The 103472-nt window shown below is 35.5% G+C and overlaps 1 protein-coding gene across 1 annotated transcript; it reads right to left on the bottom strand.

Moving 5' to 3' along the window:
- Positions 1 to 357: 357 nt before the first annotated feature.
- On the bottom strand, positions 358 to 65281 carry Slc9c1 (solute carrier family 9 member C1). The gene is made up of 27 exons (XM_047565052.1): positions 65181 to 65281; positions 62201 to 62329; positions 61113 to 61278; positions 58234 to 58362; positions 52359 to 52520; positions 48752 to 48851; positions 45777 to 45920; positions 44533 to 44707; positions 40864 to 40945; positions 39476 to 39642; positions 37043 to 37168; positions 30984 to 31081; positions 28479 to 28598; positions 25437 to 25632; positions 20548 to 20736; positions 18407 to 18556; positions 16883 to 16934; positions 15559 to 15707; positions 13481 to 13606; positions 12247 to 12345; positions 11565 to 11738; positions 8735 to 8866; positions 8437 to 8622; positions 6212 to 6338; positions 3955 to 4010; positions 2578 to 2656; positions 358 to 674 (listed from the first exon to the last, which is right to left on the bottom strand). The coding sequence occupies exons 1-26, from the start codon at positions 65268 to 65270 to the stop codon at positions 2612 to 2614; spliced, it is 3369 nt and encodes a 1122-aa protein (XP_047421008.1). The 5' UTR covers positions 65271 to 65281; the 3' UTR covers positions 358 to 674; positions 2578 to 2611.
- Positions 65282 to 103472: the final 38191 nt, after the last annotated feature.

Here is a 103472-nt window from a genome sequence, read left to right as displayed (position 1 = left end):
AGTGGCTGTGACGATCACAGGAGTTCACACCTGTATAGTGTATTATACAGGATAGTATACCTAACAAAGCATGCGCTGTCCTGTGATGACTATTTTCTAAATTTGTGATTGTAATATTGTGGATAAAATGGGTGCCAGAGGTTTCATTTAGGGTCGGGTTATGTGGTTCAGTCTGAATCAGGTTCCATTACTTACTATTATGACTCTCTGAGAGCTCTGAGCTCCCAGGAAGGGTGAAGTATGAAGAAAGACAAAAATCAATACTTGGATCAAGAGCAACATTTAAACCACATTTTAATGGTATTTTATTATTCATAAAATGAATCAACTCATTATCACTCTAAAAACAATGTGCTAACTATCTGGGTGATTAAACTTTCTTTTCTGATTCTTAAGCCTAAAACTTACTCTAAGATTTTTGAGATATTTGAATATTTAAAATAATAGATATTTTACATCAAGAGCATTTTGTAAAACATTTTGCAAACGTTTTGAACTGGCAGGTCACCAAATCCAGACTTCTTTCCTGCATAGCTCCAAAGCATCCATGAAGGATCCAACCAGAAGTGGTCCCTCTGGATGAAGGAAGGGTGCTGCAGCCACAGCAGGCCTCATATCACAGTCACACCAATGCTTGCTTCCATCTTCAGAACCGGCTTGTCAGCTGCTTCTAACTGAAGTGAGAAGAAAAAAACAAAAATGCTGAGAGCTTCGGAATCTCGCAGCATTGACCAACAACTTGGAATAGGATGTACTGGAGAGTCATCTCCACCCCCATGGAACATCTCCTGGCCTTTATTGTCAAGAGTAAAAAGGAAGTTGCAGGAGTGAGTGAGCAAGATCATTATCTCATCATTGATAAAGTGGCAGCAGCAAGACAAACAGGGGCTCAGTTCAGCACCTGGGGCCTGCTGAACTGAATGCAGGTGGTTTATGGAGGAAGATGTTCCACTCTGGCAAACACTGACTTAAGTACCTTACCTCCAGCTGAGCTTCAGGTCAGGTTTTTCCCACTCTGTTAACATAGCATCGAAGAATGTAAAGAGTGACAGAAAGGAACAGATACCTCTCAATTTATATTTCAATAATGCTTAATAGTTATAATCATTTTCATTGTAGCACCAATAGAACCACACACAATAATAGAAGTAAACAAAACCACCTCTTCTCTCACCTAATTACAACATAACCATTTGATTTATTTTTTTTCTAGTCATTTTTTGGGTTAAAAGATGTCTGTTGTGTGTTTATGTTTTGCTTTCCTCTTCATAGTTTACACTGGACTACACAACCAGTCTTTTCAATGGTTGTATGATATTTTCTTGTACGAATGTTCTGTATTGAACACTTGGACTCTTTTAATTATTATGGTTATTGTCATTAGAAATAGTATAGTGTCCTGGGCATTTTATTTACCTTAGTACTTGGACTACTTCCAAGAACCACTGAGTCAAAATATGTGAGCATTTTTATGACTGTTGTTATAAATTGCTTTTACTCATCTATCAGCAAAATAAAAGAAAATCAGTTCATTCAATTTTCATCTATTTCAAAGAAAAAAGATTTTGACATTTAAAAAAACTGCATATTTTAAAAAGCAAATGTGGCTACTTCATTGTTGTTTAATTTTGCATTTTGTAATTTCCTATTTTACCACATTAGATATTGTCTTGTACCTAAACAGACTGTCATGAGCTTGCCTATTAGAATTACAGTTTTCCTTGTTTTGCTATATGTGCTCTTCCAAGATAAAGATATTACTTGTATTTCAGGCACATAATTCTTGCAAATAGTTTTCCCTAGTGTATTGTTCACGTTTAAATCTATTTTTAAGTTTTTAAAAAATCTAGTTTTAAATGCCCCCTGTGTCATAGGCATGCAGGGTTACATTTTACTTAGATGGAGATAAACCTATTTATCTGACGGTTTTTATTTTTTAACCCAATGATATGTCCTTTGACATAAAGTCATGTAAAGCAGACACACATACAGATATTTCCAACAGACACATTTTGCACAGCCAGCTGTCAGATCGCTAGACTCATGTTTCTCCAATGGTCTTGCTTTCTCATGTGCTCCATTCTGAACATTGTTTTTTTTTTCTCCAAAGACTCTGGAGACATTGCTACCTCTATTTCAAATTCCTTCAACATCAGCTGGCACTATCCATAGTGTATCTTACATTGCTATTTAATTTTCCTCCACTATGTTTTGTCTGTGTAACTAAAACATAAATACTTAGAACTGAAGTCATGACTTACTACCTTTTGATATCTTTCAGCAGTACATGGTTGCCTGAAAAACAGTTAGGTGAATTGGGAGCCACCAGTGTTGCATGTGGGGTTAAGTAGCAGAATAGAGAGGGGAAACCAGGAATCTAATGTTTTATGAAATCTAGAGAGAGGAAGTTATTTTAAAGATAACTTTTCAAATTGGAATTTGGAGACACTAGGAGAATCGACTAGCCAGTGGGAAGTGCACTAATCCACACCACCCTAACTAAGGGCAAGTGCACTTCTGGTTTCCATCTCCAATGGGCATGTTCCTGGTCATGTTGAGGAAATTGGGGAAGCTTACCAGGCTTTTGTTTAGGTTTTTTCTGAGAGACCCTTTATATTTCAATATCCTTCTCAAGTGGTAGTGCAGATTCTTCAATCTAGAAATTGAGATAGGAGACAGGAGTCAAATTCTGAAGCTGTTAATAAGGGTCTGATTTACACGATCTAGTCTACAATCTAATGTACAATCGAGCCTCAGAGCAGAGCAGTCAGAGCTGGGACTTCTGACAGTGGCAGCATGGTGTGCATTGTCCTGGGAACCAGGACACTTTGCAAGGATGTTGTGAAAGGAAAGCCACAATCCTAGGGTAGTCGTGGTGGGGAAAGGGTTTGGGTAGCAGAAAGAAAGCTGGCACAGAAACACAGCCAGGATCTAAATCAGGGAGCAAAAGTATCTATTAGGTAACGCAGTCTGATGATTTTCTCTACATGTTCCACAGGCTGATGTTTGTGTCCTTTAGTGAACTCCTACTTTCAATCATCATGCCATCATTTTTTAATTTTAACTGATGGACAAGCAGTACTTTTTGAGAATAGGCCCAGGAAGAACATTTGCCTCCCTTGCTCTTCCCACCACCTCCCCCTCACACCCCATATACTAAGCTCAACTCTGCAAGCTTGTTAGTCCCATAAATAGAGAGATGACCTAACCAGCAGGCTCTGGAAATCACTTAATACTTCATCTTAATCTCCTCCTCATCTTTTTATTTTTATTATAATTTCCCTTTGCTATTCCAGGCAGAGGTAGGCTGGTATAGACATGAGGCAGTTTTGCTGTATTTCTCTGCTCAATTTCAATTACAGGGTCAAATACTGTTTCATAACTTAGAATCCTATTGCAAAGTTGACTTAGAATTTAGAAGACCTTCAGATTCCCAAGTGATCTATCCAAATTCATAGTGAACCATGACATTGGATCAATATTTGTGGTACTTTCTGTGTAACTTAGGTTAGCCTGGGACAGAATAGGTTATAGGGCATTCATTTTTGAGTTCCTGCTTTTTTCAGGCACTGTGAGCACAAGAGCATTGTGTTTTCAGGTTGAGAACCTTCACCCCAATCCCATTTTAACATGAGGGGGAGGGGAAGGGGCTCAGATACACTGCAACCACAGCCATCTCTGGTGGTACCTGGATGCTAGTGTAAGTCAAGGAAGTTCTGATATCTTTTGAAATTTGATTTTCTTTGTCATTTCTTTAGTATTTACAAATAACAATTTATATTGTATACCCTGTGATAACGGAAATTTTTCATACCAAAATCTACGTAAGTGGTTGAACCACTAAGATTAGTGTTTGAACTCTTTCCGAATAAGAAAAATACATTGGTAGCTTCCATAAATTGCAGACTTTCTTTTACCCAAACAAAATTTAAAAAAGAAATGTTCCAAGTTTACCTTTTCCTCAACATTACTTTCTTCTTGCAGGTTTTCATCCAAGAATTCACTTGAAACTGGTTCAAAAAAGATGGTGTTAATTCAGCCACTGAAGTGGGTCACAGTTTCATACAGTTCAACTATTAAATTAGACCATATTCAACTCACTCACACTTGGGATCTGTGATCACATTGGTGTGAAGGATAACCTTTTAAAAAAAAGGCTTAAATAACTTTTATTATAAAGATTATATAACAATGTGTAGAAAGTTTGAAAGGTAAGGAAACAAAATCATCTATTATCTCAATATCCTCAAATATTTTTAATACATAGTAGAAGTGCCAGGGACCTTAGTAAGCAATGAGGACACCTAAGAAAGCACAATAATTTTAGGATTCCATGCTTTCTTGGAGTTTTTTGGTAATAGAACAGCAGACCAACACACATACAAACAAAATCAAAACCAACTTGATATTGGGCTATGGGACAGCACATATTGGGCTACAGGAGCACACAAGAAAACCATTCAGTGAAGTTTTATAGATTTGGAATTATTGTTGATGGCTTCCTGAAGAAAAAACTAAGATTAAAGGGATAAGAAGGAGCTAGCTGTATGGAATGGAGACCTGTGGGTAAGGGCATGTTTAGAGGGTTCTAGGCAGAAGGAGTGTTATTGTGAAGGCTTAGGAGTGGGATATCCCCAGACTCCCATTTCAGGTGAACCATTAAGTTTGCTATGGCTGCATTTTGGAGAAGGAGGAAAAGAGACATCTGATGAAGGAGCAGATGGTGAAGGACCCACTAACATTTCCTGTAGATGCTTAATCTTAAGGTCAGTGGGAACCTATATAAAGACAGTAATTTATGTCCACTTAGTTTCAAAATCATACAACTGTAATGTAACAAAGATATAATTCATTTAAAGTTAGCAACCCAGTATTTTTATCATTGGTATTTTTACTTGACAAGTATCCTAAGTCTTCTCTACATTGCAATATAGAAAATTTACTTTCTATTTTTATTTATTTATTTTGGGTAGCAGGGACTGAATCCAGGGATGCTTAATCACTGAGCCACATCCACAGCCCTTTTTTATTATTTTACTTAGAGACAGGGTCTTACTGAGTTACTTAGCTCCTCACTAAATTGCTAAGACTGGCTTTGAACTTGTGATCTTGCTGCCTCAGCCTCCCAAACAGCTGGGATTACAGTTGTGCACCACAACACCACTGGAAAATTAATTTTTAGTGTCTTCTTAGAGTCTTCTTGATTGCTTGTTGACTTACTTAACCATGTTTATCATTATACATTTTGATTTTTTCTAAGATTTTATTCTTATAAATCATGCTCAATGACCGTTTTCATTTCTTATTTGCTTTATATCTTTAGGATAAATGTTAGAAATTATATTGTTTAATCAAAGGACATAAATACTTTTATGCTTTCGGAATCTCTATAACTTTAATGACTTAATCTGGTATCAACAAAGTAAGAACATATAGTAAATTTCACTACATTTTTTAGTCTATAAGTATTATTATTTAAAAAACTAAGAAAGTAAACCAAATATTTGTTATTATATTATTATATCAGTAATATTGAACATTTTTCTGTATTTCATTTTCAATTTCTTCATTAAATTGTCCTTTGTTTATTTCTTCATTACTAATATGGACATTGGCACTCAAGATTTTGAAATTAATTTTTATATTTCTAAATTTAGACATTATTTCTCCTTTAGATAAATGACAACTATTAACTTCTATTATTTATTTCAAAGTTTAATTCTTCATAATTTTTAAATCTCTCAAAATTATTTTTCAAATTTTAGTCAATGAACTCATAGTAATTATTAAATAATCATTTATGTTTTGATATCATTTTTATGATGTGAAATTTTATGAAGAATAAAATTTATATCAAGATTAGCCATTTAGTTCCAGTGATTTATATGTCAGTTCTTCAGAAAGTACACATTATTTTTATTACTACCACTATATAAAAATATTTTAATTCAGGGGAAGAGCTAGTAGTTCTCTCATTAAGTTTTTTCATATTATTTAGATAACTATGCATGTAAATTGTTATAGATGAAATACAGTAATTTCTAAGCATAACTTGATACTCTGTCTGAGTTCATATATTGAGTATTGAATATGGCAGTTGAAAGGATTTCTCAATATTCTAGGCAGCATGCAAGTACCTATTCCAAATATATATATGGCTATCTTATAAAAGGATAGTAAGTTCTCAAATTTCCCAAAAGAAATAACTCACTTATTGTTCCTAGTTTCAGGGAAGTTGTATGTGTAGATATATACTTTCTTGTTTTCCATCTATGTTTTTTCACATCAACTGAAGTTTGAATAATCATTACTTTTGTGAAATCTTCTATGCCTTGTATCTGAAAGTTTATAAAATGCAAGTTAATTTCTGAATACATATAACACCATTAAACGTTTCTCTAGTTAGCTACTATTTCAGGCCCTTTCTAAACATTTAAAAGATGATTGAAATTATCAATAAATCAACAGAAATAAGACAGATATCTTAAGATTCTTAGATAGGTTGATTGGGGGAAGGTCAATATTCCATATACTCTCACTACTTTTAAAAATATTTTCTCTTTCAAATGAGAAAATTATGAAGTTTAATTATTATTTTAAAAAATCAACAAAAGAGTTTTTCTATATGGCAGAAAGAAAGTTTAAAAAAAACAACATTTCAAGAAATCATTCCACCTGCGGTTGTTTTCAGGACGCATTGAATCACCCTGGTACTCAAATCCACAATGAGCAAGGCTCTATGAGTAGGGAGGAGACAGAGTTGGACAAGTTTAAAGGGGCTTTGGGACTTTCTTGTTTGGCTGTCTAAATTCCCAACCAGCACCCATAATGTTATGGTTTAGATATGAGCTATTTCCTCAAAACACATGTGAGATATTGCAGGAAAGTTAAGGTGAAATGATTAGTCTATGAATGCCTTCCCTTAATCAATCCATTGGGTGGTAACTGCAGGCAGGTAGGGTGTGGCTGGAGGATGTGGGTTACAGGGCACATACCTTTGGGGTTTATATTTTGTCCGTGGTGAGCACAGTCTCTCTCTCTCTCTCCACATCCTGGTGCAATGGTGTCCTGAGCTGCTTTCCTCTGCCACACCCTTCCTCCATGATTTTCTGCCTTACTTCAAGCCCCAAGGAATGGAGTTGCTATTGGACTGGGCCCTCTGAAACCTTGAGCCCACAAATAAACTTTTTCCTCCTCTTTCTTGTCAGGTGTTTTAGTCAGTCAAGAAAAAGCTGACTAAAACACATCCTAAAACTCTGTTCTTTTGTGTTCAGGAAGTGAGGAAAGAGCATGGCAGAGAAGAATGCTTCACTTCCTCTCTTATTGCACATCACACTACTGCTGGTATGTCCACTTAGAAAATTTTAAGACTGTTCCTCACTTCAGGCTCCTCCCATCCCACCTCACAATTTTTCTTGGGTCCCGATTTAGCCTGTAAGTACTTCCATCATAGTTGTTAACATCTAATTAATGTATTTATGTGTCTGTTTCCACTTGGTTGAGAGATCTCTGGAGGGGAAGTCCCATTTGTCTTTATCATTTGAGTGTCTAGCACTATTTCTGCCATATATTAGCTCTTTAAAAACATATTTAAATATATTTGAGATTAATTTACCGGACTCTGCATTCCGCTTCCAATATACTTTCTGTAGCTGTATTTTTATGTGTCCCATAATTCTTTCTGACATGTTTCTCTTACTTTCCCTCAACACACAAAAGTGTTTTTTCTTAAAAGTGTTTTACATTTTTTCTTTTACACGTGCACCAATTCTCATTTTGACAGGCAGAGTAACTCAATTAATAGTTTAAATGAGAAGGCCTTCTCTTTTATACTCACTTGGTTTTCTTTTTGGTACTGGGGATCAAATCCAGGGGTGCTTTACCACTGAACTATGACCACAGCACTTTTTTTATTTTGAGTCAGAGTCTCACTAAGTTGCCTCGGACTTCCTTAAGTTGTTGAGGCTGGTCTTGAACTTTGATCCTCCTGCCTTAGTCTCCCAGCTGCTGGGATTACAGGTGTGTGCCACTGGGCTCAGTTACACTCACTTTAAATGTAGCTGGGGAAAAAACACTGGTATTCAATTCAGCAGGGTCTGGTTTCTAGAGTACTTTTGATAGGGTTCTTCTGCGATGCATAAGTAAAACTAATAGGCCTTGTTTTGTCATGTACGCCTGCACCAAAATCTACAGGCCAAAATGTACAGCTAGGCCTGTTTCATTGGTATTGGATGGAAATAGCTAGTTACTTAGGCCATTGAATGCCAAAGCATTCAGTGAAGACTGTCTGTGGCCGTGGTGGGTATTTATGAAGTGGGGGAAAAAGAGGATCATGGGAAGGTGGAAAGCTGAATTCTAGTAATAACTTTTCTGATACTAATACACTGTTGGACATAAAGAATATTGGCCTGAAGACAAGAATCAATATTTCTTTACCTGATGACATGTTAAAGGAATTAAGAAAGGTGCCTTATAAATTTTTCGTAACAGACAATCTTCTACCGCTCCATGTATGAGGATAACATAGGTTACGCTTTCATCATAGATACCAGTTTTGGTATTTTTTGGTATATCTCTTATGTGCATGTTATAGAGTTTTAATTGCATCTTGTAGTTCCAATCCTACAGGAAAAACACAGTCTCATAGTCTATTGATTATTTCTAAATTTTAATATAAATTTTTAGTCAATATTTGGCATTATCTTAATGCGAAGTTTGTATAAATACCTCTTACCTCATAAGATAAATGTTCCCTGATTTTTTGGGCAGTAATTCCACGTCCAATTTTTAGCCACATTTTATCTTCAATGACAGAATACTTATGTTGAAAGCCTTCACACAAGTGAGTTTTGGGAATAAAATATGTCTGGGAAAAGGAGGATATAAATTTAATATTGCATTCTGTGCAAATGTAGCTGAAGAAATAAGATTTTCCCTATAATAACATTAAAACTAAGATTTTAAATTTACTAAGTTTTTTGCTGTGACTTGGAAACATAATAAAATATATATATTGATCACAATTTTTGTGATCTTGTCCTGAATTACATTTTATTTTCATTTTTGTGATGTGGTGTTGGGGAATTTAGCTCAGGAGCTTGCACATGCTAAGCAAATGCTCTACCACGAGCCACATCCTCAGTTCCACTTTACTAATTTTATTTTATTTTATTTATTTATTTTGGTATGAGGGATTGAACCCAGGCACCCTTGACCACTGAACCACCTCCACAACCTGTTTTATTTTTTATTTTGACACAGGGTATCTCTAAGTTGCTCAGGACCTCACTAAGTTGCTGAGGCTGGCTTTGAACTTGCAATCCTCCTGACTCAGCCCCTCAAGCCACTGAGATTTACAGGTATGAACCACCATGCCGGGCACCACTGTACTGAATTTTAAGAGGCCACATGATCTAATAAGAGCTTAAGTATTCTTCTATTAAATTGTATGTATTTAAGTGACATTATATGAAGTTTTGATATATGTATATGTTGTAAAATGATAGCCATTATCTCACATACTTATTTTTATTAATTTATTTTAAAATGATAAATAATAATTATGTATGCTTACTGGGTAGGGACGCTTATATAGTTATTTTTTACTTTGGGTTATTATTTCATGTTTCTTTGCAAGTTTGGTAATTCATGATTCTTGATGATACATTATAGTTTCCAGATTCTTTCGTCTTCCTCTGAAAATTGTTGGTTCTTGCTAGAGGAGGCAATTCATATACAGTCTGATTACTGTGAGCTTGTGTGAGCTGGGTTTTACGATTTGTTTGGGTCAATCAGAAAACCATATTTTCTAAGACAGTGCAACTTGGAAACTTTTCCCTCAAGGATTCTATCAGGGCTTGTTCTTAAGCTGTTAGGGTGGATCTAGAACAATACCCAATCTAGATCATGATCTTTATTTCTGAAGTCTATTCTTTCTTGTCCCTTAGCTGTCTACTTTTGGTTTTAACAAGTATGTCCTTCTCGGGCAAGATGGAACCTTAAAAGTCCCTAATCCTTGGTGCTTCTAGACCTCAAGAGTCTCTATTCCATTTTTAATAATCTAATAAAGCCTGGCATGGTGGCACACACCTGTAATCCCAGAGGCTTCAGAGGCTGAGGAAGAGGATCACAAGTTCAAAGCCAGCCTCAGGCAACTTAGAGAGGCCCTAAGCAACTCAGTGAGACCCTGTCTCTAAACAAAATATTAAAAGGGCTAGGGATGTGGCTCAGTGATTAAGCCACCAGTACATAAGCAAACAAACAAACAAATTTAAAAAACCCAAAACTTAGTGAATCTAGCTTTGCCTCATTCTGTGCATGTGCAGTGCATCCTCAACAGAGGGCTTGTGGAGAACCATCCCACAGACTCCCTGGGTCTCCTTCTGTAACTCCTTCCCTTGCTCCCTGATTGACATTTTTCAGCCATCCTAACCTCTCCCACTTCTCTCTTTCCATGAGATTCTTACTTGCTGCCTCATGGGTGGGATCAGGGTGCATATAGGGCTTCCATTGCAAATTTCTCTTTTTTTAAGGTTTTCAGACACAAACTTCCTATTTCAATGACGGAAAACATATATTTTGGCATATATATTTTGGCAAATTTGTGGTCATGTATGGTGAGTAAGCTAGTAACTTCATCAAAGTCTGAAGTAGAAAGCTAATATTTAAATTCAAATCCCAGGTATCACGTAATTTCACTTAAAATTTTTTTAATATGTATCACCCAGTGACAGAAATGTTTCAGAGGCATAACAGGTGATTATCATACTTAACAAAATTAAAAATAATAGTATCATCTGATATTCTTCTGATATTAAAATTTCCCAAATTGTCTCAAATAAACTCGTAATAATTGGTTTGTTCAAGGACTTTGTATTTGGTCATTGTATTTCCTAAGTTGATTTTTAATAATTTTCTCTTGCCTTCTTTCCCTCTCCCTTCACACACTATGTCATTGATTTATTGGAGAAATCACGTCATTTGTCCTGCAGACTCTTCCATATTCTAGATTTAACTGAATATTCCTTCCTAGTGTTTCTTAACTTGTTTCTAGCTTTGTATTTTCCATAAACTGGGTTGATATAATGGTTTGTAGAGCTACATATTTTCTCCTTTTGTGACTTCATGGGTGGAAGCCATCATTCTTTTGAGTTCAGATTAGGCCAATGGGAACCCCACACATTGGAGATTTTGTCTTCAGTCATCTGTAAGGAAGATTTCTATTAAGTTCTATCACTGACTTTTTCCCTTTCCTTATATTCCAAATTATGTTATTGAGAGTTAACATTGCTGACTCGATTTCACCATGAAGTAGCTCAGAGGATTAGTTTTTGTGGTTAAATTCCTCTTTTGATATGACAGATTCACTTTCAGAAGCCATTTGTCTGGACATTATGCTAGGTGAGTACAACTTTGCAATAAAGTTTGTTCTACTTTTTGTATTTTTTTTTAAATAGTAAGTTGAAACTAGACAGTAGTCATATATTAAACATTGAAAAGATCTTAAATTTTATATTAGACATTGGTTGAGGTACTACAGTAAGACATATATGATGTTTTCTGACCTCCACTACAGTTTTGCAGGTGGCAGAATATTTCATTGGCTCATTAGTTAAGCAGTTTAACTCTCCTATTATTTCACCACTGAGCACATAGTCTGTGTAAATGACTGGGTAAGCTTTCTCCTCTGTCTCCAAGAGTATTGGCTTATTCTCCAAACCCAGATTTACTCTTTTAAGCTGTTTAAGAACAAAGAAACAGAAAAATGCATATGCCAGGTAACTTATATTGTCCAAACTGTCAATCTTAAGGTTTCTTCCCACTTTGGTTTTAACAATTATAATGTATACACGTTATTTTGAAAATAAAAATACTTATTTCTCCGTAAGTAAACTTATTATTAGCAACAGCCTAGACACAAAGCATTTGTAAATACTCTGATCTTTCTGATTTCTCCCACTTAGTCAATCTACTTTATATAAACATAAAATGGACAATAATTTATAATTTTGCCTTAAAAGATGATCCTTTTGGTGGATTCCTGTTATCTATGAGAAAATGTGACTTAAAAGGTTATGTACATTGTTATCCATTCTCTCTGATCATCAAAATTATAGTTTGAATGATATCTGCTGTCCTAAAACATGAACTATGTAATTCCTAACATGGAAAGCTATTATTCTCAGTTTTATAAAGTTTTTCTTAAACCAATGCTCACAAGTACATTAATAAATATCCCTGCTTTACCTTTACCATGCCTGAAATAATGATATAGATTCCTTTAGGCTCATCACCTTCTTCAAATATATCATTTCCACAATCAAATGTCACAATTTTAGCTTTTTCCTAAGGAAAAAAAAAATCACCAAATTCATAACTTATCAATGATATTTTGGCAGTGGTTGAGAATGTTGAAATTCACATTTTAATAAAAGTATTATATTTTTAAAGTAAACATTCAATAAAATATAATATACTGTATTGGTAATAAATTTGTAAGAGAAAATGGAAATTATGAATAGCAAAGAGAGGAAGGTAGATATTCATGGCCATTTTAAATTTCAGATGGAATATTTTTATATAGGTGAGGAAAGAAGTAATCTAAGAATAAGAATATAATGGAGGAATGAAAATGTTTTATGTGAGTAAAAAGTAATGGAAACAGATGAAGGTTTAAGGCACATATGATTCATATACTCATGCTCTAAATAGCTAACTAAATAAATTTTTAAAAATTCATTCACTCTAATTGTTTTAAGTAGGTGAAAAAATATAATTGGTCTTTAGGCACCAGATTTACATAGAAAAAATATTATTAAAGCCAGTTAGACCCATTTATTTGTTAATTCCTAAAAGCTTTATTGAGTAACCACTATGCAGTATGCAACGTGAGAGAAGTTGGATACTCAAAAGATGAGTGAGCTAAAAAAACATAGTAGGTGACAGAGCTGTAAACATAATTGTAATGTAAGGCACTTAACACCGTAATGAAAACACACTGGGTACGATAGTAGCACCTTTGGTCCTCTGACTTCAAGGTGGACTATAGGATGGAAAGGAATCTGGATCCAAGACCTACCTCTCTGAGAACCTCTGGTGGAATGTTTCTGGAGACACAATCAGAAAGTAAATTTTGAAAAAAGTGTCACTGAAGGGCATTGCAAGGAGAGTAAATAGCATCCACAGATAAATGGTATTAGAAAACAGTGTAAAGTGCGTGGGGCACCATGAGTGGATCGGTATGAGTAGAATATTAAGGACAGACAACAAATGGGAAACAGATGAGGACGCTGGGAAGCAGGCAGGAACCAGAAGGTGGAATGACTGTGCATGTCAATCAAAGCGACTTTGATTTTATCCTGTAGATGACCTGGAACAATTAGAGAGTCTTTAACAGGGGTATCATGGCTAACTATTTACTTTTGAAAAGATTAATTGTTGGTACATGAAAGATGGTATTATTAGGAAATAAAAATCTTACCTGAATAAAGTCTATACAGTCTTTATCTTTCTCAAGCCACGGAATGTGATATATGGTTTCTTCAACAGTAAGAGGCTTGATAACAGATGGAAAATCAAGCACCTCTTTTTTTCTGGCCATGATTAACTAAAACCATAAAATTTAAGAAAGAAGCTAAGCCAAATTGGAGTTCCCAGAATAAAAAAAAAAAAAAAAGCTATGTCATTTTCTATTATTTCCTAATCTTGATCTTCTGAGATTTTTGTTCTTTCATAGAAATGTCAACCTCTCCCCTCTTATCACATCTTTGAATCTCTTTATATGATAATTATTCTAAAGTAGTAACTTAAGCTTTTTAAAGCAAATCCTCTTACTGAAGTATAGCAGATGTCCAAAAAACGCACAAAGCATAAAAGTCCATGAAAAGCAATGCAGTGACTGACCATGGACTAAAACCTCTGAATTCATCACCTAAAATAAACCTTCCTCCTCTAAATTGCCTTTGTCAAATGTCAAATTTCTGATACTTGGGAGGACAAGGTCCTTTTTGTGTGTTCCGTCTTCTTCAAGTTTTGTATGAAATGCTTCTGAGACATGTGCACACTTAGCTGTCATGATGATGAAAGGTGAGAGATGGGTAACTGATACCTTGCTAAGAGCTAAACTTGACAGATATTAACCACAAATAAGTATCCAAACCTTCCCCTGGAATATGTGAACCCTTCAATTGGCTCCAAAGTTCCAACATGGTTACATCAGAGAGATTCTTCCATGCAATTCTTGTGTAAGTGGGGAAACAGATTTCTGGAGTTTTCCTTCTCACTTTTGTTTGTATGTTGGGAATCAAACCTAGGTAACCACTCTCCACCAAGCTGCACCCCTAGCCCAACACTCAATGTTTTTGAAAAAAAAAAATTTTTTTTTTTCTGAGCAATAAATTGTATTAGTAACCTATTTGTTAGGCTCCCTTGAAAAGTGTTCATTTTTATTATGGTTTATTAGATTAACTGATTATTTTATGGGTGATTCACATCTTAAAATTTTGATTCTTTACTGCATGGGTTGAAAACTATTACCTGGTAGGCCAACTTTGCTTGAGGCCTACTTTTGTAAATAGTTTTTTTGGGGGAAAGGATACTGTTAAGTCATTCATTTGCATGTTTTCTATAGTTGCTTTGGTGCTACAATTACATAATTGAATAGTTGTGGCAGGGAACCACAGTGCTTGCATAATATATTTGCTGTGTTGCCCTTTATAGAAAATGTTTGTCAAACCCTCCTCAACAGAAATATGTGTTCAGTGAGTTTTTTTTTTTTTTTTTTTTTAGCTCTTACCATGTGGGTGATACATAATTCACACTGGGTCTGTACTTAAGGATTCAGAGTTTTTAATTGCAATTGTTAATAGATGGGAAATAGTCTGGGAAGTAAGCAGAAGGCTGACTGTGGAAGGACTTTACATGTCCTTCAAAGGGATTTTGATTTTATCCTGTAGATAACCAGGAACATTGAGAAAGAATAATTTTCCCCATTGTCTTTGCTATATACTAGTTTGTTTCTGGGCACTCTATTGAATTCTCTTAATAATTTTACAGCTTTTAAATGAAATACTTAGGATTTTTAATTAAATGATGACCAAATAACGGCAGTTTATAGAATGAGTTGAGAACCTTTCTGTCCTTTAACATGTCATTGTACCACTTAAGTAACTTTGAGAAAGATATTGTAGTTAGTCCTAAACCTACAACTGAGCATTTTCATAGATTATGTTATATGGGAAGTGTTATTTCAGTATCATAGATAATTTTCAAGAACACATTGATATCCATTGGAGTGTAGGATGAAGAGTAGATTCACTAGACCATTGGTTTGGGAGAAAGATATGATCTTTCACTGTGGTTAAAATGGAAAGAGAAGTTGACCACCGGGCTATAGAAAGAAAACTTTCCATGGTGGGGGCCTGTCCTTAAATAATTATGTTACGTGAGATTTTTATATCTGAAGAATGATATTTATTGAAAGAGTCAAAAGTAGGCTTCAATACCATGAATGACTACATATGAAGTAAACTCATTTGCTCTGAAAATATTCTACCTTACCTTATAAATTTCAGCACCTTCGATTTTATGAACAATTCCTTTTGACCTGAACACCTTGACAATTTCTCTAGCCATATTGAGCATGACATAAATCTGCTCCTTTGTTTTCATGGTGACAGCAATTTCTGGGTGATCATACTCTAAGTAGCCTGAAAGAGGACAAATTATTTTCAGATGCAATGAGAGCATGGTTGTAAATGTTTCATGTGGATAATAGCTAATGTTTCTTCTCTAACTTCCTAGACTAGAGCCTTCAACACAGGGAAATGAAGCTCTCCCTGACTGGCCCACTGTAGTCAATCAGCACTCACGAGTAGTGCCAGAGATCTGCTGTTTTCTTGACAGCATTCACACCTGTGCCTGAGCCCACGGGAAAGGACAGATAGGCCTCGTCCTAAAGCTGAGTCATGCTGACCCACTGACACTGGGAGCTGCTTGGGGCTCTAAATCTGGTGTCCATGATCTACTTTTTTATTCTGTTTGGATCAGGAGTTTTCACTATGAACTGTGTGCTCAGATATAGCATCTGGTTTAAATCCTTCCATTCATCCAGATTATTGTCCTCTTGCCTTGCCTATGTACTTAGATGACTTATCTGTTTATGTTTTCTGCTAATATCTTCAGGGTTCTTGGATTCTGTCCACTCAGATTCTACATTTGGACTTTTCTTTGACCTCTTGTTTGTCCTGGTACCTGTTCGCCATACACAATCTCACAAATCTGACCCCATTACCAGGCTTCCTGTGTTCTTTGGCTGCCTACTACCTGGTACTGGACCTCTTTTCCCTCCTCACACACGAGCATGATACCCTAAGACTCGTCCTCCACTAGGAGCATGACCCGACACCAGAGAATAGTTCACTGAGCCCCCCAGAAGTTCTGACAGAGATTTCCAGCACTTTATTCTGATTTCAACTCAGTGTACTCCAGAACCCTTGAATGACAGCTCTGTGGCCAGTGGAGAGAAAAAGCAACTTCTTTCCCTATTTTGTTCAGGAAGGCACAAGTTTGGAAGAAAATGGAATTAATAAGGCTATAAAATGGCATGCATAATTGTGGCATGGCAATATGGACTATTTAAACAGAAATTAAAAGGTCTTCATTGTATCTGACAGCAAGAACAAGTGTAGAAATGGATCTATTACACTATACCCATATATACTAGAAAATACAATTATGATGATGTTGAAGTTATTCTCTTTATTATTATTATTGGAAATAAGTTTCCTTAAAGAGTAGGTTAGCTATTAAAAATAATCATTGTTTTTCAAATCATGATGATAAGAGATGATCATGCTAAATATGTAGGAAGAAAAGTACTTACCTAACTCTTTCATAGCTTGTTCCATATTCTTTGTTACCTGAATTAATAACATCTATGGAACAAAAGAAATATTATCTTCACTAGAAAAATGAAACTTTATGTCTTTACATTTGCAACTTTTGGATACTGAACCAAATCTAATAACTTTATAAAAAAGTATAATGGAGGGCTTTTTAGGGACTAGAATTGAATGTTGTGCAATGAAAGATTTCCATTTCCTTTTTTAAAAATTTTCTTTCTCTTTTCTTTTCTTTTTCTTTTTTTCCTTTTTGTCTGTGTAAGGAATTAAACCTCATACACTCTATCACTGAGCTACTGAGCTACACCTCCAGCTCTGAAGTCTTCTTTGCTTCAGCAAGAGCAGTGTAGAAAATAAGAAATGGCATTACCTAGGCTGATTTTGAGAAACCTAAAGGTATACGTATGTTTTCCCTCAAGGCAACTTGCTTTAGGATATTATTGATTTGCGAGGTCATGTGGGGTACTTTACCATTCATCTTTATGAGACCCTACGAATTCGGGACACAGAAATGGCTTTCAACCTCAAGGTGAATAAAAGGTTTGGCCCACATGTATGAGAGTCGAAACAAGGACAAAAATTGGACAGTAATTTAGCCATCTAAGTTCTTTTGCATTTTTTCTTTTGCAGCCTCCAATTCCAGTACTAAATATCAAAGGTTAAAAAAGACAATAAAACTCAGGAAAACAGATTTAAAGTTGCATGATGAAGAGAGGAATAACTACTTTGTGTGATCCATCATACATTGAGGGTCTAGGATTTTGTATTACAAAGTTTTGGGCACATAAAATATATCAGTCAAATGTTTTAAATTGCCTCTGGAGGCAAATACTGAATTCTACCTGGACAATAAAGTGTGGGCACATGACAGTATTAGTTTGCTTCAAATTAGAAAATAAAAAATAAAATATAGAATTTAGGTGCTAGCGCTGTCTCTGGCACTTACTAGCCTTGGGATTTTGAGTCAATCATTTAACCCCTCTCAGTCTCATATGTCTCATCTACATAATGAGAGACTTCTACAAGATTTCCTTGCAGATGCACCTTTGTTTTCTTTACTTCTATTTGTTAGATCACTCACTGTTATTTCCCTTACTGTTTACTAAAAGAAAAACAAAGAGATTGTAGGAGCTTTGGGACATTACGAGGAACCTTTGCCCAACACTGCCATTCCTTCTCACTTTCCAGTATTTCCTGCCTGATGCATCTGCAGTCTAATAAATCTTGGAGCTTGCATTGGGAGAAAGCCGACTACTGCATACGAGCTTCACAAGGACCAAAACGTGATTTACAAGGGCCTTGTAACTTGCTAATGTGAAACAGACGTTTCAGTAAGAAAATATTTGAGTAATTTAAATGTAGATTGGTTTAAGCTTTTGCAGAGATTAATTAACAAACCAGAAGTCAGAGATCACAGCTAAATGTACAGGTTGAGAACATGATGGATGAGGTCAACACAGGTGGAAGGAGTGAAGCCTTTTCCTAGTTTTTAAGGTTTTCCTCACCTGTTTCACTTGTTCAGAACTTGCAATTCGATCAATTATATTCATGACATCTGCTTCACCTTGGACGTATCCTTTTAGTATAGCATACTTAAAGGAGAGCTGATGACTCATCTTTTTATCTATTATTTGCAGCAACTTTGGAGTTATGAGCTGAGAAAAACAGGACTACTATTGTAATATAAATTGCACAAATTTTATTTGCTTATATGTTGATCAGTTTAACACAAATTAATAATAAAAAATTAAGTACCCTGTAAGGTAACTACATAACCTACAAGGATTCTTATTTTATTCATGTTGTCTTTATAACTTCATGACTAAAGCTATTTCTTATAATGAATGATGTTAGGTACCTATTTGTAGCTTACAACTTTATTCTTTATGTATGTACCTTATAGAGTATGGAATGCTATTTTTAAATGGTTTTAGTTCTTGTGAAACAATGTGATTTATCTTCTAAGTTTAGGTTGTAAAATGACTATAAAGTACTGAAACATTCACATGCTAAAACTATAAAACTTCCTACTAGATGGTCTCTTTGGGTGAGAACCCACCACAACCATATCCCCACTAAATTCCACAATTAACTTCTCCCTTTTGTCAAGGATTTAAGTCTCCAGATTTTATGTTGTTAACCGTGCATCTCCCTAACTTCAGCAGAGCTAGCTGTTCCCTGTGTTTTCTCCTCTATGCTCCATAATCTCCATACACTACACCCAACCACTTACCACTAATCCCCAAAGATTCAGCTTAAGTATCACCTAATAAAGGAAGCTGTTTCCTTTATTATTTCAGGGTTAACTTTCATACTACTGTTTTGCATTTATCCTACCATATAACTTTAGAATATCTAGAATACTTGTCATTTCCCTTCTGTAATAAACTCCATTGGTGCAGAGACTATCTTAATTGTCTTTCCAGAATACATAAGCAAACAACTTCTTAGTTGGGTTATGAGTTTCTTTATCTAAACTTTTCAGTAGGTTCTGTATATTCTGTATATTCTGTATATTATGAGAAACAACTAACTAGATGTTAAAATATACTAAACTTGCCTTCCTTGGGTTAAATTACACACTAGCATTATTTACTATTTTATAGAATACTAAAGAAGTATTGATTACATCCTTTCAACTTATTTGATTTATGCCTCTCAGTAGCAAAATAAAAATTATAAACAATCTATACTGTTAGCTTAAACTCTAGATAAAATGGGTCTCATTTAGCTTAGCATGTCACGCAGTGCTGTATTATTTGGGTCCATGCCCTGCATACGGATAGCAAGAGAACCAGAGAAATTATATCTGTAGTCATATATTCTTACATGCCTTGACATAGAGTTTCATGTTATTGAAATAATCATACAAGAAATGAAAACTACACATCATACTTGTTATAGAAACATGATTTAGAACCAGGTGCGGTTGTACACGCCTGGAATCCCAGCAACTTGGGAGACTGAGGCAGGATGATTGTGAGTTCAAAGCCAGCTTGGCAACTCAGCAAGGCCCTAAGCAACTTAGTAAGATCCTGTCTCAAAAATAAAAGATATATATTAAAAAAATATATAAATAAAAGGATTGGGGATGTGACTCAGTGGTTAAGTGCCCCTGGGTTCCATTCCCAATACCAAAAAAAAAAAAAAAAAAAAAAAAGAAAAGAAAAAGAAGCACGTTTGAGATATTAAAGGTCATTTTTTATACCATTGTTCAACAGTTTATGACTGTACATAATATGGAACATATATTTTTATTCTTAATTTGTGTGAATCTATGCTATTTGTTTTGTTCCTATGACAGGTTAGGGTAATTGTTGTTCTGTTTATCTCCACCTTTCATCTTCTTGTATCCACAAAAAGAAATATTACTTCAAGGTTAACTTGTGTTAATATGAAATTTTTCATGTGCTCTCTGTTAAAAGGAAAAGCTGACATGAGTATGTCTATACTTTCATGTGATAAACTAATTTCTAATATAATTTTAATTGTACCAAACAAAAATGTTATAAAACTTGATACATTGAAGGGAGTTAAAATTTAAAATATAACAGTCCAACAGAAAGTTGTCATAAGTAAACTGATTTTAGCCTATATTTCATTAAACAGGAGAAATCTGAAATTGCATGATTTACTTGCTCTTTACCTTCAAAATGCGTAATATGCGAAGAAATCGAATAATTTTCATAAAGACCACTTTGGATTCAATGAAATTCAAATAATAATTAATGGAATTTGTCTCAGTAAGTATTACATCTATGATGCCAATCAATGTAATTACTAACTCAAAAATGTTCCAGGTGTGTGAAAAATATTCCTTCCTCATTGCTGCCATCTGTTGATTTAAAAAGAAATGACATGGTCATGTTTTTGCTTTTACATCATTTTCCACAGTACCTTAAATATCACCGGCTAGGTTCTTCTCTATCTACCTTAAGAGTCTGCATGTCTGAAATGCCACCAGGAAAACAAAGACTAGCAAGTTCAACAGCAAAGCATTCTGTAAAGGAGCACTCAGGACCATTGCCTTAGACTGGGTCATAAAGTACAGGCACAGATGGAAAGAAGCAGATTTATAAGTGACACTGGAGACAAGTGGCAGCAGTGGAAAGGCAGACAAAGGCAAGCAAACGTGCCGTGTGTCATGGTCCTTAAATGTAAAATAAATAGCCCACAATGCCACAATAATTCTGAGCGTTATTATATCACATTATATGGAACTATATGTTTGATATCCAAAAATGTGATTCTGAGTAATAAAAAATCTAGCTGTTTTTGTGATACATATGGGCAAGATTTTATTAAAGTAGCTTAAGATGTAAAGATTTATTTATTAAAAGGGTATGTTTTACTCACTGAAATCATTTGTGTAATTTCATTCTGTCATGATGGAGAATAATTTTTAATCTCTAGAAAATCAAAATAAAAGTAAATTCTTTGCCAGAATTGCCTTAACAATCACACCAATCCTTTTATTTCAGTCAATATACTTAATTTTATAACTAACATAAGGTTTCATCATCATGTGCACATCCAAATAAGTACATTTCAGAAACTATTTATATATAACCATATATAATCATATATTCCTACATTAGGGAAAGAGTAGCTTATCAGGATGTTGAAAATTTCAACAGTTCAAGTTATAGGATATCCTTTTCAATAAGATTGTTGTAAGCTGAGAAATTGCCTTTTTAAAGGCTAATTCCATGTTTGTTTTCCTGTTGTCTTCTTTACACATCTGGAGAACCAATGAGGACAACCAGAGTATTTGTTGATTCATTTATTTAAAATCCTTGAAAAGGATGGTTTTTACAAGTAAAAAAAGAAATAGGAAATTAATACTCTTACTAATCTCAGTATTAGGCATAAGACCGGGTAAGATTACAAAGTTCCCTTTCTTTTTGTTTAACTATGTTAATTTGAAGGCATTATATTATAACAATATGAATTCTGGAATCAAGGATTTCATTGCCTTAAATTTACAACTGAGAAAACTTTTTGATAATTCTCTCCAGAGTCAACTGGACAGTTGAGGTAGGTTTCTAGGTGAATATGAAATTTCTAGTAGAACATGGATATTCTGGAAGGAGCTTATTTTACAAATTAAAGTGGAAGATACTTGAAAATTTTAATATTCTATATCTATAACCCCATTTTATGTCATTTAGCTATTATCATAGTAATTAATTGATTGATCCATGGCATTTATAACACAGGAACACAAAATTTTTAAATATTCCAGAATGGAGACATGCTGTGGTGATTTAATATCATAACATCTTTTTTCTTCAACATAATTATTTTAATTTAGACACGTTTAATTACAATATATACATATACTAGTAGTAAACATATTAATTTGAAAGGAAGTGGCTGAAATACTGGAGCATCTATTCCTAGGGAGAAACTATTCAAAATACATTCCATTTTATGATAGTTCATTTAGTTAACCCTTCTCTGTTTCAAATCATTGAAAGTCTGCTATAACAAAGGTTTCAATGAAGACTGTGGATTTCAGAGTGGAAGAATGGGTTTCCAGTGAAACTTAGAAGGAAGACTATGTTTACAGAAGTTACATTTCTTATGAATATGATTTTTGAGATATTATCATCGCGTTCTGTCAGGGAGATCCACTTGGTAGTTTTCTATATGAACTAGGGCTCTCGATAAAATTTGAGTCTGAAACATAAATTTGGAAGTCATTTAACTATGAATAATTATTGATGCTAAGGAAATAGATGAGTTAGCATAATCAATGAAGACCTTTATTATTTAATTTGTGTCCATGTCTCTTGCTTCATCTTTCATATCCTCCATAAAGATTTAACACCTCTCCAATTTTCTAAATCAGTCAACCCATTCCTGAGTTCCAGTCTTTAGGAATGATGTTGCTTGCCTGTGTCAAAATGTTCTCTGTTTTCCCTTGTTCTCATTCATTATGCCACTTGCTTGTGTACTCATTTTCTTCTTTGACTCCTACACATTATTCAAATTTTAACTCAAGTGTCTCTTTCTCTTGAAAGACCTTACCATTATTCTTGTTTGTTCCCATAGTATCCTATGTACACTCATGAAGATACTAATTTGTCATTTTTGATTACACTCATGAAGATACTAATTTGTCATTTTTGATTAATTCATCTTGTTTTACCAGTTTGTTCCCCTAACTCCACTCACTTGATTTTAAGGTTGCATAGGAGATGGACCTGTTCATGTTTTATGGAAAGTATATGATTCATTCAAAGAAATTGCCATGCTTGTTAATAAACAGAGTCTTGTGTGCTTGTGATCACTATTTTCCTTGAGCCCTGCTCACATTTATCCAGGCTGAGGAAATTCAGCATCTGAATCTGGAAAGGAAAGGACTGGCTCCTTTTTTTATTTTTCCCAAGTCATCAGGTAGCCTCTGTAGATGTCTCACTACCTTCTTACTGAAATAGAGCATTGATGAGATTATTCACTTAAGTACTTGAAAGGACTGGTATAAAATGTAGGACTTTATCCACATTCAAGTATTTGGATGTGTAAGGAATGATCTGGAATTTATGGAAATATGACCACAGCAGAGGAAAAGCCCTGTGTAAAAGGATTTCATGGGCTCCAAAAGGAGAAAGGGTTTATTGAACACAACGTTGTCAAGGAATGGCTGGAAGCTTGGGTAATGTGCTGGATCTCAGTTGCAGAAGTGTGATTGGTCTTCCCCTAAGAGTTTTAAGAGACCAGTTCTCTAACAGAATGAGAAATATTTTTTTGGAAAATTTTGAAAATACAAGGCACGGAAATTCAAGAATGCACTGTATAACAGAAAGAACATGAACTTTGAGGGACTGAATCCTAACTGCTTTTCATTAGTTATGTGATTTTAGACATGTTATACAACTTATCAAATACTGAGGTTCCTGATCTGTAAAACACAAGCATAATATATATCTTACAGAATTAAAATTCTAGGATTTTAAATCTTATAATTGAAATGAATAGTATCCTTATAGTTGGTAAACTATTGTTGTTATGAACATAATGGAAATTTTAAAGGTGGGGTGAAAAAGGGCAGAGCTGAAATCAATAGAAAAGAAGGTTAAAAAAAAATAAGCAGGTTCCAGGTTGCAAACTGAGCAGTGAGAATGATTCTTGAATTAAGAATCATTTGATTCAGGAGTTAATTTGTGAGTTAAGTTGAAGGTAGAGACAAAACCAGGATTGCACAATGGGAGTTTCTTCTCGGTATCTCCAGAAAGTGCAGTGATGTCTCTACAGTCCAGTTCAGATGTCTTAACTGAGCCTGACCATGTGAAGCCAACCAGAGCTATGGCAGCAGCTCAACCTTGGTACAGTACAGAGAGTAATAGAGGCATCTAACAAATAACATTTTAAAAAAGAGATAAATATATATTATTAGATCCAAAGGCATCTTCATCTGTCAGTTAGATCAACACTGCCCCCTTCTATAGTTGAGGAACTTATGGTTGGGAAAAGTTCAGTATCTTGATCAATAATTTATCAGAGAATACCAAAACCAGAGGTAAGGTAGACAGAATTCCAGCTTGATTTTTTTTCCCACTACAGTGTGTCTTAAATGATGTTAGGGTACTCTTTACTCTAACCTGCACACTATTAAACCTACCCCAAATTGTTTTATTCCCTTTTAATTCTGATACCTCCTACGTTCTTTCCAACTAACTTGGAATTTACCATGCACCATGTGATTGGATTTGAATCTGCTCTTTTCCACTACTGTGACTCTGCAACAGCATATACATTTTATAGCAAAGATTTGAGATTTATTTATTTTGTCCAAATATTAGATGTAATTATTCTATTTAAATTTTCTGGCTAAAATATCTTATGCTACAACTTGTTGATCCATATGGCAGAATACTGCTGTCATTGCATTTAAAAATCCAGTAATGACTTTTTCAAGTATAAAAAAAAAGTCAAGCTACCTATTCATTTGCTTATCTATCTAGTATAAAAATAATAAAATGAGCATCCATGTGCTTACCACATTGCTGAGTTTAAGAACATTCCTAATACTATTTAAACTGTGTCCTGGTTTTTTTTGTTGTTGTTGTTGTTGTTGCTGTTGTTTTTTGTTTTTTTTTTTTTGTTTTTTGGGTACTGGAGATTAAACTCAGGGGCACTCAAACACTGAGCCACATCCCCAGCCCTATTTCATATTTTATTTAGAGACAGGGTCTCACTGAGTTGCTTAGACCTCACTTTTGCAGAGGCTGGCTTTGAACTTGCAATCCTCCTTCCTCAGCCTCCTGAGCTGCTGGGATTATAGGTGTGCACCACCACACCCGGTGACTCATACGGTTTTAAAATTTATTTTTGCAATATGGAATCAATGCTATAAACATGCATATTTACTATTGAGTCACCCTAAAACCCTCTTTAAAAAATAAAGTCTGTACTGAGAAGGAGAACTTCATATATTCCTTTAGAAAATTGTCTGTAGCTAGTGTTAAAACATGAGGTTAGGAAGTCTCATTAAACATAACATCTTCTCACACATAAATTTTATATTACCTTAAGGAGATCCTCTAGAATATAAAATGCAAGAAAAGAGTAGTTAGTGTATCTTATTTCATGCTCATAGATGTCATTTAACTGGGATATCCAAGAGATAATAATAGGAAATATATTCATTAGTACCACAAGGTATCCAATATACTCAAATTCATCAGTAAATACGATTTTATGGCATAGACGAGGAATGCAATATCTGTAAAAAAAAAAAAAACAGAAAGTTTTATCTGACAAAGGGATTATGTTAAATTGTGTTCATTATTCACTCAGTTCTGCTCTAAGAATTAGTGGCCGTAGACCCTGTTGAAGTCTGGGAAGCAGCCACCACTGGCTAATATTGTCTCCCTGACTCAGACGTTGTCCTTTTACTTTCTTCTTTGGCTAAATCTCTTGAGTCTAGTTTCCCTTTTTCTTTCCTTCTTTTATCACCTTTCATTAACTTTTATTTTACTTTTAATAGAATGCTTTTGGTATAAAATATGGATAATTCAAACTGGAAATATTTTTGAAATTAAACAATGAGAATTCCTCTCACCTATATTATGAACAGAAAAGGAGTGATAGCATGTATATGTTTTTCTATTACCTGCTTTTTGAAGAACTGAATATGAATATGTTACCTTGTCCAGCATCAAATTGGTAAGAAAGCCTGTGATGTGTGGTATTAGAATGGTATGGACACAAAATCTTATCAAAAAATTTGGAAATGATGTCTGTGTGGTATGAAAAAATAGTTTTCATACCAAGGATAATACTAAAGAGTAGAACTGTAGATGAGAAGATTTACTTTTTATGTTTTTAATAATACTTAAAAATATTTTCAAGTAGTGTAATAAATGCATTATTGTTAAAAATCAAATGATGTAATTGATCAATAAATCAAGTCATGCTGGATTATTTTCTCACTCTCAGGGGTACATTTGTATTATGGGGCAGAAGCTCTTTATAATTTGACCACGTGATTACATTGCTAGAGTCTGCCCAAGCCTGAGCAATGCTTGCACGTGAGAGGAGCCGTGGAAAGTAGGCCTGTTAACTTCACAACAGGGCTACCTCTGCCCTCTCAGTCTGCTCTCTAGACTACTGTTCTTGATCTCCTCCAGCAGCAAAACTGTATCTGGTACAGTATTGCACTTGAGCTACTTTTGGCTTAAGTTTATTGTTGACTATAATCTGTCTTGTTGGTGTCACATGAGCAAATTTTGCAGGAGAAAGAATGGGGACTAGGGGACTACTTACATTTCCTTTAAATCTTTAGTGTTTGTGTTAACTCCTTCATTTCTCCTGAAAATGCTACATTGCCTCTTACTTACTATTTTGGTTATTGGTTCTACTTGGTCATCTGGCCACTACTGTTGTAATGGATCTTATTCTAGAGGATAGTAGATCCACGTGAACGTTTGACCTGATACTATGTATACTACCCTAAATAGGCCCTCAGAGACCTGCAGAAATAACCACAGAGTAGTTGGTCTCCTCCCTTTTGTAACCAGGTTCTCTTAAGAAAAGTGTCATTCTAGTCAACTGTTCATCTAAATGACCATTTGACACATATTATTTCTCATCCATCCCCAGATCAAGGCCTGAAAAGCTCTTTTGGCTAATAAATCATGGAGCTGGGATTCTAAACTGAGTCACCTGACTCCAGAATCTGTACCATAATTTACCTTGGAATGGTGATATTTAAAGGATACAGGGACTGCCAATACTAGCTTTTCAAATCTCTTTTTTTCAAATTTCATCAACAAAAATAATTACTCAGAAGAGTTGCAGCTTAAATCACTATTAAAGGCTTTTACAGAGTTGTAATATAAAATTAAACATTTGCTATTTGAGTGTGGTGGATTAAAGATAGCCACAAGTTCTTTGAAACTCCTATTGAGAAGAGGGGTCAATATTCCTTCCCCTCGGTTCTAAGAAAAGAAATAAAAGGCATTCAAATTGAAAAGAAAGAAGTAAAATTATCTTTATTTTTTATGGTACATACACTGGGAATGAACCATCTGAAAATGAAATTAAGAAAGCAATTCTATTTAAAATAGCATTAAAAAGAAGAAATACTTAAGATTAAATTTAACCAAAGATTTATTCTCTGAAAACTAAATACATTACTAAAAGATTCACTGCATATGCAGATTCAATGCAACCCCTATGAAAATATCAATGACTATTTTTTTTGCAGAAAGAAAAAATGAAGTTGAAGAACTTGTACTTTCTGATATCACAATTGTTCAGTGGCTGTGGAAAACAATTTGGTGGTAGCTCAAGAAATTAAATATAAAATTATCAGATAAACTAGCAATTTTATACAGAGAGGTACACCCAAAAGAATGGAAAGCAAGCATTCAAACAAATAACTTGTACACAAATATTCATAGCAGTGCTATTTATACTAGCCAAAAGGTGGAAACAATTCAAATGTCCATGATCTGATTAATGTAAAAAAAATGTAGCATATCCATGCAATGGATTATTATTCAGATGCAAAAAGGAGTAAAATACAGATATATACTACAAAGTAGATGAACCTTATACTAATGATAATGCTACATTTATGTGCATGAAGACATTGGTAAGTGAAAGAAACTAGAAATAAAAGGCTACACATTGATGATTCTGTTAAAATTCAGAATAGGTAAAAAAAAGTCATTTAGTGCTATCTGGGAGCTGGAGAGAGAGGGGAATGTGAAATGACTGCTAAATGAGGACTGGCTTACTTTTGGATTAGTGAAAATATAATAGAATTTGACAGAGTTGATGGCTGTCCAACATTGTGAATGTACAAAATAACATTGAATTGTACACTTGAAAATAATTAATGGCAATTTTATGTTATGTGAAATTTGTCTCAATTTAAAAAAAGGAGTACATTATTATTCCTCTTTCCTTTTTTAAGTAACTTTTTGTTACTTAAATATACAAGTAATTTAGTTTTAAACTACTTAAAAATATTTTGCAAAGTATTTAGGTTATAATTAAAAAGAGAATGAAAAGGGACTTTCAAAAGAACATAAATAACATTTAAGTTTCAAAAGCATTTACCTTGATGGAATCCCTTTATCTTTCTTAGTATTGTATACCCAATTGAGCAGTACTTTTCTAAGGAAGCCAAGAAGCTTTTTGCTTTCAGAATAATGCTTTATTGTCTCAGGAGTCATATAGCTAAAAAAGAGAGAGATCTTTAAATATGACCTTAAACATTTTGAGATAAGTTCAATGCAGTGTTGTCAAAAAGCAGTAAAAATATTTTGTGCAGTGATATCCATGAATGAGGCATTTTCATGAGTAGGGATCAAAGTCACGAAATTGTAGACTCAAGTAAATATATAAACAAAAAGTTAAGTTGTAAGATCCACTCATTAAACAGAGAGCCCAAGAAAATTGGGTATACATGCTTTAAAATAGCAGAGAGTTCAAGGCCTAGGAAGAGAATATCAATCAAATATTCAGGATTCACATTCACTTTGATTTTCATTTTGGATCCCCTACTGTCTGATATGGCAGTGAACACATAAACTCATAAACACGCCTATCTATCTACAAGCAGGGGGTAAAAATACCCATGTCAGACTAGGATAATTAAATGAGGCCGGGTATGTAAAGTATCTAGCCCATCTCACACATCATCCCATCTCTTTTGTTTCAGCTTCAGGGCAACCAGTTAAGTTATAATGTACACAAAGGGTTAAGATAATTACTTGGAAAGGTCAGTGTCATGAAAGACCCCAAAGACTTTCTATTAGCACTGTTTCAGGTTGTCTGCAGGTTTTGTGCTAAGATAAGTCAGATCCCTGTGCTGCGACTTGATCTTGCTCAGTTAACCCTTTTGGTTTTATAAGAAATTTGCCTGCTGTTGACAGAAACTCTCACTGCCTTCATCAGACAAGTGACAGAACTCTGGGTAAATGGGCCTGAGGCCCAAGCTTGTGCTGTGGTTTCATGGAAGGGCAATCGAATCTATTTAAAGGTGGACCTCATCCTCTCTATTGATTAAAATGCTCTCACTCTAAAGAGTGTGTGCAATTTCTCTGCTAGAGGGCTATTAATGTAATGGAAAAGAATGATGTCATTTGATTTTCCAAGATTCAATATAATAATGTGCTAATTACATGGAAAATCTTGAGTGTGTAGGTGATTTGATCCATTCACTATTTTAAAATTATCTATTGAACACCCCCCCACCTTTTGTGCGCTGTGGATTTACTGGTCTCTGCCTTTGACATAATGTGGTGGTACCTCAAGAAATTAAATAGAGAATTCCCATATGACCTAGCAATTTTATACATAAAATTGTACCCAAAAGACTAGAAGGATAAAACTTGCCTATAACATTTGTAGTGAAATGTAGTAAGTGTTGCCACAGATATAATAAATAAGAGGTACTCTCAAGCGGGGGCGGGGGTATTGAACAGATTCCTGGAGAATCAGGAAACCCTCCTAAATGAATTCATGTCTAAGTTAAGATCTGATGATTTCATAGGTTCCTATGAATCTTAAAGTTCTGTGGTATCAATAAGTATGTGATCATTTACAGCCCAAATTTATAAGTAATGCAGACTCTTGAATTCATATTTTACATTAGCATGTTCACTATTTAAACGTGATGTAGGAAACAGGATGATGTCTCTAACTGGATAATGAGGCACCTTGCCTTTGAATCCTGGTTATGAAATTTATTATACAAAAGACCATGGGTAAGTTATTTAAAATCTTTATACTTCATTTTCTTCCCTGCATCCAAGACAATAATAGCACTTCTCTCAGAATTTTTGTGAGATAAAAATAAGTAATGCATATAAAGTGTTCAAAAATGTACCTGGCACAACACACAATAAACTATACATGATTTCTTAGGCAATTTCTTAGGCTCTTGTGTAAATCCTCTACTCCTTCTATGCTTAGACTTTTTCTTGTCACAGGACACCCCACCCAAGGAGCTACTATATGAATGATCAATAAATGGCAAGGTCAACTCTCAGGACATCCCAGCAAAGAAGCAAAGCCAATCAACAGAAGTTCTCTATGGGCTGGAATATCAATTTACTAATTGTGACATTCCACAGTGCCTGGCATGTAACTTTGCACATATTAGCATTCAATGTATGTCTCTGACATTCATGAGTAAAAATATCATATATTCCAAAATTTGTATGTTGAATATTAACAGATGATGTATAAAGTGCCACCTGTGCTTTGGGAAGATGGGCATGCAGAGATTAAGGAACACTTTGTTCTTAGGCATTCCAATAGTCTTAAATAAAGTAGTTTACCACAGCTTAACTTTGGAGCAGGGGTCAGAAATAGGAAGCGGGGAGCACTTTGGTCAGAAGGAGCAGCTTGCACAAATGCACAGGAATGAAGGAGCACAGCAAGCTTGGGAAAGTGGAAGTAGGTGATTTGGCCTAACCCTGAGGGTAGAACAGGTGGTGGCTTGTCCTCACACTACTTGAGAAACCTAAGTCACCAGAAAAAAGCAGGAAAACTCACTTGCATAATTCCCTACATGCCGTGACTTAAGGTAGGAGGTTTCTCTTGACACATACTTACTCTCCCTTCCTTTCACCAAAGCTTCCTGCTGCACCAACCAACACCTGGGCTGCCTTCTGGGACAGAATCTCATTCTTGTATTGTCTTTGGTAGCTCGCCTAAAAGAAACATTGATTCAAATTATTAGATAGCATGGAAGACAATGACAAATTATTACTGCCTTTATGTAAGATAATCTTTGAGAAAGAAGTCAAAATCCCCAAACAATCCAATTTGTCCACAAAAAGCATCTTTCTATGAAGTCCAGACCATCAGATCATCACAAAAGGTAAGATCTGAGCTGCGGGTAGAACAACTATTGCTGAAGGACCTATTGACAATTGTTAACTAAGTTCCCCAAAAATCAGTGGAGTTCTATGACCAATAATTCTGGGAACTGCTGCAAGCTGTATCTCCATCTTAAAAGTTAAAAAAAAAAAAAAAAAGATATATGTTTGAATGCTAAAGACGCTGGGAAATCCTAAAGGATTAACGTGATTCCGGTTGACAGCTTTATTTAATTTCATTTCCCTAACTATTTCCAATCAGAACGCTGCTATCTGCAGTTTATTATAAAGATAAAAGAGACTGTTGCAAAGCACAGTCTTTTTAAAAATTAGTATATAATAATGATATAGAATAGTGGGGCTCACTGTGGCATAGTCAAACATGCATATAACATAATTTGTCCAATATATAGATGGTTGGGTAGCTTCATGTCTCCTACATGTATGAGCAGGGTGTTGCAGAAAGCTTGATCTGATATTGTCCTTGGTTTCTGTGTGCTGACACTGTTGAGAATCACTCTAGAAACCAACTTTCTAACGCAAATACATGATAGGACTAAAGATTCCTGGGTCCTGTAGCAGGAATTCTCTCACATAATTAAAACACTCTTTCGTTCTTGGGGAATTTACTAGAAAGGGATACCACCTAAATTTGAGGATGTGGGATTAAAAAATTTATCTCTTCATAATGACAGGAAATCTATGGCACTCTTCTCCTTAAAGAGCATTAAAGTATTTACAAAAAACACGTAAGATTAAAACATTTTCATTTTCCTCAAAGATAAAAACTAGTTTATGGAAAAAATGAGGATGTCAAAAATATCAATCTCATGAAAGCTTAGCAATACAAATGACAAGGCAGTTAAAACTAGAAAGATGTTTATCCTTACATGATCATTTCCACCAAAATAAAAGAATTTAGAAAATGGTTGATTCCTAAAAAGTAACTGCCATTGAATTAACTGATCTACATAATGTGTTTTATATTCTTGCAAAAACATTGAGAATATTCAAACCTATATTTTGTAAATGTGAAAGCTGAGGCTCAGAGAATTAAGTAACTTTCCAAAGATGACGTTAGAAGCTCAGATTTCTTGAATTCTCCCCAGCCCCATTAAGGTATGCTGCCTCTTTTTTTGTTTGTTTTCCCATATTTTTAATTGCTCATTATAATTATACATAATGATGGGATTCATCATCTCCTATTTGTACATGTACACAATGTAACTCCTTTCCCTCCTCTCCTCAGTCCCCCTGGTCCCTTTCCTCTACTCTACTGTTCTCTCTTTGATTTTCTTGAGATCCCCTCCCCCAGTCCACTTTTACTTTTTTCCTCTCTAGCTTCCACATATTTGAGAAAATACTCAATCCTTGACTTTCTAAGTTTGGCTTATTTTGCCTGACATAATGTTCTCAATTTCCATCCATTTTCCTGAAAAGGAAAAACTCTATTGTATGTATATGTTGCATTCATCCACTGATGGACACACCTGGTCTCATAGTTTGACTATTATGAATTAAACACACCATATGCCTGTATCACTATAGTATGCTGACTTTAATTCTCAACAATAAATCCTGAGAAGTGATATAACTGGGTCATATGGTGGTTCCATTCCTAGTTATTTGATTTCCATAGAGGTTGTACTAATGTACAATCTCATCTACGGTGTAAAATGTTCCTTTTTCTCCATAGCCTCTCCTCCTTATTATTGTTTGTATTCTTGATGACTGTCACTCTGACAAGTGTGAGATGAAATATCAGTGTAGTTTTGATTTGCATTTCTTTAAATGCTAAAAACATTGAACATTTTTTAATATATAGGTGGCTATTTGTATTTCTTCTTTTGAGAATTGTCTGTCTAGTTCATTTGCCCATTTATTAATTGGGATTTTTTTATATTAAGTTTTTTGAGTTTTGTACATGTTCTGGATATTAATCCTCTGTCAGAAGAGTAGTTAGCAAAGATTTCTCCCCCTTTCTGTAGGTTTCTTCTTCACATTCTTGTTTCCTCTGTTGTGCAGAAGCTTTTTAATTTGTTGCCATTTCATTTATTAATTTTTGTTATTATTTCCTGAACTTTCCTTTGGGGTCCTATTGAGAAAATCATTGCCTATGTCTCTGTATTGGAGTGTTGACCCTACATTTTCTTCTAAGAATTGGTATGCCACCTCTTCTGAACCATGTTTTTGCCATGCTGTGCTTTGTTTCCCTAACATACAATAATAGAGAAGATATCCTCCACTTAACGAGAAGTGACAGATTTTAATGAAAGTTCTCAAAGCTCTGAAACTGTTATAGATGAATTACTATTATTACAATTGAGATTGCAGAAACCAAATCAGCAAATAAAGATAAATGTAAAAATACATCTAGAAGGAAAATGGGTTAAAACCCTACAAAGTGAGCTGCGGATTTAGGAGGCAGAGGGGAGAGACTCAGCCTGCTTTGAAAACTAGGGATTCCTGGTTAAGACACAGCACACAGAGACACCGATCAGAGATGTAACAGTAGACATGAGACATTTGAGCCAAGGAATCAAAAAGACACAGGGAGTGATCACTGCAGAAAACACAGAGGAAAGAACCAGAGGTGAGTCAACATCTCTTTCATAAACGGGGAGAATAAAGACTAAAAGTAGTAGTCCTGAGTTACGCACCAAACTAATAACAAAAGCAAGACTTGAAATGCAGTCCTCCTGCATTTGTTATGATGATTGTTTAATATTATATTTTCCTGAAGTAAATAAGAAATCTGGAAGTGACTTAAAGACATGCTCTCATATTTTTTAAGTGATACAGAAACAAATAATTCTACATGCATCTAAGCAGGAAAAGAGGCTACATTTAATTTCATAAATATTTATTGATTTCATACTTATTACTTCATTGTCTTCATATGAACATATCATTAGTTAGATGCAATTTTCATATTTTCAGATGTAAATCATCTTTAGATATTTACTAATCAAATTGCTTTTTCTACAGTGTCAGGACAAAAGTACTGGCCAAACCATTAGAACATAAATTTTGAAGATATTCTCAACTGGAAGTGTTGTTAGAAATAATCAGTGACAATTATAAAATATCAAATTGAATGTTGAAGAATATAATGCTTAAGAAAGAACATCTATAAAAGACTTGTTTATAAAATAATGAATGAGCATGATTGTTAGAACAAAAAATTTAAAATAGTTACAGTTAAAACAGGAGTAACAAAGTTGTTTTGGAACACTATTCTTGGCCACTGGTACAGTGCCTAGGACATTATTTCTTTTTTCCTTTTAAAGAATGAAGTTACAGCAAGATTGAGAAAAAGGAAATGGAAAAATATATCTATTCAAAGAGCTGTAGTTAGCATTTTAATTAAAAAGTTATACATAGGTATTAATGTTTATAATATTTTATAAGATAAAAATTAAAGATATTTTTAAGTTAGTTTACCAGACCAAAGAAACAAAAGGTATGACTAATAAGGATGATTGTTAGACTAAAACAAAATATTTCCATACAAAAGAGAAAAAAGGAAGGAAAGAAAACAGAAGGATAGAAAATTAAAATGCCAAGAGAGATGGCAAAGCAGAGCAAAATTGAGATGGTAAAATAGACAAACTATTTGTTCTGGTAATAATCATTAATCAATTGAACAAACATTATTAATCAATTGAACAAACATTAACTTAGCACCAATTATGTGTTCCACATTATGCTACTCACTAAAGGTGTACAGTTTAATGACAGATCACACCTTTGAGATACTGCCTTGGTTTGTTAGATTTACTGGAAGTAAATGACCTCTACTAAAAGGTAAAATTAAATAACTGATGTACAAAGATACCAGCAAACTAACAGGCATAGTTTTTTTTTTTTTTTTTTCCTAAAGATTAGGAAAATACTGTGTATGTGTGTGTGTGTATATATATATGTGCAAAGTATGTGTGACAGTAAGGTGGGGGGAAAATGGGTTGTAGTGTTATCAGTGGGAGAGCCTTTGGTCATGAGTTCCACTAGAAGGGTTATTAGGAAAATTTGCTAGCAAGTATGTTATGTGGAGAAGTGGAGGTAAATATTTGGAAAAGTCAAGTGAGAAATGAGAGCGATCAAAATGTATGTCTCCACAAATCTGAGTGGTGGAGCAAAGGAATAAAAGGGAGAACACAATGAACTGGGTCAAGCCCAAGGTGAAGTGAGATAAAGGTTGCAGTGTGGGCTTTCAGGGACGGTCTGATAAGTGACAAGTGGATGATGGCTCTATATGCAACTGGAAGGGCCAACCCTGAACATTTTGAGAAGTGATCTGAAAGGAATCACTTTGCAGATTTTGAGGGTAACATGAATAGCACATTTGGACAGGTAAAGATTATGTCATTATGTTAGTGGTTGATTTTCTCCATGTTATGGTGTTCATGTTCTCCTTTGCTTTTATTTTTTCTCTCACTGAAAATGTTTTGATTTAGGGGTTTCATAGAAAAAAAAAACAGAGTAGCGATTTCTACTTCCTAAATTATATAGCAGATTTCATGTACTTTTCCATTATTCTATCACTTTTTTTACAGTTATGGAGGAAGTTTTTGCAAACTTCCCCTTTTTGCTTTCCTAAGAAAAGTGAGCAATTATTGCAGCGTAGGGAAGCTACACATGGCTGATCAGACTCACCCAGTGTTATGTCAGAATTAGTCCTACTCCATTGTTTCTAAATCCTTTCCTATTTTGGAGTTCTGCTCTGATTGCTTGTCTAGCCTGTTCCATTGTTGCCTTTCCACTGACAATTTTTCCCTCTCATTCTTTCTGTCTGTATTTAGACAGTCCTCCCCTTTGCCTTTGTTTTAGAAGCTGCTCTGAGATGGTTTCCAAGGGAAACTGGATGACTGGCTGTTGTCCACTTACCTCACAGACTCATGTCCCCTGGAGTATCAGATTTAGAAGAGAGGGAAGAACAAGAAAGATGACTTTTCCCCACATTAAACTATGTGGGAGGACATTACTGCTTAGCCAGCAGCAATACCTAATTTGGTACAAATGGAAAATTTGTTGAAGGAGTACAGCTATGTGGGCAGAAACTTCATTCTTTATGAAACTGCTTCAGTTGCTTAATTAAGTCATTTAGGTTACCCCCAAAACTGATTTTGAGAAAAGTTTCCCATCAGCACTATTTCTGAGGACAGAACAGTCGTGCCTAACAGATTCCATTTCCCAAGTTAGACTGAGTGAGCACAGTACTTAAGACCCCCATGTGGCTAGAATAGCTGATAAATACTTGAAAGTTTCATATGCAACAGGAAAGACCAACATGAATATTTGAGATGGGTGGCAGTAGATGAAAAACAATGTCCGAGTCCTGTAGACTACTGAACGGTAGAAGGTCTGTAATTTTTATGCTAGATTTGGATAAAGATATGATACCCTCTACCTGCATTTATTAGAGGATTTAGTGGAATCCTTCCAAGAAAAACTGGATTGGAGCCAGAGAAGGCAGTGTCAAGGAACTGATTGTCTCACACACCTGAAGTTTAGCCCATTAGTGTCTGTGAAATTCCCAAATCTTCATCATAAATCACCTTTTACTTAAACTAATTTAAGTAGATTTCCTTCTTCCCTCCTTTCTCCCTCCCTCCCTCGCTTCCTTTTCTTTGTCAAGCAAATTTCTAAGAAAATGCTAAGCTTTCCTTTGCTTTTGTAGACAATCCATTAAGTGATACAGGTGAGCACAGTCAAATGTATTTAGCAAGGAAGAAGGCTTTCAGTGTAACTGTAGGCCCCCAAATGATATTAAAGGAGAATAACAGTACTAACAATTTGTGCTGATAGGACACGCCTGTTGGCCAGCTTCATGGCTTCAATGTTAAGGGTCTCATTTATTTCCTTGTTACAGTCTGGACAAATCACCTTCTGATGTTCTGTTGTTTCTCCTTGCTTTAACTAAGTAAAACACAAATTAAAAAGCAACAAATAATACGTGAATATGAATGCATCATTTAGCTTAAAACCCAAGCAATACTCAGTCTGGTTTGGTTTAAAAAAAATGACAGAGAATCTGGTAGATATAGAAAAATGTTCTTATGCTTCTCATTTGCTCAAATGCCCTCACCATTTGCTCAATAACGCTTAAAGGTAAAATAGTTGCCAGATTTAGGAAAAGGAGTTATATCTTATACATTTACTTTTACATGGCATTATTAAAAGTTTATAAAAGTTGTCACATGAATGATCATACTTTAAGCCAGTACTTTCATGTGGTCCCCTAGTAACAGCAGCCGCACCTGGGAATTGTTAGAAATGCACATTCTCAGACCACTGAGACTCACCAAATCAGAACCGGGAAAGGCAGGCAGTGATATGCTACAAACTCGTTCAATGATTCTGCTTCAGTCATAGTTGGACAACCATGAGGCCAGGGGCAAAAGGACAGTCAGTGTAAGTAACAAATGAGGGGTGAGTTGGGAAGATGAGGGCTGGTTCAAAAGGAAAGGAAATAAAATGCTAATATCTTCAGGACACTTCCCCTCCTCCTCACCTGTTGCCACCTTCCTCCAGGGAACTGTTCCTCCCAATAAAGAGTTGTTAATAAATGCCCCTGGGGCAGCTCCCTTCCTGCCTGTACCCCTGGGCAGCTTTGCTCCTGCCCTTGAATCACTTCACCTTTTGGCTCACCTTTTGAATCATGTAGGCAGGATGCAGGGAGGAGAGAGCATGAGAACAGAGGAAATCTAAAATCTATAAAAGGAGCAGGACACCCCCACTTCCTTGGGCACCAACTTCCAACTTGGACCTCTCTCTCTCTCTCTCTCTGTTTTATCCTTTAAATAAAACTGTTTTGTTCTTGCCTCCACATTTCTCAGATGTTCAATCCTTAACACTGAGGGAACGGATCCCAATCCTGATCAATTCTCAAAACCAGTTATCAACCACAGTTTAAAGGAATCACTCAAGGCAGAATAAAAGGTGACTATGCATTAAGGAGATAGGAATGTGGATAATTTGCTGATAAGAAAAGCTGAAGTTTATAGAATGTAAATGATTTGCTCAAGATCACAGAGCAATTTATTAAGTAACAAAGCTAGCATATATATTTGGATTTTTTTAATCCAAGGCCAGTGTTGTATCTCTAACACTGTGAGATCCCCCTGTCTGCATGGTAAAGAGGACAATGCCACTGCCTTCTGAAACATCAAGTAGAGAGCTGTTAGAGTGAACTGCATAGTGGATTAAAAACACATATTCTTGGGACCCTGCACAGGCTATCTGCTTCAGAATCTCCAGGACAGGAATTTTGGGAACTCAATATTTTTAATAATCTTTCCAGATGATTCTGAGGTAGGAGGGTCATCAAAAGACTACAATCAGAGTTACTGGAGAAATGTTCAGATTTGACTTGGTAGTTGTCCCACCCAGATCCTGGCACGATTACTGCAAGTAAGCACAGGGCTTGGTTCTGAGTCTCCATCTGGAGCTTCAAGCACTGGTTCATGAATATGAAATAGATTTGGGGAATTCTATTTCATAGAGACTAATTTTCTTACCAATGTACTCCTGGAAGTTGACCCCTCAAATATGTTATGCAGAAAAATATTGCAATAAAAACCTGTTATGACAGGACATGGAAAAACAGCACCAACTTTGAAAAGACCTCAGACAATGTTTACTGTTTCCCCTTATAGAAACCGTGACTTCTTGGTGTGCTGAGTACTCTAAATGAGTATTACCATAGAGATTCTAAAGCATATCTCACAAATAGAGGGTTATATTTCACTAACAGTTAATTCATGCTACTGACTTTGAATTCTATTTTATATTTGAAAAATTAATTAATCGTGAACTAGGGTCTACCAAATGCTTAGTATATATAAATTGCCTAAATAAACACTAAATAAGCAAATGAACATAACACTGTCCACTCTCAATCTGGTCAAAAAGAAAACATTTTCTAAGGCTCACTCTCCTATTTTTTATGTTATCTTTTAAAGGTAGCTCCAATATGCTGTTTCTCTTTTTGAACTTACGATATAATTTTATGTGTATTCAAAGGGGTTGTGACTTCTATTTGTCCCACTGTGATCACTAAATTTCTCAAGATGCCCGCCTTACTTTTATGGTAAATAAGGAATAACCAATACAACTTCTCTGTCAATTACAAATATGTAAAGTCATGAATTAATATTTATAACAATCTATACTTAGTGGCTATTAGATCTAGTTTTTGGAAATAGAAAGATATAACATGCTTACTGCATATGGATTTTGAAGAATAATTGCCTTCTCAACCATGTTCCAATCAGCATTAGCAAGATCTTTGTCAAATTTGAGTGCAGATGCAGTAGATTTGGTTAACTCTTGAAAATGTTGAAAAGTATAATAAACTGTTTTATATTTTGTTGATGTGACATCACGAAGACCTTCAATGACAAGAGCACATTTCATAAACAACAGGAACACCACCATTTTGATAGATTATAAAGTTTACTTTTGTTCTTATTCTCAATAATGATTTTGAACATTCAAGAGTCAATATAAATTGTTTAATAATAGGAATGCCAACATTTTTTTTAATTTTCCTACTCCTTCTTACAAAAAGTTGAGATACAATAATGACAATGAGAGCTAAAGTTTATTGGGTGCTTACTCTATGCTGAAAAGCTTGCATCGGCTGTTTGTGTGTATTAAGATTTTTGGTTATCTTGAACACCTTTTTAGGTGAGTCCTTTTTTCCCCGGTTTGATAGATGAGTAAACAGAAGAACAGAGGTGTGATGAATTGTTTTATGTGTTAACTTGATTGGTGCCTAGATATTTATTTAAACCATATCCTAAGTATGTCTGTGAGGGTGCTTGTGGATGAGAATAACATTTAAATTGGTAGACTCTCCAATGTGACTGAGACTCATCCAGTCTCTTGGAGGCTTGGGAAGAACAAAAAGCTAACACAAAAGAGAATTCACTTTCTCTGTCTGCCTGATGGTCTTGAAGCTAGAACATTGGTCTTCTCTTGCCTTTGGGCTCAGGCTGAAACTTACACCATTTACTCAGGCATTCAGACTACAGATGTGGCACCTAGCTTCCATAGGTGCATAAGCCATTGCAGCACATGTGAGGAATTATTTGCATTATTCTTTAAGATCCAATACCTGAAACATTTTTCTGTCCTTAAACACCCCCAGTTTCTAGCTTCCTCAGGAATTTGGCATCTACCGTCTTGTCTGTTTTATTTCATATTTGTTTTGTTTATTTTGATGCACATATGATTCTGATATTGACTTGTTTACTGTTTTGTTTCTCTTTATTTCAATATTAGATCTTTCAGTTCAGAAATCTTTTCTGTCTTCAGGATGCAATACTACCAGTTAGAGTAGTGCCAACCATCTGGGAGGCTTGTAAAGTTGTTGAATAATTAAATAGATTTATACTATTAATTTAGCTACACTAAAGTAAATCACTAATCCTTTTAAATAAACAAGCTTATTGGCCTGAGCCATTAATATACCTTTATGTAGAGACTTAATTTCACCTTTAATTAGGAATTATTGAGTCATCTTTATATGGACTTTTTCTTAGTAGTACTTCATTAGCATATTTAGAAAAATTTTCTCTTCACTAAGAATAGTAAATAGTAAGGCTTACCTAGTTTAGTAACTGCCATTGGCAAAATAAATCTATTGATAATTAAGTGAATTAAACATACTGACACTCCATGAAATAGTACCTAGAATTCAAAAAAATATACAAAGTAAGTATTCAGGATAGTTTATTATAATATATTCTGTCTTTTCCTGTGTAAATTAGGCTAGACTTTATGATGTTAATAGATACTTAAAGCAGGTAAGGAATTTGTATGACAAGTATGATGAAAGCACTCCAGAGATTCTATCTTCCTGAGCATACTTCATTCATGTTTGAGAATGAAACCAAAATCAGAACTGTGGCTTCTATTTAGGGGAAGTATTCTTTCTAGCTTTCTTGTTTGCTCATTCCGAGAGAAGCCAGCTACCTAATTATGAACTGAGCTATGGAGAGACCCAAGTGACAAGGAACTATGGCAGGCTTCCGGCTAAAGTCCATCAAGAAACCAAGGCCCTTTGGTCCAGCTGCCTAAAAAGGATTGAATCTTACCAATCGCCAAGCATGTGGATTTGGAAGGAGATTTCCCAGCCTCAGTTGAGCCTTTTGATGACTGACCCCTTAATTTGTGCTTAAATAGAAGTTTATGTGAGAAACTAGATCAGAAGCATCCAGCTAATCCCTGACTCACAGAAATCAAAATAATGTTTCTTCTTTGAAGCAGCTAAAATATGAGGATCATGTGTCACATAGCCATAGGTAATTAATACATACATATTTTATTATTTTTATTCTTATGTCATGCTTCTGATGCTATTTTAGTTATTATTTCAAGTTTCTTTCTCTCTCGGGACCTTGGGTATGCTAAGTGATGCTCTACTACTGAGCTATACCCTCAGCCCCTATTTTTTATGTTTTTGATGGTTGTTTGCATGTAGAAAAAAATTTAGTTCTGAATACTGCACATGCATCTCATGATCTTACTAAATTTGCTTATTAGTTCTAGTGGTTATGTAATACAAACAAATCTCTGTGCCTTCCCCCCATTGCAGTGGACAGTACATTGAGGACAATGTTCTATAGAAGTAAAGAAAGCACATGTATTTGCTCTGTTCCCAAACTTAGGGGGAAGCATACAGTATGTTGCCATTAAGTGCCATATAAGTTTTAGACTAAAAAAAATATATATATTATATCAGATTAAGATGATTTTCTTCAAATTCTATTTCACAGAAAGTTTTTCTGTTCTTTAAAATTTATGACTATGTGTTAAATTTTGTCAAATGCTATGTCTTGCACTTGTGGAGATGATTACAGGGGTTTTCTCCTTTATTGTTGTATTATATGGGATGATTTTAATTGATTTTTGAATACTGACATTAAATATTTGGATAAAACCTACTTAACCCTAAGATATTATTCTTCGTATATACATTTAGATTTTATTGGGTAAATATTATGGGAATTTTTTAAAATCATATTTTGTGAGTAGATTAGTTTTTCTTGTAATATCTTTATGATGTAATATCTTTATGGCCAGAGTGATCTGGTCATATAAAACCAGTTAAGGAAGTGTTTCATCCTTTTCTATTTTATGAAACAACTTGGGTAGAATTATTCATTTCTTATTTGTTTGGTAGAATTTGCCAATCAAGTTATCTGGCTTTTAGTTTTCTCTGTGAGAACATTTTAATTTAAATATCCAATTTCTTTAACAAACATAGAGCTATTCAGATTTTTTTTTTTTTTCTGTGTGTCAGTTTGGGTAATTTCATCCTGTGTGTGTGTGTGTGTGTGTGTGCAGGGGTGGTTAGGAGTTCAACCATGTGAAAAGTTGAATTTCTTGACAAAAAGTTGTGCAAAATTTCCACTTATTCTTTTAATAATTGTGTCATTTATAGCCATGTTCCCTTTTTGATTACTAAGACAGGTAGTTTTCATTTTTCTCTCTCAATCTTTATCTTCCCATCTCTCTCTCTTTCTTTTTAAGGTTTAACATTTTTATTTTGAGATAATTGTAGATTCGTTTATAGTTTAAAGAAATCATGCAGAGAATGCTAAAGGTGGTGGCACATGCCTGTAGTCCCAGCCACTTGGAAACCTAGACTGGGAGGATCTACAGTTCGAGGTCCGCCTTAGAAATTTAGTGAAACCCTACCTCAAAATAAAAAATAAAAAGAGCTGGCAATGTAGATCAGTGGCAGAGGGACCCTGGTTTTCACCCCCAGTACTGGGGAGGGGGAGAAGAAAAAGAAAAAAAATCAACAAAATAACACAGAGAGTTCCTGTGTACCATTTACCTAGTTAAGCAAAGCTAAAGTACTAAGATAAGCAGCACAGTGATGTAAGTGCAGTCAGGACACAGAACAGCTCCATTACCTTAGGGATTTTCCTCCTGCTACCTTTTCATAGTCCCCTCCACTTTCCTCCTGCTCTTACCTCTCTTTAACCACCAGCAACTACTTATCTGTTCTTTATTCCTATAATTTTGAAATTAATGAATATTATACAATTGGAATCAGCTAATATTATTCTTTTGAGATCAACTTTTTTACTCAGCATAATTCTCTCCAGATTCAAAAGGTATCAATAGTTTGTATGAATAACTTGGTCCTTTTCATTGCTGAGCAGCACACAGCAGTATATTTGAACCAGGTGAAAGATCTCTGAATTGCTTTCAGTTTTTATTATTATAAATAAAACTTCTATAATCTGATAATGTCCTAAGCATTTTATGTATAATTTTCATTTCTCATAATAATCCTTTGAGATAATGGTGTGCTAGATTTGATTCTTACCAGCTCATGAGAGCTGATCATTAAATTTTCAGGAAGTTTATGGGCAGATTGATGCTCTGTTGATGAGAGTGAATACACAACAGAAATTAGCAAATACTACAAATTAGGACCCCCCCCATACACAAATGTCCTTGTTGAGCACTTACTAGCAAACCACTGGTATTATTATTACTTGTTTTGGAAGGAGGAAACTGACCTTTGGGGTGGGAATGAAGAACCTTTATGATAGCCACACAACAAATCCCAGCTAAACTAAACATTTTAGAACCCAGATGCATGTGCCGTGTTCACCATCACATTGGTCACATTGATTCTGATTATTCAAATAGATGAAAATAGATTGAAAAGAAGATGAAGATCATTTAAAGTTAGATAATTTGGTTTTTAAAGCAGTCAAAAGATTTAGTATCTTTAAATATTTGGGCTATCATTTAATTAGACTTATAAAGATTACCTTTATATGCTTCCCCTTACACATTAGATTTATATAAAACATATGCATGCACAATGGAAATGGCACATGTGTTAAAATTTCCTACAGAACTCTTTGCAATTATCCTGCCTTGAAATGCAGTAGAGGGAGAGCTGTTGGACAGAGTCTGGGGCCTTAGAGATACCATGCCTAACAATTACAATGCTTTTTTTTTTTTTTAATATAGTTTTTAGTTGTAGGTGGACACAGTACTTTTTTATTTTTATGTGGTGCTGAGGCTTGAACCCAGGGTCTCAGGCATGCTAGGGAGAGCTCTACCACTGAGCCATAACCCCAGCCCAATTACAATGCATTTGTATCCCCCAGCATTGCTGAAAGTGACCCAGTTTCTCTCTAATCTTGCCCAAGTGGTGTTGAGCTATTTTACTGCAAAACCATATTTTGAACACATGGCAACACTTTTTATAGAACATTCAGATAAGAAACTGAAGCTTTCTTTACTTGAGATTTTTCCCTTTCAGTTCCAACAGAAAAGTTCGAGTAGGCCACCAGAAGGGCCATGCTTATGTTTGGTGTCCCTTTCATTTCACTCCAGACCATTATGAATGCCCAGCGCCAGCTGAACCCATGACCAAGTCGAGACAGAAGGGGACTCATCATTATAAAAACCAGAAGTCTGGAAGATAAAACAATTTTTCAAACATTATTCTTTCTTGTCATAGAAATTTCTTACCATTTCCCTCTATTCTATTCCAATCTATTCCCTGTGGAGATGCTAACACTGAAACAAATGAGCCATCTTTCACACACGGTTGACATGCTATCAGAGGAAGGCAGAATGTATCCCACAGAGAGACATGCCCAGAGAATGACATTGTTCTCTTTGTTTCTTTCTACTAAACAAGCAGTAGGGTCATTTCACATCACTCTTGAGTGGTGCTTTCTCAGGTGGAAAAAAACTATAATCTACATCCCAACAAGAAATAAAATTCAGTAAATAAGCAATGAGAAGAAAATGTCCTGTCTTTATATTCCTAGATTTCAGCATTGCTGAACCTGTCCAACATTAGTCAATATTTTTCTATTTCTTCTTTCAGGCGCCTATCATTCCTATGTTTTACACTAATTTTATCCGATAATTTGGGACCAATTTTCACTTACTTGGCTGGAGCTGAGTTGATGTCAGCAACCCAACTAACATTCCTAGGTGAAAGTGGAACGTTAGCAATTTGAGTGAGGAGCTGTGAGTCTCCAGTTACAGTGGATTTTGCTATTCTGTGTCAACTGTGGGCAGACTCGTCTGCCCCTTAAAATTGCAAAGAAGGGCTACAAAGATTATTTGAGGAGACAAGTCATTTATAAGAGTGCTTCCTTACAATATCTTAAAAACTACTTCCAATTCTAATTTATAGAAATTGCTAGATATTTTAGCAAAAAGACAAGATTTTTATTTATGATATGTACTTAACTTTTTGAAACCTCACAGGAAAAGTTACACTGGATGCCAAATATTAACAGGGTTGCCCCTATAATCTTAACAGATTGTGAAAGATGTGTTTTCTTTCTTCCTAATTTTCAGAAATTTTGTGAAGTATTTAACTGAGAAAACTTCTGAGCATTATTTGCTGATAACTGAAATTTTTGAGTCAGTTGTTCAATCTAAGGTATGAAATATTATTATTTAAAAAATAATTTTAGACTTTTTCTGTTGCCTATAGATGGAAAAATTCAAATCACATTCTTACCTTAAAACAATCAGAGTGAAGTAGATATTTAGTGAATAATATATATCAGAAAATGATACATATAAATATGTTTGTGCAGGAATTAAAACTCCAAGAAAGGTAAACACCATAAGAAAAGCAACAAAAGATAGACAATTCCAGAATCTGCATTTTCAGAAAAAAAAAATTAAAAATACACTTAATTATAATTAATCTGACATTTTTTAACAGTTTACCAGTAAGACTTATTATGCCATTCATTATCAAATAAACATGAATATGACATGTATCAACACACAATAAAGCTTAAAGTTGAACTACAAAGAAAGGAACACTAAGGCAAGTAAACAAAGGATTCTGAAGCAATTCCAACCAATTTGTGTGTGTAAACTGGGGTGTTTCTTGTTTCTTTGTACCTGAAAGAAATGTTCAGGTGTAGTCATGCTGTGTGACGGAACTCAAGCATCTAGTTATCATCACTGATGCAACTTGAAAATGCTGATTGTAAAATCCTCATTTCTTTTAGGAAAGCGAAACTCATTTACATTTAAATAGAATACTAAAACACTAGTCTGATTTATGAAGTGATAGAACTAAGTCGTCACGTAAAATCTAGCTGGTGTTCGGAAGATGTGCATCTTTTTTCCCTGCCAACTTTATGGGGAATAATTGAAAAATAGGAATTGTGTATTTTTCAGGTAGATTATTTGATATTTACATGAAAATAAACCTCAAAATATCAAAGAAATCATCGCCACAGTCAAGCTAGTTAACATATCCATCACCTCACACATTTTGTGTGCCTGCCATGAGAACACTATCAATCCTCTTAGCAAATTCCAAATATGCAACACAGTAAACTATAGGGCAAGTGAAGAATACAAATCTATAAGAAAAAAATTTAAATAAGCCCTCATAAGATGTCATGATAAGATAATACAGTACTTAGTGATCATGTAATAAGAAGAGCAGTCACACCTGCTGAGCTGAGCAACCTTCCTTCAAGAAGGAAGCCACCCTTCGCCTGGGTCCTATGGACGGTCCCACTAGTTGAACACGTGCTTTTTTTGTTTGTTTGTTTGTTTTTCCCCTACCAGGGATTGAACCCAGGGGTGCTTAACCACTGAGCCACATCAACAGCCCCTTTTTAAAGTTTTTTTTATTTTGAGACAGGATCTCATTACATCTCTCAGGGCCTTTCAAAATTACCGAGGCTGGCTTTGAACTTGCAATCCTCCTGCCTCAGCCTCCTGAGTCACTGGGATTACAGGCCTGCACCACCAGGCTCAGATTATGGGGAAAGTTTTTAAAATTTATTTAAGTCCTATGATTGTACTCTCATGGATTTTGATTCTAGTACATCTAAACATCTGTATTATTTTATTGTCCAGTGTTGAATAGCCAATAGTCTAGAAGGAGGATAATGGACTGGGCATTCTGGAGAGGGCAATTTAAAAGGAATAAAAGGAATAATAATCTGGCAAGAAAGTGGTTTCAATTTTGGGAATTTCTTTCTAACAAGGTAATATATGAATAGAAGCATAAAAGAAGTGAGGCAGCCACTTCTGCCAGTATGTTTCCATTCCAAGAGTGGAAACATGAAGACAGAAGTCCAAATAGGGGAGCATGCGAGGAGGCATGTTTGAGGAATAGCAAGGGTCTTGAAATGAGATTGTATAGTGTTTATTTATATGTCCATGGAAGTGGGTGGCTGAAGTAGCGTGGTAGACATACTCATTGAAGGAGAGAAGGTTCAGGAACCAAAAGCCAAGAGTATAAGGATCAACTGAATGGATATTGACATCACCAGGAGATCAGTGATGGAGAAATGTTGGAGACGGTCAAAGAGAGGCAGGAGCCAAAATTGCCACAAAATGGAGAGTGTGGCTCAGGGTTCTAGAGATAACCAGGTGTGTAACTTGATTGCAGCAGGTGGTGTAAATTGAAGGCATGAACTTCAAAACTGAGCTCTTCTGGAGTAGGAGATAGAATGACCTAGAAATGACTTTGAGGTGCAGAAAGATCAACTACCTCAACTGCAGACTCAGTAATCCCAGTGTGCAGGTGAGAAACACACCACAGTTTATAAGTAACACAAGGGAAAGAATATCTTCAGGGGAGATCCAGCCTTCAGTCAAAACAAGAAGGTGAAGGGAGCTTTCTGAATCACTTTCTATAAACACTTGGGTAAACTTTTAAATTCTTCTCACAACCAGTTAATTCTGCCTCACTGCAGGTAAAATTGACTTTTATTGTGGTTGACAGGAACTCCTTGATGAAGAGCTGCAGAATTCCTTAAGCTTCTAGTTTCTGAATTTATTATACCACCTGTAATATACTCTCAGACTCAAAAAATCATTGTTTACTTTCAGGGGCTCTGTTTACACGTATGTATCCATTGTGTGTTTAGGTTGAATTACCAAACTTGTGCATTAAAGGATTGCACTCACCCCACAGCTGGGTGCCTCGGAACAAGATGTGAACATTTTTACCCACAGTCTGGCTTATGTTTAGTGTGACCACACTTTCTTTCCTAGTACTGTCAGTTCTCTTTAAATCCCCTGCTGTAATCTTTTAATTTACCTTATACGGTGTATCTTCCTTGTTTTTAAAACAATAGTCTTCTTAACATAAATTTCATTTAAAAAAATACTGCATCGAAATATTTATCTCAATTATTGAATTTTTCCCTTTGTAATTTCATTCCTGAGATGAGTCCCTCACTTGTTTAATCCTGGCCTGGTCTAGTGGTTTCAGGATTTAGATTGGCAATTATTGAGTAGATGGTCAGAGATTTCAGGACTCATTAGGGAAACAGAACCAGTACAAACTCAAGGTAAGGATACCACTTTTGTCTAAAATTAAAGAATTTGAAGGTACAGGTTTTTAGTGGAAGAATTTCCATGTCAGTGTCTTAGACTATGTAAATATAGTTACTATTTTAATTTTATAGCTTCCAGTGTATGAAACAAAATGAAAATATGGTAGACACTCACTCGAGAAGAAGTGCTTCAACTCCTGGTTTAAAACTTGTAGAATTTAAAAAAAGTCCCATAATGGCCAAGGTGAATATTCCAGACATTTCGACTAACTCACCTGTTGTTACAAGGGGGGAAAAATGTATTAACAGTAGTACAAATTTTTACCAGAGGTGAAATAATATATGTTAGTATATATATGGTAGGCAAGGGCCCTACCCCTGTGCTACATCCCTAGCCCTTTCTAATTTTATCTTATTTGGAGACAGGGTCTCACTAAATTTGCCCATGTTGACCTTGAACATTGATTCTCCCACCTCAGGCTTCTAAGTAGCTGGAATTATAGGTGTGTGCCACCAGGCCTAGCTTCTTGCTGAATTTCTATGCTGGCAACAAGTGGAAAGTAGGAAAGAAGAAAATAGTAGGAAAGATGAAAAAGTGAGGAACTAGAGGTAACTGTCAGAGTTCAGAGAATTGTGAACTAGGTGATATTACTTTCCCTGTGAGCTTCCTTTTCCCCATCCTCAGTAAACTTGTCTAAAACCAGAAACTATTGTATATTCAGAAGGAGAAAGAGGAGATCATGAAGAAGGAACACCCAGGAATTAACAGGTATCATAAGACCTTTGGATTTCCATAGAATTTCTATAGAATTGGAACTTTAAGATAATTAGATCAAAATCTTCAAGAGGACTAGAGTACCCAGTGAGCTCCCAAGGCATATACCCAACGTATATGTATACAAAGTCACACATCCAAAAAACAAATGGATTATACAGTAAAATTGGTTTAAGCTCTTATTTCCACTGAGTGTTTAACAGATATCATTCCAGTTAATAATAAAAAATTAAAATATTTTTTGTTAATCCTAAGGAGTATTGTGGATGTGTTATTTTTATCATATGTTAAATTGCCATTCACATGCATCTTTGCATCTGTCTGAGTCCTTTCTCTGTTTATTTGACTTACTTTGTATATGTGTTAATACAGTTCTATTTCATTTGCAGTAGGCATAGTTAGTGTTTTGATATCTACCTACTAGGGAAATTTCTCCACTTTAAAAATAAATTGTCTTGTGTATTCACACACAATAATTTTTCTAAATGAACTCTGGACTTGTTTTTATAAAATTTCAAAGCCAAAAAATTCTGTTATTGTTTGATTTGGATTGTGATAAATTTTAATTTAACAGTCTTCCCTGGTTCTGGCTAGAAATGCTACAGGGGCAGAAGCAAACACTTTACTTAGCTATTTTTTTTTTTTTTTTTTCTTTTTGGTACCTGGGATTGAAACCAGGGGTGCTTAACTGCTGAGCCACATCTCCAGCCTTTTAAATTTTTTCTTTTGAAGCAAGGTCTTGATAAGTTGTTTTGGGTCTCACTAAATTGCTGAGGCTGATCTTGAACTTGTGACTCTCTTACCTCAGCCTCCTGAGTCACTGGGATTACAGGTGTGCACCTCCACACGTGATTTATTTGGCTATTTTTGAGTCACAAAAAAATAAAGGGATGGTGAACACAAGGTATTTGAGGTCTGGATGAGTAATTGTGACTTGTTAGGTGAGAGTGAAGTCAAGAAAACATTTATAATGACCATCATCAAGATACCAATCATGTACCCATTAATGTATATCAAAGTGAAAGTCCCTTTAAGCTTATATTTTATTTTAATTATAGAATTATAAATTAAAATATAGATTAAAGGCTATTCATATTTTCTCCATGTTTTATTTTCATGAAATGCTGTCCTGGTACTTTTCTTTCTAAAATATCCATTGTGACATCTTGACTTTAAAGTTTAAAATTATTTTGGGGGAATAATTCTTAATCTTGAGGATGTATGTAATTATTAGATGATGCTAGAGGAAATTATGTTGGAATGTATTTTGATAGGAATTTACACATACGCTTTTATACTAGTATGTGAAGACCTAATAAACAAACTGATCTTTCTCTTAGTGTCTACTAATTCACTGAGTTGAGTCTGTGACCTCCCTGTATTATAATTGGTTTTAGTTCACTGATTGGTTAGCTTCAAGATCCCCTGCTCTGACTTTCTCTCCTTAGACAAGAAAATAATGAATCTTGTTACTCTAGCATTTCTGAAAAGAAGTGTTTTTCTCTGTCTCAGTTTATTCAAATTTTATGTATCTCAGTAAATTTTTGTAATGTCCTATGTTTAGAAACAAATTTCTTATGTTTCTTCCTTGATATTTTATAATCTTTGCTAATATAAGTGTAGTCAAATTTTCCTTATATTTCCAACTAGTTGCTTCTGGCTTATAAGAATACTGTATCTACGTATCCTTTTCTTTTGGTAAATTTATCTGATAGTGAGCTATTGAAGAGTTTTCCTGGCTTATTTCATCAATGAATTCTGTTGGATTTTTAATATAACATAAAATGTTGCAGCAAACATAAACACTTTCTCTTTTAAAAAATGTTTAAACTTCTTTCTTTTTCCCTACTGCATTAGCTGAGCTTCCAGTACTATTTTTATTATAAATGTGAGAATATACACCATTACCTTATTCATGAATGTAAAAGACATAGCATAGGTTTGGTACCTAGGTATTATCTTACAAGTCAAATTCACGTCTTTATAGGACTTTTACATTAGCTGAATATGATTCAGAGGCTATATCAGAAGATAGTGATAACCAGGCTCCTTTGAGGCAAATGACCTAATAACATGACACATTTTCTAATATTTAACCTTATGTCACCTGTAATCTTTATTTTGATTTAAAAATTATGAAGAAAAGTATACTTAATTTCTAGGCAGAATGATTTTTAAGAAAATCTTCCTTTTGTCATTCATGTTTAATTTAATTGTATCATAGTCAATGTTTGGGATTTTATTAAAATATTCCTCTGTTCTGGTTAATTTCTACAAATGGTCTATAGGTGCAGGGGATTGGTTTCAGTAACACCACCCCTATACTAACATCTGCTGATGCTCAAGTCACTGATATAAAATAGTACATCATTTGCATAAAACCTATGCCTATCCTTGAATATACTTTAAATTATCCTTAGATTACTTATGAAAATACCTCACACATGTGAGTTGTTATATAAATAGCTATATAGGGAATAATTGTTATAGTATATAGGGAATAATAACCAGAACAATTTCTGTACAGATATAGTACAGAGACACATTCAATCTGTAGTTGGTTGATGTGAAACCTGCAGATACGAGGAGCCTACTGTATGTATAAATGATAAGCACTGTGTTTTTGGAAGTAAAACTCTTTGTATATCTTATAACCCAAGCAAATAAGTTGTTATACAAAGCTTTTTATAACCAGAATTATTTTTTGTCCAAATGATCATGCAAATTTTTCTCTAGGAAAGGCATTCAATTAAGTACTTGCTGCAGCTATGATTTTGTCACATTTTTCTTTCTTTTATAATAGTATTTGCTTTACATTCTTGGTACATTATTTTCTGTGTATGAATAGTCACATATTATCTTTTTTAATAGATTATTTTAACAAAAATATCCCTTATAGATCAGTTGAATTATTTTACAAACTTTTTGCCCTGGTATGTATTTTCCTAGTATTTTTATTTTGAATCCTTCTATATCGCTCACTATTAGGCATTGACCCTTCACTTACAAACATAAAAGATGAGGTACAGAATTGCAAGAATGAGACTTATATGGTGGATATCATCACCAAAAACCGTTGACATCCACAATTGAATCAGTTTTGAATTTAGAATTCCAAACAAGAAACTTTCCAGAAAATATGACCAAATTCCACGCAGGACATAATATCCTAAAAGAAAAAGGAGACAACAAAAACTAGTTAATAAAACTGACTTGTCCTTAATTTTAAGTGCTACTCTGGGTCAACTCTTCTTTTTTTGGCATTATCTTAAAAATTAGCTCACTGTTGTGATGAACATTGCACTGCAGGTATCCCTTCAACACACTGCTTTCAGTTCCTTTAGATATATACCCAGAAGTGAGATTATTGGCTCATAAGACAATTCTGTCTTTAGCTTTTTTGAGGAAACTCCACACCGACTTGCCTAATGGCTCTTTTAATTTACATTTTCAACAAAAATGCACAAGAGTTCCCTCTTCTCCACATATTCACCAACACTTATTATCTTCTGTATTTTTGACAAAAGTCATTATAACAGATGTGTTATCTCATTTATGACTTTAGTTTGCATTCCCCTAGTGACTAGTGAAGATGAGTGATATTGAAATTTTTTTTCAAATACCTGTTATATACGGGTGTATCTTCTTTTGAGAAATGTCTGTTAAGGTCCTTTGCCCATTTTTTAATTGGGGTATTTGTTTCCAAGGTACGGAATCAATCTAAGTGTCTATCAACAAACAGATGGATAAAGAAATGTGGTACACACACACACACACACACACACACACACAGAGCCATTAAGAGGAAGAGGAAGGAAATTCTGTCATGTGCTACAACATGGATGAACAACAGGACATTATGCAAAGTGAAATAAGCCAGGCACAGAAAGAAAAATAACACGATCTCACTTATCTGTGGAATCTAACAAAATTGAACTCATAAAAGTAGAAAGGAGAATGATGGTTTCTAGAGTCTAGAGGGAAGGAGGAAAGGGGAGGAGGGAATTATTGATCAAAGAGTACAAAGTTTCACATGGACAGAAAGAATAAGTTCTGAGATCCACTGCAGAGCAGAGACTACAGTCAATAATCATGCATGTTGCAAAATAATTAAAAGTAAATTTAAAATGTCTCAACATAAAAAAATATTATAGGTAAGCGATATGGTGGACATGTTCATTAATTTCATTTCATTTTACTTTGTGTACATTTATGAAAATGAGATGGACAAGGGACAGGCAGTCGGCATAGATAGTATATGATCTGGTTGGAAAGATGAGGGCTTATTGGCTAATTATCAAAGAAAAGGAAATGGGTTGATAACACCTCAGGGGGTCCACTCCTCCCACTCCAGGGAGTTGCTATGATTATCCCTGGGCTGCTCTCTTCCTACTCTTAGGGCAAGCTTGGCAGGTGGGAGAGGAAATCTGGGATCTAAAAAAAGTCAAGATACCTGCACTCCCCAGGACTCCCAGCTCTGAGTCCCCTTCTCTCTATCTCTGTCTCTCTCCCTCTTATATAAAACTTGCTTTCTATGCTTGCCTCTTCGGTGTTTGATCTTCAACCAGGGGAATGAGGACCCCATCCTGATTTCTAAGACCGGTATGAAAAATATCACATTGTATACCGCAAGTACATACAAAAATGGCCTGCTAATTAGAAACAATATTGATTTTTAAATAGCTCATTTCCTTTGGAACATATGCACAGTGTTTTTCTTTTCTTTTCTTTTCTTTTTTTTTTTCTGGTGTGGCACTGGCGAATGAACCCAAGGGTGCGCTATCATTGAGCTACATCTCCAGCCCTTTTTCCTTTTTATTTTATTTTGAAACAGTCTCCCTAAACTGCCAAGGCTGGCCTTGACCTTGTGATCTTCCTATCTCAGCAGCCTGAGTCACTGCGATTACAAGCATGGGTCAACACACTGGAGGAAATACTTTCTTTTTATTTGCTAAAAGTCACACTTAAGTTTGTAAAATTTGGTTTTAGGAGTTACAGGTTCCATAAGGAATACATTTGCATCCAGTGCCTACACTGTGTCAAATGGTGTCATAAGCTCTGGAGGTACAGAAATGAACAAGAGTAGGAAATCCCAAACTCAGGAAACTCATATACTAGATAATAGGGGACAGAAAAAGTAACACCTCTGAGTCCCTACTGGGTCAGTCTTCTGCATTGTGTTGACTGCTTCTTTATTGTTGCCCATTTCATTTGCTTTAATAAACAATGCTTCAGTGTATATTTTTGCACATTATTTTTTTAAACTTCTTTATTTCCTTAGTTCCTAAAAATAAATCATTGCATGGAAAGATAGTCACTCCTTTGTTATTGTTGACATTTTTAGGTTTTGCTTAATTGCTTTTCACAAAGCAACATGAGGACCCAGGCCCTGCCACGGAAAACAGGAAGCCTGAGTGGGTGGCACCAGGCACACTTTGGGGTAAGGAAGCCCTCTCACCTTTGGAGCAGGGGAACAAGAGAGCAAAATTCGAATCACAGCTGAGAATGGATGGGGTCGGAAATCTGAGGGGCAACCCAGTGCAGTAAGCGGAAAGAGAAAAATCAACCAAAGCAAAGGCTGGCCCACACAGCAGCACCAAGTGCCCCAACAACGAGTAAACCTTAAACGGTGCTCTGAGGTGGCAGATGAAGGGGAAAAGTGCTTTTAAGAGTATTTGTCCTTAAGCACACAGTTTGATTTAAAGTTATCCCTGTCTGAAATGACATCTTTTGTAAAGAGTTCTGACTTTCTGAGGTTCAGCTTTATAACACATATTTTGAAAATATGTCTTAAAGTAGTTTCTGTTAAAGTGTATCGTCCTTAACTCCCATTGGTGGGGAGGCCACCATCAGGATTGCTGAGGTGACTGAGATTCCTTCCCATCTGAACTTATTTCCATGGCAGAAAGAGAGCCGTGGTTTCTAAATTTACCAGCTAAAAAGAATAACATCTCTCAAAATAGTCTGAATGTGAGAGGTGAATCCCAAGGGTGACTCTCCTGGCCACAGGGGTTCTAGCCATGGGAGCTGCCATGGTAGGAGAGCCCAGCATCTCTTGGCACTGAAATATGAGATGGAGGCTGACTCTGGTTTCAGAAGCACACAGGCATCTGGAGTTAGAAGACTTCAGTTGGAAAGTTGCATTCTCCTTTAAGAAAGGAAAATAGCATTTAAGAAATAACATGTTTGCTACCTGGAGTTGTTAGCCAGGAAAAATCTCAAAGCAAATAAATCTGTTACTACATAACACTGTTCTTAAAATGCTAACATCCAAGTTGGACAAGGAAAGAACAATAAATACTCTTGTTAATTTTTCTGTTATGAAATACGTGATAACTTCAAAGAGTAAGAGTATTTAAATAACTGCATAAGTTTAGAAGCAAATTTACTCTGGAAACATTCTTTAATTTCTTAACGGAAATTTTCCTTTCAGTTATTATAAGTTCAAAGTCCTAATATCTAACAAAATAAGTAAACAAATCCAGCATAGTTTGTATTATTGAAGTTATTAGTATTATTTTTTTAGTAGTGATTACCTATAGTTTCTGTCCCTCTGATAATAACTTAAAAATAAACCCACTAAGTTCCGTTCCATTGACTGCTATCAAAACTATAAGGCAATTTCTATCAAAGGGAGGCAGCTTTGTGTACTGTGGTTTTGAATTCCTAGGTCCTAGAATAAGATCTATGACATTGTGTATATCACTAAATAATTGTTGAATTGAATTGTTGAATCACATTAGAACCTTCCCACCTCCCTCCATTTTCCTCTTCTTTCCCCTTATAGTGATTTTCAAGAAAGTCCTCTAGATTACACTGTAGATATAATTTCTGATAGATTTCTCTGAAATTCTGTGGCCATTATATCATATTTTATTTATTTATTTATTTGGCATTGGGGATTGAACCCAGGGGCATTTTACTACTGAGACACATTCCAAGTTCTTTTTACTTTTTATTATGAAATAGGGCTTACTAAGTTGCTTAGAGCCTTGCTAAATTGCTGAGGCTGGCCTTGAACTTGCAATTCTTCTGTCTCAGCCTCCCAAGCCACTGGGATTACAGGTGTACACCCTTGCACCTGCAGCCCTTCAGTTTTTAAGATACTCTGGGACACAGAAAATTTCCTATTTTCATCTTAGTCATATTCAGGAAGATTACATTTGCAGGAAGATTTATGGTGAAAGTTCTCTGAGTGCTTTATTGAGTCACTTACTGATGCTTTATTGATCTTCTAAGTTATAGTGTCATGGGTAAACCAACAATAGCTACAACTCTATTAGTAGCTCACAAGTCTCAGAGACTGAAAGCAAAGGCTTCCTATACCCAAGCTGGTAACTGTTAGCTATCAGCTCCTTTGAGGCAGAGGTAAGAAGTAGTCCCCAGGATGGGTTTTCTTGGGAAATAATAGTCTTTACTTATAAGTTTAGATATAGGTGGACAAAGCAGAGGTGGATCAGAAGAGGTGAACAGGGTCGCTGGTTGTTCAACAATGAAGCACTCTCTAAGACAGGAGAAACAACTACAGCTAGAACCACACTTCTTGAGTGGCTGGAAAGGTAATTTGGAATCGTCTTCATTTCTGAGAGAAAAGTAGCAGAAAGATTGTGTTTCACCAGAGTGGCTTATTTGGTATCATATAGACCTCTTGGTGGGCTGGACTGTGCTCTGGAGGAACCTCCCAAACACTCTTTACTCAAGGGGAGAAATGTGATGGTGGAATGTAGAAATGCCACAGAAGAGACCTGGTGAGTGGAATACTGTCTGTTATCATTTTCTCAAGAAGACCTGTAATCACCACTTCTCCAAAATGAGTTCAAGTGCCAACATGATAAAAAAAAAAAAATGGTAAGTAAATTCTTGGTATTATTATGAAAATATTTTGACTCCATGGACACCCTGATCCCCTCCCCCACTACCTAGTGATTCAGACCACACATTAAGAGTGATTTTTCTTGCTGGGCATGGAGCTCACACCTGTAACCCCAGCAGCTCAGGAAGCCGAGGCAGGAGGATCCAAAGTTCAAAGCTAGACTCAGCAACTTAATGAGGTCCTAAGCAATTCTTTGAGACTATGTCTCAAAATAAAATATAAAAAAAAGATTGGGGATGTGGCTCAGTAGTTAAGCATCCTGGGATTCAATCCCCAGTTACAAAAAAAAAAAAAAAAGTTTTTTTAAGGATTTTAGGATGAAGCTATGGTTTTGACCACTAAGTATGCTTCTATAAGAGTAACACTCTATTTCTTGTTCTGATTAATAATTACACTGATATATTTTAAGATTACTTACTACAAAGCACATATGTTGCTTATTTTATGCACCCATGTGCATATGATTAAAGGGGAAAAGCCCTTATGTTTCATGGCTATTTGAAAAAGGCAAATGAGAGTGCTTATGAGCACCTCTGCTGTTAGCACTGCTCTCTGGCCCTGTAGATGGTTAGGTAACTCACACTTTCTCCCTAGGTTGACCTCATTCTATCAGACTCCTAGGAGATGATCTCAGGATAAATGGAAGGGGGAGCTGCCTCCTTGCACTGCTAATAAGTATACTTCTTGGCGCATCCCATAAGCTGCTCTGCAGCACATTAACAACAACTACTACTCCCACCCTTGTCAAGCCTTTTGGTTCAGACCAGGCATGTAGAATCCGGTTCTTGTAAGCATCCTCAGGAAAAGCCCCAATTCATAGTCACAACAAAACCATGACTGATATTAAATAAGTAGCTGTGGCAGCACTGTGTAATGGGTAAATCAATACACAATACTATTTTATTTCTATAAGCATAGTTTATGGCAAGATATTATGAAATCTATGTAGGCTTTCAGGAAATCCAGAATTCTGATTTTAAGAAATTAAGAAAAAAAAGTAGGTCCTTACCTAAGGTTCTGGTGTTTGAATATTGTCTTTTGAAGTTAATATTCACAATACAGCTGAATATAATTATTGATATAACAGAGTTCATCAAACATTCTCCATTAATTAAATTTGTGAGGGCTCTCGAAAGACCTGTGTATATATAAGTAAAGTATTAAAGCGATTGTCCAGATTATCTAGTTAAAGTTAGAAATTGTCTGACTTCCCCACACATTCCTTTCAATAGTTTAAGAGATCAAGTTTCATGAATAGAGAGCACCTTGGTATTACCTACCTTCATCCTAATTTATGTCTATTTACAATGACATTCCAAGTTTAAACATCTATTGATTGTCCTTTCCCTATTCCTATACTACCTAAACTACAACTTTGAGTATATTTCATGATTTTTTAGTAACTATAGGAGAAAAATATTATTTTATGAAAAAATTCCTTTCTATGACTCAACCACTCTATAAAAAACTGTGATCACAATCTAACTATAATATATTTGCTGATAGAAGAGAAGAAAAGTTGGGGCATTCTGTTTCTGAGAGATCTTATCTACCTTGATGGTCCAATTCTTCACTTTCCTGGTATCCATACCCATTGCTGTAGGACTCTGTATAAAAAGATCCAGTCTATTTTGTTAGGAGACTTGATGAGAGCGTCTTCTCTCTTGTATCCCTACCACTATCATGGCAGCATTCCTTGGCTACCCTACCAGATGTGAGAGCCCAGCCCATATCATAAGAACTGCCATACTCATGAGAAATAATAAACAATTGTTGCTTTAAGGCACTACATTTAGCTGGGTGTGGTGGCACATGCCTGTAGGCATGAGGATCAAAAGTTCAAAGCCAGCCTCAGCAAAAGCAAGGTGCTAAGCAACTCAGTGAGACCCTGTCTCTAAATAAAATACAAAATAGGGCTGCGGATGTGACTCTGTGGTCGAGTGTCCCTGAGTTCAACCCCAGGTGCCCCGCCCCTACCAAAAAGACACGACATTTATTATTTATTATTCAGCAAAAACCTACTATGTGGGCTAATTATTCTATTTTAGAAAATAAAACTAGTATAGGAAAAAGTAAATATTTGGAAACAACAGATTTAAGGATATAAGCCAAAGAACAAAGAAACTCAAGACAATATGAATGTACTCCTGTACTTTACTGATAGTCCTGGCAGGTTAACTTTTTAAAGATACTCTATATCATTCAAATGCATATGTATATATCCTTAAGATATATAATTATATATAATATATAAATGTGTATGTATAAAATAGTTATATATTTATTAATAATATATAAACATAATGTATCAATATGTATGTATTTGCACATTTATACATATAAGTTAGTAAACATTTATAAATCTTGTTTTGAAAATTCAGGCAAAAATGCTGCTAAGAGAAAAAGAGTGAAAAAAATTTTTTGAAAGATACAAAGTGAGGAGAAAAATAAAATTCAAAAGGCAATGCCAAGATGGCTAACATTTATAAGAATAACCTTGCAAGATATACCAAATAGATTATTTAAATTCAAAAATGACAGGCTAGAAAAATCAGTAGAATATTGGGTTTTAAGATTATGGAGTTAAGCTGGGCACAGTGGTGCATGTCTGTAATCCCAATAGTTTGGGAGGCTGAGGCAGAAGGATAACAATTGTGTGGCCAGCCTCAGCAAGTTAATGAGACTCTCAGCAACTTAGTGAGACTCTGTCTCAAAATAAAAAAAATAAAAACAGGTAGGAATGTAGCTCAGTGGTAAAGAACCCCTGGGTTCAATCTCTAATACTAAACCATTCCCCAAAAAACCAAAAAAAACCCCAACATTATGAAGTTTAGAGAGATGTGAAAAATCAGATTCCAGGTATCATAGAACTCTCTCAAATTTATTGAAAAGAAAAGGGTTGGCACTCGCAAAGTCACATAAAAGTAGTAATGTGGGATAAAAGAGTAGGAGGAGGAAGACAAAAATTGAAGATGGGGTGACTGATGTAGGCACTTCCTTCCAAAGTTTTACTTCACTCTCTTCGTGTCCTTTTCATGAATATTTAACTTCCTTTTATTCATATATTTGTTCATATATTTGTTCCCTTCCTGTGTCTCTCTCATGCTTTCTTTCTACTTGCCTCATGTAGGTCTTTTGTCTTTAGCTGGCCATAAAGTGAAAATGTAATTGAAATGAATGCATGTATGCACATGTGTGGGGTGTGCATGTGTGCATGTGGGTATACCATATTAGTATTCAATTTTAAAGCATCTTTTTAGTACCCATTATTAAAAAGTGACTGGGGAGGAAACTAGTTTAGTAGTTTTCTTGTATGAGGCTCTTAGATTATTTTGCTTTTCTTAAATTAACCTGGTATTTTACATTTAAATATAGATTTATTCATCCAAAAGCAATATATATTATAAAACTATGTGATCAATAATTTTATCATTTTTGACTTTTCAGGCTTTCGGTCTTAATGGTGACAATGACTCTAAAGGAATTTCTCTTTTAAAGTGAGATCATCCTAATGATTATTTTCAAAAGACAAAAAAAAAAAAAAAAAAAAACCTGAGTAAGAGAAATGTCACCACATGAGTATGTAACATTGTAATTGTTCTGTTGGTTCAGATAGAAGCTTGTATAAAGAATTCTAAATAATCCTGTGTGCTAATTCACAGTTGAACATAAGGCCTTTTTTGGATACTAAAGTAAGCCCATCGCTGGCATTTCCTTCTGTCCTAATCTTCACTTCCAGAATCTTTGCTAATCCTCAATCCCCACTACAATCTCACCACACCACTTCACATAGTGAAAAACGACCACAAACAAAAGATCTTAATATAAACACACATGAACTCTAAAATGTGATATAGTCAATAAAGAAAAGAAGAAAAATATACCTACCAAGGTCTCTTATGGCAGCTGCAGTCAGCATGGGGTCTGAACTTATAAGGATAACTGAAAATAGGAGCCATGGGATGGTCTTCAAAGGTAATTTATTCACAGATTGCAGATACCAAATAATTAAGACATAATTAATCACAAAACCGGGAATTGTGATTAAAAGTATCTGCAAAGAAAGTTTGGAGTAGAAAAATCAAAATCAGATTGGTTTTGTATTCCATTTTAAAAAGCAGATGATCAGGATTGTTAGAAATGTAGAACCAGATAACACTAACAACACCAATCAAGAGGTGCATGAATTGGGGGACCATCCACTGGCCCTGTTCCAGCTAACCCCTGCCCGAAAACCCCACCTAACCCCAAATAACCAGAGATGCAGGAAATGGCTCAGCAGAGATCATCTGAGTCAACCAAACCCAAAATCAGATCTCTGTCCTTTTCAGTTTCATCTTTTTGTCATTCATCTGACCTTTATGCACCTGGATTTGGGTTAAAATGTAAATTGTTCTAATAGTTTTGTTTTAGATCATGCCTTTTATTTACAAACCTATTTTGATTACTTTGAAAGAAATGTACACCCTGCTCCTGTTCTGGAGTATTTAATCTTAGATTCATTCCCTGATACAGTCCAAATTTCCTAAGATTAAAAAAAAATTTTTTTTTAAACAGTGTTACAGCTGCTTCTATGAATTTTCTTATCTGGTTTTGTTCTTTGAAATGTGGATATAGGAAGTTTTAGACAGTAAGAATTAAAACATGATTTTTCTCAATAATTTCTTTTTCCTAGAGCTAGTATATTTCAAATTAGCTCTTTTACAGCTTCTCAGAGTAAAAATTTAAATTGAAGTCCTGCCAGTCATATTTTCAGAATTACTTTTTTTTTCTTCCATCATTTTCCCCCTGGGTTGCTAATGTGCTAGTTAATTGCCAAGACACAGTTTATTCATTAAAATACTAAGCTGAATTTATGACTCTGATACTCTGTACATTTTTCAAACATTTTTGTTTTCTACCTTGTAGCAAAATTTTTAAAATCTGAAAATAATGTGGTTCATGAATGAATGGTATTACTGAAAAAGAATACTTACCTGCCAAAGTAACTTTTGAAGCATGTATACATCCATGTCATAGGCAACATTAAAGATAATAACTGGTGTAAATATACCAAAAAATAACTCTGGATTCATCCATTGAATGGCATCTGCATATCTTTGGATCTAGTAACATAAAATTCTTTTATTCTTATTTGTCCATCTCTTTCTTAGTATAGGATATATACCAATATAATATACCACATACCCCTATTTCTAACAACAGAGATAGAAAATCTGAAAAGGGTGCCAAAGTGGCGCACACCTGTAATCTAGCAACTTGGGAAGCTGAGGTAGGAGGATTTCAAGTTTGAGGCCAGCCTCAGCAATTTACTGAGGTCCTAAGCAATTTAGCTAGACCCCGTCTCAAAATGAAAAATAAAAAGGGATTGGAGATATAGTGTAGAGATGAAGGGCCCCTGGGTTCCATTCCCAGTGCCATTACCAAAAACAAAACAGAACAAAAAAAAAAAAGAAAGAAAGAAAGAAAAAGAAAGGAAATCTGAAACGGTACAAAGGGCTATGAAAGTATGAAGGTATGAAATGGTATGAAAAGGGAGTAAGTGCTAAAGTCTTTATTCTATTGGTTTTTCATAATTTTTATATTTTTCATAATTATTGTATCAATTACAGAGGAAAGTTAATATACTTTTCTATGCCTATTTTATTTTTGTAAACAGGTATAGGAAACATATTGACAAAGGTATGAGAAAATACATAGTATATTTTTAGGCATACAAGAAAAAGACAGATTTCAGATGGGTGGAATAACATGCACAAATATCCATGAAGGAACAAATGATTATATTAAATTATAGAAATTAAAATTAGTCATGGCTTATATAGATAAAAGTAATAAAAGACTAACAGATAGAAACTGAAAATTTAATATAACTCATGAAATAACTAATTAATGATGTGTATCATAAAGTACTTAATTGACATTAGTAAATCTTACTATGGATATCCACTCAACATTCATTCATTAAAGAAACACTGACTACCTATTGTATTAGGCAGCACCTTATTGTTGGGGTGATAATTTCCCACACATTACTTTTATTACTTGATATCTTATGAATGCAGGCTCTGATAGCTTTTCATGAATGCTTATGTGGGTAACAGTCTTGGAAAACACAGCAAGTTTTTTTCTCCAGAGTGAAGATTAGGTTTAATTTATAGCCCAAAGTAATAAAAATAATGTCTCCCTCTGGGACAAGCAAACAAATGAGTTTACTTCTCAATTTAAAAGATTCCGTTTCCATAAGCTCAGGTGTCTCATTTAGAAATTCAGTCCCACTGTGTGTGCAGATTTCACCTAACCCCCCTTGCTTTTCCCTGTGCAGCTGGGATTCTGAGAACAAGCACAGGAAAATGCTCATACTCTGGTTACTATTATTGCCATGTGTAGTAAATCATTTGTCTGTAACCCAGGTATCCCATGTCTTTTGCCTGGACCATGAAACTGTGGCAGGTTAACTTGAAAATGGAGTAAAACCTGAGACCCTTCACATCTCTCTATTCCTTTAAGGAAGTTACTGACAAATAGTAAAGTTTATAGAAGTAATTGAAATTGCATTTTTGTTAAAATCACATAATTATAAAACCACTTTATGACAAGTAAAGTAATAACCTGCTTATGGTTCTTACATGAATATGTGTTTTTTTTTCTTTTAGTTCACATTACCTTTATAATTTTTTAAAAATTTTAAAAATTTTGTTTGATTCCTTGTACACAAATGGGGTATAGTTTTTCATTTCTCTAGTTGTACACGATATAGAGTTACACCATTTGTGTAATCATACATGTACATAGAGTAATGATATTTGTCTCATTTCATTATCTTTCCTTCCCCCAACCCCTCTCCACCCCCTCATTTCCCTCTACACAATCCAACATTCCTCCATTTTTCCCTTAACCCTCCCCTGCATTGTGTATCATTATCCACTTATCAGAGAAAACATTTGGCCTTTGGTTTTTTGGGGATTAGCTTATTTCACTTAGCATGATTGAATGTGTGTTTCTTGTAATATTTTTAACATTACTGGTTAATTTTATTTGGAAAAGTCAATTTTTTTTTTTCAGACAAGTTCTCATATCTATGCGGCTGACTGGGTCAGGCATTGGCAAACTAAAGATACTGGGCTAAATCTGGCCTACAGGTTTTGGTTTGTTTGTTTGTTTGTAAATAATATTTTATTGGGACATAACCATGCCATTTCGTTTATGTGCTGTACTTGGCAGCTTTTGAGCTATAGTGGTAGAGTTTAATAGCTAGACAGAGATCATAAGGCCCACATAATGTAAAATATTGACCTTTTACAGAAGAAGTTTGCCACAAACTCCTGGACTTCAGTAGTATTTAATGTATACAGTAATGCATTCTATATAACTTATAGTAAGCATTTTCTCTCTCCTCTCCTTAACTCTGTTCCCAGCTACTTTACAATACTATAGCTGCCTTGACTGTTCGCCTTGTTCCTCGCTCCAGACTCCAGATAAATACTTTTTTAAATATATTCTACCTTAGGTGTACTTAAAGACTATCATCTATTCTTATGGAAACTCTACAAAACATTTCTGAGACCATCAGATGGTTCATTGTTGTTCTATTAGATTTATTTTGCTACTAAAATTCTGCACCAGTAGCTCATTCTCCCTGAGCTTCTATCTTCTTGGTCAATTTCTTGTCTAAGCTATTGAATTCTGCTTAAACACCCATTAGTCACTCCTGCTCAGTGGTTGTATGCATACTCACTCTGAATTGCCTACATATTTTCAGTCCTGGGTTCTTCTTTGACTATGTTTAGATAGATTTCATCTTTTTCAGCCCTTTATCCTTTTTCTATATCACAAACATCTCCATCACAATCACAATCAGGGCAGAGAAGGGATGAGTACTTTTGCAAATTTTCTTAAGCAATCTTTGCATTCATATAATTCTTATAGTGCAAAATACTCATTTATTATACACACCTGGAAAGATGTAAAACTTAGCATTTCAAAACTGCATCCAATTAAAAATAATATCACAGGGAGAGGAATTGGGAAGTCTTTCAAGTGCATGTTCAAAAATGCTGCAAAAAAATGTTGTTACTGAAAGGCAATATAATATCACATTTTTAGAACTTTCATGTGCTATGATTTCTTAATACTGAGGACAATGAATTACTGTTCAATTACTAATTTTCTGTTTTCCTATAACTGAGACCTTTCCCCTGTGTACTTGCAGCACACAGAACCAATGTAATTGTTAATCTATCAGTATTTTTCCTATAATGTATCTCATTTCCTTAGAATCATTAGTAAATATTGCTAGCAATCATTCATTGTTCGTTTTTTAGCCAAAACATTTATATTAGTTTTTGTATATACCATAAATCAGAAGTTAGTTTAATTAGCAATTCTGCAATGAAAGGTTAATGAATAAATGTTAATGAAACCTCCTGAGAAACATTATCATTGTCATCAAAGTGGAGTGAATAATATTATAGTTTTTTCTTCCATTTTTTTTTTCTGCTTCTTCATAGTATGATTCTTAACTGAGTTAAAGTGCCAAATAAAACCAAAAACAAACCCAAATAACAGCACTTTCTTTTGGTTTCCTTGTATAATAGCTAGGCATAAATTTATCATTTGAGTATAACTCATGAGACACCCTAGCCCTACATATGATTTTCTGTTTATTTGCTTCAGTTATCTTCATTGCTGAAATTGAACCCTGAAAAATTGAGAAGTTGTACATACTTTTAATCCAACAGAGAAAAATATAGAAGTTATATGCTACATAATTGTTTGATTGTTTTGATTGAAAATATTGGGATAAAAGTATAAATTTAGGTACAAAATTCTTATTTCCCATTATTGTTACTTGCCTGAATTTCCCATAATAACATTGATGTGATATGCCCATAATATAAAGTCAGAGACAGAATGACACTTACCTCCAACAGCACAGATCAAAGACAGTACTAGAATGATTTCAGGGAGGTCTGGGGGAGTGCTCAATAATACAGTCTTGAAAAATTCCAGCCATGTGCCAGGAACTTTGTTATAATAGGTTACATTGATAGAGATTCCATGTTCATCCATACTGTTATTTCTTATAGTTAGTCTGAATGTGACTATGTCTCCCTGTAAAATTCAGAGAGGATCAAAGAAGCATAGGGTTTGCCTTCTAGGTGACCTTCAGAGGATTTTCTAAGCAAAAAAAACTCCCACATTTTTCCTTTAATTATTTCTAGTGACATTTTATGGTTTACCATAATTAGGGTTGCCTCTCCCTTTATGATACTTTCAACTTAAGTTAAATGAAAGGGGCAGAATCCCATGTGATGCAGACTAACCAGTGACACCTTGGGTTCACTTACAATACCAAGCACTATGCAATTATTATCCACCCTGTATCTACTCAACTATTTGAAAGGATTCTTTTTACTGTTCAGCTAAAGATCACCAGAAATACATCAGTGATTGACAGGTTTTGTTTATTTGTTGCAACAAAGGTAATTGCTCACCATGTGGAACCGGAGACCTCTCAGTAAAAGGGTGTTAGATAGAACCTATTATGAGACATGGGCATAGATTGGGTCAGTTTTGGAGAGGGTCTAAGGAAGTCAGGGTTCATTCTAGATTGGGTGTTGTTGAAAGGTGAGGCCAATTCTCTGATTGGGGGGATAAATCTATTTTTGCGGGGAGAATCGATTAGGGTAAGGATAAAGCTCTCCATAGTATAGGAGAGTGGGAATGTTTGGTGTTGCAAGGATTGTACAATGACCTTGTTTTTGTCTCACTTTGTTGTGGTTTAGGATGACTTTGACCAATCTTGACGTTCTATGGGATAGTTTATGTCCAAGAGGAGAACAGCTTGCTCTAGCCATTAACATCAGGACAGTTCTCTTAAACACTGGCCCTAGCTCTGAGGATTGATTTGGTTTAGTGTTAGTTTGTTTGTTTCTCTCAGATGATATTTAAACTCCTTATCCTGACCTTGGCATATCAGGAGTGAGGCAGACCTGGAGATCTTGATGTGAGTGACAGAGCAGAGTTCAGTTGTGCCTTAAGCCTAGAGATTCTCAACCTTGGCTACACATGGAATTACCCAGAGTTTCCAAAAAGTACTGATGCCTGGTGCCACCCTCAGAAGTTAATTGTCTGGGGTTCATCCTGGGTATTAGGAACTCTAAAAGCTTCCCAGTGATTCTAACAAGCCCTCCGGGTTTGAAATCACTGCTCTAGGATTTTAGGGAGGAACATTTTGATTGGTGATACTTGCTCTTAATTAGCATCAAACATTTTAGAAACAATTTTCATTGCCCCCTCTTAAATTACCCACCACTCTTACTTCAAGGTCAAACATACTGGAACGTACTGACTCCATCAAAAAAAAAAAAAAAAAAAAAGATACCAGGTGATTCTGATAGTTGCACATTCCTCCATGCTTTCAGAAGTTAAAATCATTAAGAAGCCCATTGTTTTCTGAACTCTAAATAGGGATACATGTTCTCATAGCATCTTTCTCATTTCTAAATTGTTTATTTAATAAACTTAATAAGTGTTTACACAATCAGTCCTAATATTCCTTTTCAGAAAATAATAAAATTATCAGAAGTCCTGATTATCCTTGAAATTCGTGGACTTATATTATCAATTGACACAATTTCTCTATCCTGACTGTGAATATGTGGTAAATTCTTTGTTTGGTGTCCCCAAATGTTACTCTAAAATATTCTAAATAATTTTTAGCCAATGAAAAAGACTTCATGTTAAATTAACCTGTAAATGTTAATGTAACACTAGTTTAATATTTTAAAATTTTGGACAGTGAAGCAGCAGAGAGATTAAACAAGTTTTTAATGCAATTATAATTCTTCTTCAGTTTAAATTGATTTTTGACAGCTTTATCAGACCAATTTTTTTTTTTTACAGTCTCCAGTTTAGTTTATTTTTTAAAATTTTTTCATTTGTTCTTTTTGGTTATACATGACAGTAGGATGTATTTTGACATATCATACATACATGGAGTAAAACTTCCCATTCTTGTGGTTGTACATGATGTGGAGTTACACTGGTCATCTATTCACATGGGAACATAGGAAAGTGATGTCTGATTCATCCTGTCTTTCCTATTCCCATCTCATCTCTCTTCCCTTTTTTCCCCTTTGTCTAATCCAATAAACTTCTGTACTTCCCTACCGCCACCCCTTATTATGTGTTAGCATCTGCATATCAGAAAGAATATTCATTCAGCCTTTGGTTTGGGGGGATTAGCTTATTTCACTTAGCCTGATAGACTCCAGTTCCATCCATTTATAGACAAAAGCCATAATTTCATTCTTCTTTTTGGCTAAGTAATATTTCATTGTGTGTATTTACCACATTTTCTTTATTCATTTATCTGCTGAAGGGCATCTTGGCTGGTTCCATAGTTTAGCCTTGTGAATTGAGCTACCATAAACATTGATGTAACTGCTCCACTGTAGTATGCTAATTTTAAGTCCTTCAGGCCAAGGAGTGGGATAACTGGGTCAAATGGTGGTTCCATTCCAAGTTTTCTGAGGAATCTCCATACTGCTTTCCAGAGTGGTGGTACCAATTTGCAGTCTTACCAGCAATGATTGTACCTTTTTTTCCTACATTCTCACCAACATTTATTGTTACTTGTATTCTTGATGATTGCCATTCTGACTGGAGTGAGATGAAATCTCAGTGTAGTTTTTTTTTTTTTTTTTTTTTTTTTTTTTTTTTTTTTTTTTTTTTGGTGTGTGTGTGTGTTCAGCTTTTTGAGTTCTTTATACATCCTGGAGATTAATACTCAGAGGTGCAGATGGCAAAGATTTTCTCCCATTCCGTAGGCTCTCTCTTCACATCCTTGATTGTTTCTTTTTCTGTGAAGCTTTTTGGTTTGATTACATCCCATTTATTGAATCTTGATTTTATTTCTTATGATTTAGGAGTCTTGTGGAAATTTGGTTTACTTTTTATTCTAGTAGGTGCAGGTTCACTGGTCTAATGCCTAGGTTATGAAAGCACTTGGAGTTGAGTTTTGTGCAGGGTGAGAGATATACGGGTTTAATTTCATTTTGCTACATATGGATTTTCAGTTTTCCCAGCACTATTTGTTGAAGAGGCTATCTGTTCTCCAGTGTATGTTTATAGCACTTTGTCTAGTATAAGATAACTGTATTTATGTGAATGTCTCCGTAGTCTTCTGTTTAATTGCTCTTCATGTTTGTTTTTGTTACTATGGCTCTGTAGTATAATTTAAAATATGGTTTTGTGACGCCTCCTGCTTTACTTTTCTTGCTGAAGATTGCTTTGGCTAGTGTGGGCCTCTTATTTTTCCAAATGAATTTCATGAATGCTTTTTCTATTTATATGAAGAACATCATTAAAACCTTAATAGGAATTACACTAAATCAGTATAATGATTTTGGTAGAATGGCTATTTTGACAATATTAATTCTGCCTATGCACATGGGAGATCTTTCCATCTCATAAGGTCTTCTTCAATTTCTTTCCTTAGAGTTCTATAGTTTTTATTGTAGTGGTCTTTCACCTCTTTTGTTAGATTGACTCCCAAATAGTGTTTTTTTTTTTTTGAAGCTATTGTGAATGGGATCATTTTCTTAATTTCTCTTTCAGTGGATTCTTCACTGATGTATAGGAACACAATTGATTTATGGGTATTAATTTTATGAATTCTAGAAGTTTTCTGGTGGAGTTTTTTGGGTCTTCTAAATATAGAATCATATTGTTGGGAAATAGGGATATTTTAAGTTCTTCTTTTCCAATTCATATCCCTTTAATTTCTTTCTTCTAATTGTCCTTGCTAGTGTTTCCCTGGAAACTCTATGTCAAATAGAAGTGGTGAAAGAGGGAAACCTTGTCATTCCAGTTTTTAGAGGGAATGCTTTTACGTTTTCTTCATTTAAAATGATGTCAGCCTTATGTTTACATATATAGCTTTTATAACGTTGAGGTATGTTCCTACTATCCCTAGGTTTTCTAGTGTTTTGAGCATGAATGGATGCTATATTTGTCAAATGCTTTTTCTGCATATATTGAGATGATCATATGATTCTTGTCTTTAAGTCTATTGATGTAATGAATTACATTTGTTGATTTCCATATGTTGAACTAACCTTGAATCCTTGGGGGATATTGATCTAAATTTTCTTTCCTTGGTGTGTCTTTGTCTAGTTTTGATATCAGGGTGATACTAGCTCCATTGAATGAGTTTAGAAGGGTTCCCTCCTTTTCTATTTCATGGAATAATTTGAGAAGGATTGTCATTAATTCTGCTTTGAAGGTTGATAGAAATTGGCTGAGAATCCATCTGGTCCTGGGCTTTTCTATGTTGGTAGGCTTTTGATGGCATCTTCAATTTCATTATTTGAAATTGATCTGTTTAAATTTTCTATGTCCTCCTGATTCAATATGGGTAGTCATATGTCTCCAGAAATTTGTCACTATCTTCAAGATTTTTCTATGTTATTAGAGTATAAATTTTCAAAATAGTTTCTAATTATTGTCTGTATTTTAGTAGTGTCTGTCATATTTCCTTTTTTTATTGTTTTTTGTTTGTTTTTTAATTCATTTTTATTGTAACGTATTTCCTTTTTATCATGAATTTTAGTAATTTGAATTCTTTCTCTCTTTCTCTTTGTTGGTTTGGCTAAGGGTTTATCAATTTTATTTATTTTTTAAAAGAAACAAGGTTTTGTTTTGTCAATTTTTAAAATTTTTTTTGTTTTAATTTCATTGATTTCAGTTCTGATTTTAATTATTTCCTGTCTCCTACTGCTTTTCTTGTCGGCTTATTCTCTTTTACCTAGGGCTCTGAGATGTAATGTTAAATTATTTATTAATTCTTGTTGACATCCTATTTTTTTAAGGAATGAGCCCATGCAATGAATTTTCCGTACCACTGCCTTCATAGTGTCCCAGAGATTTTGATATATTATATTGCTATTCTCATTTACCTTTAAGTATTTTTTATTTCATCCCTGATTTCTTCTGTTATCTATTGGTCATTAAATAGCATTTTATTTAATCTCCAGGTGTTTGAGTAGCTTCTATTTTTTATTTTTATTGTTGATATCTAATTTAATTTCATTATGATCCAATAGGATGCAAGATATTATCCCTTTTTTAATATTTTCTTTTTTTTTTCTTTTTTCTTTTTTCTTTTTTTTTGGTGTGGGGGATTGAACCCAGGATCTTGTGCTTGTAAGACAGGCACTCTACCAACCGAGTTATCTCCCCAGTCCCCTTTTTAATATTTTCTGAGAGTTTCTTTGTGGCCTAAGATATAGCCCTTTTTAGAGGAGTATCCATGTACTGCTGAGAAGAAAGTGTACTCAGTCATTGAAGACATATATGTGTCTGTTAAGTCTAAATTAATAATTGCATTTTTTAGTTCTATAGCTTCTTTATTTAGTTTTCATCTGGAGGATCTATCAAGTGGTGAGAGAGGTGTGTTAAAGTCACCCAGTATTATTGTGTTATGATCTATTTGACTCTCAAAATTGAGAAGGTTTGTTTGATGTACATACATGCTCCATTGTTTGGGGGATAAATATTTACTATTATGTCTTGTTGACATATAATTCCCTTAAAGAGTATGAAATGTCCTTCTTGTACCTTCTGATTAACTTTGGCTTAAAGTACACTTTATCTAATATGAGGATAGAAACCTCTGCTTGTTTACAAGATCCATGTGAACAATATGCTTTTCCCCATCCTTTTATCTTCAGTCTGTGGATGTCTTTGCCTATGAAGTGAGTCTTTTGGACATAACATATTGTTGAGTCTTGTTTTTTAATCCAATCTGCAGTTATGTCTTTTGATGGATGAGTTTAGGCCATTTACATTCAGTGCTATTATTGAGATAAGATTTTTATTCCCCGTCATTTCGATTCATATCTGGTTTTTAATTTGAATTAGTTTCTCCTTTGACTGACCATTCTTCTACTGAGTTTCTCCCTTAGCTGGTTTTCACTTTAATTTTCCATTTCTTCTTCATAAAATATTTTGGTGAGTATGTTTTGTAGAGCAGACTTTCTAGTTGTGATTTCTTTCAACTTTTGTTTATCAATGAAGGTTTTTATTTCATCATCAATTATAAAGCTTAATTTTGCTGGGTATACCATTAGCATCCATTTTCTTTCAGAGCTTGATATATATTATTCCAAGACCTCCTAAATTTGAAGGTCTATGTTGAACTGAGTTCCAGATTGATTTCCCTCTAAACATGACTTGTCAGTTCTCTCTGGGAGCCTTTAAAATTGTATCCTTATTCTGTAGTCATTTTTATAATAATGTTTCTTCAGGTGGGTCTGCTTTAATTTCATATATTTGGGGTCCTGTAAGCCTCCTGTATCTGATTTTCCATTTCATTCTTAAGTTTGGGAAATTTTCTGATATTTCATTTAACAGATTGTGCATTCCTTTCATTTGTATCTCCAAGTCTTCACTATCCCAATAAATCTTAAGTTTGGTCCTTTCAGGTTATCCCATATTTCTTGGCAGTTACTTCCATAGTTTCTTAACATATTTTCTCCATGGTCAAGTTTATTTTCAAGAGTATACATTTTGTTTTCATTGCCTGAAACTCTGTCTTCCAAGTGGTCTAGTTCGTTGGTGATGATTTCCATTGAATTTTGAATTTAATTTATTGAGTCCATTCATTTCAAGGATTTCTGCTTGAGTTTTTTCAGAATCTCTCTTTATTGAAGTGATCTTTCACGTCCTGTATTTTCTCTCCAATTTCACTCCTTACATTGTCCTTTACCTCACAGATTAGTTTATGTACATTCTAAACTACTTCTCTGACATTTTTTCCACTGTGGAGTCAATGTATTCTTTATTGGAGTATCTTGGTTTGTTTGGGGTGATTTGTTCTCTTGCTTTTTCATGTTGTATATCTACCATTCTAAAAATATGGATCTGAGGCAGTAGAGTTCCTACCTTGTAGACTTACAGTGTCTCTGAAGTTTTCCAGTACCTCATTGTTTTGGGGAAGACAAATAATAAAAACCAGTGCAAATAATTTATAGCATTAAACCAAATATTTCCTGCTATGACATCTCCAGTGTTTTCACAATAAATTGAAGTGATATGATCAGTTATTGCTTACAGTAAAAACAGCAAGTTTGCAAAAGGTTTTACAATTTCAGATGGTGGACAGGGAAAGAACAGAAGTGATATAAGATGTGATGATTATGAGGAAGGAAGAGAGAAGATACAAGGAAAAAATTAAAGGAAGTGTGAAACAGAACAATAGAGATTTGCTGTTAGCAGAAGAAAAGAGAAGGAGAATCAAGGGAAACAAAAGTGAGAGAAAAAATATAGAAAGTAAATATTTATGATATTAAAAATAAAAATAAAAGAATACAAAACAAAATTGTAATATACTAATTAAGCATCACAGTCCTAGAAAAACTGATTCATGAAAAAAACTAATTTCAAAAATGCTAGAAATATGAATATATTGTGAACCATTAAGGTCACATTTAAATAGAGAAGAGAAAAAAAGGGGGGGAAAATACCTGGATGATATTTTTTTAAAGAACTGTTTCCATTCAAAAGAGTTCAAAAGATTCTCAGCTTCCCTTCTCAGTAGTGTTAGGTGCTGTCTTCTGGAATACGGTGCTTGCTTCACCCTGAGGGCGGAGTTGTCAGATTGAGATAGTTAGTCATGTAGGCAGAACTCATGGAGGCCAGGTTTAGGTTTAGGTTTGCTCCAGGCTCTTTGCTGAATGCCAGTTGGTCTGGAGATTTAAAATCAGTGCACCCCAGGGCCCAGCAATTGCCCATTCACACTGGAAGACTGCACCCCAGGGATTTCCCCTGGGTTCCACTTGTGCAGTAGAGGAGCTGATTCTTAATCCACTACATCACCTGTGGATGGCATATTTCCTGGTTTCGGGTTCAGTCTCCAAACTCAATCTCTTTTGTCTGAACTCTTTCAAACTCCCGGCCAGGTGGGTCTCTCCCAACCAGTCCTGCAAGCAGCCAGATTGGAGAGAGAGGGGGAAAGTTGAGTGGGTTTCCACAAGCATGTGTCCCCTGTGTAAACTTCTCTCCACATTTTATTTTCTCTTGGTCACTTAGACACACTCAATGTTGTGCAGTGTAGGCCTGCCAGGACTGTATTTCAGGCCAGACTTGGGTTTGCCAGGAATCAACTCACTCAGCTACTGGACCCTGCATGCAACTGGGGGAGATGCAGCTTTTTTCCTGTACAAGAATATTGTGCAGTGTGCCTTTCAGTTTAGTCAGGCTGTGTCTTTGATCTTTAAACTCTCTGTACCCAGACACACCTCAAGCTTCCTAAAAATGCAGGTTCCTTTAATTTCCTTACCCTTCCACTTTGCTTGTGGAGGGACCACTCTTGGGATTTCTTGCTTATTTTATTATATCTAACCTCCTGAGTCCCTGATCTGCTGTGAGTGTCCAGTATTAAATTTCAGTAAAGTCTCCCCCCCTTTTTTTGTTCACCCACCTTGCTGAGAAGCTGCGTATGTGCTTTCTTGATTTCACAACATGGAGCCGCCAGGGAAAGCAACTTTCTCTATTCCACCATCTTGAAATGATTATAGAACAAGTCTTATTAAGGAAAAAATAATGATCAACTATAGAGATTCTCTGCATTAATTTATCAATAGTTAAGAACTCAATTTTTGTGGGGGCTGTGGCACATGCCTGTACTCCCAGAAGCTCGGAAGGCTGAGGTAGGAAGATCACAAGTTTAAAGTCAGTGTTAGCAGCTTAGCAAGGTCCTAAAGCAACTCAGCAAGAGCATGTCTCTAAATAAAATATAAAAAAGGGTTGAGGATGTGGCTCACTGTTTAAGCACCACTGGGTTCAATCCCTGGTACAAAAAACCAAACAAACAAACAAACAAACAAACTCAAATTTCTTTGGGTATAAAAGTAATTGCCCTTTTACAAATAGCATGTAGATTGTCCTTTAGAGTCACCTGCCTTCAGAAATTCTTTCTCACGAAATGTAAGTGACACTAATTCATCCTGTCCCTGAAAATAAGAAGTCTTCCTTTCATTCACATTTTGCAGGAATGTGGTGACATAAGTATCCTTAAGAGGGCACTATGGGATTCCAATAATCTGAACAAGTTGTAAAGTTCAAACAATCGCTTATTGTGTGTGTGTGTTTGTGTTTGTGTGTGTGTGTGTGTGTGTGTGTGTGTGTATAAAAATCACAGTGGCTGGACTGTCTCTAAATTCTCTTAGGACACTAGGCAAACTTCTTTCTCACTGACTGTGAAGGTGGGTGGTCTATCACCCTTCTAATGCACTATGACTCAGAAGAAGTCTTTCCTCATCTCAGGACTCTCACCATATTCATTATTTCTAAGTGCTTTTCCCTGGGGCTTGACTTTTCAGTGCCTTATCAGTGAAAAGGTGCCAGTGAATCACTTGGAAACAGTTGAGATAAAAAGCACAATGAAGGAGGGGTTGGGTAAAGGGTCAGACATTCAAACTAAAAGTCCAGTTGATCTTTGGGAGAGTCCTTGCTTTTCTGCCATAAGACAGAAACTACAACAGGGCGTGGCTGAATCTGTAGCTGAGTACCGTGTAAAAGCACATTTACTGTTCTGGTAGAAGAGACTGAGAGAAAAAGAACCAATGGAAATGGTCAACTCCCCAAAAGGAAACTATAGATCTCACCTTCCAGAGTCTCAGGAGTATTTGATAGTTTAAAAGTGAGAAATGAAGGACAGCAGCTTCACTCACTCCGGAACCACCAAGACCAACTGCAAACTCACAGACAGTTATTTGCTTCAAGCCCCGCCCTGGGCTGTACCCATTGGCTTGGGACTCACAAGCCCTGACTTGATTGGCTAGTAAAATACATCTTCATTTCCCTGTGAACCTAAGGCATTTAAAATTTTAGGGCTGTGCTTATTTAAAAACAAGTGAATGAATAAATAAATAAAGGTTGAAAAGAAACCTCCAAATATTGTACTGCTTCTGTTAATGTAAAGGTTTGGAACAGTAGATTTCTGGCAAAGAGTCGATAGATGCTGTTTCCTCAGAATTCTAGGGAGAGGGACTTTCTTGGATAAAATAGAGTGATTGAGATTTTGAAATATAAGAATATTGATTCCTGGGTTAGAAAAAAGAGCATGTCTATTCTGGGCAAGTAGAAGAATGAAATCAAGACAGACAAACTAGGTGGATGTTCATTTTGGGTCGTATGTGAGAAAATGTTTAGGAATAATGACATTCATTTCTTTTTTCTGAACATAATATTTAACTATTTTAATTGAAATTACTTGACATTATTACTAAGGGGTGATTTCCATATTCCTACTCTCACAAAATATTTGGTAAGAAATTTTATAATGATTTTGAAAACTAGATAATTTGGGGGCATGGAATGTCTCTTTACACTTTTGCTCAAAGTTTTTGTGAAGCTATTTTGATTCTTGTGAAAAGGGATGAAGAGGGGAGAGAGGTCAAAGATTGGGGAAAGGAAAGAGGAAGACAAAGATAGAAGTAAATGCTTAGGAATAGCTGATAAACTTTCTTCTTGGCTGTCAGAGAAGTATTTACTGCCCTTACGCAAAACAATAAATAGGTGTTGTTCAAGGAAATGATCTTCACAAGGTTAACAATGTAAATCCATTTTGATGAACGGTCACTCAAGGAAACTAAGAAAGAATTTTTAAAGTGATAAAATGCACATAATATTTTAATAAAATTAAAATTAAAATTGTTTTTGAGTCATTCATTTAGAAGGAAATACATAACTAGTAGTAGAGATAGAACTAGATTAGTTAATGAAACAATCACTATATTTTATTGAGAAAGATAATTGTTTCTATTTTAAAGTTATTTTTAATTTTAATTTTATTTTTTATTATTTGTGTTCCCTCTTTCTCTTAATCCACTCCAGTGACTATAAGAATCAGGTAACTGTGTTATTTCTAATTAATTTGCCTGGAGTTCAATAGATAATATTCGTAGTTTGTTTCTTTTACATATATTTTACTGTAAGTGATTTCCTCGCTGTTATTTGGCTTCCTGTTTTGATTACAATTTTTTAAAATGTCACCATTATTAAATTTAGAATTTTTATACATTAAAGCCTATTGATGTTTTCCATTCACAGATTTCTTCTTTAATTTTTAAGTGACATCCTCTTTTATGGTTAAGAAGTTTACTAGCCAGTTGTGGTGGCACACGCCTCTAATCCCAGTGATTTGGGAGGCTGAGGCAGGAGGATCAGGAGTTCAAAGCCAGCTTCAGCTACCGTGAGGCACTAAGCAACTCAGTGAAACCCTGTCTCTAAATAAAATACACATTAGGACTTGGGATGTGGCTCAATGGTTGAGTATCCCTGAGTTCAATTCCTGGTACACCACCCCAGAAGTTTACTAAATATTAAAACTTATTAACTTCCAATATTTAAAATTAAAAGCTGTTTTCTTTTCTTTTTTCTTTCTTCCTTTCTTTCTTTCATTCTTTCTCTTTTTTTAAAACCAGGGATTGAACCCAGGAGTGCTTAACCACTGAGCCACATCCCCAGTTATTTTTATGTTTTATTTTGAGACAGAGTCCCCCTAAGTTGCATAGGGCCTCACTAAGTTGCTGAGGCTAAGTTGCTGAGTCTGGCTTTGAACTTTCAATCCTCCTGCCCACCTCCCAAGTCACTGGGATTGTAGGTATATGTGGAGAGCCATTAACCAGGAATGCCAGGCCTCAGGAACTCACAATGAGATATTGACTATTTGAGAATGCCTGACTCATGTGGTATCCTGAGTTAGCTCCCTGCTCAGTTTCAAGTATAGGCACCAGTACAGGCACCAGAGATGGGAGTCACCCGCTAGAGAAAAATGGCCTGCTCACCTCCACCTCCCATCCTATTTTTCGCAAGAAAAACTCCTACCAGTCCTCGATGATCTGTACCACTATATATTATAAATTAAGCAAGCGAGCTGCTCTGTTACAGCCAGACCCTTCTAGAGGACTCAGTCACTTCCCTGCTTCAAAAATATTCTTGCCTTTTCGTCTTTATTTCTGATACATATATTTCCTAGCTTTAATTTTGCAAGCAGCCCATCCTTCCTGGGAACCCTTTCCCTTGCCCACATGGGAGAGGTTTAGCCATAATGCCAGGTAAGTTCCAATTTTTGAAGAATTAATTTTTTTTTTAAACCAGGGATTGAACTCAGGGGCACTTAACCACTGAGCCACATCCCCAGGCCTTTTTTGTATTTTACTTAGAGACAGGGTCGCACTAAGTTTCTTAGGGCCTCACCAAATTGCTGTGGAGGGCTTTGAACTTACTCCTGCCTCAGCCTTCCGATTACGGGCAGCTGGGATTACAGGCATGCACCATCATGCCCAGCAAGAATGAAAAAAAAATTTTTGAAGCCTACTAAACTCAGATTCCTTTAAAATTATTTTGGTATAAAGTAAATGCTATAAAAATTGTATTATTGCTCTTCAGAAACAAGATCATGATCAGTTTGACAGAGATGATCAGTGAAGGCTTTCCAAAGGAAGCAGGATTTGAGCCTCACCAAGCCTTCTTGAATGTACAAGTTCTGTGAGGAAATGAGGGTCTCTGGAAAACATAACAATCATCTTATATGCATTATTTCTATATACATAAAAGCACGGGGGATATAAAGATAAACGGCAAGTGCTTTCTTTCCCCACAAGCTTTTTTGTATGTAAACAAATAGTTATCAATGGTGAGTTATACACAATAAAACTGGTTATGTTAATTATTGACGAAAGGAAATAATGATCTTTTTTTGAGAGTTAATAGGAAATTGGTAAAAATAGGGCACTAGCAGATTCTGACAGACCAAGCTGTACACACGCTGGGTATTGGAAAATATTATGATGTGTTCAGGATACTCCAAGTAGTTCATTGTAGTGGACACTGGAGCTGTGCCATTGATCTTGATAGACTGGTAGGAGATTGTGTATTTTAAGGATCTGAAGAGTACACGTAATGGTAATTTAGGTAGAAAGAGCTGAAGAATGGTTAGAAAAGTGAAATGACTGATAATGCCAAACACTTATCTTTTCATGTATTAATTGACTACTTGAAGGTTTTTGCTTGTAAAAATTTGTTACCTGTTCTTAAAAACTGGGAAAGTAGCTCAGTGGCAATGTGCTTGTCTAGCATACATGAGGCCCTGGCTTGGATCCCCAGCACCAATTTAAAAAAATAATAAATTAACAACTTTGATTCCTGGGAGTACGAAGTCAGTATGTCTTTCTCAATCCCTCTCAGTAAGTGTAGCTAAAAGCCCCAGGCATTATATATAAAATAAGAACATTATATAATATTATATAATAAGTATATTATATATAAAATAAGTACAAGAAGACTCTGAAGATAAAGAGAAAGGAAACCAGATAGGGACCTTGAAAATGAATCAGTGACAAGTTCCCTGAATTCTAATTATTGTTTTTTGTCTCTTCTATCCCAGACTGGGCACTGGAAATGCCAATGAGTACACATTTAAAAACAAAAACAAAAACAAAAAAGAGAAAAGCCTGTTCTTTCCAGATAAAGAAAGAGGAAAGAGGTAGCCTAGAAGACTGAACATTTTTACCAACACTGCTCTACTCTAGTTAAGTACCACAGAAAAGTTCTCACTCACCTCCAACACCCATAAACCAGCAAAAGCTGAGAGAGAAGTCCACAATTCACTCAGCCAGGCTATAACAAGTTTCCAGAACCTTGCCCTTCCACCTGCCCCAGAACAAGTGGTATCAGAGAAGGCCCAGTGGGATCTGGGACTTTCACACCTGACCAAAAGGAGGGAAGTCAAAAGGAGAGTCAAGACTTTGACTATACCAAAAAATGATTTTTCAGGGTCTCAGTGGAGGCCACAGGGAGCAGTCTTAGAGCTCTATCCCATCCATGAGCTCTCAGTAGAGACCCAGTGGGAAGCCTTAACTGCTACTCTTAGCTAGTTGAAGACACTCCTTCCCCAGCTGTGTGTCAGTTAAGACCAAGTAGAGAAGTTGAACTTTTGTCTCAACCTGCCACCAACAAGGTAGTATCCCTGCTTCTTCCAACAAAGCAGTGTTAGAGAAGGCCTGCAAAACATAGGATTTAAATAAAATCCAAAATATTATAATATCTGGATGAAAATCCTGGTGAAAATCCTTCAGGAACCAAGATCATCCCAACTTGAATTAGAAGATCATCCCATCTTCGAATGACATAAACATTAAATTCTCTGAAAAGGATTTTAATGCAGTCATCATCAAAATATTTCACTGCTGGGCATGGTGGCACCCTCCTGTAATCCCAGCGACTTGGGAGACTGAGGCAGGAGGATTATAAATTCAAGGTCAACCTCAGTAATTTAGCGATGCCCTAAGCAAATTAGCAAGACCCGGTCTCAAAATATAAAAAACAAAAAAAGAGCTGGGGATGTAGTTCAATGGTGAAGTGCTCCTGTTTTAAATCTCCAGTACCAAAAAAATAAAAAAATTAAAAAAATAAAAATAAAAATATTTCACCAAATAATTATGAACACAGTTGTCACAAATGAAAAATAAGAACTCTAGACAAATAAAAAATCTCAGAGGAACAAATATGTGATAAAAGGGAAAACTGAATGAAAATTTCAGATGCAGAAAATGCATTTAATAAAATTTTAAATATCAACAAAATTGCTCAAAAGACTAGCACTTCTTTGGTTATGTTTATTCCTAGGTATTAAATTATTTTTTTATCTAATTATAATGGGGTTAATTTCTTAATTTCAATTTCCTATTATTCATTACTACTGGTGTCAGAGTAATACTACCCTCATAAGATGAGTTTGCCTTCTATTTTTTGAAGAGGTGGAAAAGGATTGGCATTAATTGTTCTTTATATTTGGTAGCATTTACTAGTGAAGCAATCTGGTCCTGTGATTTTCTTTGTTGGTACTTTTTGGAATCACTGATTCAAGATTCTTGTTATTGTTATTTTTAACTTTTCTATTTCTTCATGACTTGGTTTCAGTAGCTTGTATGTTTCTAGGAATTTGTGCATTTTTTCTATGTAGCTTGTTGGCCAATTGTTCATGGTAGTCTCTTAGGATCCCTTTGTATTTTGTGATGATTCAGCTCATTCTTGATTTTATTTCCTTAAGTCTTCTCTTTTTTTTCTTTAGCAAGTGATTCCTAGATTTTTTTTTTCTTTTAGTCTTTTTAAAGAATCAACTCTTAGTTGTTGTTGGTCTTTTCTACTGTTTTTCAAGTCTCTATTTGACTTATTTATGCTCTAATCTTTGTGATTATTTTCCTTCTGCTAACTTTGCATTCAGTTTGTTTTTTCATTTTCTTTTTCCTTCAAATGTAAACGTAGGGTTTGCTTTGTTTTGTTCTTGTGCTAGTGGAGATTGAACCCAGGACCTCATACATACTAGGCAAGTGGCCTACCTCAGAGCTACATCCTCTGCTCTATTTCATTTCATTTTAAGACAGGGCATAAGTTGCCCATGCTGGCCTCCAACTTGCTGTTCTTCTACCTCAATCTTCTGTGTTGTTGAGTAGCAGAAATTGCAGGGGGGTTGAGGGTACAGGCCAGATTTAACCCAGGGTTAATTTACTACAGAGCTACATTCCCTAACTTTTTTATTATTTTTTTATTATTATTATTATTTTTTTTTTATTGTAAACAAATGGGATACCTGTTGTTTCTCTGTCTGTACATGGCGTAAAGGCATACCATTTGGGTAATCATAAATTTACATAGGGTAATGTTGTTTGATTCATTCTGCCATTTTTTCCCCTCCCCCCCACCCCTCCCACCCCTCCCCTCCCTCTATACAGTCCTACCTTCCTCCATTCCTGCCCCCCTCCCTAAACCCAACTCCAACCCCAACAGTAACCCCTCCCACCCCCCATTATGTGTCATCATCCACTTATTAGCGATATCATTCTTCCTTTGGTTTTTTGAGATTGGCTTATCTCACTTAGCATGATATTCTCCAGTTTCATCCATTTGCCTGCAAATGCCATAATTTTATCGTTCTTTATGGCTGAGTAATATATATGCCACATTTTCTTTATCCATTCATCAATTGAAGGACATCTAGGTTGGTTCCACAATCTGGCTATTGTGAACTGAGCAGCTATGAACATTGATGTGGCTGTATCTCTGTAATATGCTGATTTTAAGTCCTTTGGGTATAGGCCAAGGAGTGGGATAGCTGGGTCAAATGGTGGTTCCATTCCAAGTTTTCTGAGGAGTCTCCATACTGCTTTCCAGAGTGGCTGCACTAATTTGCAGCCCCACCAGCAATGTATGAGTGTACCTTTCTCCCCACATCCTCGCCAACACCTGTTGTTGCTTGTATTCTTGATAATCGCCATTCTAATTGGGGTGAGATGGAATCTTAGGGTGGTTTTGATTTGCATTTCTCTTATTACTAGAGATGTTGAACATTTTTCCATATGTTTGTTGATTGCTTGTAGCTCTTCTTCTGTGAAGTGTCTATTCATTTCCTTAGCCCATTTGTTGATTGGATTATTTGCATTCTTGGTGGAGAGTTTTTTGAGTTCTTTATAGATTCTGGAGATTAGCGCTCTATCTGAAGTATGATTGGCAAAGATTTTGTCCCACTCTGTAGGCTCTTTCTTCGCATTGGTGATAGTTTCCTTTGCTGAGAGAAAACTTTTTAGTTTGAATCTATCCCAGTTATTAATTATTGCTTTTATTTCTTGTGCTATGGGAGTCCTGTTGAGGAAGTCTGGTCCTAAGCCGACATGTTGAAGCTCTGGACCTACTTTTTCTTCTATAAGATGCAAGGTCTCTGGTCTGATTCCGAGGTCCTTAATCCATTTTGAGTTTAGTTTCGTGCATGGTGAGAGATATGGGTTTAGTTTCATTCTGTTGCTTATGGATTTCCAATTCTCCCAGCACCATTTGTTGAAGAGGCTATCTTTTCTCCATTGCATATTTTTGGCCCCTTTGTCTAGTATGAGAAAATTGTATTTATTTGGGTTTGTGTCCGTGTCCTCTATTCTGTACCATTGATCCACCTTTCTATTTTGGTACCAATACCATGCCGTTTTTGTTACTGTTGCTTTGTAGTATAGTGGAAGATCTGGTATTGCAATACCCCCTGCTTCACTCTTTCTGCCAAGGATTGCTTTAGCTATTCTGGGTTTTTTATTCTTCCAGATGAATTTCATAATTTCTTGCTCTATTTCTGTAAGGTACATCATTGGGATTTTAATTGGAATTGCATTGAATCTGTATAGCACTTTTGGTAGTATGGCCATTTTGACAATATTAATTCTTCCTATCCAAGAACATGGGAAATCTTTCCAACTTCTAAGGTTTTCTTTAATTTCTTTCTTTAGTGTTCTGTAGTTCTCATTGTAGAGGTCTTTCACCTCTTTTGTGAGATTGATTCCCAAATATTTTATTTTTTTCGAAGCTATTGTGAATGGGGTAGTTTTCCTAATTTCTCTTTCTGAAGATTCATCGCTTGTGTATAAAAATGCCTTAAATTTATGTGCATTGATCTTATATCCCGCTACTTTACTGAATTCTCTTATGAGATCTAAAAGTTTTCTTGTGGAATTTCCTGGTTCCTCTAAGTATACAATCATATTATCAGCAAATAGGGATAGTTTGAGTTCTTCTTTTCCTATTCGTATCCCTTTAATTTCTTTGGTCTGTCTAATTGCTCTGGCTAGAGTTTCAAGGACGATATTGAATAGAAGTGGTGAAAGAGGGCAACCCTGCCTTGTTCCAGTTTTTAGAGGGAATGCTTTCAGTTTTTCACCATTTAGAATGATATTAGCCATGGGCTTAGCGTAGATAGCCTTTACAATGTTAAGGAATGTTCCCACTATCCCTATTTTTTCTAGTGTTTTGAGCATGAAGGGGTGCTGTATTTTATCAAATGCTTTTTCTGCATCTATCGAAATAATCATGTGATTCTTGACTTTAAGTCTATTGATGTGGTGAATTACATTTATTGATTTCCTGATGTTGAACCAACCTTGCATCCCTGGGATGAAACCCACTTGATCATGGTGCACTATCTTTTTAATATGTTTTTGTATGCGATTTGCTAAAATTTTGTTTAGAATTTTTGCGTCGATGTTCATTAAGGATATTGGTCTGAAGTTTTCTTTCCTTGTCTCTGTCTCGTTTAGGAATCAGGGTAATATTGGCTTCATAGAATGAGTTTGGGAGGGTTCCCTCCTCTTCTATTTTCTGGAATACTTTGAGAAGTATTGGAATGAGCTCTTCTTTAAAGGTTTTGTAAACTCGGCTGAGAACCCATCTGGTCCTGGACTTTTCTTTGTTGGTAGGCTTTTGATGACTTCTTCTATTTCATTACTTGAAATTGGTCTATTTAAATTGTGTATGTCCTCCTCGTTCAGTTTAGGCAATTCATATGTCTCTAGAAACCTGTTGATGTCTTCAAAATTTTCTATTTGTTGGAGTATAGATTTTCAAAATAGCTTCTAATTATGTTTTGTATTTCAGTCGTGTCTGTTGTGATATTTCCTTGTTCATTCCGAATTTTAGTGATTTGGGTTTTCTCTCGTCTTCTCTTTGTTAGTGTGGCTAAAGGTTTATCAATTTTGTTTATTTTTTCAAAGAACCAACTATTTATTTTGTCAATTTTTTGTATTGTTTCTTTTGTTTCAATTTCATTTTTGTAACAAGGTCTCACTAAGTTGCTTAGGGCCTTTGCTAGATTGCCTAGGTTGGTGTTGAATTTGCACAATCCTCCTGCCTTGGTCTCTTAAACTGCTGGGATTACATGTGTGTGCCCCCATGCCCAGCATTATTGACTGATTTTTCAATTTCCAGGTGGTTTTGAATTTCAAATTTTCTTCCTATTATTGATTTATATTTTCACACCATTATGGTTGGAATCCTTACCTGACATTTTTCAATGTTCTTCAATGTTTTAAGACTTGCTCTTTGACCTAACATGTGATTTATCCTAGAGAATGTTTTATGTGCTCTTAAAAAGAATATTTAGTCTGCTACTGTGGGATAAAATGTTCTACCTGTGTCTGTTAGGTGCACTTAATCTACACTGTTGTTTAGTTCTGCTGTTTTAGTATGATTTTCTGTATTGAGGATCTCTCCATTGTTGAAAGTGGGATATTTAAGTTTCTTCTATTATTCCTTTGATGTCTATTTCTCTGTTCAGATCTTGCTTTATTTATTTAGATGCTCTGATGTTGGGTTTGTATGTGCTTATAACACCACTGATGACCTGAGTCCTCTATTATTTTCTAATGACCTTCTCTGTCTCTTGTGACAGTTTTCATATAAGGTCTATTTCATCTCATGCAGATATAGCCACCCATGTTCTCTTTTGGTTACCATTTGCATGAAATATCTTTTTCCTCTTGTCTTCATTTGCAATCAATGTGGGTTCTTAAAACTAATATAGAATGGAAGCAGGAAATTGGGTCTTTTATTATACATTCATCCATCTTATCACTGCCATACTTTAATTCTTTAGACAAAGTTTTCTTTAGATGAGGAATCTGAGTGATTGTTTAAAGTTGTAAATTTTGTGTTTCATATCTTCATTACTCACAAAAAAATGAGTAAGAGATTGGATTTTCTCCTCAATAGAATTTCTGGCCCCCAGCACAGCAGCTGTGCTCCTTGTCAATGCAGAAACCGGGCCGCTAATGAGACCTCAGGAATGGCTCCAAAACCCAAAGTAACAGAATCTGCTTCATTTTCCCTTTGGAAACTGAATTTGCTCTGCCTTATCAATGAAGAAAATGGCTCTCAGGTGGGTAGTAGCTTAGAGGCTGGAACATAGATGGAGGGAAGGTTTGTTTGAAGGGATGAAAGGGAAGCAAAGTCTCCAACACCTGCAGCCATAGGAAAGACAAATGTTGATGTATGGGATGGGGCATGTCTCATCCACCACACCTTATAGGATTTTGTTTCTTCTAAGACAGAAGCTAGGGGTGGAGTTATGAAAGGGGAAGATAAATTTTAATAGGGATTTACATGTGACAATAGGAGAAAAGAAAAGGTCTATTATCTAGAATGTGTCTTTCATTTGCACATGTTATTAACTGATGTGGGGGCGGTTCGGGGTAAAACACAAGTCAGTGCCTAGACCTTTTCTTCTGAAGATGAAACTTTCAAGAATGTGTTAGGGGGGTAAAGAGGAGGGAAATTGGCCATTTCCCTTTATCTTTCGATGGGGATCAACGCAGGATAGCCTTGGCTATCAAGTAAAGTCATGTCCTTATAAAACAACTAAAGAATCCCACATGTTGGCCTGTAGGCATGATAGGGTCATCCATTGTATCTTGGCCTGCTACCACCCCCAAGTGCATAAGTAATGAAACGTCCAAATCCTCTCTGGTAAGTGCTCCAGGTTCTTTCTTTGGGACTGGAAAAATAGTATATTGGGGACTTTGCAGCCCTGGGGTGGACTGGGTGGTGTAACTATGTACGTGTGACATGGAAGTAGGCTACTGATCTCAGTCTAAGGAAGCCAAGACCAACTGTTCTCCTCTGAGAACAGTATTTGTCCCAGGTCCTGGATCTGGCTTCAATTTCTCCCACCTCTGGTTCATGCAGCTGCTTAGGAGTACTGCTGGGAGATTTGGGGTAAAGATCTTCACCCCTAATTTGTAAGGTAGAACACACAGTTTTGAAGACCATAATAATTAAAACACTAAGTGCATTTAGAAAAAAAATCTTCATCTTCAAATGGATTGTTTGCATTAAAATATGCTGTGAACTGATAGTGAATGAGCACAGTTTTTCCAGGAGGAAGACATTCTGGGGAAACATGAAAAACTGTGTACATGGAATGCCAATAGGCAAGTGGTTGGATTGGGATTTAAATGACAAAAAGGGTAATTAAAAGTACTAGGTAAGGAGTGCTTCCCCTCTTTGCAAAATGCTGTATCGTAAGAGGAGTTCATAAGAAAATGTCTAAATGGGTTTTGTCTTCATTTTATTAAGTAAAAGTATTTAATTGGAAACTGTTTAACAATCTTATAAGTCAATTTTTAATTTTTCTACTCCATTATTTGGGGGAGATGCCAAGAAGAATATTTTTCAGAGACTTATATTTTTGGAAAACAGTTGTTCAACCCCAGGGTTGGGAAGCCCCAGTACTGTTTTCCAATCCCAAAGGAAGAACCCGAATGACTCAACAGAGAGGGTTTGGACAATTTTTTATCCATGTACTCCTGGGTAGCTGCAGACTGGGATAATATGAAGGATCCCGTTGCTCCTGCAAGCAGGGGGAATGTACAGAACAAATCCCATGCTCACTGTGCAGACGGATTTCTTCAGATGTTTTACGAGTGCATTCTTTTATTTTATAACCAAAGTTGCTCTGCTTTGATTCCCACCTAAAGATTGGAGACAAGGGAATTGGCTAGTTTTCCCCTCTCCATATCCTTTGTTATCAAATTCTTTAGAGTCCTTTTTTTTTTTTTCTTTTTTATTCCTTTTAGATATACATGACAGTAGAGTGTATTTTTAACATATACATACGTGAAGTATAACTCCCCATTCTTGTGGTTGTACATGATATGGAGTTACACTGGTTCATGTATATGAACATAGAAAAGTGATGTCTGATTCATTCTACTGTCTTTCCTATTCCCATCTCCCCTCTCTTCCCTTTTTTCCCCTTTGTCTAATCCAATGAACTTCCATGCTTCCCTACCTCCACCCCTCATTATGTGTTAGCATCTGCGTATCAGAGAGAACATTCAGCCTTTGGTTTTAGGGGATTTATTCATTTCACTTAGCCTGATAGACTCCAGTTCCATCCATTTATGGGCAAATGCCATAATTTCATTTTTCTTTGTGGCTAAGAAATATTCCATTGTGTATTTTTATTTTCTTTATCCATTAATCTGTTGAAGGGCATCTAGGTTGGTTCCACAATGTAGATATTGTGAATTGAGCCATATTGACGTGGCGATGTAACCATAGTATGTTGCTTTTAAGTCCTTTGAGTGTATATGGAGAAGTGGGATAACTGTATCAAATGGTGGTTCTATTCCAATTTTTCTGAGGGATCTCCATACTACTTTCCATAGTGGTTGCACCAATTCGCAGTTCCACCAGCAATGTATGAGTGTACCCTTGTCTCACTGCCCTGAACAACAAACTTTCCTAGGTTTTATGTAGCTAGTCAACCATGAATGAGGGAGCAGAGAGAGGACAATGAAGTGTGACTGAAAACCACAGGGAGCCTTATCTCACAGATAGGCAACCTGGAAGATTGGGACCTGTATGTTAAAACCCGTTCCAGTCATAATTAAATCCCCTTAAGAAAATCCATTGTTTCAAGATCACACACCACCAGGTGGCATGGACCCTCCCTTATCACTGAAACCATGTCACAACCCCTAAGCACCTTGACAACCAAAACATCAAGACCCTCACTAAAAATGCTCATGGAATGCTTTTCAAAGAGTAATAAACTGATTAAGGGAGCAGGAAATTGAGGCAAAAACAGGAAAACTTGCCGGGGTCCAGCCCTAGCAGGTTTTGGGGGTCCTAGGTGGATGGGAGGCATCAGCACGGTGAAGAAACAGCACACAGGGACACCAAGTGTTCTGAGGCTGAATCTGTTTTTATTTTTTTTGCCAGTCTTTTTATAGATATTTTTCTTTAGTAATAATTATATCATTTTTGGTTAGTTTAAAACAAGAAAAACCTTCAAAAGTACAATCTATGCTTCTTTTCAAAGTACACATTCTCTCTGTATGACAGTCCAGACCAAAACAATCTTATTTCCCAACTAGATTAAAACAACCTTGTCTCCCAGCTAAACTGAGGGCACCATGATCTGCCCACCTTCAACCTTTAGAACAAACCCATCACTAGATTTTCTGAGAAACCACCCTACCATGAACTCCAATGTTTAACAGTGAAAAGTTTTTACTATTATTAAAGGGCAAAGACATCAACTTATAATTAATATTTAGTCTATTCTAATTTCATATAATGAGGGATTACAATCTTATTCTGATTCTCAAAGAATTAGACTAAACATAGTAAAAGCACAAATTATATTTATGACTAACCTATATGTTTTTATTATGTAAAGTATCTCTAGAAGCAACTATTGAAACTAAGAAAGCAACAAAGGCTAAACACTGCATCCAAGCTCAGAGGAATGCCTCTTTGTCCATCTATTATTATACTAAAGCAATCACAGTCTCCTTTAAACTCAAACACAGCCGCAATTGTTTATTTTCATATATTTATCTATGTACTACTGCCAAATTTTTATTGTGCACTATTTTGTGTCCCAATACAGTAAAACCTTCCCAATGTTTTTCCAATAAGTTTCTAAATGACATATTGATTATTAATATTAAAAAGCAACTACACATGGAGATATGCCACGCCTATGACCCCCAAGAGGGAGGACAATCAACAGAACCGTGTCAAGTGTTGAGTCCTCTACTCCAACAGATTGTGTCAAGTGTCAGAGTGGCAGGAAATAGACGCAGCAAGAACTCAATTTCCTTGAAAACTCCTACTGTGTGAGCACCACACTATCCTCTCTTGTAGGTGGTCTGCAGTTCTTATGCTATTAGTCAAAAGTCAAAAGGTGGACCTGGGTGGTGCTCTCTGGAAACTTCCATGGAAACCTCAATAAAACTGAAGGGCAGGAGAAGCACATTGTTCTGTGAGGGGACCCACTGTCTGCCTTGAGAATGTCCCCTTTTCCCTTCTAATAAACTCATGTCTGTTACTCTGAGCAACATGTCTGAAATCTTTCTGGCAAGGCTGCAAGAATTGGGATAAGGGGGGCCTTTCAGGGCTGCCTCAGCTTTGTAGCAGGATTCTGCCCTGTAACATGAGGCACCCAAAGCAGTCTTGTTTCTTGATCTCTCTCACTGTGGGTAAACTAGCTTGATATTTTTCATGTGCATGGATAACAGAACATTAATATTAGGAAAGGCTTAGTAACACTCTTAAAAGGAGTACCAATTGAATTTTCCTGCAAATCAGTAAAAAAGGAACCTGTGAATAAATTGTGTGATAGCTACAAACAATGACAGATATTTAGGAAAAATATTTTTATAGATCTAAGTACCTGAAAGTAATTAGCAGCTAGGCAGACCAGGAAATTGGAAAATAGCAATTACAACATAGGCTTAATGAGTAACAGACTATGGTGGGAATAAAAAGTTCAGTTGAACTTTCAGTTTTGTTGCTGGAGGTAAGCTAAGAAAATTAAACACTTCATTAGTGAAGATTTTCCTCAACAAATTCCATGGGCTTTCCACTCCATCTTGTTCCCCAGCTCTTGATCCTTCCCATCTGTGCACAAGAATCAGGTAACTCTGCACTTTTACTTTCAAACATATTTGGCTGGAATCAATGGCCAAATAAATGCCTATTTACTTTTATAAAGTGAGGGTAACAGGGTGGTATGTTTGGGTCTGAATCATGTAGCTCTTCAATCATGTATCTAGCAAGTTGTTTAAGTTGAGTATTTTTCAAACAATGAGTTATTAAACAGAATGTAAGAAAGATGAGAATGAAGAAAGTCTTTCTGCATCAGAAAAGTCTCTGAGTAGCTCAAACTGGAGGTTATAAACCAACTGGAAGCAAAGAAACTCTTGACAAACATGTTGTGCTTTGTAGTAGTTCTTGTGAACATATCTAAGCAGCAGTTCTGCCTTTTAATTTTAAGTCTGACTTGTTTGTGTCTCTTCTTGGTCATTAAGACCTTATTGATACTGTCAAGTCTGTAAATAATTTCCTTTGTGGGTTTGTCTATCATTACAAGTTGAGATCCTTTAAGAATTAACAAATACTCAGTTCTATTATCTTCTAGTCTTTTAAAATTATCTAACTAAAATAGTTAACCTGAATCCTTCTAAATGCATTTGGTTCATGGTAAAAGCAATAACCAGTGTTCTTTAAGAAGTCAGGAGTTTTTTTTTTTAAATCATGGTAATTTCAAGATAGAATAAAAATAATAATTTCTAGTTGAGGACTTTTTCCTGCAGGGGTGGGGGGTGGCGGGTATCATTTGAATTCAATTAGACAGTTCAAAGTTGAATAATGAATGAAAGAACTGAGGCCAATAGGAGGGTGAGGTGACAGTAGAGGAAAACAGCATGTCCTTGTTCCTTCTCTTACGTTCCCCTTCGGCTTCTAAAATGCACAACTCATAGTGACCCAGTGTCGTGGTACAGCAGGTGCTTAGCAAGGAATGCCCCTTTGAACATCTCTGTTCATGTTTTTGAAGAATCTGTACATGCATTTCTGTTAGGCATGTAGTTAGGAGTAGATTGACTGATCATAGGAGTGCATGTGTAGTCCTCACTTTAATTAGTGTATTCTTGGTGACTAACTCGAGCACCTTAAATGCACTTATTGGTCCTTTAGATACTCTTATTGTGATGTGCCTTGTTGGGGGCTATGCCATGCGTACTATGCCAAGATGGCGCCTGGCAGCCAGCCAGAAGTTGTTTCCATCACATTGGCGGTGAGGAAGTTGGTTAACATAGACACACTCAGGTGCTTTATCATTGGCCGTATTCAAGTGAGTCCATGCACACAACGCGTGCACATGTGTACCCGAGTGCTCCTGCTCGTGCCTGCTCGTTTTGACCTTTGTGGTGATGGGTCAGCTGGCTCCTCACCTGATCTTCTTTGCTTGAATGGCGTGGCTCTACCCTCCGCCTCCTGGAGGGAATATAAGCGGGCAGCAGGCAGAAGGCAAAAAGCAGCAGCAGCAGTAGGCAGAAGGCAGATGGCAGATCGTAGAGCAGAGGACTGAGAACACACCTCTAGGTTGCAGATCACAGATCGCAGTATGCGGGATGCACCACTAAGAAGCACCTCTGATAGACAGCACCTTTAGCACGCACCTTTAGTTAACAGGATGCAGGACGCACCTCTAAGAAGCAGCAGCAGAACTCTAAGAAGTAGTTCTCTGAAAGCGTAGGAAGTCTCTTTTCTTCTAAGCAAAGTCTTTCTCCCTCTCAAAGCCTCTCTTCCTCTAAAATCAAGCAAGCCTCTTTTCCTCTATAAGCTAGAGAATAAGCAAGCAAGGAAGGAAGCAGCTCAGGAATAGAAGTAATTTATTTCTAGTCTACCTCCGATAAATACCGTGAGATTGTTGCTGCAGGTGGCGACAGTGCCTATTCAAATATTTTGCTTAGTTTTCCATTGATTTGTCTGTCTTTGTCTTGTTGATTTGTGGAAATAACACATACATTAGGATATAAGTCTTTGTCATGTATACATATGGGAAAATATCTTTTCTCACTCCTTGGGTTTCCTCCTTACTTGTGAAAATATATCTTTTGATGAACTGAAGTTATTAAATCCCAAAATAAGCTAATTTTTCATTTATTACTTCATATAACCAAGAAAGGAATAAGGCATTAAATAATAACATATTCCCTTTTTAAGAAATCATTGGTACCCAGGTGTGGTGGTGCAGACCTGTAATCTCAACGACTTTGAAGGCTGAAAGTTCAAAACCAGCCTTGACAACTTTGCAAGGCCCTAAGCAACTTAGCAAGACCCTGTCTCAAAATAATAGATAAAAAAGGGCTGGGCATGTGGCTCAGTGGTAAAGTGCCTCTGGGTTCAATCCCCATTACCAAAAAAAAAAAAAAAAAAAAAAAAAAAAGAAAGAAAAAAAAAAAAGAAATCATTGGCTATTACAGACATATAGATGTTCTACAATATTCTAAATGCTGTGTTTTATCTCTCACTTTTAGATTTTCAGTGCATTTGAAATAGATTTTTGTCCCTGGTCTTAGATAATGGTTAATCTATAAACTATGATTTGTCTATACAAATGTCCCATTGATGCAGTAGCTTTTTATTGGGAAGATCATCCTTTTATGCACAAATTATTTTTACTTATTATCTAGATAATAAACCTTTGGCCTATTGTATTGACATTTTAGGACCAGCTTGTTAATTCCCAGAATTAAAAAATCTCGAAACCACTTGAATTTTTATTAGATTTCCACTGAGTTTCAAAATTAGCTCAGAGAGAATTGTCATTTTTTTCCAATCTCTGAATATGGTATATTTCTAAGTTTATATAAATCTTTTTTAAGTTTCTCAGAAGTCTTTTTTAGATTTAAATGGAGAGTTTTTGTATATTTTTCATTATGTTTATTTCTAGATTTTTCTTTCATTAGGAGGGTGAACTATTATAAGTGCTATTTTTAAGTGTCCATTTTCTACTTGCTTAGTGTACATATATAGAAGAACAATGATACTTTTAAAAGGACTTTTTTTAAAAGGAAGTATTAGGTTTACAGAAAAATTGAGAAATTAGTAGTTTCAATAACTCATATTACTAGGTTTTCCTGTTATTCACAGCACATATTAGCATGGTAACATTTGTCCAAATTAATAAACCAAATTTGATACATTGTTCATAACTAACCTCCATGGTTAATTTATGTTACTTTAGTTTTTACTTGATGCCTTTTCTGTTTCAGGATCCCATCCACACTACCACATTTACAACCCTGTCTTATTTCCTTATACTTTCGTTGTCTATAGAATTTTCTCAGAGTTTCCTTGTCTTTTATGACCGTGACTGTTTTGAGAGAAAAAAAAAATTATGGAGGGAATGTTTGACAGAGGAAGCTGCTCACCTTATGGCAGCAGCTGGAAATAAGAAAGAGAACCTCTGGGGGTTTCAACATCGCCTTTCAAGGTCATGCCCTCATGACCTAGTTTCTTCTACTAGGTTCCACCCCCTAAAGTCTTCACAACCTCTCAATAGCAGCACAGTGCATTTAGGGACAGATAGACATTCAGCAATATTTAAGATCCAAGCTGTAATACCACATATTAAAAGGATTGTACAACACGCCAGGCATGGTGGCACACGTCTGGAATCCCAGCAACTCAGTAGGCAGAGGCAGGAGTAGCACAAGTTCGAGGCCAGCCTCAGTAACTTAGTGAGGTCATAAGCAGCTTAGTTAGACTTTGTCTCAAAAAAAAAAAAAAAAAAAAAAATTAAAAATGGTCAGAAATGTTGCTAAGTGGTTAAGCACCCCTGAGTTCAATCATTGTCCCAAGGAAACATAAAAAAAACCCTGAAGCAACATCTCATTAAATGAGATACACTCTAGCCCTACAGTATTAAAAAAAAAAAATACTGGTTTATCTGTTTCTTGATTTCCAACTTATAACCCACAGAAAACCAACAACCCCAGATTACTCACCTTTGAGATATTCCCTCCTCCCTGAAATTTTATTCCCTCTAATTTTTCTTGGTTTTGCAGTTGTCTGATGCCTTGAAGTATGTTATTATGTAATTAATTCAACTGTCCTAGTTGTTCTCAGATAGTGTTAATCTCCCAGAGTATTCTATCCTATCTAGAAATGACAGTTTTAAAGATACGGTTTTAATTTTTATTTATGTTTGTAGATTGTGATAGTTAGAAAATACACACAAACACATATGTACACATCACTTAATATACAAATTTTCCAAAGTCTTTAAAGAAGTAAAATAACATTTCACTTAACTTTCTATTAGAGAATACATAATCAGATGCCCTTTTGTACATACCGGGAAAATTATTAACTTTTCTGCCTCAAAACAGAGAAATTGTGGCCTTCTGCCAGTCTTGTACTGTAGCAGAAGATTGAGGAAATCAGTGCTTCTGAAGAAGATCTAAAGATTGTTATTTTCTCTATGGATTCTATGCCCATAACACTGCACCTTTAGTTTAGATTAGTTAATAGCATTCTTACCTTATGGTCTACTAACTAAAAAGAATTTTTAAAAGCTAACAATACTCATTTTGTTTAATTTGTGTTTCAACTTTTGTACTCAATAAAAATGTATTGATTAGGTTAATATGCCAGAAACAATTTTAGAAACTAGGTATTCCATGTAGAAGATAAGAGAGTTTATGTTCTAGTGAGCAATTAAATGGTAATGAAAAGACAGATAAGTGCTACAGAGTACATTAGTTTAAAAGCACATTTTTCTTAATATTGGATTTTATTTTCAGATTATTCACATAGAATAAAGCATAAAAATAATGAAACAGCTGTATTGGGAGGAAATGTGACCATTTTCTGCAATTTGACAACTCCAGCAGGTGTTGTGCAAATCACCTGGCAGAAGATCCAAAACACTTTGCCACAAAATATTGGCACTTACAGCAGTAAATATGGAGAAAAGATTCTTCCACCATACATAGATAGGCTGCACTGCAAGATCACTGAACCCAATTCCTCCTTCATAACAATTCATGAAGTGACATTTGACGATGAAGCCTGCTACAAATGTCTATTTAATGTGTTTCCTCATGGCAGTCATGGAGGACAAATCTGCCTTAACATCTGAAGTATATAAATGTTTTCTGTAGGATCAGATTACTGAGACAGAAATCATGGGGTTGTGGTATTTTGAGATCAGTGTCCAGAGAATGTTAGAGGATGAAAGATGGATAGGGATCATCCAGGCCAAGTCATTTATTATGTGTAAGGAAAGAAGAAAAAAAAAAAAGAGGAAACCAGTAATGATCATGTGACTGCCCAGGTTCAGTGCAGGACCTTCTCCCTTCCGGTTTAACCTCTTTGCACTGCACTAGCTTTCATCCTTCAGGCATCCCTTCATTCAACTGGAGAGTTGAGAAAAGCAAGGAAAACAAAAAGACTGTAGGGAAAGAGAAAGAATGATGACAACTAATAAGAGAATAAGGAGTTCCCAGTCTTCAAATAAACAAAATGTCACATAGATTGTGGCTGTAGAGTCCCTTTATAGTATTGTGATAAATGATAAATTTAATTTCCAGGCTGGATGAAAGTTGAGAAACCAATTGTTCCTCTCACATTAAAGGGCCTGTGAGTACAGGAAATGGTACTGTTAGTGGGGTTTTTTTGTTTGTTCGTTTTTTTTGTTTGTTTGTTTGTTTTAATGCAAAGGAAGGTATCTGAGAGGGCTCTTCTCAACATTTTGGGTTCATATAAAAATTGGGGGAGGCCCAGTTTTAAACAGCATAGGAATCTGGTATGATAGATTTTTATACTTTATTTTGTTTCTCTTTCTGCCTCAGCTGTATCTGAATTAACATCGGAACTCCGATTCTATTCTGACTCCAGAGATTCTCTTAGCTTTAATTATTCGGTGACGGGAAAACCTGCTCCTCGAATCTCTCTTTTCCCCTCACAAGTTCTGAATCGTCCACCTGAGGAATACCTTGCTCAGAACCCCAATGGCACCTTTACGGTCACTAAAGTGTACACCATCTCTTTGGAGACTGTGAGGTCCCTAGGACTCCACCACCTGATTGTGCACATGGATCACCCTCTAAGGAATGAAGAGAAGATTGTGCCTCTGTCAGTAAAACAAGAACGTAAGTAATGGTGAAGCCCAGAGAGGGGAAATGTTTATCTTCCCTTAAAATTCACTTCCAGAGGTGTTTGTGAAATCATCTACTTTGAAAAAAAAAAAATGTAATACACATGCATGGTGGAAAGACTGAAATAATGAAGACAGCCTCAGAAAACTGCTCACCTGCTCGCTGGGGCAGCTGTTTTTACATGACCAATTTTAAAATTGATCTTGGATGTCTTCTACTGAATTTCTGCCACAATACCTTTGGGCTCATTTACTCTACCCTCAACTTTTCCGTCCTTTCCCTTCCTCTGCAACCCTCCTGGTTAAACCTGTTGTTTCATACTCCATAAAAGATCTCTCTTTGTTATCCATTTCTTTCTACTCTCTTTCCTTCCAAGTTCTGCCAACTGTATTTATCTTCAGTTTTATAACCATAATTTAACAGGGTATGATTTTCCTATAGGATAATTTTTTTAAAAGTTGAGATAGTATGTGAATAATTGCTTTATATTCCACCTAGTAATCTTTTAAAATTAGAGTTTCTCCAAACATTTACTCTACATACTGATAATCTGGGGTTTTATTCTACTACTTTATCATTTATTTTGTTATATCACCTTTAGTCTCTAAATATTTATTGTACATATTGACAATTTAGTTTAATCTATCACATTCCTGTTCATTTTCTCTTGGCTCACCTGTTCCTTTCTTTCTTTTCCTGATTTCTTTGGTTAATTATTTATCTGTATTTCAGATTTCCCATCTATCAGTTTGTAGACTGTATTCTTTTGGTGGTTGACTTGGAAATTATAACATACATCATAACTTATTAAAGTCTAAAAAATTTAGTACTTTACGAATCACTTCCCAACAGTGCAATGAGTTTATATTAACTCCCACTCTTTGTGCTAATGTTTTGGGGCATTTAAATTTTTTATATATGATTAGCTATGACAGCATATTATCCTTGCTATTGCTGTTATTTGCTGTAATATTCATTTGTATTTGCACTGTCTGTTGCTTTTCATTTCCTTACGTATTTTTCATACTTTTCTCTGAAATCTTTTTTTCCTCTAATTCTCTCTTACTTTCCTTTAATGGATGCTTACCCGTGGCTAATTTTTTCAATAATTTTGAACAAAGAATGTCTTCAGTTTTGAAGAACATTTTCACAAAATTTGTAATTCCAATTTGACAGGTTTTTTTTTAAACATCAATTTGACAATTCTATTGACTTTCTACTACCATTATTTCAAATGTTAAATAGACATTTCTCAGTTTTGTTGTTGGCCTTCAAAAAAAAAAATTATCTTCCCCAACCCCAGCTCTGACTATGGGTAAGATTTTCTCCTTGTGTTTGTTATTTACCAGTTTTGTTATCATGTGCCTTAATGTTATATTCTTTGTATTTATTCTGCCTGTGGCTGTTCAAACCTCTTGAGTCTATGACTTAATATCTTTCATCACGTTTGAAAAAATTTGACTCATCTCTTCAAATGTTACAGCTGCCAATTCTTTTTCACATTTTTTGTGGAACTCTAATTACAAACATATTGAATGCACTTAATCATTAATTAAATATATTTTAAACTGTGTCTGAGAACTCCACCATCGGGATCTTTGTGATTCTCTTATTTTTTCTTGTAGTTCTAAATAATGTTATAATATTTTCATACCTTTTTAAAAATTATACTCTGAACCTTGTGCATGAGAAATTGTAGGCATAATTGAGGCTTTAGGTTTGTTTGTTTAGTAACAACTTTATTTACATGTAATTTGCACACTGCAAAATTTACCCATTTAAAGCACATAATTCAGTGATTTTTAATGTGTGTACAAAGTTCACATAGTCACCACCATATCAATTATAGAACATTTTTAGTATTCCTCCCAAAACCAATGCTCTTTTTATTTTTGGAAATTCTTTTTTATTAGCTAAAATTCACATAACATAAAGTTCACCATACTAAAGTGCACAGCTGAGTGGTCTTTACACTGTACTCCTCACCATGTACTTACAGAACATTTCACAATTTTCAATGAGTGGGAATAAGTGGTTCTTTCACTCCCTAATGACCACCTATGTACTTTTTTATTTTGTGGATTTGCCTATTCCAGACATTTCATATAAATGGAACAATAATATTTATACCTTTTGGTATAAATATTTATACCTTTTGCTTTTCCACATAGCATAATGTTTTCAAGGTTCCTCTATGTCATAACATGTATCAGAACCTAATATATTTATATGGGAGAAAAATATTCTCTTGTATGGATGTACCACATTTTGTTTATCCATTCATCTAACAGTTGATAAATATCTGAGTTCTTTCCATTTTTGGGGTATTGTGAATAACTCTGATAGGAATATTTGTGTGCAAGTTTTAGCATGTACATTTTTCTAAGTCTCTAAGGGAATACACCCAGAAGAGAATTTGTGGTTCACATGGTAGCATGATGTTGAACTTTTTGAGGAACTACCAAACTGTCTTCCACAGTGGTTGAACCATTTTAAATTCCTACTAACAACACATGAAAGTTTGGTCTTCTCCACATCCTTGCTAATGCTTTTTTATTCTCTCAGGTTTAAAAAGAAATTATAGCCACAGCAGTGGAGGTGAAAAGGTATATCATTATGGTACTTTGTACTCTTTAGCCCAAATCCACAAAGCCTCATATCCCCAGCCCTGGGAAAAACTAATCTGATTTATATCTCTATAGATCTGTCTATACATTTTCATATAAATATAATCATGTTTGTGATCTTTCGTGATGGATGATTTTATCTTCTTTTAGAAAGCATTTACTTTTGCCTTATGTAGGTGCTTATTATGGATAGATTGCCTTAATCCTATTAGGGATTGAGATGTCTTGAAATAGTCTATAATCTTCAGTCCTTGAAAAGTCAGGTCTCTTTCTGGTCCACTCTATTTTTTTTGGGGGGGGGGGAAGCGGGGACTAGGGATTGACCCCAGGGGCATTTAACCATGGAGCCACATCCCCAACCATTTTTCATTTTGAGACAGGGTCTTGCTAAATTGCCTAGGGCCTCACTAAGTTGCTGAGGCTGGCTTTGAACTTGCAATCCTCCTTCCTCATCCTCCTGAGTTGCTGGAATTATAGGTGTGCACCACCATGCCTAGCTCTGGTTCCTCTTATCTCCTGGAGTGTAACTATTTGGAATTTTAAGCCTGGACGCTTTGCTTTGGTAGGCTTTTACTTCCAAACTTTATTGCTTCAGCCCAATTTGCTGACTTTTCTGCTCAACTTTTCAGTATCTCAGTTTTGGCTTTTACTTTAATAATTGATACTTCCATAAAAAGTATATCTTGAAATGAGACACTTACCTCTCTTGCCTTCTTCCTTTTACTAAGTCTATAAATTCTTAATGATTTGGTAACCCTTTGATGTTTCAAAACTTTTTAAAAGTAATTTGTCCATATTTTCAAAATGTCTTCAGGGGTAGGGTTGGCCTCAAGCTAATTAGGCCATTGCTAGAATTGAAACCTACCTGTATTGCCCAATTTCATACTGACAAGCACCTTCTCTTCAGTTACGACTGCCTTTCCATAGCTTTGCTGCCCATACGGTCCTTGTCACTATGTACAGGAATTAATGTGCTTTGAACCCCCATTCCCAGAAGTACAAGACAGCATCACTTTCAACCCTATCGCATTGCCTTCAATATTTTCTACAGAAATAATGAAGAGATCCTGACTTACCTGCTAACTGGAATTTCCATCCTTTTTTTTTTCCTGAAGGATGGTAAAAATGATACTCCCATTCTAACATTTTGCTCCATTTGAGGAATCCCTTTATGCTCGGATAAGCACTACAAAACAAGATTTGGATACAAGTGTCCCCCAAAAGCTCTTGTGTTGATGCAGGAATATTCAGAGCTGGGGCATGACTGGAGGAAGTGGATCTCTGGCACTGTGTGCATGTGCACACTCTCTCTCTCTGCTTCCTGGGCTTCCATGAACTGAGCAGTGCTCCTCAACCATACTCCTTCACCCCAGTGTTCTGCTTCACCTCAGACCCAGAACAACAGACTCAGCAGACCATAGACTAAACCTCTAAAATGGTGAGACAAAATGAAATTTTCCTCTTCTAGGTTGTTCTTGCTGGGTATTTTGGTCACAATGATGAAAAGCTGACTAAAATAAAAGTTGATACCAGGAATGGGGTCATTAGAGTGACTTACCTGACCACCTGGTTCAGAAACCTTTGGAGCTGCTTTGCAGGAAGAATTTTGGAAAAATTTAGAAAGGCAGGTTGTGAATGCTTTAGAATGTTTCAAGCCAAGCTTATTAGGTGATTGTAGTAACAACTTAGAAGACCAGAATGTAGGCAATGATGACTATGTTTATGAGGTTTCAGAGGAGATGAAGGTTCCTTTGGGAATTTGACTAGAAGTCACTCACATTATTATTCTGATAAAAAAAAAAAGTGTTTTCTTTGCCTATGGCCTGAGAGTTTATATAAGGTTGAACTTAAAATTGATAGAGTAATTAATCTAGAGGAGGAAATTTAATGCAGCACTAAATTCTGTAACATAAGGATTTTACCAACAGCTTTTGGCCAGATTTACTATAAGAATCAAGAGCAAAAAACAGAGACAAAGGATTTTTAAAAGCTTCCAGTTTGGTTAGAAAAGTGTGTGCAAATCTGGAACAAAGAAAAATGTGCTTGATAAAGAGATCACAGTCACTAACAAGATACTAAGTACTTCACACACACAGACTAGATGGCTCAAGCATATCTCAGGAATTTGCAAGACTACCACCATCACAGGCTCAAGGGTATAAAAGTAAAAATTCTTTTGAAGAAAGACCACGGGGCATTCTTTTGCACAGGGGGTCCTAGGAAGATGATTCACTCTGCCTAGCCATTCAGGCGCTCAGAAGTTATTGCAGTCACAATTCCAGAGGGTCTAGCTTGGCATCATCCATGTTGTGCTGATCCTGCAGGAATGCAGGATACTGGAGTTAGGAGGTCATGGAGGCTTCCACAAAAATTTCAAAGGGAAGCCTGGGAGGCCAGGCCATGTGTCAGGGTTGGAATAACTGCAGGCAGATTCTGACAAAGAAATGAAGATGAAGTTATGAAGGTAAAGTCAAATCGGCAATGGTGACCTCAGGAATTAAGAGAGGCCAGCAATGTGAACTGTCTACCAAGGAAAGCTATTGGTTTCAGAGAAAGCCAGGCCAAGAGAGAAGCCTTGAACACTCCAACTGGAAAGGCCAAAGGGACAGGACTTCCCAATCCTGTTGTAGGTCACATCTCATCACCATGTGCCCCAGAAACTGGATGTGGAGTTATAGGAGCTGATTGTCCAGCTGGGTTTTAGTCTTGTTTTAGTCCCATCCCTTCTTTCTATACTCCTCTTTCTTCCTTTTATATAAGAATGTGTATTCTGTGCCATTGTATGTTAGATATATTTAACTTGCTTTTGATTTTTATAGGGGTTTATAGACAATAGTTTGCCTTAAGTCTCAGAGGAGACTTTGGACTTGGATTTGGGAGCAGAGATGAAATTGTGAAGATTATGTGTGGACTCTTGAAGAGGGACTAAATGCATTTTGCATCGTGAGATGTACATGTGCTTTTGAGGACCAGTGGTGGAATGTTATGGTTTTGGTATAAAATGTCCCTCAAATGCTCCTGTGTTAATGCAGGAATGTCCAGAGATGGGACATGACTGGAAGAGATGGGTCCTTGGGGCATGCCCCTGGTAGTACTATACTCATGCACACATTCATAAGTCTCTCTCTTTCTCTTTCTCTCTCTCTCTCTCTCTCTCTCTCTCTCTCTCTCTCTCTCTCTCTCTCTCTCTCCTTCTTGGCCATCATGAGATGAGCAGTGCTCCCTCACCATACCCTTTTGTTATGGTGTTCTGCCTCATCTTGAACCCAGAGAAATGGACTTGGCAGATCACAGACTTAACCTCTGAAACCATGAGCCAAAATAAGCTTTTCATGCTCCAGGTGGTTCTTGTTGGTCACAGCAATGAAAAACTGACTAACACATATAATCTATAGTTTATATAAACCATCCTTCTGCCTTCATCACTTGTAGAGCATTTCTCAGTTGTCTTGAATCATCTATTGTTCCTGATGAGAAGCCAAATGTCAGTCTGATAATTGTAATAGTAGATACTCAATTTTCCTTCTCCTCTTTATCCTTGTTATGGTTTAAATATGAGATGTCCCCCAAAAGCTCATGTGTGAGACATTGCAAGAAACCTTACAGATAAAATGATTGGGTTGTGAGAGCATTAACCTAATCAATGTATTAATCCTCTGATAGGAATTACCTGGGTGCTGACTGTAGGGTGTAACTGGGGTGTGGCTGGAGGAGGTGGGTCCCTGGGGTTGTGCCTTTGGGGTTTATATTTTATTCTTGTTGAGTGGAGCTCTCTCTGCTTTCTGGTGCCATGTTATCAGCTGCTTTCCTCGTCTGCACCCTTCCACCATGATGTTCTGTTTCACCTTGAGACCCAGGGAATAAAACTAGCTATCTATGGACTGTGACCTCTGAAACTGTGAGCCCTCAAATAAACTGTTCCTCCTCCAATTGTTCTTGTGAGATCTTTTGGTCACAGCAGTGAAAAAACTGACTAAAACAATCCTAGTTCCATTTTTAGTTTGGTTTGTTTATCCATTTTATCCTTAAGTGTGATATACATGTGATTTCATTTAATCTGAAGTATTTCAATTCTAAGAATTTTCAGTTAACTGATTCTCTTTGTATAAACCTCTGTTTAAATGAGCATTGAAATATTTGGATTAGATTTTCTTCTTTTTCTTTTCTAATATTCATATTTCTTTTTCTCATGTTATCTGGAAGCTTTTCTAAAAATTATCCTCAAATTGATTCATTGGATTTTTACTTTTTTTTGACAAATCAGGTTTTTAATTTAG

Source organism: Sciurus carolinensis, chromosome 9 (genome assembly GCF_902686445.1).
Source record: "Sciurus carolinensis chromosome 9, mSciCar1.2, whole genome shotgun sequence".
In the NCBI taxonomy this organism is placed as follows: Eukaryota; Metazoa; Chordata; class Mammalia; order Rodentia; family Sciuridae; genus Sciurus; species Sciurus carolinensis.
The sequence above is the reverse complement of the archived record's forward strand: the minus strand, read 5'-3'. Positions and strand labels throughout refer to the sequence as shown.

What these genes read in the sequence shown, in the direction of transcription:
- Slc9c1 (XM_047565052.1), bottom strand. Translation starts at nt 65,270, where the DNA reads ATGCACTTGAAAGACTTCCCAATTCCTCTCCCTGTGATATTATTTTTA. An exon ending in TTCAAAAGTTACTTTGGCAG is followed by an intron (nt 61,279 to 62,200) that starts GTAAGTATTCTT and finishes CTTTCTTTGCAG; the next exon opens with ATACTTTTAATCACAATTCC. An exon ending in GCATATTACGCATTTTGAAG is followed by an intron (nt 18,557 to 20,547) that starts GTAAAGAGCAAG and finishes TGTTTTTCTCAG; the next exon opens with CTCATAACTCCAAAGTTGCT.